The sequence below is a fragment of the Poecilia mexicana genome, unplaced genomic scaffold, assembly GCF_051168715.1.
Source record: "Poecilia mexicana isolate PSO_F unplaced genomic scaffold, ASM5116871v1 scaffold_2, whole genome shotgun sequence".
NCBI classification, from domain to species: Eukaryota; Metazoa; Chordata; class Actinopteri; order Cyprinodontiformes; family Poeciliidae; genus Poecilia; species Poecilia mexicana.
The window spans coordinates 49,942,991-50,087,169 of NW_028263371.1; the positions used below are offsets into that span (position 1 = coordinate 49,942,991).

The 144,179-nt window shown below is 38.4% G+C and overlaps 7 protein-coding genes and 1 long non-coding RNA gene across 9 annotated transcripts in view; 1 reads left to right on the plus strand and 7 right to left on the minus strand.

The window, feature by feature from the left end:
* Window positions 1–366, plus strand: part of cdk5r2b (cyclin dependent kinase 5, regulatory subunit 2b (p39)) — a 4,669-nt gene extending 4,303 nt beyond the window's left edge. The window contains exon 1 of the mRNA XM_014986005.2: window positions 1–366. This exon is cut by the window's left edge and continues 4,303 nt beyond it. The gene's annotated coding sequence lies outside the window, so the exon portion shown is untranslated.
* A 9,791-nt stretch (window positions 367–10,157) lies between these two features.
* On the minus strand, window positions 10,158–12,809 carry fev (FEV transcription factor, ETS family member). The gene is made up of 2 exons (XM_088008370.1): window positions 12,761–12,809; window positions 10,158–11,376 (listed from the first exon to the last, which is right to left on the minus strand). Exons 1-2 carry the CDS (start codon window positions 12,807–12,809, stop codon window positions 10,769–10,771), a joined length of 657 nt encoding a protein of 218 aa, XP_087864496.1. The 3' UTR covers window positions 10,158–10,768.
* A 2,659-nt stretch (window positions 12,810–15,468) lies between these two features.
* On the minus strand, window positions 15,469–16,976 carry LOC148160900 (uncharacterized). The gene is made up of 2 exons (XR_015761870.1): window positions 16,893–16,976; window positions 15,469–16,624 (listed from the first exon to the last, which is right to left on the minus strand). It is a non-coding gene; the product is annotated as an uncharacterized LOC148160900 (long non-coding RNA).
* Window positions 16,977–20,137: 3,161 nt separating this feature from the next.
* cryba2b (crystallin, beta A2b) lies at window positions 20,138–23,097 on the minus strand. Its single transcript, XM_014986011.2, has 5 exons — window positions 23,049–23,097; window positions 22,166–22,355; window positions 21,260–21,401; window positions 20,831–20,973; window positions 20,138–20,517 (listed from the first exon to the last, which is right to left on the minus strand). The coding sequence occupies exons 2-5, from the start codon at window positions 22,321–22,323 to the stop codon at window positions 20,370–20,372; spliced, it is 591 nt and encodes a 196-aa protein (XP_014841497.1). The 5' UTR covers window positions 22,324–22,355; window positions 23,049–23,097; the 3' UTR covers window positions 20,138–20,369.
* A 12,298-nt stretch (window positions 23,098–35,395) lies between these two features.
* Window positions 35,396–40,808, minus strand: umps (uridine monophosphate synthetase). Its single transcript, XM_014986008.2, has 10 exons — window positions 40,559–40,808; window positions 39,313–39,466; window positions 39,035–39,159; window positions 38,756–38,943; window positions 38,173–38,270; window positions 37,943–38,103; window positions 37,750–37,867; window positions 37,476–37,651; window positions 37,278–37,392; window positions 35,396–36,912 (listed from the first exon to the last, which is right to left on the minus strand). The coding sequence occupies exons 1-10, from the start codon at window positions 40,706–40,708 to the stop codon at window positions 36,734–36,736; spliced, it is 1,464 nt and encodes a 487-aa protein (XP_014841494.2). The 5' UTR covers window positions 40,709–40,808; the 3' UTR covers window positions 35,396–36,733.
* Window positions 40,809–41,433: 625 nt separating this feature from the next.
* Window positions 41,434–74,754, minus strand: fn1a (fibronectin 1a). The gene is made up of 49 exons (XM_014986007.2): window positions 74,461–74,754; window positions 73,614–73,739; window positions 72,793–72,927; window positions 72,372–72,500; window positions 72,019–72,156; window positions 70,859–71,017; window positions 69,741–69,938; window positions 69,419–69,601; window positions 69,112–69,288; window positions 65,221–65,376; window positions 64,990–65,118; window positions 64,271–64,414; window positions 60,175–60,296; window positions 59,888–60,056; window positions 59,576–59,761; window positions 59,353–59,481; window positions 59,177–59,266; window positions 58,132–58,326; window positions 56,924–57,205; window positions 56,545–56,808; window positions 56,331–56,425; window positions 55,617–55,785; window positions 55,431–55,517; window positions 55,143–55,334; window positions 54,149–54,421; window positions 53,362–53,476; window positions 53,179–53,255; window positions 53,001–53,090; window positions 52,620–52,886; window positions 52,417–52,533; window positions 51,741–51,899; window positions 51,485–51,640; window positions 51,172–51,285; window positions 50,814–51,083; window positions 50,472–50,683; window positions 50,060–50,147; window positions 49,780–49,965; window positions 49,601–49,690; window positions 48,421–48,612; window positions 48,224–48,313; window positions 46,681–46,795; window positions 46,342–46,561; window positions 45,558–45,728; window positions 45,331–45,469; window positions 45,068–45,235; window positions 44,286–44,411; window positions 44,069–44,175; window positions 42,860–42,979; window positions 41,434–42,584 (listed from the first exon to the last, which is right to left on the minus strand). Exons 1-49 carry the CDS (start codon window positions 74,582–74,584, stop codon window positions 42,516–42,518), a joined length of 7,509 nt encoding a protein of 2,502 aa, XP_014841493.2. The 5' UTR covers window positions 74,585–74,754; the 3' UTR covers window positions 41,434–42,515.
* Window positions 74,755–78,268: 3,514 nt separating this feature from the next.
* LOC148160901 (uncharacterized) lies at window positions 78,269–78,721 on the minus strand. The gene has a single exon (XM_088008372.1). The coding sequence runs from the start codon at window positions 78,719–78,721 to the stop codon at window positions 78,275–78,277; it is 447 nt and encodes a 148-aa protein (XP_087864498.1). The 3' UTR covers window positions 78,269–78,274.
* A 27,598-nt stretch (window positions 78,722–106,319) lies between these two features.
* Window positions 106,320–121,403, minus strand: LOC106917217 (melanoregulin). 2 transcript variants are annotated; one of them, XM_014986013.2, is made up of 5 exons: window positions 121,356–121,403; window positions 109,781–110,036; window positions 107,452–107,542; window positions 107,024–107,190; window positions 106,320–106,640 (listed from the first exon to the last, which is right to left on the minus strand). In XM_014986013.2, the coding sequence occupies exons 2-5, from the start codon at window positions 110,033–110,035 to the stop codon at window positions 106,563–106,565; spliced, it is 591 nt and encodes a 196-aa protein (XP_014841499.2). In that variant the 5' UTR covers window position 110,036; window positions 121,356–121,403; the 3' UTR covers window positions 106,320–106,562. The 2 variants fall into 2 exon arrangements, with proteins under 2 accessions (XP_014841499.2, XP_014841498.2); XM_014986012.2 differs by lacking the exon at window positions 121,356–121,403 and adding an exon at window positions 110,151–110,412.
* Between the last annotated feature and the right edge of the window lie 22,776 nt (window positions 121,404–144,179).

Genomic DNA, 144,179 nt, shown 5'->3' on the forward strand with positions numbered 1-144,179 from the left:
CTTTGTGAAACATTTGCTTGAAGAGTAAATAACAATGCTGCTATTTTGCACAGCTGTGGACAAATGTCATGTCTTTGCACAGCGATGACTACATACCGGTGTTTCCTCCCAGGCACTGGAATGCTTTGCCATTACGTTTGCATTCAGTGGCACCAGCTCTCGCTTTTAGAATGATCTGCTGTGAAATAAATCTTTTGTATGGTTCATCTTTTTTTCCCTAAATGTCATGTGGAAATTGATATTTAGGTGTGTGTTGTCTGTGGTGTTACTCCACATATGCATTCACTCTTTGTGTGTGTTGATAAAAGGTCATGACAGTACTTGTTTGAGGTGACCATAGAGAAATAAATCCAAATTTATGTAGGATCTCCTGTCTCTCTTGAGTTATTTCATTCTTTTGAATTAATTCAAACAGTATCTAATCCTGATTTGTGCATCAATACTTTCAGTCTGCCTACGCAAGCACTCCTGGAGAGTAGTTTACATGCACTCATAAGACAAATGAAAGTCATATTATTTTTAGGCTTTAATTTACCTGTGTTTTTGATATTACACTGCAAAATTCAGATGCTTTTTTAAAAAATGAGAATTGGTAGTTCAAGCTCGACTTATTGTGGATAGGGTGAAAAGTATGCAGCGAAAATCAACTCAAATATGTGCACAGCTCCCTTCTAATATTAGGTTGAATTTTCTTGAGCAAACTGTACCTTGACCGGTCAGATTTTTTTAAGCCATCAACAAAAGTCTGTCATAATTCTGGCTGAATATTTGGACAGTCTTTCTGTTAGAAATGTTAGCTTTAATGTGTCTGAAGTCTTTTTGCTATGCCTAGTTTTGAGGTGAAATTGAAAAACTTTGATCCACTTTGTACTCTGAGCCAACAGGTGCTCTGGCAACAAAACGGTCACATAGGATGATGTAGCTACAACTATGGACAACATTTAATACATTGTTCATAAATTTGAGAACTTTGCCTCAATTCCTCTAAACATAGTTTTTTTTTTTTATTTATGTGGCATTAATCCAGATTTTGACCAGAAAATCTGGTTTAAAGAAAATCAACATTACATTCAAGTCTGCGCACTTTATGCTTGTCTTATGAGTGAAGTAAAAATGTGATGAATCCACTTTGGAAAAATTAGCAGTTCAAACATGTAATTAAAAGCTCCAAAATGAATACGTCATTCATATCCATAAATGAGTGCGCAAACATCTTACCGGAACAGTGCCCTGCCATTCGTCAGCAGTAATTAACACGGACACCTTCTTATCTACTCCCAACACTCACTAATCCTTCATTCAGAAAGAACCCAGGAGACACAGTTATGCAATAGAAATGAGTCCATGACGAATCTGCTTCCCAGGATGTGCGACGTATGTGTTGGCATAGGTTGCTATGAGACTGAAACTCGTGAGACTTCAAGGTTGCCATGAAACTAAAACTTATAAAGCAGAGGAAATTATTGCATGGAAAGTTTTGCTTAATCATAACGCACAGACAAGATTGAGCATCCAAACAGATAACATCACAAATCTAGACTAAATGAAGGTTCACATATGCTACAGTTTGAATACTTTTTTGTCATATTGAGGACATCTTAGTGTTCTGACACATATACAGGTTATTTTTGGTGTCCTGTCTTTGTCCTCACTGCTCCATAATGAAATGGGGACAGAGAGAACCCAGCAGCAAGTAGGTGAATTATGAACCCTTGAAAAAGAGTCTTTATGCTTTGACCTTTTTATCTGGCCTCACATTTTACCTGTTTCGGTCTACATGCTGCATGAATAGAGAAAAAAGATCCAATATCCTTTGGTTTCTCTAAAACTTGATATAATTAACATTCATCAGTCTTCTTTAATTCAAATCAGGCATACGTTTGCAAGTCAACAGAGTGGAGCTGCATTGATAAGATTTTCTTCTTGTTTTTCTTTTTTTTTTATGAATAAGCCACATGTGCTGGAGGGTTCCCTTCCTGTGATTGGTCAGATTCTGCTGCAGTCTCAGAACTGTCTGTATTTCTCGCTCCCCCTCTTTCTCTCTCTCTCTCTCTTGCTCGCTCGTCTTGCAGGGACACTCAGTGTCTATTTACAGAGCAAAAACTGGGAAATGCAGACAGAAAGTGGGGGAGAAAGACAGTGTGACCCAGAATGAGCAAGAGAAGGAGGGTAGTTAGAGATAGAGTGGTAATAAACATCCAAAAGAGGTAAAATAAGACAAGAAGATGAGCATATAAGAAAGCAGCATTTAATGAATGTTGTAGGTGAAGTTATTTACATGCAACAGAGAGCTTAACATATCCAGACCTTGTCTCTTAAGATGGCACGTAACATCAGTAACATGATGTTTAAAAACTAAAGTTGTGTGAAATCCACATAGATTACAGTGAAGATGTGAAGGTCTCAGGTCTGTTGGGATCGAAAGCTCAGGGAAATGGGATGACTTCATGCATCAGCATTATGTAACCGACATGGGGGGTGTAAAAGCAGAGCCGTGTTGTGAGTCTTCCCTTTGCTATTAAGATTCAGCCCAGGTCTGCCGCATATCTGTCTGCCAGCCTGCTCTCTGCATTTCTGTCCACCGAGTCTCTATAGTAACGGGTAAGGTAAGTGAACGAGAACTGGGCAAAATGAGCTGTGCATGGCCAAGTGTGGGCTGAACCTCTGCACTGCTCACACAGACTATGACACACACACACAGACACAGACACACACACACACACACATACACACACACACACACACATACACACACACACACACTGCTGTGATCAATAGTAGATATGCACATTCTGCCACTGCAGGTATGTCCCTAACTCATCCACATCCAGCCTCTCTGCAGTTTCTCTGCTGCCTCACGTTTAGCTCCAACTATGAACCCACTAAACACTGCACTTTTATTCAAACTGAAGATACATGTGTGCAGTGCCAACAACATTAGTTGTTAATTGAATATTTTGTCACAGATTTTGTGAAGGTTATAGCAAAAATATGTACTTACTGGCAGCTCTCACAAAAGAAGTGTAAAACGTATTTTTAGTTTTACAGTAATTTTTAAAACACAATCACCTTTGGTGACATGAGATGGAGATTGAGCTGTTCTGCTTCAAACATTTAACACAAAACAAATATGAACAAATATGAAAACCTTTCACTTGATTACATTCTTACCTGAAAATATAATGTGCTTGTTAAGCAATAAGCCAGAAACTGGTGAAGGACTTAATCATATTTCAAAAGAAAATCAGCCATGGCTAATTTTGGAGACTGGTGAGAAAAACAATATTTTAAAATATTACCAAACTCAATTATGTTAATAAATATATTTATGCATACGTAGGTGTGATTAGTTTACTGTCTGTACTTCTGTGCATTCTACTGAGATTTTCCTTTCCTTTTTGTCACCTTCTTTTGATTTCTTAGAAAAGCAGCCAAATCAGTGTGAACTGTTTTAACTCTGAGGGATTATGTCTGCTCTGCTGTCCTCCTACTACATAACCACTCTGCTAATCTCTTTAACTAGATTACTTCAGTGTTGAGGTACACTGAGAGCCACTCAGCTTCTGTTGTGTAGCAGGAAGGTCAGGGAAAGAAAAGAGGTCATCTGTTTTGTTTTTTTTTTTGTTTTTTTTATCACTTTGTTGTTCCTTTTACTCACACATAATTTGAATCACTGATTAAATCACTTGTTTTTAACAGTTTTCACTGCCTGAGCTCTTATATAATACTACTTTTGTCATGTAGCCCACTCGTGCACTGTCAGTGTTATTCCACATAGAATGAGTCAGCGAGGTGATTTATCAATCATTTTATGTAATATCCAGAATCTATATCTATGTTTTTATATTTCAGTCAAATTCTTTGGAATTCTGTTTGGAAGTTTTCACTCATCATTAATGGAATGACCTAACCGCTGGATGGTCTAATAAGACAGCATTCAACTTCAACAATTTTGAAAACTAGTGTTTCAATGTACTATAGACTTTTTTAAATTAAAATAGGGTAACAAATATATATATACATACAGGTTCAAATATACGCATGAAATTTCCTTGAATCCTACAACTTTAACCATCTGGCTGCTGAATTCAGACGGAGGTGACAAATTTGTTCAGTGTCTCAGTGCCATTGGCAGCACATTATCCTCACAGAGTGCCACCACCATGGTTGACTTTTAGGTACAGTGGTTCTTTGTAGCATTGTGGCAAAAAGGCTCAATGGCAGAATTGCCAGAGTCTGTTTAAATTGGCTGGTTTCCTGGCACAGAGTCCACAGGTCTGGTTCATTCTAAAAGCCATTCTAAAAGCTTAATAATATACCCTCCTCCAATCAATTCAAGGTGAGATTTGATGTGAAATTGAGATAATTTTCTTGCTCAGCTATCTAATAACATCAAAAATAGTCACAATGAGATTAAAAGGAATTGATTAGATTCTTTAAGAATAAAACAAACTTCAACTTTAAATGTGTTCTCCAAATGGTCTTTGACTTATCTATTACAATTTTGAAGGTTTTGATTTTGGAGCATGGAAATTTTGCTTTGATGCCATCCTCAGTTTTGCTTCACTGTATAAAATTTACTCAACCTTCTTCTTTGAAAATAAATAAATAAATAGAAAGTTCTATGTCATGTCATTGTTGCAACCTGGAAAGAAGCTTTTTAACTTTGCATTATGCATTGAATCATCTGATAATGGCACACACACGCAAACACACACAAACACACACACAAACACACGCCCCCCCCCCCCCCCCCACACACACACACACACACACACACTTCCTGACACTCTCATATGCATTTCGGCGAAGGCTTTTATCTAACACGCCTTGAGGAGGCTTAAGTGCATACTACCATATAAATACCTCGGAGCCACTAGATATGATTACAGTGATGCTTGAAAAATGTGTTTTTATTGTGTTTGTGTTTTTTAGCATTATGAATTCATTGACATTAACTCATGCTGTGTTAATGCAAATAGAAGTCTGTTAAACAGACTGAGCGGTTTGTACTTCCCAAAATCAGACAAAGAGAACCTTGTTTTAGATCATGCTCCGGTTTCTTACCTCCCTCTCTTACCTCTGGGTCTCTTCATGTCGTGCTTTCTCCCACCTTCTAACTCAAGTCTATTTCTGTACCATGTAGGTGTGTTGCTCTAAATTTTGCAGTCTTCATGACTTCTTTCTGTAGCTGAGAGAATGACTCACTGACTGTGATATTTCACACAACGCAGCTTAATGCCCACAGGCTGCCTTCGTTTCACTGCAGGGAACATAAAACCCTGCTTATTGTGTATTTAGTGTGGCTTTAAGAGATTTATCTAAATATAATAAACATGTAATAAGGATTATTGTCTGAATAAATCTACATTTTGATTAATGTGCAAAATTCTTGAGTCATCTCTGACCTTTCAATATTTTTTTCTGTTATCAAACCAGGCTTAACTGTAATTTTTAAAGTGATCTTGATCAACAGTTCTTTAGGTTTACTGAAGACCCGTCAAGGTTTTATCTGTGTGGTCCGACTGCTTTTTGTTGTTGTTGTTGTTTTTTTCACATATTTTCAGTTTATAGCATTTTCATTTTCAATACAAAGATTTTTGTGTGATTGTGAAGCCATCTATCTCTAACCAATCAATCATTCAGACACAAAGGATAAACAAATAAGGAGTTTTGGCAACACATAATGGTCAACTCTGCAAATAAACTTTTTCAATTAAATGTGAACTGACTCCATCTCTTTAGCTAGGTCCAGTAAAATCAAATACAGCAGGCTGACATAGAATAGAATAGAATAGAATAGAATAGAATAGAATAGAATAGAATAGAATAGAATAGAACAGAACCTTCAGTAATCTGAGTCTGACATTTGTCATTTTCCACAAATATTGAAATTATTTCACTGATATTTGTGAAAATAGTTTCCTGAGAGTAAAATATATTTCAGGAAGGATTATTGCACAATATAAAGAGAGTGCCATATGTAGAGTATTTTGTAAGCTGCAGCAGCTGGGGAGAAGTCAGCTGACTGTGTGTCTGTGAGGGTAGGGATGAAGAGAGGTTAGGAAGGCAAAAGCTCTTGGGAAGAAGGTGTTTCTGCAAATTATAATCTGGATTTTTATGACACTTTTCAAGCCATTTCTTTATCCTTTCTGATAAAGAAATGGCTTTATCATTTCTTTATCAGAAGAAATGATAAAGAAATGTCAGTCAGTCTCATTTCACTGTGGATGACACATACCAGTTTGGAGGTCTGAGGTCTTTTGCTACCGATTAGAGAACCTTTCTCTTTCATTACCAGGTCACACTCGTACATATCTGGTTGACCAGATGAACACATCTGGAAACTGCAGTCAGGCTAAAGGTGACCTACTACAACCTTCTTTGTTGATTTCTTTGGATTTTCTTAAGATGTCACAAAAGGAAGCTGTGTGTTTGAGGTGTTATCTTGAAGTGAATCCACAGGTGTGCCTGATGCCCTTCTCAAGTTGCTTGAAGTTTTACTAACATTGTTAATGTAAACTTACAAATCTAAAGAAAGAAATAAAACAGTCTAATCTTTTGCTGTGATAGAACAGTTGCCTGGCAGCAGGAAGGCCCTTTGTTCGAATCGTGGCCGGGGAATTTGCATGTCTTCCCCATTATGCTGGCTTCCTCATAGAATTAAAGAGACAGCATAACTGCTAGGTTATGCTGTCTCTTTAAGTTGCCCTTATGTATGACTGTGCATGGTCTGCTCTGTAATGGACTGGGAATTTGTCCATGTTGTTCTTCCTTAATGACCAATGGACACCAGCTGCTGTGAGGAGAAACAGTTGTAGAAAACAGATGGATGGGTGACAGGATGACTTAAAACAGGAAATGTTTCCATGTTATGATGACAGACAGTGACAAAAAAGCTTTGTGTAATATTATGTAGTGCATGTAGTGTACATGCACTACATGTGAAGCATGATTTCAACTGTAAGACTGCAAATTTCTTCAATGAGTTCTTTTTCTTTCAATGGGGCAATTAAGCTGTGCAAAACATGTTTCTGTTTTACCACTGTGGAAAAATGACAACAGATGGGAGTCAAAAATGAGCCAAAGTGTGAACATTTTTCCATCCATCAATTCAAAGGGCTGCTATTTATACCTGAGTCTAAGAAGCTCATTTTATTTCCCCCTTCATCCTTTGTGTGTTTTTCGTCTCGCTCCTCTATCTCCTGCATTCACACTGTTAATCCTGCGGCTCGCAGGAAAACACCCACCTACTTTGTTATGCAAGAAGCGAGAGGAGGAGGATCAGTAACAGTAAAGGGTGCTGCACATAGAGGCACAGAAACAAGAAACATTTTGGGGGAGAAAGGTGGGAATTGCTGTATTGTGGAAGACCAAAACTCCCTGATAACAGGATTGTTTGGGTTCTCCTGTTGTCAGAGCTGCTGTGTCAGAGACGCAGCCAGAAGGCGTCTGTCTGTCTGCAGCAATGTGTAGTGCGTAAAACAACCCTGGCAAGAGAACAGATTTAGTTGCTGAGAGTGACCTCATCTCTTTCCCATTGATATGCAGAACACATACACAAACACTGGTGCTGTGAGTGAGGGGTGGATTCTCTGTCCCTCTCACATGCAAACACACTTTCTGATTTTTTAACCTATAGCTGCGTCAATGCTACGGTTTTATGTAGACACCAACAGGTTGTCTAAATTATTTATTTTTCGTCAAATTGCAACTTTTAGTATAATGCTGGTCTAATTTCATCTTCAAATAAAACTCAGTCCTTTTAAGATTCAGTCCAGACTCACATCTCCAGCATGAACTGTCATATAACGAGGTGAAGGGTTAATCTGCTATTTGCAACAGCTTCTGCACTCTGCATTAATCCAGTCCTTTGATCACTTAGTTATGTAAGGTGTATTTGTGGCAGCAGAAGAGCGATGGTGCCCCCGCATGGCCGACTGGAGTCATTGTTGCACTTTGAAACTTCTGGAAAATGTAACTTTTGGAAGCAGCAGCTCCAACAATTTCTTACATTAGTAAACCTGGTCAAGAAAAATGTCCATCTGATTAAAACCTGAATTTAAATGCACTATTATCTTATACACTCTTTAAAGGCACAACCAAAAGTGGCATTCACTACAAAATAAATACATTTCAATATTTATGACTTCATTCTAAAAGAGACAATTAATCAATCAAACAAAGTGCTTTTAATCGTGAAAACATTAAAATATCATAAAAAACATCATACAGTCACCCATTGTAAAACCAGGAACAATCATTCCATTTTGTCAAGCGTAAGCATAAAAGTCATCAATGCACATCAAATATTGTGTAATGGTCAGTCTTCCATTTATTATGGTTCAAAAGTAACTCTAAAACAGGCTGGTTTTTAGACTTGATTTAAAAGAATTCAGTGTTTCAGTTGTTTCACAGTTTCTGGAAATTTGTTTCAGATTTAGAACAGTCACATCTTTGTTATGCTGAATTGTATTTACTCTGAACTGTAGCCAAGTCATGAAGTAGCTATTTATTTTCTGCTACTTCTGGACCTGGTATCATATTCTGCTTTAGTTTCTCTTCGATGTTCCTGTTAAATAAAAAACAGATTTTTTTCTTAATAATCACTCTCTCTCTCAAACTCTGCTTACTTTAAACACGTGGCTTAAAACTTTCCTTATTTATAAAACCTATGGTTAGAGCAGCTTAAGTTATCCTGAGCTTCTCTCCTGCTATAGGCTAATGGTAAAGGACAAACTGACCACCTTTCCTCTTCTTCTATGGTCTAGTTTGCATTATTTGCTGTTATTTCAACTGTTAACTTTATGTTTTCTCTCAGTGTTTTTTCTCACCTGGTTGAATGTTCTGTTTTCTGGAGGGGAGCATTGACTGAAAACAATAGTAATTCTTATTTAAATAATTATTTTAACCATTGACTGGTTTTCCCAATAGCAAAGACTCTATATTTCTCAATAACACAAATCTAGGATCTGTCAGAAATATCGTCTCGATCATTAGACTAGCTCACTCTTATGTATTAAGAAGGCTAAGAAAAGTCAAACGTTCACTGTTTATTAATCTGATTGTCGGCAAAAATGGTTCGCTTTAACTGTTTATCTTCTCTAATCTAAATATCTTTTTTTTTCCCTTTTGGCACTTTACAAAGCCATAAGACGGAAGAACATCGGGAAGTAGTCAGTTTCCTCCTGATCCGAACATTTATTTATAAACGTGATTTTTTTTCTTTCCTTTCTTTTTTTCCCCTTTTTTTAGATTTTTTTCATTCAATTCAAATTCCACTAAATGGAATTTTGCCTGTTGTCACAACATATTTCAAATGAATTCAGTTAAAACAGTAAAATCGTCAGACTGATTCAATCATGTCATCCTGTCTAAATCACACATATTACGTGGCGGTGCTGCTTGAAATTGTTTTGCAGGTGAAAAGAAAAGCTTACAATTATGAATATTTTTTAGTATAGTGCGATTTTTAAGCAAGTAGTCATTTGTCAATGTCATCTGAGTTTTTTTTATTTTATTTTTATTTTTTTACAGTCTGAACCTCAAATTCAAGTCCTAAAATCCCGATTCTTCACCACAAGGTGGCGCCAGAGATCTACCATAATAACGTTAAAAAAATTAACTCCTAGCGGGAGGGAAAACATCGGGAAATCACCAGTTCATTTTCCACCTAGTCTGTCCAAGATAGTTGAAATTCTCAATTGCTATCTCGATTCACAAACTGATGTAAATATTATTTTAGTGTATCTTAAATATAAATATTTACAGCAATCATTCAGAGCTTAGGCATTATTTTTTGTTTTATTGTAAATTTCAATTCTATATCTACTTATGATTGTGGTTCTGTTACCCTTCAACTCTGGATAAATATGAATGTGACTAAGATAAAAACGTTAGTCATATTCCTAATTTTATTTATTGAAATCATAAAAGCACATTTTCTCACTGTAGAGTGATGAGTAGAAAAAAATACTTTACGTCCGAAATGGCTCATGGACAGTAAACCTCCCCTTGGCAGGTGTCTCCATTTCGCATCTGAAAGAGTCGGTAGCGTTCCGATCTACCAAAATGTATAAAGGGGCGAGGATCGAAAAGACAGAAACAATTTAAAGGAATAAAGGAGAAAACAACTCTTTTAGTACTTTATTGGAACATCTAATGGCTATGTTCTCTAACAAGAAACACCTTGTCACAGATAAAAGTTTGTTGATTTCTGAAATTCAAAATTTGTTGAGTGGAGATCAGAAATGTCATATTTTAAAAAAATGACATTTTGCGCAGAAAAGAAGTGTGTGCAAAATGATAGGCGGCTTTTCTAATTTATTCATTTATTAAATATTCATTTGAGTGAAAAACGATTTAAAGCATAGTCAAACTAATTTTTGTTTGTTTTTAACACACATCTTGGTTGTTTCTACGCAGTAGTCTGAACAAATGATCAGATTGATTCAAGTTATAGGAAATTATTTACTTCATATCTACAAGGACCATCTACAATCAAATTGGGGAATATAAAAAATAGGACGTAATGTTCATTTTTTGATTCTAATTAATAATTTACCGACATACCGGGATAAAATGCAGTCCAAAATTTACAAGGCTATCTGTGGAATAAGGCAGGTTTGCTGAGTGAAATAAGATAAATGTCGTTTTTCAGAAATCTTGTCCAAATCGTGGTGGAATTACTCAACATTTGGGGCGCAAACAAAAACCAGTTCGTGTTTATTTATTTATTCCAAGTCTGGCATGGAATGTGCAGCAGGAGTCAGTTGTAGTGATTGTTGATGTTGGCCAGACTGTTGATGTTGTTGACGCAGCTGATGTGAGACGGAGACACGGTGCCGAAGGGCCCCGTGGGCTGCAGGTTGTGGCTGTGGTAAAGGGCCGCCGGTGGGGAGCCGGGCCAGTAGGAGAAACCCGAGGGACCCACGCCGGGCGTGACGAGATTCAGTTTGGAAATGCCGGAGAAGGGGATCGGGGAGAAGTTCCCCTGAAACTTGTAGATGGCCTGCTCCGTGGTGGACGGCTGGCACACCTGCGCCAGGCCGTGGAAGTCGAACTTGTAGGCGTATCTCTTGCCGTGGACTTTAGTCATGATGTTCTTGTCGTAATAGTAGCGCAGCGCCCGGCTCAGCTTGTCGTAGTTCATGTTGGGCTTGCTCTTCCGCTCCCCCCAGCGCCGGGCCACCTCATCCGGGTCGATGAGCTTGAACTCCCCATTGGTGCCCTCCCAGGCGATGCAGGACACGTTGGTGCTGTCCGAGAGGAGCTCCAGAAGGAACTGCCACAGCTGGATCTGTCCGCTGCCTGCAGACAGAGGAAGGATAACACACACACACACACACACACACACGCAACAGTCAATGTTGTGTTCTCAAAGAAATATTCATGACAGAAGACCTTAATCTCACTAGTGGAGAAAAAAAATAAACTAGATTTCAGTTCTTGTATAGCAACAGCATTTCATTTGAGGTCTTACAGTCATTCTGGGTTTTATTCTCCCCAGATTCCACTTCTATTACATAAAATATATATATTTTATTTAGTTTGAGAGATGAACGGTGTGTCATCAAATCAGAGAAAATCTGATGTCAATCATATTGATGTCGGATATTTCAGCTTAAAATAAATGTTTTTTTTTAATTTTGTTTCTTTCTTTCATTCTTTTTTCCCTCTCTCTTTTGTTCTGTCTTTCTATCTTTCTTAATTTTCAATATTTTCTTGAATAAAAATGTATTCAATCAAATATATTTTCAAATTGTATGTAGTACTTTTGACAAATAAACATTCATAGTTTACTATTTAGAAGTAGATAATTATTTTTCAACGATATTTATCAAATATGTATTTACAACAAATAATTTATTAATCGTTATGATAGCAAAATAAAGTACTATCTACTACTCTTTCTTTATTTTAAGAATCCATATTTTATTACTCAGCTAATATTTGATATGCATTTTCACTAAAATAGTATTCTAAGCATAACACACAAGCAATGAAATAAAGTAACAAATAAATATTTTTTTATTATTATTTATTATTATTTTGGGTTCTTACCTTTTTGCACTCCGGCATTTATTGGACTCCAAGATGTTCCTTTGCTTTCTTTCAACAGATTATCTGTTGGATCTGAAGTCAAAACAGAAAAATGAACATCAAATATATATTCATTTACAATATTACAAAATAGTTTATGGAATTCCCCTAAGCTATGTATTTCTATATAACAATCTGGTTTGGATATTAAGAAGAATAAGGAAGAATAAGAATAACGAATGAAATGAATACACAACTGACAAAAAAATGCATTAAATACAACAATATCTGGAAAAGCATAAAAACTCAATAATTTATTTAAATCCTCAAAACACAACAAATCCCTCCTAATTTTTAAAAGGGTGTTCAATTTTTAAGTAATATTTAAAGTGGACTATTTTGCACCAATTCACACAAAAATAGACTCATAAATGCGCAAACGGAATGAAATCCTATTGCTTTCTGGTGCGTGCAGTCAGAGTCCAGTGCGTGAAGCATGTCATCCTTGCGGTCCCCCCTGCAAGAAGCCAGGAAACGCGTCCAGGAAAAAGGATTTCCGATTTCCGACAAAAGAGCAGACGGGCTTTCAGAGGGAAGCGGCTCAGCAAAGCTCCGGCCTGGAAACCGAACATCTTCTTCTGCTGGACTCCACGGCGCTGCGAACATCCAACCAATTCTATCATAAAAGCCTGTTTGACTAATTCCTAACGGGACAAACCTGAGAGATACATGTTGAACATGAGGTTTCCTCCGCGGTCCTGTCTCATTGTGTTCAGATGCTCAGAAAGGCTTGGGTTTCATTTCGGCGGTGGCGCAGCAAAAGATTTTTATTAAACTTTATCTCATAACTGGGATCTGGAATAAATGCGGGTGGACAGATTGAAGTTTCCAGGCAACTGTCACTGGCCCCCATCTCTGAGACAATATTCAGACAGCAATTTCCCCTGGTGCATTGCTTTAATTAAAAGAGCAATTTACCTCTGTCAGCCCGCCCGGTGCCCACAATAAAAAGAGGCCGATAGAAATTCGGCCCTTATCAATCCACCATCACAGTTTAATAAAGTTTCCGCGTTAAGATCTGAGTTTCTATGGTGAATTGAAGTGTTTGACATGGAAACCAGTTCAGATCCCCCTCACTTTTCCGCCTCTTTACCTCTTGGTAAACAACAAAGACCTGCCTCATGTTGGAGAAAGAATATTTACCTTGAAAAACGCGCTTCAGTGCGCTGAGGAAAACAAGAACATTTCATCCCTCCTAACCTCCTCTGTGTGGATTTAACGTTATATGGCCTCAATCTGGGGCTAATGAGGTCATAACTTTAAAACCATGGGCCCTGATGCTCATTGGTGCAAGCTCTCGTCTTTCTGCTTCTTCTAGGACAGGGATGTCCAAAGTCGGTCCTCAAGGCCCGGCATCCTGCATGTTTTAGTTCTCTCTGGTTTAATGCACCTGCATCAAATGATGGCTCATTAGAAGGCCTAAGAAGAACACTAACATGCTGAAAAGCTTGTTACTACCACCAGATAGAGATGTTATAGTCCTCCCTCGAGGATCGACTCTGGGCAAAACTGTTCTAGGAGCAGCAGACTTTGTTAAAGTCACATTTTTCTGAACTTTATGTCATTCCGTTTCTGATCAATCTACACATTTGAGATTATGAGTCTGGTAACAGTTCCAAAGCCATTGTCCAGGTTTTTGCTCTCCAGTGAACCATAATGAGAACTATTTGCAAACTGAGAAGGAGTGGCAATATTAGTCTACTACAATCACTCCATTTTCATCCACAAATTAATCCACAGGTCACATATAAGCACATAACATCAACACTTTTCTCAGTTAAGATGATTTTTGACAATTTCACGCAAAAAAAGGGGGGGGGGGGGAAGATATATTGATGGCCCCCAAGACTTTGGGAAAAATATTTTGTGAAATGTCTTTATTCATGACCATAATCTCCAGTGAACTATGCAGAAGACAATAATCTAAATCACACCAGTAAATCAAACTTTAAATGGCTAAAAAAAAAGATGGTTTTGGACTGGTCTAGTCAAAGTCTGGAGTTAAATCTAACCTAGATATTGTGGCTTGACTATCTGCTGTGATCTAGAAAATTTAAGTTACTAAATTAAAATCTGAACAAAAAATGTTATATTAGTAATTTAATTTAAAAAGTCAAATTCAAAGACTGTGTAGAATAACTGCACATGGCTGATATAGATATATGCAGCATTTGTTTCGGTCAATTCTGACCAATATGTCAATTTCAGTTCAGAGTAACAATGTCACACAAGACCAGTTAAAATCATGTTTAATGTTGATCTACTGAAAAGTATGCCCACACACAGCACATTGAGTCAAAACTTGGCTGGGCTTTATTTTGGATAAGTTATTGCATCAGTGCAGCATAGCATGAAATTGCAATATACAGTGTGTACTGAATTTGAATGAATTGACTATATACTGTAAGTCTGTGTTTTGAGACAGCAATTTGTTGTCAATCTGAAAATTCAAATCTAATTCAATCTAAATTGAACTGAATCAAATTGAATTGTATTGAATTTAAAGAATGGTGTGTTTAGATATGTACAGAGTTATTTCCCACCCATTGGTCTTGTAGAACCATTGTAGACTAGAAAGCTGAATCTTGGTTTCATTAGAGTTAAGTACCTCCGTCCACATGCTTGCAGTGTCTCATACACGGCTCGTGACAAACGGTCACTCTTCGGTAAAGGCTAGATTTGTGGAGTCCATGACTAAAAGTTGTCACTTTTATAGATGATCACAACTGAGCTGTGGATCTCTGCAGCTCCTCCAGAGTTACCATAGACCATTTGGATGCTTCTCTGATCCAAACGGGTGATGGATGGAACAGAACTCTTTGTGATGTTCAAAGTTTGCAATGTTTTTTGTACATCTTCACAGCTTTCTCATTGAACTGTCTGCTGTGTACCCTTGATATTCTTCATCAAACCTCTGAAACATTCACAGAAAAGCTGGATCTGACTCTAAATGATGTCTGATACAGTTACTTACACTAGATGCAAATTAGGGGTAGAATTAAGGAGGGGAGTTATTCATGGCATACTTTTTAGAATCTCGTATTCTTTTTGTCCACTGTACAATCTTGTGTTGCTCATGATATAAAATCTTAAAAAAAAAAAAACCCACAAATTTTGTACTTGTAATGTGACAAAAAACAACAGGGTGTCAATACTTTGTGTCTAATATTCAACAGATTTGATGTAAGTTGTAAATTTCTTATCAATAACTCCACTAAGCCCAATTATTGGAAATAACAGTGATGATGTTTCCTGCATATATTTCACAAGTAACACCCGGTTCAACTCTATTATATTAACAATAAGAATCAGTATCAGTTTAACTGCAACACATATAAAACATTTGTAATACACAGAAACAGGCAACACATTTGAAATATTTTATTCAGATTTTATTCATATCATTAAGTCACTGGTTTAAGCTTTTTTCAATAAACTTTATAAGATTATGCAAAAAAAAAAGAAAAAAAAGAAAAAGAAAATGCAGAACACTACTAAAAAATTGCAAATATGGGTACCAAATTAAAACCATTCAAACGTGGGCTTGATGTGGCTGTGTACACTGTTCCAGCTTTGACTCTGGCATGTGTTGGATGTCGTTCTGTTCTTTTTGTTTTCTCTTCCAATCAATCTTTGATTATCTGATCTAGCTTCACTGAAAATGAATGTAAACCCCACAACATGCATATTTCATGATGATCCTGAAAGAGAAGGCACACACCGACCGTGGTACATGCTGCTGGTTTATGTGTGGTTTGGCAATTTTACTCTCTCTAAAACCTCTCTATAAACTGTCTCTGTAAACTTTAATGTTTCAGAAAAGACACAAACCAGAAGACAAGTTAAGTGATATAATAGTTATTATTTCTACTATCTTAAATGTCTAGGCAATTCATTCCTATTTTAAGCTTACAAACATGTATTTTCTTTTCAATTAGAAAACATACAGTGAATCAAAGGCGAACTCAAAGTACAAAACTATTAGCATCTTATATCACAAGCTTATATTTTTGTGAGTCACCTGATATGAGTGACTCATATCAGGTCACTCATATCTGATATGAGTGACCTCATATCAGGTGAATGGAAATCTGTGTGATTTCCATTCACACAGAAAGGAAATCATATAAAAAATTGAAAATACAATAAAGTTACATAAAACAGCAATCATTTTTATAGCTAACTACTGAAGATTTATGGTGAAATATAACACCTTTTCAATAAACTCTCATGAGGCACTCTTGGATTTTGCACTGCAGGATATAATTTAATGAATTTTACTGCAAAACCCCAAATCTGTCAGAATAATTTTTATGTCCTGGCTTCTGAGGTCAGATATTCTCGCTGACATGTCTCAGGCGTCCCAGACTTGCTTTAGCTGCCTGTGTCCAAGTACAAGTCGCAGGCAACTTAAAACAAGCCTCGAAAGCTAGACTGAATCCGTGGTTGCAATAGTGGGAAAATATGCAGGCGATCTTTCAACCGGGAAGACAGAAATTCATAGAAATCCACCAGAAACTCCCTGAAGAATAAAAAAATTAAAAAATACAGAGATTTGTTTCTGCTTTGAAAACAAGTCAATCTCGGATCTTGACGAAAGAGCAGAAGAGCAGTCTGACAAATTCCTTAAGCGTAAAAGATTAGGAAGTTTGCATTAAGTAATATACATTGTCGACATTAGCTACTTGTTACCTGAACCAGGTAGAAAATACCGCAGTAAATCCTGCAGTTAGCAAACCTATCACGATGAATAAAAGCAGGCCTCCTTTTTCCAGTGAGTTTTGACTTACCTTTGTGCAAAGAACATCTTGCAGCTCCCTGCACTACTCAAGTGTCCCTTCTGTGTGAGCCACGCAGCAGCTCCTTTAATCGGGTTGTAGAGGAATGTATATTTGAGAAAGGTGTGTGTGCAAAGTTACACATTTATCAAAGATCCTGTTGTTTCTGGGCGTGGGACAGTGAGGCCAGTTGGGGTGTAATGCGGAATCCAACGTCCTGGACCAACAAATGGAAGTAAACACACACCAGGATCCTGACAGACGTCAAGGATAAACACGACGATGTCATACTAGGATGGGCAAACAAAAACTAAGCTGCTCAACTGTTAAAGGATGTAGACTGTCTTTTTCACACTCTTCTAGTATACAATGTTCTCAGAACTGAGAACATGCGCAAGAACAAAATGAAACAACTTCTAATTTGACCCAAAAACAACCCCATTTTTGGCACCCATTTACAAAGACTCCAACCTTTCATTTGAATACGTTTTCATTGTTTTAACTTCCAGAAATAACTTGTAATTTATTTCAAATAAATGTAAGCTGAATCGTGTTTATGAGAGTTTATAAGAGTTTCTCTAAATTGTAATCCAGGTAAATGTAACCAAAATTTCCAGAAAAGAAGAGAACATGCAGAATGTTTTAGTCATTGATGCACATAAGTTAGCAAAAGACTTCAAGAAAATAGCTGCTCACTCAAACTTGCCCATAGCTACAGTAAATGTAATATAAATATACATACATACAAAATAAAATAAAATCACCAGTAACTTAGTTAGATTACTAACTACTTGATTTGGAAGGTAACTATCGTATTTTCCGGACTATAAGGCACACCTAAAAGCCTTACATTTTCTCAAAAATCAGCAGTGCGCCTTATAATCCGGTGCGCCTTATTTGTGCACTGAATTCCAAAATCTGTCCCTGACACAGAGACGTAAAGTGTACAGTACGTACGCTGGCAGCGATAAACCAATCAGAGGAGATTACGTAATACGTTAAGTACTACGCCAGCAGCAAAAAACCAATCAGAGAATTGTTGTCCGAATTCTGCAGCATACGCCTCCGGTAAAAACCAGATAAGTTTTTCCACGCATCACCGTCCCTGATCATCTGCGACTCCATGCGCGCCCATCTCACTGCTGCTGTGAAAAAGGAAGTGAAGCAAACTAATTTGGAGTTTGCCGTCATTCCGGGAGAATTAACAAAAGAACTCCAGCCACTGGACATTGGTGTAAATAGGGCGTGCAAAAAGAAGATGAGAGCGGCGTGGGAGCGATGGATGACAGACTGCGAACACACGTTTACTAAGACGGGGAGGCAGCGTTGGGCGAGTTATGCCACCATGTGTGAATGGTTCTGGGATTTATTATGAGTTCTGCTTCTTTCCAAATGAGTAACTTCACATTCAAAAACGAGCCCTAAAAAGCGCAACCTGCGAATCATTAAATTTGCAAGCACCTTTGGAAACAAAACAAGCCCAAAACCAGTTATAATAATCGGACTTGGCGACAGAAACACAAAATAGTTCCTGTTTTTCCAACAAAGAAATGCTCATCTCACTTCTCCCTCCATTGTTTACATTTCTGTCGCTGCTGATAATGTCGCATATAAACGGCGTTCGCTCCCTAAGATGCGCAGAGGAAATAACATTAAATTACAAAAGAACATAGTAACGCACAGTAACGCAAAGTGATTTCGTTAAGTAACTGTAATCTCCCACTTTATGGTGTATCACAAAAACACAGACTGAAACTTCTACAGGTATGACGGATTTATAAAAAACGTAACATTGATGTGCGCATGCGCATTACCACAAGGTATGCTGGATTTACAAGCAGTCTGAATCTATATTCAAAGGCTGTAGATTAAAAGCAGAGTCTTTGAATCTATATTCAAAGACTCTGCTTTTAATGTAGATTCAGACTAAACTTTTTTTTATTTTTGTCTTGCAGGCTGACGTTTGTAAGAACGAACCAGTCAGACTGGGTAGTAGAGGATGGAATAGGTTATCCTTTCTGTCTTTTACCTCTCTCTCCGTCTATCCCTCTATCTTTTCAGATACAGGTTTCAGCATGGACTGAAGATGAGGGTTCGTTCACAAGTGTTGCCACGTGAGACGAAAAAGAAAACTATTAGTACCGAGGCCGTTTTATAAAGACTTTGTCTTTAAAGCCCCATACCTTACGCCTTCCCGCAGGAAGCGTAAGGTAAGGGGCTTTAAAGACAAAGTCCTTATATAAAGGCCCCAGCACCAAAACTTTTCTTTTATATAGCTGACTGTACAGTGAAATCGATTACACAGTAGGGGAAAGTTGAAACGTCTATAATAAATATTCCCTTTTAACAGATAAGAACACGTCAGGAAACCACTGTTGGATCGGGAAGTGGAACGAAGACAGTTATCTATCTCTAAAACGGCCTTTATTTGACCGTTACAGCTAAAATCCCGCTAACTGCGATAATGACAGGAATCACTCTTTTTTTTACGTTTAAGCACTTCTAAGCTTGTTATTGCGAAATCGGTACCGAATTAACTTGTCACTTTACATTTTGGGGTGGTCAGTTTTCACCAGCTTCACATTACTAACCTGTAAACATGAACAGCGTTAGTGAAATGAACGACCGCCGTCTTCTTCCCCAAACTCTGTCTGAAGAGCAAGGGGGCGGGGCTCCTCACTTTAGGCCTCCTGGTGAAACGCTGTCCGTATTTTGGTTCCGTTTTTTTTTCTTTCTTTCTTTGTTTTAACAGGGTATTTTGATCACTTTCAGTCTAAAAAGACACATATATAAGTATGGGAGAGGATATGTGATGCTGTGGACCTGTCTCACTGATGCAAAGCAAAAAGTTTTCTCCCACATATCTGTGCTAGATACATGTATAAAGAATGGATGGGCTCAGTTTATAAAGTTGCAATCTACATATCAACTTTATTTATTTTTTTTAATGTATGCAAATTGTAACAGTTGTAAAACAAATAATAGAAACAAAAAGTAATCTCATGCTCTTGTTTATTGGAAATAAGAATACATTATGACAAGAACAACACTACACATCCTAAAGCCTAACAGAATCAAATCTCTCCATGAAAGGCTAGATATGTCCTAGATAAATACAAATCAATATCTAACTTTAATAGCAGCTTTGCTCACAAAGCTAAATGGGCTCTGACGTTACCATGGAATTAATCGACCAAATTAAGATGAAAAAAAAATATTGGAGATGAAAAAAATAAAGAATACCAACAAACAGCCTCTAGTTTGGAAGAAAAACCTTTATTTCCTATTTCAAGAACATGCTTCAGCATGGTAGTAGAAGTGTATATCCATACATCCAGAGCCACAGAGAGATAGAAAGAGTTAGTCTACTGTTCTGTGACAGAGGTCTGTCCAGTGTTCGAGGTGAGGAAGCAATTAGAAAGGAAGTTTCTTTTTTTTTTCTTTTTTCTTTTTTTTTTTTAAGTTGGTTCAGGCAGGCAGTGTGAAGATCTAGTGCTGGATCCTACGAATGGACTGCACCTGGTTGGTGTGAGCCTGGGTGCTGAACTCGTTGTAGTTTCTGTACTCGCCTTGGTGTCTGTCTCTCTCCAGGATGTACTGGTAGCCACGGTAACCAGGGAACTGATAGGCCACCCAGCTGCATGAAGGAACAGAACAAGCAAAGTGAAGTGAAAGCTTGACGATTCAGAAGAATTCAGGGAACAACGTTTAGATTGTATATATTTTCAGGTTAATATAGTCATAAATGGTGGTGTTTAGGAAGGAGTTAGCATCCTAAATTCCCTCTAACTTACACGAGGAGAAATTTAAATCTATAGAAAATGGCACAATAACAGAAACATAAGAGAAAAATTACACTGACTGAAAAAATTAGGCGTGCAACAAGGAAACACAGAGGCAAATTACAAAGACAAAAAAAGAATTAGGAGAGGGGATGAAGAGAGACTTACGCTCCTGAGTTGACTTTCATGGAGGGCACCTCCTTGCTGCACCAACCCATTGCCTGTAGGGAGGGGTAGTCATCGCACATCTCAAACTTACGGCCCTGGAAGTCCTCACACTCATACAGGGTCACCTTGCTGTCACTGTGGTTCTGCAGAGAACACATTCAAACATATTTAAGACTTTTGCAATGAAACGTCAAAATAGCTACTAATATTCCTTTGATGATACTGAAAGAATAAACACCATCCAACGTTGAATCCCCTTTTCCTTTCAAGTAATACTAAATAAATTAGACTAAGCATGTCTGCAGATTTCATGATGTTTGGATTACATGGCTGCTTGCTATGATTTGATGCACAAGGCTAAAACCAAAATGAAATTATTTCAACATATGCAGAGTATTCAAATAAAGAAGAGAGTAAGGGAGGACTCACGGCACACTTAATGGGTCTGAAGGAAAGCATGTGCTCGGTTCTGTAGCTGCTGTTTCCACTCCAGGCCTCATAGCGAGGATAATCTCCCTTTTCCAGGATAAACTGCTGTCCCTGAAACTCTGGGTACTCGTAGCCCACCCACCTGGACAGCAGAGAGAAGTAAGGATCAGAGGAACTGAAAAACAAAATGCTACAAAAACACTCCAGCAAACTTGGTTCAGAAAACAAATGACTCTGAAACTGTCCGCCTGTGATGGGTAGAGCCCAACACCCACAGTTTGGTCTCGCATAAAAACAGAATGCAGCTTCTTTTGTCACCGTCTCACACAAAGCAAACATTAAGCTGTGCAGTGCTGCTGCACCCAGGGCGCCTTATCTGATCAGCAGTCAGTCAGTCAGCCAGGCAGCCGTTCTGGCTCGCAGCCAGCAGCTGCTCACAGCCAGCTCTTATCAAAAACAGGGTCACACTTGGATACGTATACACACGTGATGCATACCAAATATCAGTGTAATAAAAACACAGGTTGTAATTTTCATGTATATGTACATTTTTTTTGTTATTAGATCTTTGTTTGGACTCCTCATATCATATCTCTTCACATCAGACTTTTTCAAGGAAATCAATAGAAATGTATTTTGCTTTAGCTTGGAAAATCCCAATTCATATATTTTTTTTAAATATTTAAGAAGAATTATGAAACTGCCATACTTCTTGACAGCTGCATTGTTTATATAGGCATGGCTAATGTCTAGCATTAATGTGGCGCATTGGTAAAGCTAACCTTTATTGTTAACTGAGCTGGCAGATAATTCACACAAAAAAACCCAAAAATGGTGAATTGTGAACACCAGGAGTTAAAGACAAGCGTATCTGAGCAAAAGGAATCCATCGGAGGGCTAACTTACGGTCCGTTCTCAACCTTAATGGAGCGGATCTTGTTGAAGCCCCTCTCCATGATGTTCTGGCACTCCAGCATGAACTCACAGCGCTTGCCCTGGAAGTTCTCCTCCTCCCAGACTGTGATCCTGAACTGGCCCATCTGCTCCATCTGTTGAGGGTTCATGGCTGCTGCTTCTCCCTTTGAGGGGTGCTTCTCTGCAGAATGGGGTGAAAAAAAAATACATACATTTCATTCACAACAAAAAGTGTCCATCAGTTGTGAGTTTTATCCAAGAAAAAAACAAGTTTTCTTTGCTTGTTAAAGCAGATACTATATAGCCACATAATAAACATAATGAGCTTAAAGCAGGGGGGAGAGGGCTCTAGCTTAAAAGAAAAATCAAATAAAACAACATACATCTTTCAAAAATTCAAGTGTCCCTTCTTGTTTGAAAAAGATAACAATCCAAAACCAAAATAAGAAGCAAAAGCAAATAGTAATACAAATATATATTTTTAAAAATCCTTTTGCGTATCCATTATTTTTTCCAACAGACAATCGCTTTATCAATAAATAATCACTGGTGTAAGAAAAATTGTATTGCTAGCTTAAAAAACTTGTTTTCAAACCAAACAAGCTCACTCAATCATTCTTATTACATATTCTCTAAGATATTAGACAGATACATAAACAATAGATAATAATACTAATTGTATGTCCATATCTACCCAGGCTTATCTCTCAAAACAATCCATAAAGTACATCCATCAGCAGCCTATGCGATGTATAATATATGTTAGCATCTAGCTTCCTGTTGGGGGCTCCGCCCCAGTCCCTCAGACCCGTCTCCCCACAACTGTATCTGCTTTCTTGTAGCTAAGTTTGAGGCAACATGTGGGCATACTTACAGACAGTACTGAGGTGGGACAGATCCAGTATAATCAATGTCGGCGAGGAGACCCTCGCCTGTGTTTTTATAGGGCTGGGGCCCCTGGACCTGCGCCGCTCCATTTGCCCAGCAGCCTTGCACACTCAGCAGCTGAGCAGGCCGCCTGAAAGGGCAGCATTAGCCTCGTGCTTTGTGGAGGCTCCAGAGCACCATTGTCCTCAGAGCCCCAAACTGACTTAGTCATCAATACTGGCAGCCATGGCTGTTGGCAACCTGACCCGGGACTATACAATGGCAACGCACTGACACGACAGTTTGATTGGTGTAGCGGGATAATAGAGACATTCTGGGAGCTGATCCCCTCTCTCTCTGCCGTAGGTAAACTGAATCCTAAACTCTAGGTGGGGAAAGGGGTTTAGGCGTCCCACACAGTGAGTACTTGGGTGTGTGTTGATTTCATTTACGGAGCCTGTTTCCTTCTGTACCAGGGTATGCCGGGCAGCTGGAGGAAGTGATGCACTAGCGCAGAGAAGGTTTCTCTGGCTCTGCCCAGGAGAATTTGGGTTATTTGCGTCTTTTATCTCCCTTCTTTCACAGAGCTGAGACAATTACTAGACCCATGACAATAAGACACGATGACACGGTGATACATAGAGAATGGAGATGCGAATTTAGAACTAAACCAAATATAATTTGAAGATACTTCAAGTATTGTTAGCACAAGTTCAGTCACTGTAACAAGCACTGCAAGTAAAGATGTAAAAACACAGAAAAATATCTTACAACTTAGTTTTAGAACTTAAAGTTTTTCCAGTCACTTTGATGTTTAGCTTTAGTATTTTATTGTACTATCATGTTATTTTCTTCTGGTTGGTGGCATGTTATGTCCCTTGTTTTGAGTATTACATTTAATATTATTTTGTGCTCTGTTTTTATTACGGTTTTCTAGTTTCCAGCATTTAGCTTTGGTGTTTAATTGTGACAGTTGTCCTCATTGCCCCAGTTCACACTTCCCCACAGTTGCATTGCATTCAGTTAATTTCACTCACCTGTTCCTCATTACTCCTGTACGCTCCCTGTTTTTAAACACTACTTGCTGGATTCTCCTGTTGTTCTCCATCATGTCTCCTGTGGTTGCCCTGTTGAATCCTCAATGTATGACAAATCTGTCCTTTATGTTTCAAATTTGTGTGTCATTTAATTTCCCTTTGTGATCAAAAGAGCATTTTTGAATTTAAAATGAATTTGAACATAGTTATTTGTAAGTTTGCTCAACTGGTTTTCTTATTAAAATATTTGTTGGTGCCTTCCTCCTGAATGCATTTGGGTTCATTCCAACAACAAAACATGATGCGTCTTTTATTGTAGCATAGCTGTATAATCTCCCACGGAACATTTTAGATAAAAATAAACCCGTAATTTACTGTCATACTCAATTAATTTCATTATTGAAAGTTTATTTATTTCAGTAACTTATTTCACTAAGTTAAACACATTGAAAATCTACATTTAATCTGACAAATAAGTGTAATTCAAATGTATATTCTAATTTATTGAACATGACTCCAAGTATATTTATTCAATCATGTAAAAAACATGTTTTACAAAAATTATGATGATTATAAATGATTATTATGCCACCTTATAGCGTATATGGGTTGGTGAAGGATTTATGGGTGGAGGAAGGGTCTTTAGGTCTCATTTTATCTTATGGACCATCTTGCCTCTATAATAACCAGGATATGTTATCTACATGTCAACTGGTTATGTGGAAATCATGCTAGAATTTATTTATTTATTTTTTTTGCCTGATCATTACAAATGTAAACATGTAAACACTACAACTGTGCTCCTTATTAGATAAAAATAAGACTATTCTTATTGACATTAAACTCTCAAGGATTTTTTGTAGTGAAACAAAGGAGTAAAATGTGGAAAATGAACCTTATGTGAACAGTTTAATAGGGTGGCCAATATGTGATGATGTGGGACTGTTTATTACTCACAGAGGTGTGGCTTCTTAAACCTAACCTTAACTCTGACCTTTATCAACAAAAGACTGGTAGCCTCTGCTAGAAAACTGAAAAGTGAGTCGTCACATGGTTTTTTAGTAGGATGACGTCCCAAAATATTATGGTACAATAAAATTGGCCAGTAAAGTACTTAACAGACATACAAACAACATGGAAATAAAACATGTCTCTAGATCAACACAGGAATGGTTCAGTACGCAAAACCTGTCTTGTTTTATGATTTAAGCTAGTCATGAGGCCTAAATCCTATTTTAAATATTGGGTGAAATGACGGAGATGTGAATATAACAAGAAGATACAGGAATGTGGATTATTCTAGAGTATGTTGTGCAAATTAGAATATTATGATGTCAGATTGGCTAGACACGCTTGTACAAATTATAGCAGAGTAAATAAATGGTGATATTGTTTGAAATTATTTCTTATCAATGTGGTGCCCTCTTATTATATTCTTAGCTTAAGAGGGTTACTTATATTTCAAATGGGTGTAAACAACTGTGTCTTGTATTCTAATTAAAAATAAACTGTAACCACAGTATTTTCCTCATGTTTCCCCTCATGGTTTCATTCTGAATGTTGTTCATTTTGAAGCCTTACTAATGGCATTTTATAAAGATAATTTGATGGATAAGTCAAGTTCAACAGAAGTATAAATTTAGAGTAGTTTTAAATAAATGCATGGCTGTAATGGTAAGCTTTTTACTGTAATAATCACCCTTTATAATATGGATTAGGTCATTCTTAAAGCATTACAGCATTGTTTTGTGCTGCTATTTCATTTAGTTTTTTCATAGTGGGGAAACAACATATGTGTATTGCAAGATTTAACTGCAATAGTTTATTTATGTAAACTGTGAAAATAATTGATAATCAATCCCAAAGCGTTGAGATGCATTTTTGAGTTGGACATGTGTTTTCTTTAGCATCAGTGACATCTAGTGGCAATTATCTGTATGACATTCTGGTGGGGGAAAGAGTACAAATCCCTTTATATTGCAAATAATGAAGCATTCGCTTTTCAGTTTGCTATCTACTTATCTTTGTATGGATTTCTTCTTAAAATGAAATCATTTCATCAATGTGAAACTACCTTTTCTTTCAAACTATTGGTGACATTCTGCAGAATTAATATGCTGATTTGTTGCTGATTAAACTTTTAGACGTCTGCTGGTTTCCTGGACTTGGTGCATTCATAAAATCAGTTTTTAAAATCTTTCTTCTCTCCCTGAACATTGTATTTGATGGAGTTCTTAGTAACTTTGGTCATCTGTGGAGCGAGGGTTTTCACCTGTGGGCTGTTTACTTGTATGAACAGCTTTCTCTTTGTCTGATGTCGGCCCGTTCATTGTCCTTCTCTCTACATGTGTGTCCATTAGTGTGTGTCAGCCTGCTTGCACCCAGAGCAGGTGATGAGCAGGTGAAAGGCTTATATAGACACAGATGTTGTGTGCGTGCGTGTGCATGAGTGTGTGCATCTGCGTGTGTGTGTGTGTGCTTACATTACTCATGGTGTGAGGTACAACTCTGTTTAGCTTGTCAGGTTGCCTCAACCTGTTGTGCTTTTCAGACAAAAAACAAGGAAACATGATGGCAAGTTTCTGTTAGATGAGTTATTAAATTTTAATAGTGCATCCACTGAAAATAATTAAAACAGAATGTGTATTGCCTGAACAATCGGGACTTTGTTTGTTTGTCTTGGGGGTAGGGACAGGAAGTATACTTTCCTTTTTCTTCTACCGGGTTTGATTAGATGAATCATCCCTACTTCGTTACTCACACAGCCTACACAAGAAATAACAATAATTAAATTTTTTACTTCTGACTCCAATCTGTACCCCTAACTCTACCCATGACTGTGAAAATTATACTTTGTCTGAACCTCTGGCTCTATTCTGAAAAAATGTAACCCAGAAGTAACACACCTCAACAACTCATTTCCCTGTGAAATACAGCTGGGAGGAGGGAATTTGCATGTGTGGGGGGGTCAGTGGAGTCGGTACAGAGCTAGCACTGTGTGGTCCTACTTTGAATCCTTATCTGGCTGCATAACAAGTCCATTCATGTGTTTAAACTGGTCAAATGACTCATCTCATCTACCAGTTACTACATCACTCATATATATTTATATATACGATATTCATATGTTTTTACTTCAGTTTCACTGGAAAAATGTAAAGCAACAGCTTAAAACTGTGGTGATTTTTATTTGTCTCTTTCCAGTACTTAAATGTTGTCATCTTCATTTTGATCATTTATAAATAACTGGGGCAGGTGCCTGTCTCCACTGGTCATGGGGCAAGAGGCAGAGTCCACCCTAAACAGGCCACCAGTCAACCACAGGAGGAAACCAGTGTACAGTATGTAGTTGTAAAACATAGTGGGCCAATCCAATAGAATTTGCCTTTTTCTGACTAATGGCCTTTGTCTCAAATTTAGATGAAATGCCTTTCATTTAGAGACTCCAAACATAAATAGGTTGTCTCCTGGTTGAAAGTTTGGGCCTGTTTGAGGGAGAACGGTTGCATCCATCCTTTTTTAGACTCTGGAGTGACAGGTCTTGTCACTTATACACATTTGTGATAATGCTGCCTTAAACTACAGTTTTATTTTTCAAAATCAAAAATAAACCATCAACTGTACTTCATTTTTTGTGTGTCTTCTCAAACCCTCAGTCAATTGTGGTAGATGGCCTCTTGTACTGAACCAGGTTCTGGTTCTGTTGGAGTTTTCTGCCTGTTAATAGTGAGGTGTTCCTAGTCACTGTCACTACGGATACTCAGCATAAGGGATTGCTGTAAAGTCAACGACACAATGCAAGCGATTGTCTGCTGTCCCAACATGGTGGCCAAGTGGAGAGAATGCTACTAGCGGATTAACTTGATGCAGTTTGCTGGGTTTCCTTAGAAACTTTTTAATTTTTACTTTAAATAATTAACTGGGTTTAATGTGATTGAAGTGAAATTATATTTTGTAAAGTGCCTCAAGATGTCAGTTGTTGGGAATTGGCACTATATATAAACTAAAATAAATTCACTTTCTTTGGTAAATACATTTTTTACCCATTACCCCTTACATGTTGCCAATTGTTGTCTCCATTTCTGTATGACAGGTTTTCATTTTCTTTTTGTTAGCTCAGAAAGTACTGCACAAGTTTTACACACAGATGACAAAATATTCCTGATTATTTGAATTGTTATTTCAAGATTCAATTTGGGTTCTTAGACTTAATTACTTCTATTTGCTTCTTTGTACCTACACTAACACACGCACGCACACACGCACAAAACTCTTTGTATATCCACACACATAAGCACTCTGACATGTAGATTGCCCTGAGCAAATGCCCTCGTCCAGCTGGAACGTTACCATGGGGACTAATCCAGGTAAGGATGATGTGAGCAGGACATCTGCTCGTGCCACCTCCACTTGCTGGACACCTAAGCAGCTGGACAGAAAAACACTGAGAGAATATTGGATAGGTTTGAACATTTCCTATGATAGCCTCCATGAGTTACCACTGGTGTTGGAAATCAGAAAACAGAAACGCTGTCTCTGTATTAAAGGGTGACGACAGGCACCCACACAAGGCTGTCTGCACTCTCAGTTTATTTTGTAATGGAGAACATTTAGCCGTGTAGCGTAAGACCAGTTGTCAGTGCTAAAACACACTCTTTTAAGGTCTAAAAGAAAGCTTTTCCAAGACCAGATCCTCTTTGATCATCGCTCATTCAGTGTTACAGCAGCGGAGAGCGAAAGAGGCATCTCCTGGAGACAGAGCAGGCCTTAGGCATTTGCATGAGTCTTCATTATCAGTAACTGTCAGAGGAAACAGCCAACAGGCAGCACACACACACACACACACACACAAATGAACTAACAGCCTCTGGGTAGCACTCACTCCTCTCTACCATAAACAGATAGTACAACAGAGATGGACAGGCACCACAAATGCAATCATGCTGATGCTGCAGAGATACAAGTGCTGCTAATGTCTTAGTTTGGCCCAGCAGAGCAGAGTTTAAAGGGTCACTGAAGACAGTGGTAGACGTAATGAAATGAGACAATTCAACTGTCAGAGGCAGACGTGTGTTAGCTGAATTTTGTAAATTGCCAGTTTATAGGGTAATTCCAGTGTTAAAATAAAGGCAGACCTTCTGAAGAGTAACAGAAACTAAATGCAAAATAAAGATTTTGGAAGTTGTAGAAAATATCAAACAGAAAGACCAGTAACATAAAACTGGTAAAGGTATACATAATGTATTTTTCTAACAGCGAACTTAGAAAGCCTTGCAATGAAATTCAAACTCGTACTTTTCATTTTTCACCACGTTACAGTCAAAAACGTTAATGTATTTTATTGTTATTTTATGTGATAAACTATAAATAAATAAGAATCTGTAAAGTCTGATGTATATGTGTACTCCACTTCCTTTATTCTGTTACTCCTGAGTAAAATTCAGTGCAATGAATTGCCTTCCTAAGTCACCTACACAGTAAATAGTCTTCTTGTGTGTAATTTGTTTTAATCTAACTACCACTATTTCTGAAGATCTCACTAGTTTGTTAGAAAAGATTGGTGAAAAAAAATCATCATAAGGAGCACATCTGATAATTCAGATATAAAATTGCATGAAGTGCTACAGTGGGGCTTATAAATCACTATTCACAGCTTTAAGTGTCTCATAGAGCATTATTCAAGCGAACATCCAGAAATGTGTAGCATAGATGGTCAAAACATAGCCATATAAGCTAACAGGCCAAACAAGGGGACCATTCATTAGAGAAGTAGCAAAGAGTCATATTGTATCTTTGGAGGATCTGGAGAAATCCACAGCTCAGGTAGGAGAGCTGTGAATCTCCCACCTGAGAGAACAACTCAGATGGGAGTTAATCTCCCAACTAATTGTTGAACAGCTAATTGTTGTGCATGCTACAAATCTGACCTTTATGGAACAATAACAACAGGAAGGTCATTATTTAGTGGAACTTTACAAAATCCTTTTCTCCTTCCAATCTTGACTTATTTTGCAAAGAAGATTGGACAAAAATATTAGTTACTGGATGTGAAAATCTGGAAGTGTAAAAGAGCAGCAGCTGTAAGTGAAAGTACCTTCTCACCATGGCTGAAAACAAATGCATGCCACACTTTTCAGGTTGGTATTTTTCAAAGCTTCTGAAACCATGATGTTGTTTTCTTTCTATATCACAATTATGCTTTACATTGTGCTGCTCTGTCACATAAATCTGAATAAAACACACTTAAGGTTGTCGCTATAAAGTGAAAAATATGAAAACTATTGAAGGAGGGCACTTTAGTTACGTTTGTATGGCACTAAATAAATATCTTACAACTTTAATACAAAAAAATAGTCTATTTTGGATAACAGCTGTATTTTCAGTGGGTCAGTCTGCACCTTGAGTCTTAAACAAATGACTTCTGCAGGCTAACACTGGGAGCTGGAAGGAGGGGTGTAGCAAAGGTAAGGACCAGTTGGGACAGTCGTTTTAAAATGGAAGCAAAGTAACCAGGATACTAAGGAGTGTAAGCCATCTACCTTCCACAGGCTTTAAGCAAATATTGACTGGAGAATCAAGCAGAGGCAAGGAGGCTCTCAGCTACAGCCTGACATGCAGGCGAGGTCAGGCTTTCTAATGATAAGGTGAGGCTATAGGAGTTTTCTGGAACAGTAAATGATGATGGGGATTTAAAGGAGACATGAAGACAAAATTAAGGTGATAATATGCATAAAATAGAAGAAGACAAACTGGTAGAGATGGCTTGATGTCAGTTTTTTTGACAAACCGTAAGGTCACTTTCGAGTATTACATTTTTTGAAGTATTTTTAGATGGATATGTGTGGTAAATATTTAGTATCATATCCAGTTATAGGTAGCTTTTGTGTACAAAACATTATGTTAAGAAACTTTTTTTTGTTTGTAATTTATTATCAAACAACTAAAACTGTTTGCATTATGCTGAATATAGAAAAACATATTAATGAATGGCAAAGGAGCAGCAATGGTTGAATACTTCAGCATAGCATCCTGGTGACAGATGGCTTGTATCAGATCTGTGTGTGTGTGTGTGTGTGTGTGTGTGTGTGTGTGTGTGTGTGTGTGTGTGTGTGTGTGTGTGTGTGTGTGTGTGTGTGTGTGTGTGTGTGCAGTTAATGTTTAGTTAATGATTAACATAACCTCCTATTAAGGCCACCTCTCTGGCCTGCCTGAGGTCTCGCTTTGTTACGCAGAAAATGATTAGTGATGAGCTGACCACAGTGGAAAAAAAAACAAAAAACATGCTCCATGAATTTGCCAATGGGAAAATGATTATCAAAAGCACACCAAAGGAGGGAGATCAAGAGATTATCACCCCCATGTCCTGGTAAATGTCAGCCTCTTCAGCACAGGTGGGACTGATCGCTGGTCTGTATTTTTTTCTCTTTTTTTTTGTACTGGTTTCCAGTTCAAATAGAATTCAATGTACATATACGAGACATAAGTTTACAATCTTACATTTGAATCTTTTACTTCTTCATATAAGACCACAATAAAAGTTGCTCTGACGGTACCTACAAAAACTTTACTGGAAAAAAACTATACTCTTCAAACTTTGGAAACAACATTAGTCTTAGCTGCTTTCTTTCATCTAAAAACTGTGGAAACAATGAGTTAGTCTGAGCTGCTTCCTTTAGAGCAGTAACTGCTGCCAGCTGTATGCAAATAAGACAATGTACCTGCTTGGTGAAATAAAGGCTGCAACACACCTGGTGGCAGTTACTAAAAGAATTATTATCATGGAGATCTCAGATGAAATACTGGCTCTAACTTTACTCTTTATGAATTTTTTTTTCGGTTTTTATAGAACTTTATGAGTCATACTGGTGCTTCTTATCAGTTTCGTATATGCGACAAAATGACTGGAAGAAGAGTTTTGAGCAGCATTCATCTCATTTGCGCAGTCCAAGTCCAAAAGTCAAACTTCGTGCCTTTTCCAGATGCCCACCCGTACCTGCGTAACGCGAGCCGAACGAACAAAACTTCATCTTCAGGTATTGTACGTGAGGCTCAACGTGAAGCAAATACAGAGAAAAGTGAGGAAAAGTCACAAATGGTGCGGCGTGATGCTGCTCTGGAACATAGCAGCTGGCGTTTCTCTTCTCCACTGTCTGAAAGGGGGAAAGGTTTTAAAAAGTAAAATAAATTAGGAACAATATCGAATAGCACCTAGAAACTAATGAAAGAATTGATGCTCTGCATGAACTTACGGCCTACCTTTAGAAGAAGTAAAGCAATAAAGGAAGGGAAATGTGCAAGCTTGGTCCCCACCTTTCCCACGCATTGAATGTGTGCGTTTTGTGACAGGTATGCACCTTTTATACTTCCCCACGCTCCCCCCTCACCCCTCCGTCCTCCATTCTCCTCCCCTGTTAGTGGATCCTCTGGGCGCAGACACCTGTCGCACGGTGCGTTGCTCTGATCCAATATTGACATAAAGAGGGAGGGGCACGCGTGTGTGTGTGTGCGTAAAACATGCGCGACCAAAATGAATTATTCCAAAGCGCGCGCCCTCCTCCTCTTCCTGCTCCGGTGTGCCAGGCAACGACATGTGTGACCTCTGCGCCTGCACTGAACTGTAAAAAGCCTCATTGTAACGTAGCTACCTGACGACAAGCTCAAGCCGTGCTACACCGCTTCTGTTCTGGGATTATTTTCATACACTTTGCCTTGCAAATGCCTGCGTGGAGCTGACGGCTCACTTTGTTCCACCGCTTTTTGAAGGAAGGTTGACTTATGGTTGTGTAGATTGGGATGGATTTTAGTTCACATGGGTCACAAATTCAGAAATCCAACCAGAGGTACAAAGTTATTGATTTTATGTGGGGGAGTCTGAAAAGTCCTGGCATTATGTGGAAAATAAAATTGCTCACCTTGTTAAATCATACATAAACTGTGTTTAAGAACATTTCTTTTGTCAGTTTCACTTCCTGTGCTGTCCTCATTACTGTTGGACCGAAAAAAAAGGGGGGAAAAAATCTATCAGTTAAGCAAAACCTGTCTGTCATGAAGAAAAGTAAAAGTCAACACATATTATAATTTAAAGCTAAACATCACAAATTAATTATCAACTCTTAGACTGGAAACAGTTATAAATACATTTCTAAGGCTTTAGGGTCTTTGGCTGGCAACCCACACTGATAGCCATTATCCACAAATGAAGAAAATATGAACATTCACCAAAGTGGCTGGCCTACAAGAAGTTATCCAAGAGTTCAACAACTTATCCACGAGATCATAAATAAACCCAGAATGGGTCACAGGTCACACTTTGTGCTGTTAAGTACAGAGTTCGTAATTCTCCAGTAAGAAAAAGACTTGGCAGAATTACAATTCCAAGGTCTGAACTTTCTGATCATAGAAAGTAGAAAGACCAAAAATAAAACCATCTTAATGATCCTAAAGGGTGGTGGTGTTCAGTCCCCATTGGCTTACTGGACTGGACAAGGAAATAAGCAACAGAAAACTCAGTCATAACCATCGCCTTCCTAAGCAGCTGTGCTCAATTCCCATCTCCCCTCAGTGCTGTGTCTAGGATTTCTCCCATTGAACTTGATTTCTCCAGTTGAATTTCAAACGTGTCAATCACTGAAAAGAAAGAGAAGTTCTGAACAATTGACATTGAGTTTCTGCACTGTTTTAGAATTGTAGTTTGTCCATGGCTATGGTTTGGCAAAGGCAGCAGAAGAAGTAAATTAAACCATTCGATCTGTGTTGGCCACGATTCCAAATATTGATCAATTAAAGTTGGAAGAAGAATGTAGAAAACATTTTATTTTATGCAAAGATCTTGTAGCCCTTATCCACAAGGGCATGTTTTCAGTGCACACAGCTTCATCAAGCTGGCGCATTACATCCATCACGGTCAACAACAGCATTTGGGTAAAATCAGACGCAAGCACTTAAAACTTCAATAGAATCTACGTCTCCAGCAAGCAATCGTTCTCAATAGACAAGGTCCAGACTCTGTGAGGGAAAGCATTGAACACTTTGTGATGGTTTTTACCAGTGTACTCAGTCAAGATGCAACTTATAAAATCTTCTCTTTTTTACACCCCAAGACTGAAGGGTACCTAGAGCAGGGAGCCGTATCACTGATGTCAAAATGCACGACTGGCTACAGATAATCCTTCCACAACAGAAGATCACACATCACACTACCCAGACAGCTAGTCAATAAGAGATCTTCATGTCTGCTGCAAATTGGCAGGTCACTCCTCTAATGTATGGGTTAAGGGGTTGTACATAGTAGGATAAATGCATTGAATTAGAGCGTAAACATACCCCCAGGGTATTTTTAAAATTAGATTTTATACTAATGGGTAATTCACAGTTTAAATTACAGGAACAGATATTGGGGGAAAAAAACTATGTGAGGATAACATCATGAGAATAAACTCGTATACTTATCCTTTAGAGATGCTGGGTGGTGACTTGTAACAGGATGCATTTGAAAAAAAAAACAAACAAACAAAAAACTCCTCTTAAAGTGAGGAGTGCAGAAAACTTTCCTTAGAAAAATGCCTGAAACTTTTAGATGGTTAGAAGCATCTCAATTAGGTAATTTCAGTCAAAGTGGGTTACTTATTGCTTATTCTACATTTATGTTCGCATTAGATTAGCTAAAGAGTAAAACAAGGATAGTAGTTAATTGCAATTAATCCATTTTTGATTGCAGAGATAAAAAAGTAGTTTAAACATCAGTATCTGAACATGATTTAGTACTCTAAAATGCATAAGTGTCTCCACGAGGCTTATTATATGCAAATGTGAAATGCAAAATAAAAGATGTTAAAATGCTATGAAAAACTGAATTTACTTATAATCGGCAGCAAATCACTCATTTAAAAAGTATGTAGATATAAAACCTACAGTTTAGAAAGTTCTTTTAAAGTTTTCATATACTTGTCTTCCAACTCAAGATTTTGCCAATCTAAAGCAAACTAAAGCGTGGAGAAATTACATTTTAACATTGACAAGCTTTTTCGCACATTACATTAAAAACAACATAAAAACATTTGTCACAGGGTTTAAACCTTCTAACTTAAGTAATTAATGTGTATTAACTGAAATCAGGAATTGCATTTAATTACAATTAAAAGTTAACATTTTTGAACATAACAACAACAGATTACACATACCAATTGTGGCTACATGTTCTTGTAATCAAGGCCTTAAAAAATGTAGTTTTCAGTGCTGACCAGACAGAAAATTGTCTCACTAGGTTCTAAGAAAAAAACAAACAAAAAAAAGAACAGAATGTCAAAAGCCTCTCTGGTAATTTGTGGAAATCAACATTTATTTATTTTGTAATACAGTTTGTTTTTAATAGTTTCCTAGCTTTGGAAAGCTCTTAAAGCAAATTGCATACATTTCCTGTATGTATCAAACTCTTGTTTCCATGAAATACAAAGACCTAACACCAGTACTGTAAAAATAACATTTTATCAAGTAAAGCCCGCAGGACAACACTGGCCCTGTACAGAAGCAGCTACAATACAAAACTCAATTTCTGTCTCATTTTACAAGCAGTTTCGGTGACTTAATGTGTCGTAGTTCAAACACCCATCAAATCAGGTCGTAACTCATGGGCTGCCTAATTTTACATTGTATTACGAGGAATGGATGGCAAACATTGGTCCTCAATGCAGCAATAAATCAGGTTCTGTTCACTTCGGCTCTTCAGTCAACAGCAATTCGATGTCGTAAAGCTGTTCTAAAACACTTTTAGATTGAAAATACAATTATTAAGTAGGCCTCACACTGTAAAAGTTGCTCACATTTTTAGGAGTGTTCTTAGAAATTTCTGATACTAACCATGAAAACAAAAGAGCTTACGTTTTTGATCAAACACAAAGGTGGCCAAGTTCCAATTTCATCTAATACTTTATGAGTTTGAGTTAGAAAAAATACTGCAGCAAAGATACTGTGTTTTAAAATGCCATGAAATCAAATCAACATATGTATAATCATAGTCACCAGTGATTATTTGTAGTAAATCAGGGTAAATCTTGTTGGAGCAACAGGAAATCATATCAAAGGACGGTGAGGGAAAAAGAGGTATTTTGATCAGCTGATCAAATACGAAAAAAGATAAAATCTAAAATTTTTCCTAGTGATTAAATGCATCAGAACTAAGAACTCCCACCAATTTCAGAATATAAACACATCAACTGGCAGAATGCACAGCAATGCGCTCTACTGAGGGATGTTTAGTTTGATGCATACAATAAACTGATTATTTATTAAATTTAGATGGATTCAAGATGATTACCTCCATCTCCCTCTGTAGAGGCTACAGCACATTAAAACTGAGCCTGATCTGTCATCTCTACACTTTTGCATTCCTGCTTTAGCAACAAAGCCTTCAGGATCTTTCAGAAAACTGAAAATTGAAGGGTGATACATATTTCATATCACTTATATGAAATCACTGATTAAAATAAAAACAAAAAAAACAAAACAACTTTCTTTAGATAGGTATGTTTCATGTAAAAAATGAGATGTAACCCATGTGTTACCAATACGTGTTGGTTGAAATGTCCCCTGAATGTTTGCTGCCCACCTATACAGACAGTTAGTTGTAGTTCAACGTAATGATGAAACGCCTGAGATCTTACTGGTCGCTCTGACCCGATCTCCTCTTGTAGGCATCCCAGCCCGACTTTCTATACGACTCGGCAGCTTCGAGCCTATCAGACGCTTCCAAAATACCTCGTCCCACAATGATGACATCTGAGCCTTTGTTGTAGATTACGTCCTCTGGGGTTGTGTACTGTTGGCCCATCAAATCCCCTGTGTGACAAAAAAAAAACCACAGAGATCAGGAAAGTTGTGAATAAGAAAGAGAGATGAATGAGAGGTTCAACAAATAATTTCTAAAGCAACAGCACCACCTTGTGTTGGAAAAGTGTCATTAAATCTTTGAAATAATAATAAAAAAAGACTAAAAAGACATTTTAAATTACCAGCAATTACGGTTTTATGATGATATAATTGTATAAACTATTAAACAAAAGAAGTGTGAAAAACAATGCTATCAGTCATACATCTCTACACACCAGAACACCTAAATCATGGCACCTGTTGAACAAAGAAATTCAGATCCTGGCAGTTTCCCACAACAAAGAATCGACAAACTGACATGAAGTGAAGTTTACCTCCAGCCTTTATCTGCACACCTGGAGTCATGTGGAGAAATTCTGGTTTTTCAGTCATCTTAGAGGCACAGATGAATCCAATAACAAAGTCTGAGTTTTCCTCTGCCATCTTCACCTGGAGAGAGAAGAAACAAAGCTGCAGTAAACCCTGAAGCACCATGTATTGTGATTAGAAGACCTCAGCAGAGAGGTGCTTACCACAGCTTGTGTGTATTCACCAGTAGCCAGAGAGCCTTGGGAGCTCATCTGTGCAATGAGCAAACAGCCTCGGCCCAGAGGCTTCCCCACAGCGCTCAAGCCCTTCACGACCCCGGGCCCCGGCACAGCGTGGGCGTTGACGATGTGGGACCAAGACGAGATCCGGAACACACCTCCTGGAGAGAACAAACACCAATTCAGCTCAACTGTGAAGATATTTTATACATCTGGTTGCTCTTTCGAAGAAAGGAAGAACTGTCTAACATGAGCTCACCGTCATACTGATGCTTGACTGTATTTCCAATGTCAGCAAACTTGCGGTCTTCAAAGATGAGAAAGTTGTGTTCTTCAGCCACAGCTTGGAGTTTCTGGCTGAACTCTTCTGTGAAATCCTGATGGTTCACAAAAAAACATGAGTTTAAGTGATTCAACAAAGTTCTTTAAGCAAAAAAGTGCTTCTCTTCTACCTTCAGGATGTCACAGTGAGTCTTCAACATGCAGATCTTTGGACCGAGAGACTCGGCGAGCTGGAGCAGCTCCTTGCTGCTCGTCACGTCAGCGGAGACGCAAAGGTTGGACTCCTTCTCCTCCATGATCTTGAGCAGTGTAGATGCCAGGGGGTGAATTTCTGCAAACCAACTGATGTTAGCATACCAAATGAGCAAGCCATTTGATTTAATAGAGAGATATTACGTACTTGGCAGCTCTGCTCTGTCTGCATAGCTCAAAATTCGGTTTGGTTCCACACACGGCCTCTTGGGAGCTGGAGCATCACTGCCGTTTGTCTTCTTAGGCCTGAAAGACGCACAATAAACATGAAGCTAACTCAGTGCGACTTACAGAAGTATTTTTGATTTTTATATCTTGCAACAAGGCAACCACTAGCTTCATTGTATTTAGGGGGGATTTTATGTGATAGACCAACACAAAATAGAGCGTACTTGGGAAGTGGAAGAAAAAAAATTACTGTATTTTCAAAGGTTTTGCAAAAGAAATATATTGTTTTAACAAACCCAAAATAGAGAACAACAAATCACAGAAGAGACTTAATGTTGCCAGCACGTATCTCAAAAAGAAAAAGGATGAATAATTATTAATAATAATTAAATTATTAATTAATTAAATAAATAATAATTGATCAATTATTAATTAATTAAGTTAATTAAGCATAAATTGAGAACCAGAAAACTAGGTATATTTATGATTTTTTAAGGCCCAAAAGTATGACTTTATCAGTCCTGACAGCCACCCAGCAGAAACACAAAAAACACTTTCAGCACCTGAAAGTGTTGTTGTCCAGGATGAACTTGCGGACACTCTGGGCTGTCGGGGCATCGATGCGTTCAGCTGCAAGCAGCACATCCAGCAGCTTAAACATGGAGATGATGGGCAGGAGCCGAATTCCCCGAGATGCTAACATGTCCACCCCACCTTGCTCCCTGTCCATCAACACAATGGCATCTGTCACCTTGAACATGTAGAACAGAGACATCCCATGAACATCACGCCGTTTAGAAGAATTTATTTGAAAAAGTGTCTAAACGTCAGTGAGTGTTCACCTTCAGCCCCTCTTTATGGAGAACCTCTGCCGTCTCCAGGATGCTGCTGCCGCTGGTCACTGTGTCCTCAATGATTAAACACGTATCCCCCTCACAAAATGACCCCTCCACCATCTTCTTAGTTCCTACAGGAAGGTTAGATAAGAAACATGTAGGGGACAAAGTGACCGCTAGCTGGGCCTTGCTATGTAAGAAAACTCACCAAGAATAGTGCATTTCTGATTAGAAACTAGCCTGACTCTGTGTTTTGAGAGCTTGATAAATTGAGATAGGCTCACCATAGTCCTTGGCCTCTTTCCGCCTGATGAGCATGGGCAGTTCGTGTCTTGAGCAGATAATTGTGGCCAGAGGCAGGGCCGTGTACGGAACCCCACACACCGAGTTAAACTGAAGGTTCTCTTCCTGCGCTCGCTGGTAGATGACGCTCGAAACCTGCGAAGAAAAGCAAAACGAAAGGTGTTTGGTGGCCTTCACTAAAGCTGCTTCCTCAGTTCTCCGATCCACATAGAAAGGTCCCACATTGTTTTAACAATTGCTGAAATGTAGCTATAAGTTTCCTTCCTCCACAAACACAAGACAAGCCATGTGGAAAAGGTGCAGTCATAGGTGTAAGATCGATCCCCTCTCATGCCTTCAAGTCATTTACACAAGTCCTTGCAAAAACCAGGGAAACTGGGACGTTTTAATTGCAGATATAAATGTTTAGAGTCTGTTTTTCTTCTAATTATAACCTTGTCCCCTCTTTGATCTGCACTTTGTTTACCAGGGATAGCGAGTTTACAATCTTTTTCGAGACTAAACGGTAGTGGTCATGGCCTTTGAGCCTTGGTACTGTGGGTCACCTGGGTATTTAGTTAACTGCACTTCTTTCCATCTTTCCACCTATAAATTATTGCAGCTTTTTCTTTATTTATATACTTTCTTTCAAACAAACACCATGACATAGAGGATCTTTAATACAGTTACTGCAGCTTCTTCTGTAATTCAATATTTCATTCATGCAGTTCAAATGCATCTCTAATTCAAAAATGTATATTTTTAGCAATAGTTCCACCTACATTTTAACATTTCTCCATGTTTACTGCCCTTACAGAGAAGATGCATCATGTTGAGCCTATCAGATCGATGAAAAAGTTGCTGCAATGTAGTTTACAAAGAACAGCTTTCAAAAATCATTGCAGAACCGCAGATTATTTCATGCATTTGCAAAGGTAACATTGCTTTCTGCTTCTGAACCAGATCAATCCAAACGGGGTCAAGTCACCACTGATAAGCAGTTTCACAAATCCTTAAAGTCTAGAAAATTTCGATAAAGCCAGTGATTTGCTGAAAATCAATCCATTAAGAGGACTTTGTCGCAGTCGTGTAGATGAACCAATACCAACAAAGATTAATTTAGATTATTTTGTAGGTTTTTACCCTGGAAACAAAAGCCAGGCGAAGTTTTCTGGAGTTTATGCCATATTTTGATAGTTTCAACCCAAGCGTGCGTTGTTTAGCGGGAAGGACTTTACACGTGCTTACCTGGTTCATCAGAGCAGGGTGGGAAACCAGAACCCTCAGGTCGATATAAATCGGTGTCAGCAAGCCGCTCTTTAGCTTGTACTCTCCGAACTTTACTGCGTTCACATCGTGCAGCTTCAGGATTAAACTGTCAATAGAAACATCCGCCATTGTTGCGTGTTCAGAAGCTACTTTTCTCAAAACTTAATCTGAAACACGGTTCCTCCCCTAGGAAACGGCTTAAAAACAACTTCCGTGTCATCCTTTCAGAATAAGTGACAAGAATCTTTGACACAGTGGCAGTAAGTGGATAAACAACTACAAAATAAATTATGTTGCGTGACTAATGTAAATTTTCCGAAAGTATTTTACGTCCTTTATTTACAAAACCTACGGTTGTGTCGTCTTATATGATAAATACTAACAATGGAATAGATGTTTGTATTAACATTCAGGATTATGTCACTATAAAAATCAAAAATGGGAGAAAGAAACATCTTTCTCAAGTCCGAAATAATCTTTTTTTGTTTTTAAAACATATTTCAAGGTGCTTGTTTTATTCTGAAAACCTGTCTGCTAAAATATGACGCCATCTTGCTCAGGGCATGAATGGCGAGAAATATATTAGAGCTCCAAATTATGTATTAATTTGGTTGAAAAATTAATCTTAACTTTAATATATATGCAAAAGCTCCTTGCTTCTTTACATGTAATAAACTTTAATACTATAAGACACGTAAAGAATGCATCCTTCAGATAATGAATTGGTAAAAAATGCGATAGTTTAAACAAACTGATTAAGACTACATTAATATAGCATAATCACACCACATACACTGTATCTATCTGTATTCTGCAGCATGTAATACTATTCTAAAGAGAAAATGACAACCACATTATTTTCTTTTGGATTTATTAAAAAGGTTCGGTCCACAGTAGTTCAGAGTCTGGCAACAATATTATTAACAAAACAAAAGAAAAACCAAAAACGGTAAATAAAAATAAAGTTTACACCCCAAAAATAGCACTGAGCAAAATGCCTAAGTAGAAAGGGATAAATAGAAGTAAAGACTTTAAAAATACAAACATGTAATTTAAACAGATTTTGTTTGCAAATTTATCAACAGTTTTGGTCAGTGAGCTTTGAGTTTTAATTTTTTTTAAAAAAGGTTATCTATTTCCTTATTTTAAGAAAATACTTAGTCGGCTACAGATGATATCCACATCTGACGAATTAAAAAAAATGTACACAGTAAAAACGACTGGTAAATACAATACCACACCAAAAGTAACAGTGCTTATTTTTTAAAGGAAGGTTTGTTTAGTTCATTTTTTCTTTTCATTTAAAAAGCAGAGTCGGCAAATGAATTCCTAAACTGCCAAACAGAAAGCAGCACACTGACCACAGAAAGACAGAACACCTGAAAGTAGATTTAAGAAACAATAAAATACTGCATGGCTTTGCAATTTCTTTTCATAAAAAAAATATTTCTGATTTGGAAATATTTCGACATTTGAAAAATGCAAGTTTTTGTAAAATATTTTTTGAACATTGAATTAATTTGTTTCAGTGGCACAAAAAAAGGCAAGATGTAAATTGTTAAAACAATTTTAAAACAATTTTTGTATATTTTTAGAATTACTCCAAAACCCCTTGTTTCTGTGTGCAGCGCAGTATGTTTTGTGAATGCGAGTTTAAGGTGACGTTGCAGGAGTATTTGTGCTGTGAGAGATTTGTGTGTTAAGTGTTAAAAATTCTCCACTTTTTGCTGGAAATTATAGAGAATCAAATCACTCCAGATCTTTGATAAGGCACAGAGTTCTTTAAGGCACAAAATGTAGGTGCGGTGAAAATCCTTAAGGCACAAATGTGATGGAAATGTTGTTTCTTGATGCAGCAGGAGGAAGCTTCCTTCTTGAAGTGATGACATTTTAATGGGTTTCACTTCACGATTCCTCCTTTCTCCCCACTCCTTTTCTACTCTAAGGGGCTTTGAGCATCTGCTAGCAGCTCTGGATTTAAACATTCAATCGGACACTGGATGTTCTGAAAGAAAACAACAAGAAAATGGGTTTTATTGCTATCTGGGATTAATAGAATCACAAACACATTTTTAAAAGGTACAGAATGCCAACCTTTTCCAGCTGGCATTTCTTTTTTTTTTTTTTTGCACTAAGCATCTACAAAATGCTCAAACCATCCATAACAAAAAAGTTCATCAATCGTCACAAAATGAATTCCTGATGCTCAGTTCAGTACAACAAAACAGAGTTTCATAGATAAACTCAATAACCTTTCTAAGAGCAAAAACATCCACTGACCAGTTTACGTAGAGCATTTTCCCGGTAGCGCTGGAAGGCATCTAAGCCACCGGGCTGCAAGACCTCAGCCTCCACATTGGTTTGTCCTCCAGGCCTTCTGCAGTTCTCACATCGCCAGCCCTTTACGAGGAGTTAAATAACACAGTCAACACAAAAATAAAAGCTTTCTGACCATTAAATATATAAATGTTATGACCAGCTGGTGCCTTTTTGTGCACCCAGACCAAACAAAGTCCAGCAGACACAAACAATCAAACAAAAGTTCATACAGTTTCTTTTAAGAGTTTTTTTAGACAATACTAAATTATGCACTTACAGAGGCAAGATTAAAGAGTGCTATGAAAAATTTGAAAATTCAATTTTCCAATCAAAATGTACACTGTAATTGCTAAGAGGTTGCTAAGAACAATACTCTTGTGTGTTGTGGACACTGTACTGTTACAGAGGGAAGAACACTACTGGTTAGGGATTTCAAGCATCAGTAAGGCTTTTAAAAACAATGTTTGAGGAAGCACAAATGCATTAAGAATTTGGTTAAAAATGTGTACTTTTTGAAGCATATCAACTCTATATATATTCTGCCATATGACCCTTCAGCAGATAACAGAAAACCAAGCTTCTCCATTCTTTTGAACATTTGACATTTTTGAACGTTTTTGAAAAACTCTGTGCCAAGTAACTTCAACTCTCCTCCTTCCAGAAATAAGGACTGATCATATCTTTCTAAAAATGTAATTTTCTAAACTTTTTTTTTTTTTTTTACAATTTTGTTTTCTTACAAGCAATCCTGAATCATTCATAGCATCTCTATTTTATTTTTTACGAACTTTAGACGGACATTACACTGTTATTAAAATAACATGGAAGGAGGGGTGTCTAAAAAGCAGCCATGATGCAAAAACTGGAAGACCCAGACACTTTAAAAATGCTGAGTCACTGGTTGCTTTAATGATTTCCCCTTTTCTGGATCACAGATCTTTGACCCAAACTGTTTATCACACGAAAAAAAACAATATTTCAATCAGCACCTGATTGAAAAAAATGTTTTCTTTTTTTGTAAAACTCTAAAAAGTCATACATTACTTACATGTTTTGTATCAAACTGATTGGTGAATATGAATATTGAGCGGGGATAAATCTGTTGCATAATAACAAGGCTCAAAACTTTTGCATTACCACCAGGATTAAGGCATTGCAGCCTCATCTCACCTGCTGTCCTCCATAGCAGGTACAAGTACAGATGGCACCCATGTATTCCTTCTGCCACTGGTTCCCAACTTGGTACATTTTTCCATCATCATAGCAAGTGGACTCATCTGGAAAATAAAGCAGAGTAATAAAGATCAACGAAAAACAATTTACACGATAATAAAGCGGGAGTATATAATAATTTGAGATTTACAGAGTTAAAATTCTGAGTACGTACGTGGTTCGCATTTGAACTCTCCTTTGCCGTTGCCCAGACAGGTGCAGCTCATCATATGACCGTTCTCAGCACGACGATCCCACTTTTCTCCAATGCGGTAATTATTGCCGTTGTCATGGCACCACTCTGTGAAAGGGAGCGGGGGCAAACAAAGGCAGAGAGATTTAGTAAAGAAAGAAGGAGAGGATAGAGTTGGAGTGAAGAGGTAGATAAAGTTGTCATGAAAGAAAAAGTTCAATACACGTGAGAAGACTCTCTTTAAAGAGTGAATTTATTTATATTAAACAAACATAAAACTCTCAGTGAAGTTGTCTAATTATGTTTAGAATAAACGTTTTTGTTATTCCCAGAGTGAAGTACCAAATCCAGTGATTCTGACCCGTAAATCGGCAGACGATCCCAGTTCCTGGTATTGTCATGTTAGATGTTAACTGTTATGGACAATACAAGTAACTGAGTTCTGATGCTTAGACAGAGCAGAGGGTTTGGCATGGGCAGCCTTCGGGCGCACTCAAACCTCTAAAATCTGTTCAAAACACAAACCAATTGGTGCCCACGCATGAATATCTGCAGCACATAAAGCATTCCTCTGCCACCTTCTATGGCATTTAATTCACAGCTAAGGAATTTATACTGAGGATAGTATTTCATGTTTATTGCCAGCATTTAATCTCAGTTCGCTGAGCAATACTACTTTAATAAATTCCTTTTGTGTAAAAATGCCGCAGTGAGTTATTAAGTGTTTGCAAAGCACTGCAGAGAGGGGTTAGTAAGCCACTCACTGGATGAATCACACCTAAAGTGACCGCTGCCGAGCCCCAGGCACCGGCACCACAGCTTGAAGCCCGTCTCGGACATGCGCTCCCACTCAGAGCCCACCTGGTGGTACGTGTGTGTGAACGTGTCGTAGCACACGTCTCCATTGGAGGTAACAGGAATGTCATCTGGAACTTCAAGAGGAATAAAAAAAAAAAAGTGAATTCATGCAGTCTTGTTAAAAAATTAGATGAAATGTTAACACAGAATTTAGAAAAACATTCTCTACCTGCATTGCCAACAGTGACAACTTCCTCCAGAACTGTCTGTCTGTCTCCATCCTTCACAGCCTCTACGACAACATTATAGGAGGCTCCAGACGTCAGTCCAATCAGGGTGGCGCTGTTGGAGGTGCCTGGCAGGCGCATCTGAGTATCAAACAAGAAGGACTCTTAGCTGTGATCACTACTTTAGCTTTCATGTATATTAATATGAAAAATAAATGTCCATGAATACCTGAATGCCTCCTTCCTCCAGGTCTGTAATTGGGCTGCAGGACACCTCGTACTCTGTGGTTTCAGGGACAGGTTGCCAAGAAATGGTTGTGATTGTCTTTGCTTCTTGGGGCAGCTCTGTTTCGTTGTCAGGGAAGCCGAAAGCGAGACCCGGCAGTGGGGTGTCGCTCACCTACAGGTTCCAAAATAGGGCATGAAGGCAAAGTTAACTCATTAATGAACAGAAGACAAACAGTTCTGGTCACAATCCATTTCTAAATATTAGAAGAAAATACACATGATTGCACATGACAATAATAGTCATTACCATGAGCAAATCTTATATTTTGCATATTAGAAGTGAAGTACAGGGAGTTCAGATTAGATAACCAATTGCTCTTAGAAAATGCTAAAGGCTATTAAAATGTAAACTTATGTAAACTTGGCAATTTAAAATAGTAAAACAACATTAAAATTTTCTAAAACAAAAGGTCAAAGTGTTTTGAAAATCCAAACTTGTAAAGTGGACACTATAATCTGATCAGTGAATCTCTATAGCTATGAAGGGGCCCAAACCTCTGCATTAAAGGTTGCCCAGCACCGTAAGCTTTGTTAAAAAGAAACTGTGCCTGAAGAATGCAACAATGAATGTATGCACCTGAAAATAAGTAAAAAACTTTAAAGAAAAATGATAAATTCTTAGTCTTGGTTGACTAAGAACCAAGACAAACAGTTCTGGTCTGTTGTCCAGACCAGAACTGTTCAGATTATGTTCAGATTAGGAACATAATACAAATTTTACACACCTTGACCAGGGGTACTCTGTTTCCATCAGGACCAGCTACAGGAATATAAATCAGGGGCTCTCTGAGTGTGGGTCTCTGGCCTTCCTTGGGTCCACCGTAGGGACTAGGAAGTCCAACATTTGGGCCCAAGTTCTGATACTCTGTATAAATGTGCTGCCCCTGCTGGCCCGGTTGGTTCTGACCACTTGTGCCAGCCAGATGGACATAGTTAGAGTCAAAACTGAAAAAAAGGGAAATACATGCAAATGAGAACAAAAAGTGTGCTAAATGTGTTTTAAAACAATCCCAGATATATGATCAAATCATTTTCATAAAGTTTTTTTTTTTTTTATGCCTCACATCTTTTCGTTCAAGGTCTCTGGAACATCCAGGATGTCGGTGCTGGGCCGATGGGGAAGTTGAGGCAGCTCAGGTACCAACATCTGATGAACAGTGGAATAGTCTGCAGCTGGCTCTGATTTTACAAAGAGACACATAAATGTAAGAAGGAAATACTTTAAACCAGCACTTACTGGTTTAACACCAGTAAGTGCTTTTATTTTTATAGACTTTAGGCCAAAAAATAATTCTGGCCTAAACTGCGCCAGTTAAAATAGAGCAACTAAGCTTTTAAAAAATACAAGCAAGATATAATCTGTCTTTTTCATTAAAAAAAAAAAAAAGGAATCCACATTATTCTAGTACAGTTTTCATTTTTTTTTTCTTCTTGCTAAAGTCACCAGTTTATCGTGTTGTCATTTTAGTCGGGACAATCTGGAATTTCATTGCCTTTTGAAAATACAATTTAAAACCGACTAGTTGCTTAAATACATTTTGAATAGTTTACAAAATGTTAGCTGGAAAAAATATTCTATTTTATTTGTTTAAACACCACTTGTTTGTGTGATTACGTGGCAGAAATCACCAAAAAGATTAACATACTCAGTGTAGTTATTTAAGTTATTCTGAACCACTAGAGGGCAACACCGACTCGATAAAAAAACACACTAGGTCAGTGGTTCCCAAACGTTTTCTGCTCCCCCCCCCGCCTCCCCTATGGATTACAAATAGCTGTCTGGGACGTGTGTGAGGGGGCAGGGGAGGTCCGACTTTTTGGGGGACAAAATAAATGTACGGACATAGATGACAACATTGGTAGCCTACAGGCTACTTGTTAAGCTTAAGGTTCTGTATTGATATTAGCCAGCTCGTCATCATTTAGCTAATATTACCTGCATCCAACAGCTTTACTCAACTCAGTCGGTTAGTTTGGGGGAAAAACTGTGAAAAGTTCTTTGCGTTTTGCTGGTTTGCTGCCATGATCCTAACACACCTGCGTAGCTCTGCACAGCAGCAGCAGATCTCCTTCACTGCCTCACAGGTGTAAACCCAATGGAGCGTCGTGGCGCTCACGTTGCGTTTAAAGGCGGCTCGGAAAAACAGGCTACCACATGTTAACAACGGATTAAACAGTTTTAACTGCTGATAAAAGTAACAGAGGACACAGATATGGGAAGTGCGGAAGCCCCTACTGTATCAAATTGACATAGGAATAACAGAGAGTTGGCCATTCTAAGGTAAAAACCGAGCGCATACAGCGTTCATGTTTTGTTTTGTTTTTTCATCCGGACGGCTTCCCGCGCCCCCTCTGCAATGGCACGGCCCCCCCCCCTAGGGGGCGTGCCCCACAGTTTGGGAACCTCTGCACTAGGTTAAACTATAAATATAAGTCAAGACACCATTAAGTTATGTTTATTATAATGTTTTATTTATGATTTTCAATCTATATTTACTAATAACAATTATGTTACATGCACAACAGAAAAGCTACCATCTTGCAAAATCTAAAAAAGCGGTAAAAACAAAAAATATATATATAAGTTTTGAGCTATGTTGCACTTACGGGTTCTGGCCTTGCCCACAAGCGGTGTGCTTCTCAAAGAGTTCTGCAGTGCCACAATCTTAATGACATACTCCGTTCCTGGTTTAAGACCTAAGAACAAATCAAAGCACATAATTAAAAGTTTTATTTCAACATTTGCCAAATTTAGTGAAATATTTATAGAATTTGTATTTAGCCTTTTTCATTAGCCCACTCACCGTCGATGGTGGTGAAGCGCCTGTCTGCGTGAGGTCTAGGAGTCAGCTCGCGAGGCAAACCCCCAGCCTCCTCATAAGTGACATAATAGCCGGTGATCCTCGGACTGGCTGACGGCTCCCACATGAAGGAGATGCTGGTAGGATTCAGTGTGGTAAAGCGAATGTTGGTGGGAGGAATGACTGTTGGTTGAGCTATAAATCAAACAAACAAAATATTACTCAGAAAAACTTGTTCTCTCATCAATTTTAACAGCATTTCTAGATAAACAGCTGACAATTAATCACTTATCAATGTCATGTTCCTGCTACTGCAACAAAATAAACTACACCTAAGATTTCTACACTCTCTATGCTATAAAACTACGATCTTTTAAGGTCACAAACAAAATAATTTCGATTTTGTTGAAAAGTCAGGATTAGTAGAAAGTAAAAAAAAAATAGCTAACTAAAGATGTAATAAAATAGCTGATGTTTTATTTTTACAAAGTTTCACAAATACAGAATTCACACACTAAGAATCAGAATCCAAAATAGACAGCAGACAGATCAGTAAGACTGAAGATGAAAGGACTGAAATGCTGGTTAGTTCAGTCCTGGAAATGTTGCGGAGGACAAACTGTTTGCATTGCAGACATCCTCAACTGCATAATTCAAACTTCAACCCCTATCTTAGCTTTGCTTTCATGGTACACTGTTGAAAAGAGACTGCTGACAGAGTGGTAAGAATAAAAGTAGAATAATTGAAAGGGCTTTGGCGTAATCCTAAATGTTCCTGTAAACAATGATCTGTAAACCACCATCTTCAAACTTTAAGCTGCATGTTTTTGTCTTTATTTACCAGGTAAAGTCATGTGGAGTTATTTTTAAAGCTGTACATAAATAAATAATGCTTTCCAGGCAGCCAACGCTAGACAACAAACCTGACAGCCTCTTATGTAAGCATAGCAAACTGGAGATTTCTACCATGCTTCCATCTCTGCATTCAAATTTCCAAGTTTCTCAACAACTCTACCAAAACAAATGAACAAAACTGATAAAATTGAATTTAATTAATAATGATTGACTTTTTACAGCAACAAAAAAAAAATTAACTGTGGAGTCATAATAAAAAAAGAAAAATCAACTTCTGAATATTTCCTTAGTGTAATACATCTGTTTCTGAAAACAGATGATGTATTACCTGTGGTGGCAGTAAGTGTAAAAGGTATGCTTCGTCCATTGCCCTTCAGTGTATAGAGGTTGACCTTGTAGGTGGTGCCAGGCTCCAGTCCTACAAGTGGACATAAACAAGTTAGTGTATCTATGCAAGTCTAAAACTAGAAGTTTTTTCAATTCTTGTGATTTGAGAAACTTGTTTACCTGTGAGCACGTATGTGCGTGAGTCAGGCCCGATTGTCATCTGAATGGGAACGTTGCTTGGAGAAGCGGTGGTGGGCGTGGCTTCGATCAAGAACCCAGAGATGGTGTCGACCTTTGTCCTCCAAGTGAGGGTGATGGAGGAATCTTTAACTTCGGATATACGCACACGTCGAGGCGGGCTGATATCTTCACGAGAGCGAGTAAAAGAATAAAGCGTTACTTTGTATAATATTACACCAAAAACTGTCAGTCTTTCAAAATGTCAAAACTACAGACTAACTTTCCAGAGTGGTGACCTCTCCTTGAACTGGTCTGCTGGTGAGAGAGTTCTTCAAGGCATAGACATAGACTTCATAGGTTGTTGCAATCTAGTAAGAGATAAATGAACAAAATAAATTGCAGTAGAGACTGAGACAGATTTGCTTATGAATCTGTTTTGTCACAATAACAACTAAATGTGCAGATCTCCATTTCGTTAGTTATTGTGCATGCAAGTTGAAAAAGATGAAACACTTCACATTAGAAACATTTATTTTGTAAAGTACCTTGAATGATATTTGTTGTGCATTGGTGCCATACAAACAAAGTGATTGAACATTTTTATCAGCTAGCTCACTATAGTTAATCATTGTATCCATGGCAGATCCTACATACATTTCAAGTGACTTACAGTGGATTTCAGTCACACTCACCATGAGTCCAGGGATGTGGGCCTGCGTGGTATCTGGGGCCAGGTTGATCTCTTTGGTGGGTCCACTCTTCTTCTTCGGGTTTACTACAACACGATATCCAGTGAGGCCCGGAAGACCGGTAATCAGATTTCCCTGACCGGGCGCAGTCCAGCGCATGGTAAAAGACGTTGGGCCAACATCAGAGAACTGGAGGTCGGTGGGAGGAGAGATGGCTAGAAGGAATTATAAAGAAAAAGAGTCAGAAAGAAATAATGATATCTGTTTCATGAGCCACAAGCTTTAAAAGAAAAAGGTAAACCAAGAACTGCAATGCCGAATCAAGTATTTGTAAAAATTCCCTACCTGTAGCTTGTGTACCGATCAGAGGAGTACTGGTTGTACCATCATGCATGGCAATGACCTTCACTGTATATTCGGTTCCCGGCTGCAGTCCACTGATAATGGCCGACTCAGCATCTCCTCTTGGAGATGGATACAACTCTCTCTCTCCTTCCTCCGAACTTGAGTACAAGACACGGTAAGATGTGACAAATCCCTCTGGACTATCCCAGGTGATCCGCAAGGAAGTGGAGTCAACGTCTGAGAAGGTAAGGTCCTTGGGACGGTCCACATCTAAAAAGGTCAGATTTGGGGTTTTATTCTTCCCTGTTTGTGCAGGGTAAGTAACGGTTCTCACTTCTCTCTGGAGCAACAGACTTACTTGTCACAGCATTCACCACCAAAGGAGAGCTCTCGCCATTTTGACCGAGGGCATTCACGCTAAAAATGTATTCTGCAGTCGGCATCAGGCCTGAGAAAGTGAACTCGGTTTGATCTGAAGAAGAAAGCCAAAATGTAGCAATTAAATCTCAACTCATGCTGAAATAGCACATGCCATACAAGGGTATTTCTGGACGTTTTCCATATTTTGTCAGGTTTGTGTATTTTGTTATGATTTTAAGCAATAGGCGAACACAGAATATTGTTGTAAATACATTTGGTAGGCAGTGAAAAGGTGAGTTGAAACACTATACCTGGAGCCACCACTTCAGTGAATGACACCCCTTGTCCATTTCTAGGGGCCCCAGTCACCCTGTAACCCTTGATCGGACCCTGAGCCGGACTCCATCTCACTGTGATGCTGTTGTCATTCACATTTGTCACCTCCATTTCAGAGGGAGAGTCCACGCCTAATAAAGGAAAAGAAAGAGTTGAAGAAAGAAAGGCAGGGCCTCGACCACAAAAGGCTTAATTGCCACTCATGTCAGTGTGTCTGATGTGTGCGCGTACCAGTCCTGTGTGTAACGTAGATGGGAATGCTGGAAGCGGGACTGTCTCCTCTGCCTGTCACAGCATAGACTGTGATAGTGTAATCAGTACCAGGCCTTAAATTGCTGATTGTAGCAGTTGACTTGGTGCCAGGCACAGTAAACTCCTTAGTGTGACCACCTGAGGAAAGCAGCGGAAGTGTTAAGACAATTTTTTTTAAAATATGCAATTTTATCTTCAGACCTTTTTGTCAAGCATATAAAAAAGGAAAGACTAATCAGAGATGTTCACTTTTCCTGATTAGATCACTTTTTAGGTCTGTTCTCTCATTTGTTTAAAACATTTTGAACTGCTGTTCAAAACTGCTGTGAATTATAATGAAAACTGACAGGGTTACGTTAAAAAAAGTAGAAATGTTTAACACCAGTAAGTGCTTTTATTTTTATAGACTTCTCTCACTAATAAATCTAACTAAATTTTTACAGCAAAATAAGTAGGTTACATATTTGCTGCCTAAATACTGGCCTGCTTCCATCAGTTCATGAGAAAAGATAACTCTTTAGAGCCCTATTCAAAGTTAGGTCTGAACTCTTAGTTTTTCTAACTTTATTCCAAGTGTGAGACCCCAATCAGCATTTCTGCTACAAAATTAGTTAAAATATGCTTTTTTTTTAATTTTTTATCAATTAATGGTCACCTGACTCTCCGTGAGTAATCCTGTAGTAGCGCACTGTGACTGGTGGTGCAGCCCAACGAACGGTGATACTTGTCGGGGTGGAGTCAAGCACTTCCAGGTCAGTTGGAGCATCAGAAACTGGACAAACAGTAAAATACCACTATTAACATCTTTGTGGCAATGTGACCACTTAAAATATAATAAAATACATCCTGGATCCATACTTGTTTTCTGTGTCCCACTGAGCGGGAGGCTCTCTTGTAGTCCGCTCACAGCATAGATGCTGACCAAGTAGTCAGTGTCCGGAGTGAGACCAGTCATCGTAAAGTGGTTTCTTGAAGGTGGCAACCTCTCATCCTTGGCTCTTCCACCAGTAACCATCTGATAGCGAACTCGGTATCCAGTGATTCTGCTTTGGGGAGGTTGCCAGTGGATGGTGAAGGAGTTTGTCATGATTTCAGAGAAACGCAGGCCAACTGGGGAATCCAGAGCTGAATACAACAAAGGACGAATGGAGATAATAAGAGAAAACATGTCCATTATGCTTATGCCTTAAACAGGATACAAAAAACACTGAGAGTTTATTTTTTAGAATCTCAAGTCACCTGTTTTCTTGATACCGACAGCAGGTGAGCTCTCTCTCTGCTCGTAAACACACACCACTCTCACCAGATACTCTGTGTTTGGCAGCAAATCTAAGAATAGCAAAGAGATCAAAATTAGAAAATGCGTCCACTTCTGGATTTGCATGTTCTTGCATCATCTGCGCTCAAAGCAACTTACTTCTTAGCACCACTCTATTTGTATCGCCTCCAACACTGGTTTCTGTAATTTCATCTTCATTATCAATGGGGTGGTATCTAAATAAAGAAGAGTACAGTGGTGAGGGTACAAAAACAAATGAACAGGCCTGAGATATGGTAAAATACTGGTCAAAAATGCTCAACGTTTTGTTTATCCTCATACCTAATGATGAAACTGTTAATGTCGGAGGTGCTTGGAACTTGGGGAGAAGCCCATATGACCTCAAGACTGTCTGATCCGACTTCACCAAAGTTCAAATTAGTGGGGGCAGGTACAGCTATTAGAGAGAAAGGTCAGCTTAATTCAGAGTAGAGCAAAAAAAAAAAAAAACTAAGTGAACACAGAATCTGTTGTTACCACTGGTCAGAAAGTAAAGTGACAACAAAAAAAGACAATAACAAAAAGAAAATGCAAGAGCAAGAGTGAAACTATGACATTGTTATTTAAATGTACAACAGGGTTTATGTGTGAGTCTGACATTTAACAGCCTGTTTAAATTTAAAGACCAAGAGGTAATAAAAAACATTTTAATTGAAGCCAGATGGTCCACACGTACACAGAGACACAAAAGTTTATTACATGCTTTACATGCTGTGTTGCTGACAACACAGCATGTAAAGCAATTCCGTCAGCAACTGAAAAGGTTTTTTGTTTGAAGTTCCAGAAAATTAAAGCTGCCTAGAAAATAATATTTCAATCTGAACATCTATTACTTTTTTAAAAATATTGTCTGTGTTTAAATACAGTGTAGTCCATTATTTTCTGAACATAGAGATTATATGTTCACTAAGCTTCTGAATGAAAGCTCAGGTATTTAATATTGCAAAACGGGTCTTGCATAATTTAGACTAAAGTTGGTAAAGAGGATAGTTAATGGAACAAACACTGGATTTAGAGAGAAAATCTGTCAAATAGGCAGAGAAATCAATACATAAGCAGGAAATCTTACAGGTTTGTTGAGTGAACGTGGTGGGCTCACTCTCGCCGTGCTCCGTTACTGTGGTAACGCTAATGTCGTAGTCGATCCCAGGTTCCAGTCCATACACCGTGTACTGGCCAGTGGTTGGCGTGACCATGTCTTCAAAAATGGGAATGCTCTCACCAGCTGCAACGACTGTGATCTTGTACCCCGTAACGACAGTGGTGTCGAGTGGCGACCAACGGAGACTGATGGTTGTGTCAGTCACTCCTTCGTAGGTGAGGTCGGTCAGTTTTGGGACTTCTGGATGGGTGGGAAGAGGATTTTGGAGAGGGAAAAGAGAGAGCCACAAACAACAGGAGAGTACAAAGAGACAAAGCGGGAGAGGTTTGAGAAAAGGGAAAGAAGAGAGCGCAAGAAGCGGAGGTTAATGTGAGTATCAGATATTCTCTGCTTCCAGCATTTTGATCCAGCAAACAAATCAAATGGATGGAAGAGCTAATGCAAGTCAGCTTCTCCTCATATGTACTAATGATGCAATGCAATTGCCTCGGAAGTCGGAATTCAATTCCTCTGAATCAAAATGTATTTCAGATATTTGTCGAAAGCCAGCAGAAGTTGTCATTTATTTTGTTCGTAACTAAACTCCAGTTAGAAAGGCAAGGCATTAGCAATACACTTTTCAGAGTTCTGTGCATTTTAAATGCATGGCAGCCATGTTGGATCTTGACTTTGGATTAACCTCAAAGTCTCCAAGCCGAATTTTTAACTTTGTAGACATTTCACTTCCTAGAAATTCCAAATTCAGAGGATACGTGGAATACATCATTTACCTTAAGGTTACTCAATGAAACAACTTCATTGAACATGCAGTAAGCAGCTTTTATTGTGTGTTAAATGTTAGAATGTAAAGGAAGTAGTATTTCAATAAATCTTGCAAATGCAAAGAAAAATAGAACTTAAAAGAAAAGGTACTAAATTCTCAGAAACCTTTTTAGGACATGAGGAATTTTTAGAAACCGACCTGGGGTAATGACAGTTGAGACAGGAGTGCTTTCCATGTCATCCTTCACTGTGACAACACTGACATTATACTCCACCCCAGGACTCAGGTTTTCCAGTGTGCAGGAATTCTGCCCAGCCTCCACAAATTCCTCCAGGCTGTTTCCTTGTTGACCGCTGGTCGGAGTGCATTTCACTCTGAAGCCTGTGATGTCTAAACGGCAAGAAAGTTAAGTTCATATTTGGAAACAGATCTTAAAGTATGTTTCTCATCTGACCAGTTGTTGGTTTAATTTCTTGCAGTGTGTACCTGGTGTGTTTGGTCCATTCCACTGGACGGTAATGTCACTATTGACTGGGTTGGACTCCAAGTTCAGATTAGTAGGAGGAGACAAAGCTAGATTTAAAGGGGAAAATATGTTTAAGTAAAATAAAATGCGATAGAGGAGAAACACAAAAAAAAAAATCGGAAGAGTAAAAGTTTACGGATACGTACGCGTGACAACATGTCGAGTGACTGGGGTGCCTTGCTCTTGACCATCAAAAACTGTCTGGACACTGTAGGTGTATTCCACTCCAGGAGTCAGACCAGAAATATAAATACTTCCAGATTCAGAGATGACGTCTCTGGGAGCTTCCCCCCCCAGACTTGGTCGGACTGACAGCTGAAAGAAAAAATGCAACAGGATTCAGGAACACAGAGGTTAAAGAACCAAAGGCTGCGGATGCGAGAGGTAAAGGTCAGAGATCAGCGTTTTCCCAAGCAAGCTGAAGCCAAATAAACATTCTCATTTCTGTCGTAACATGTTCTGACCAATCAGATACATTTCTGAGCTCCAGTAATCCTAAGTGTTGTGATGTAAAGATGCTTGCAGTCTAGTGATAACTGGACTGCACTTTCCAAATGTAATCTAAAGTCTTTGGATATAAAGTTAACTCCAAAACCTGTGGTTGTTTCTAAATAAATGGACTTCTAAAACTTTGGACATGAAGTGCTGTCCATCACATATAAGTAGGATGTGTCCAAAAATAGATAATCGGGAAGCCCTAATATATTTTTAATTAAGGCAGGGTGGACACATTTCAGCTAATAGTTGAAAAATAACGTAATGCTGCTTTTCTATTTCCAGTCATTCCGCTAAATCTTGCACCCATTTAGTTGATTTTACTAAGAATTAAACTGAGGGTTTTCTGTTAACATGGGAAATACCTTGTATCCGATGCGGGGAACTGGAGACCAGGAGATTACTATGGAGGTATCTGTGACATCTGTATTAAACTGAGGGGCATTACCCATTGCTGAGTCTAGAAACAATCAGGAGGGAAGTTTGTTAAACCTTTATTCAGACATTATGAAACAACAATAGTTTACATGTCTAGAATCCTATCATCAATGAAACAAATACAAAATTCCCAGTACTTACTAGTAGTGAAAACGGCAGACTCTCCTACGCTCAGGGTATTGTCTTGCTCTGAATGCAGCGTGACTTTGTACTCTGTGTCCGGTCGCAGGTTACGGAGGGTGTACTGTGTCAGGTGGGCAGGCAGGTGGAGCGGTATGGGATTTGAACCCTCGACGGTCAAGAAGAGACGATATCCACTAATTTTGGCGCGCGGTGCGTACCACAGCACTGCTGCACTATCCTGTGTAATGTCGTTGAAGTGAATGTCTGTGGGCGCATCGGGATCTTAAAAGAGAAAAATAGGAGACGTCTGTAAACATTGTTGGAGGTAGAATGGCTTTAGAAGCACTTATTTAGATGTCTTTCAAAAACTTTTCTGAGAATGATTCATCAAACTCACTGGTGGCATGTTCCCCAATTAGTGGCACGCTCTCCTTTCCGTTGTAAATGGTGTAGACACTGAAGCGGTAAAGCGTGCCTGGATTTAGGTGTGTCACTTCAACGTAGGTGTTCTGGTGCACAGGCAAAGTCATCTCGCTCTGTGGAGAGCCTGAATCGTCAACAGGCAACACAGTAACCCGGTAACCCGACACGCTTCCGGTTGCTGGGCTCGACCAGGTCAGAGTGATCTTCTTGTCAGACACTTCAAAGAACTGCAAGTCAGATGGGGAATCCACTGCAACTGTGGGTTAGAAAAACAACAACAAATTTTATTTTTTTTGCATTTCCCAATCACATAAAACCCTGCTGGTCTATTTCTTTAAACCCTTTGCAGGTTTCCAACCAACTAACACTTGTGCAGTGACACAGTGAGTCTTTAAACCCGTAGCTTTAGATGGACTATTTATCGTAGATGGACAGAACATTTCACCAATGGTTTCACTAAACACTGGTGAATTTGCACAAGCTAAATGGTTTAATTTCTCGTTCCAGACATGATATCACACTCTCTCAACTAGGTCAAGGATTCTCAGTGCATCACACATACAAGCGTTCTCAAACTTCTTCAACATCTGGTCCAAATGCATGTTCAACTTGGCAGACTGGAAAGTTTTACACAAATTCATTGAAGCTGAACAACCGTGGAGCAGCTGTGAACTCAGTGCCTTCTCTTTGCATTTTAAAACTCTTCCCAAGTCATGTCCTGACCTGGATACGTTGCAAAATAAATAAAAAAAAAAAAAACACTAAACAGACCACAGACTGGACTGCAGATTGATCCAAGAGCAATAAATCACATTTACAGTTTTTTAGAGTCCCCTCTGTGTATACACAGGAAAGACAACATTCCTTCACACTTAAGCATTTTTGGAACCTTCACACTAACTTATTGTGTTGAAAGAGAAAAATTAACAATTTCTACCATAGTAAATTCATTTAAACTACTGAATGTTGTGGTTCTTATTATTAATTTTGGCCAAAATCTTCATAATGGTGGATCCTCAACACCATCTGAAATGAAATTTAATTGATTGATGCATATTTGGAGGGTTTTTGACCCATTTCATTCACAACAACACAACAATCTCATTTTTCACATATAGAGTGATTTCCAGCTGTCTTTTAAACAATAATTTTAAAATTGGTAATACATGCTGTTTTCTTAACCTGGCAGTGGTTCCCCAGTAGTGTTGACTTGAACAAAGATAGGTTCACTCTCCAAACTGTCTTCCACAGCATAGATGCTGATGTTGTAGGAGATTCCTGGCAGGAGGTCACTCAGCGTCACAGACGTCGCAGTATCAGGAAGGGTCAGCTCTGTGCTTTCTCCTTCCTCTGATGGCATATACACAACACGGTATCCTGCAAATAAAAATAGTATGGTTGATTTATGGTAAGAAAAAAGACCCACAGAAAAGTATCAGACTCAACGAGGTTTCAAGATGTACTGCAGTCTTAAAACATCATGTTTAGTTTAAAACCATCACTATTGCAAATTTGTCATTCTTCCACCATTAAGATTTTGTTAAATGATATTCTTGATCACAGTTTTCCGTTTTGCTTTCTAAAAATATCTGGTACTGTTTGTGATTAAATCAAACAGTACCAGACTAATGTTTTTTTTTTTTTTTTTTTTTTAATTATGATGCACTGAATTCATCTTGAAAGCTGGAGCTTGAATCTGCAAATGAAATCAGACCCAAGATGAGCACATTGCAATATAAAAACCAGCTGTATCGTTTCGGTGCCAACTGCTGGGATCAGCACAAGCCAATAATAACATTTTTCTCTGTTTTATGTGTTTCATCGCTAAGGGAACATGAACACAAATAGAGCTTGAAGAGAGCTGTGAATGCCTCTAGTTTAGAGAAATACTACCAGAAGGTCAGATAAATATATCCTCAGCCTTCATTGTTTATATTAGACAATCAGCCACAATGTGTTAACTGAAAGACCTTCAAGTTATTAAGTCAAATTTCAAAATCTATCTTCATTCTTGATGCATGTCTGGAAATTTGGAAATCTGCGTGCAAATGGAATATCTGAGGCTGATCTTTAATAGTGGAAACGCCTATATGTGCCATTTGCTTATGTTTGAATCAAAATGAAAAGTGCAGGAAAACAGTTTAAAAATTATTGTGGCTGTAGTGAAAGTCAGTATTGTAATATAAATTTTCTTAACATGTAATTCCATCAGAATCTCATAACATACCAGTGATGGGAGCCAGGGGTCTATTCCAACTGATCATAATGGAAGTATCTCCCACCTCCTCTACTTCATGCTCCTTTGGAGCATCAGGCGCTGTGAGTAATAAAAACAAATCCTTGACAACCTGATATATATAAGATCTGAAAAAGATGTCTTGCATGTTGCCTGAGTCTACCCACCAGTTGTTTGTGAAGTAGTAAGAATGAGGTTGGTCTCTTCTCCATCTGTGACCTCATAGACGTTAACGTTATATTTCCTCCCTGGCAGAAGCTCATTAATGTTTACTGAGGTGGCTGAACGGGGCAAATCTGAGGTGAGGGGAAAACATATGGCAATGAATTAAACCGGATAACTCTACCTTGAAAGGGTTTTAATACAAACACATTTTGTCATTCCACTTACCCAGGACAACAGGTTGTCCAGTTCCTTGACCCTGTTCAATCAGCTCATACTCCACCCTGAAACCGGACACGGTGTCGGAGGCAGAAACCCAGGAGACAACGAAGCTGTTGGAGGTAATTTCTGTCACTGATTCAGAGATCTCAACTATGGGGGGAGGAGGGGTGGCTTCTCCATACGACGGAATCACTGAAACAGAAGAAAAGTCTTGTTTAAACATTATTGTGGCAGACGATAAATAGAAACTAAAGGGAAAAAAATGCTATGGGCTTTTACACATTCAGTTATCACTTCGACCTGTCTCCTTCAACTCACATGATCCGTAGGTAGTGGTGAAGTCAAAGCGCGTAATCTCTCTGTGTCCAAACCGAAGCACACTGATCAGCTGGCCCTCATACGTAATCCCCGGTTTGAGGCCAGAGATGGTGTAGGAGTTAAGATGGCCAGGAATCGCGACCTCCATCCATGGGGTAATTGTGTCTTTCTGTGTTAAAGATATTTTAATCACAACTCCAAGTTAAACATATTTACAAGTAATCAACCCCGTTAGATTAGATTCATTTATTTTTGTGATTTCCTTTGCTCAAATGGAGGAAACTCACCACTTTCCATTTCAGGATGTACTGGGTTACATGTGCTGATGATGGGGTGTTCCACTGGACGGGATGGGAATTTTGTTGGCCTCCAGACTCTGCAATGATCACCTGAACAGGACGATGGCCACCTGGGGTAGGAGGAGTCCACAGAGAGGTGTAAGCAGAACTGCTCTGGTTGTTAAAGTACAAATCAAGAGGAATTACCAGCAACACATAGGTAAAAATAAGTACCTTTATGTAATGCAGCTAAATCATATTAACACATTAAAAATGGGAAAATCTACTGTGTAGTGGTATCAGTTAATTTCCAGTTCAACAATCTGAGAACGTGTCAAACACCAATCATTTTACTAGACTGCAGTCAACACAGAGTCAACCAGTGTGCAGCTGTGTTTTCCTGAACAGAAAAAAGTAGCAGGCTCCCGTGAGATTCCTGCACAGATTTACATTCCTGCATGAGAAGAAACTTCTGTTCCTCTTGTTCTACTTTATCTATTTGGAAACACAGATCAAATGAGAAGAACTATATCTAACAATTTACAATTTAAAAACGGAGTATTTTAAAGCTTATTTTTATTTATTTATTTATTTTTTGACAAAATATCTTTACATGAGACTACTTAACTCATACCTTCTGAAGCTCATCAATCAATCATTATTCAACTATCCCTGTGATTATTTATAGGACTGAAACACATCAATTATTTCAGACGTTCTTGGGGGAGGAAGTTTCCCGTTTATCTATGTCCAACTGGCATGTTAACTCTGCAAAGAATTGTTGAAAATCTGTCCCAAAAAGACGTCAATATTTGTAGGCTGTTCAAAAATGAAGTTGTATAAGTATAATTCCTTTATTTAACTCATTGAGATTTAAAATCCTGATAATCTAAAGGTGATCTGGACAATATCATCGGAAGCAGAAAAAATGTAAGGGTGGATGCTATTTCTAAAATAGAGACTTTATCAGATAACAGGAAGGCCTAATGTACAACTGTAAAATGTGCTGTATCTTGTCCTTTCTATCTTAAATTTCAGGTGTAAGCTAAGGATCAACATCCTCTAGGAAAAACACACAGACTGATGATAACAATCACTAATGCTAACCACACTACAGCGTTGCACAATATCCTAAGGACAGTCTACCATGTCAACTGCGTGATTCTGAATCTGTTTTCAGATATAAAAACAGTAAAAGTCCACTCTCTCACAGAGTCACATCAACTCTACTTCAAATTTGTGGCCACATAGTTTCCAATCCTGTTAATCTCAGGTTTTGAAAATAAATCTGTAGAACTGGAGATAAGAACTGAGCCACAGCACTGATTGGTGAGTCTTTATTGCCTAATTTAGTTTCTAAGTTCAAGCCAAACAGATCTAAACAACATTTAACAGCTTTTCCAACGAGGAGAGCCTGTGGGAAAACCTTTTAATTATTGGTCATTATTCCACCTGATAGCACTCTGGAAGGATTTGTGGTCTGCTTTCCAAAACAAATGGCAGACCCAGCTAAGTTAACTGAGGAACCAACTTGGTCAACTTGATATCCCATGATCTCATGTTTCCTCTTTGGATATGAGATATTAAACATGACATGAGAAGGAATTTCAAAACTGCAGCCTTTATGAATAACTAAAAGCTTATCAAGTTGTTTTTAATGCGAGCAGAAGTCATGTGTTCAACAGACTCCTGACATAAGCTGTGCAGATACAATCTGGTAGCTTCTATAAAGAACTGGGGTTTTCTAGCCATTTTTCCAAACAGCAGACCTGTAATAAAAGTTTTTGAGCAAGTGGCTCGGTTAACCAGATGCTGCTAGCAAATACACAAACCTCAAAAACAATCTGGGACCAATTACTGCCTATTACAGACCCACAAAGCCACTGGCCAGGGTAAGGGTTATGCAGAATCACATGGAGGACGGTCATTAAAACAGACGCTTGCTTGCAGCTGAGATACTAAATTTCAGGCAGTTTCCCAGAGTTGCTTGTGGACACCTTTGTAGTGCACAAAGATACACTCTTGCATCCTTACTATCCTCCTGTAGACAAAACATTCACCCTTGATATTCAAACGGATGCACGGCGTGCAGTGATAAGGAGGCAGTAAAAGAAAGCATTAATGGAAGTCATCCTGGAAATAAAAAAATGGTTTGAAGATTAAAACCAGCAGAGGCAGGAAGAGAGGAACAGATAACAATCAGCAGAACGTTTTAAAGAAGATTGTATCAACCTTTCTGCTCAATTAGAGGCTTGTGAAAACTTGCAGTGTGAAAAAAAATGTACAACTTTGGCTTCTTTTTTTATTTTTTACCTTTTATAGTGTTTTGCTTTCTAAAGCAACCAACTTACGGTCTGGAAATCTTGCTGCCTTTAAATCTGTCCAGGCTGTATTTTCCCTTGTAGCACACACACAGAAGAACACATGCACACACACAGCACAAGCTTACAGATGGTTGCTATTATGGAAACTTGTGACAGAGAAGTGGCCTACATTTTGGATTTGCTGTCAACCTGTTTCAGCAAACAAGTAAATGTAGTATTTCTCCACTTAAAACCCAATAATTTAAATCTGAATTTGCTTCTTTGACTTTTACGGCTTTTGTGTGGCATTTCCATTTTACTCACAATTTCGAAAAATTCAAATCTTGTATATCTAAAAGTATAAATCTGTATAACCAAACAATCCATGCATATTCTTTTTTACTGTGATGAAATGTGTATGATAACATCAAAATGTTGGAAATGTTGGAAATGTAAAGAAATCAAACCACAAAAAAAGACACTCTAAACTGAACTGTGATACTTTTGATTCAATTTTATGTGATCCCTGAACAAATGTGTAGATATCGAAGCTTTGAGGATACCATGTGTGGTTATATCCAGAGTCATGGACTGGGGCGTTTTTGTACAGCTGTGGCAACAACACAAGCATTGAACCACATGCTGGCAGGAACAAAAGCTCAAAGTGGGGGAGTGTACTTGTAAAAGAGGAAATGACACCCCCCTCCTATAACTGTCTGCTTCACATCAAAGTCAAGCGGTTCATATTTGAGGTGGCTCAGACAAACATTTTTTCTGTGTTCGAGCTCAGTTTGCGAATCTGGAAAAGAATTATGCTAAAGGTGACTTGGGTAAAATTGTCTGATCTGTCCTAAACCATTTCATGAATGACAAGTCGAAATAAGGTAATTAATTGCATACAAATTTGAATGAACTTGATCATTTCCATTATGATGACTAGTATTTTTTGAAGGGCAATTTTATGTGCAGAAACATCATGATCCATCTCTTTATGGTTTCAGTGGCGTGTGGTTTTTATTTCTATTTTATTGTTTTTGGTTGTTTTATTTGGGATACTTCAAATATCTTCCAGTTCCAGTGTGGAACTGGAAGACAGTTTCTGTGCAAAACTATTTTTGGTTTATTGGTCTTTGAGAGGACGAACTTGCATTATCATGGCATTATTATTGAAAATAGTCTTGAGATCAATATGACACATTTATCACAATAATTTCTAAGAAAATGTATCGTCCAGCAACATTTGTTAAGATATGTCTTCATGATGTTTTTCCACATACCCATGTGCTTCGTATCAGAGCATGCTTTCCTGCAGATCTGCTGCTGCAATTTAAAAAAAAACTAAAAGGAGAAAATGTGAGCGAGCAAAGAGCTACAACAGTGAATGTCTACACAAATGTAGCTGACAAGAGAGTGACAGCTGCCCCACGATGAAGCATGACATGTAGCAAATTAACCCACTTCACATCTATTCGTCAACTCAGCTTAGCAACTACGTCCCTTAGAAACACACAACAGGTTAACTTTGAATTACCATGCACCCCCCCATTGTTTGCATACATCACACCAAGACTGAACGAAAGCATCTCAGCATGTAAACATGAAAGCATTACGAGACAGATGTAACTCCCATCTGACCGTCTTACTACTGACATTTAACCAAGTAGAAAATCCATGCAAACATGACACACATTTGTCTTCACTAATGTCATCCCCACACAGCAACTGAAACACATTAGAGTACTACAGTGTGTGTGATAAAGTGTGCAAAGCATAATTAAAAGGCTTTGAGAGAAATATCTTACCGGGATATGACAGCTGGGGCTCGCATCCATGCTCCGCAACACCGTTGCCATAACAAATACATTTATACATGACGCCTTGGATGACTTTGTCCCAAGACTCTCCAACCTGATAGATAGTTCTTGTCTCTGGGTCCTGGCAATGGTCTGAGAGCAAAATAATAACAATCAGCAACCAAAGTAACGTTTATATCCTTTAGTTCTACAAAGAAAAACTGTATTCGAGTTTTTTGAAATGGACTTGGTACTTGCTCAGTTTCTGTTGTTGTTGCATTGCCTCAGTTTATTCACCGATTTATTTATTTATTTTTATTCCACTCAACTCTGATTTATTGTTCTGACAAAAAAACTAATACTCAAGTCTTAGTGACTAATGGTTGTCATGTTGTTTTCATTTTCTGATTTAATCTGTATAAATTAACAAATGGCAACAGACTGAAAAAAATAAATAAATAAAAAGATTCCCTAAAAATGTTATCAACTGAAAACTTGGCATACACTGGATCACAGGACTTTCCATATTGCTGGATTTAACTTTCAGAAGCTCCTCATTTACTATCTTGTCCACGTTTCTCAATTTTCACTGAGCGCTATGACAAGGCATGTCTTTAAGAATTCCTTTGTTGCTATTTTGAAACCATTTGTGTCCATCATGATGAGTTATTTATTAATTTATTAGGTAGCAAGTTGCAGAACCTGAAATTTTAAAGTACTAAACCCACCAATTGCATCACACTTCCAGCGACCGCGGCCCTGTCCAAAGCAGGTGCAGTTCATCATGTATCCTTCTTCATGGTCTTTGGTGAAAGTCTGGTTAACCTCATAGGTCACACCATCCACAAGACAATGCTCTGCAGCAGAGATAAGCAGAAAATGAACGCGAACCAAATAACCAAACACTTTTCAATGTGTTTTTTAACTGCCTCCATTCAGAAGGCTGAACTGACCCATACCTTTAAGCTGGGAGTAAGCGACACAGCTCCATTCCCCTCTTCCATTGCCCACACAGGTACAACGCATCATGTGACCTAGGACGTCATGTCTCTTGTCCCACTGGTCACCTACGCGGTACATCAGCCCTTCGCTTGTTGTGCACACTTCTTCATTTGCTAAAACACACAAATAAAACAAAATAATCAGTCCATGTCTTCAAAGATCTTCAGGAAATATCGCCCCAGAATTATCACAGAGTGATGTAAATACAACAGTCATAAAAATGCCTGGCCACAGAAAGGAAAATTTGATTAAATTGATTAAATGTCTTGTCTTATCACGTGTGAATGACTGTGTGTGTTCACCACATGGGTTCAGTTAATTAATAGAGTGAGTGTCAGAGAGAAAGTTTCCAAGTGTGGCTACAACAAGCAGCGACCTGCCCTTAGGTGTGCAAGTCCAAAGATGAGTTATTAAAATGAAGTTGGAGGCACACTGGCTTTATTTCAGTTCTATTGTGGGTCCTAGATAAAAGAAGGAAAACATAAGCACAACGTACAAGAATTACTAAAGGAGAACAAAGCTTTCATTGTTGAAACTTACTAATTGATCACATGTTTAATTTCTTTGCAGCAGGGGAAAGAGCAGACAGAAATTAAAGAAGGATGTTGATGAGCTTGCCCTGCCCGGACCAATTTGCAGAGAGATGTTTTATATTACAGTAATGTCATCAACATTACTATATGACGACTCATCTGAAGCCCCTGATGGGTAGATCAAAATATCAAAGAAAACAGACTCCAGAGACAGACAAAGTGCTTTAAATTAGATAGACCAAGTGTGTAGAATTCAGAGCATTTCAACTTCTTCCGGCTATTTAAATAGGTATACCTCAGTAATTTTTCACTAGCATATAAATTAATTTGGGAATTTAAATAATATGGATTGAAGTTGCCAAAAAATGTTTCTGGTGATTTATCAAACACATTTTCTTACACAAAAAGTATTTTAATGTTCTGTATGTTATGAATGAGGACATAACTTTTCCCTAACTATATTAGACGTGAATAATAACCAAGGCTATTTGTCTATTAAATCTCCCACGGTCCTAGAACGACACTCAGGAGGTCAGACAAAAAGAAAAAACATTTAAAAAATAAACAAAACAACAACAACTTGTAAAAGCGCACACGAGGTGAGTGTGACCTCGCCAGACTGCGCACAGAGTGAAAACCCTGTGGGGTCTAAGTGGCCCCATCTCTCAAGACTGAGGGACGGTCAAATGGCTAATTGGTTTGTTTTTTATACATTATCATTGTAAAAGCATAAACAGCTCTCTTTCAAATGTTGGGTTTTATGTTTTAGAACCAGAACCAGAAGAAGAAAAGTTCTGTTCTTTGAAAGATTAAAAAAATATTTAACTCTAAACCTAACTGTATCTGTCCCAGCAGACTGTGCAATGCTCAAAAATAAATAAATAAATAAAGAAGAGAAGAAAAAAGGCTCCTTCTCAGACTCTACAGGCCTCTGTTAGCCTGTTAAATTTCAGGGAAAAAAATATTGCTAAAAAAACATGTAGTTACAATGAAAAAGCAGCAAGAGCTATCATTTCCTTTCTAAAACAAACAGGGCAGCATGCCTTAGGTTCAAAGTTTGAAAAGAATTCGAAAGAACCTGACCAGATTTGGAACAATGTCCTTTAGACAGATGGGACCAAGGTAGAAATGTGTAGTAACTTGGCAAACATGGTTTTTCAACCATGATCCTCTCTATACCAGAATGCTGCAAAATCAAATGTGAGGCCGTCTGTGCAACAGTTAAAGCTTGGCTGAAGTTGGGTTATGCAAGCAATGACATCATGTGCAAAGAAAAGAGAGCCAAACGTCCTTCTCAATCATGAGATAACCTGATGAAGTCATACAGAAAACATCCACAATCACTGCTAAAGATAGCTCCCTGACATATTAATCCCGAGGTTTAATTTGTACTTACCCAAAGACAAAATTCTCATTTTGTATTAATTTGTATTTAATACATAATGATGGTGTAATATGTTTTGAAATTAAATAATTTAGAGATTAAAATTATAACAATTTAAGAGAAATTAAGAGAATTTGATTTAAGAACCTGGTAATGATCAGATTATTCTCATTATATCCTTAAAAAATAGTATCGTACTTTATGTCATATCTACTTCAGACAGAAGAACACAATAATAATAATCTTTTTTTAGGATGAAATTTGACAGTTCTCCATGCACAAAAGTTTTTCATTGCAAATAACTGTGATCCCAATGAAAACATTTTTAATCAAAAACTTGTTTGAAGAATCAGAAGACAATGTTGAGCTCATATGCATTTTAAGGCCTGAGCAACTACTTGGGTTAATTTAAATGTCTTAGTTATCTGTTATCTGATACTGGCTCCTAATGCTGATGGTGACACAGTTCCTGGCTTCGGAAGATAAAGCCCCCTCTATTCAACACTGCTATTCCAGTGCGAAACCTGAGAAGCAGATAAGACGACCTGGAGGATTTAATCAAATAAGTTTCGTCTTCTGGGTGATAAGATTGGGACAGAGCGTCATACAATGTAAATGACTGAATTTACATTATGGGATTGAGTCCTGGATGCTAAAAACACACCTGGAGACTGCTGTCTGGCTAGATTACAGAGGATTATCAAACCACCTTTAAAGGAGCTTGAGGAGAAAGCATGAACTCCTGGTAAGTCCAAACAATCCATTAACATCTCGAAATCCTTGTTTGTTTTGACAATGGCTCAAAAGTGGGTAATTCTAATGTGAAGACAGCCTGCTCCTTTCAGCAGAGGAATGGGTTTACCTCACACAAACAGCACAGACAATAGCCAAGGTGTTTAAACAGACACCCCTCACCAGCTGTTGTTAAAACTTGACAGGATAGTTTTAACAACTTGGTGTCAGTCAAGAGGTGTTGTTTCCCACTAGTGAGGATTTCTAAGGGAAGTTCACATCTGAATGGTGGAGATTTAAAATCCAGACATATCCATCAAACCTGTTTGGGGTCTGCTTAAATAACTTCAGCACAGAAGGATCACTTCAACTATTTCATCTTTGCTATACGGACTTTACCGTAGGTCACTAGCCTAAAGTTGTCTGGGAATTGCCTGTATTTTTGGATGCTAATTGGGGAAAAGTTCCACGCTTAAACGGCGTCACCATGACACCTTGAATCTGTTGTAATTGTCATGCCAGTCCACTATACGGCGCTGCGATTTTAGCAAATCGTCTAACCAATGCTAGACCTTTAGCTTTCACCTCACTTGGAAAACAGACACCCACCTCCGATGAACCATGTGCTCATGTAACACAAATGCATTCCTTATCAGAAGTTAAGGTAAGCTGAACAGGCGAGGAGTGTTCCCAAAATGTTTCACTCCGACACCCGGTTTCTCTGATCACTGGAGACATGTAAACTAGGCACGGGTGACATCAATGTATATTCTGCAGTGCTGTTAGTGTAATATAAACGATTATACACCAGCCAGGAATCCACTCTAACGTCACCCTGATAAGACAACTCAGCTTGGGTTTATGATAAAATTCACATGGGGCTGGGAGGGACGGGACAATTAGCAATGTTAATCAAGTTTGCCACCATCTGGAAGGAATTGTACTCTGCTACTTCCATTTGGTACTAATGTAAGATTTTGAGCCCAGATCAACCCAACAACTCCTCATGAGGCAGACAAAAATGGCTGCGTGGGCATTTTGGCAGATAGCTTCTTTTGCGCTCCAAAAAGTTGGGTACAAAATAGCCACAACCACAAAAGTATAAAAAGATGAATGGGTGAAATGTTTTGCACTCTGTAGTGATAATAAAACCCAAAAAAACCAACCAATAAAATACCAATCCGGCTTGAACTACTTACCAGTCATTGGACAGAAACCAAACCGATGGTCTGCATCGTAGTTTGTTGTTGTGCCACACCACTTCATGCCATCCCTCCGACCATCTGAGGTACAGTCAGTGTAGTTTCGGCCGTTGTAGAGGAATGGAAACTGACACAGAGCCCCATTGGAATTACCACCTCGTGTCATCAAGACCGCTGTTAAAGAAAAGGAAATCAGACATTTGAACTTCCTGGGATTTATTCTCTACACTTGAATAAAAATGCAAGCAATCTGACAGGAATTCATTCCTACTGATAATTTCCACCTTTAATACAAATTCCTCACCATTCTTCTCTGTACAGAAAGAATATTTCTGGTCTTTGTCAAAGTCAGAAGAAGTAGAACACCACAGCTGTCCATCACTGCGGCCATCAGAGGTGCAGGAATGGTACGTCTTCCCCTTGTGGACAAACGGGAACACACAGGGAAGACCTCCAGAGTTTCCACCATACACTGGAGCTGGTCCATCTGGATGCCGACAAAAGACGAAAATCTACTTTAGTCTTTTGAACATTATTTTTGGTGTGTTTCAGTTCACAGAATGCCTCTCCTGGGTGGCACAAAAAGAAAATTTACCAAGAAAAGTCTGGAAAAGATCGTCTCTTACCCCACTGATTGCAGCTAATGCCATTTCCCATGCAAGTGCAGATCATCTTTTTATTTCCCTGGTTCTTGATCCAGCGCTGTCCATTGAAGTACGTCAGTCCTGAGTCAGTCTTGCAGGGTCCCTCCAAGGGAAGCTCTGGTACAACGACAGGGTGGTAGACTGCAGGCTGGATGTTGGTTACCACATGAGAGCCAGTGCCTGTAACACAATGTGCAACTCAAATTAGATGTCGTGTAAAGAATATCAGCTTTGCTCCAACAGAAACTAGTGCATGATGTGGCATAATGGAATAGGCCTACAAAAAAAAGACAGTGGTTATTTGTAAGTGAGAGCAACATTTCACAGAAACTAGCCAGTTTGAGTGAAATTCTAAAATTATTTAGAACTTCATACATTTTGATCAGTAAACTTTACAAACTGATTGGACTTTGGCGAATAATTCGCATGAATTGTACTCAGAAATGCTGATTCCAATTTAACAGTGAAGTAAAATATGTGCAAATAGTAACAATAAATTTACTGGCTAACATCTAAAAGTGAGCAAACCAAACCAAGAACAATTTGATACATCTGGATAGAATTAAAAAAGAAAATTATTAACTGTATTTTATAATCACTAATGAAGATGAAGGTGAGGACTCTTTACTTAACCCCACTAGATGTAAAAAAGGCTCAAAACTTGTTTGATGTCTTTTGGCCACACTTGAAAGTCAAGAATATGCACATTGAAAGGATTCACAGAAAGAAAATGAACAATTATCTCAGATAAAAGTGATAAATCGCTGCCCGTTTTTTTGGTTTTTACCGACATTGTATCACAACAACCACATTTTTCTACATCACTCTCCATAATCGCTTCAATCAGAGCCTATTCCTCTTCCCATCGTTCCCATGTGTATTTTTCTCACAACATCCCCAGCTTCCCACACACAATCTTCTAATCTCATGAGGTAATGATGTTAAGTTCAAAGACACATCATGCTCACTTCGTCACTTGAACAGTCGGCACCTCATATCTCTCACTCCTTATAACATCTGTCTTTGGTAGAAATCCTTCTCCATATGGAGTTCAGGGGGCACAGGGACAAAAAGTAAACATGGACATGATCAGTTCTCACCCAGGCTAGTGGTGTGAAGAGAGGCATGTCGTTCACACTTCATCTCCCCACGGCCGTTCCCGGTGCAGAGACACTGGAGCTGGTGGCCGCGAGGATCTGTCTTGGTCCACGTATCTCCAATACGGTATGAGGTGAGAGTCTCCTGATCATTACAGCGATCTAGAAGGAAGAATTTTAATTAGTATGGAAGTGATAAAAACTACAAAACTAAATATGGTGCAAGTCTGGAAGTAAAAAATGCTGTAAAACCCTAAGTTAAAATATTTGTAATGGTACATACTACTCTTTATAGCTAACAGTTGTTTTCCTGTTAAAGTTTTGCTGGTCATTTGTGCACAAAAAGAAGGTACTAATGGCCTCCAGTCAATACAAAAGTGTTTATGGTCACCCAAAATTCCTGCATGTAATACAAGCTAATAAGCTATAAAATCTCTCATCAACTGTTGCATCAGACGGCATAATTAGGGATGAATGTGACTGTTTAAAATGATGAGACAGCTGTGGAACATTTCCTCCATAGCCCATTGAAAACATCCAATAATTACAAGCTCGACTTTCCCCAGCCAGAGAGAGTTAGATGCACGTCATCCTTGATTCAGTACAGTTGGACTTGAGAAGAAAGAATTTGATTTTCTCTTTGAATGACTTTCAGTGACCCAGATTTCTTGTTTGACAGACACTAAAGACACCAAACTTACTGGTCTCTTTAGTGTCTGTCAAACACTAAAGGCACCAGTAAATTATAATTGAACTCAAATTAATTTAATCAAAATTTGCTCAAGAGACCTATTTGAATTTCAAGGTTTTAACTAAGAATGCACCAACCAGAAATCATGAGGTCGATTTCCATTCACAGATTTTGTAAATCCTCTGACCTGTAAAAGCTAATTCCGATTGCTCTTTTTGAACATTTCTGTCATGCCGATTTATTTCATAAACAGCTCACAGGAAATACCTAACAAAGTCTTTTTCACTCAGCATAAGCATCCACACCGAAGAGTGTAATTTCCATGATGACCCAGTTGCATTTCCGCAAGGTACATCCACTATTCCTAACGAAATTTCTCTTTTACCTTTCTAGTTTTAACCTTAATTTACAGCAAATTAAATAGGATAGATATCGGGAAAGAAAACGCAGAGGAAGTAAGATAAATAATTACTTCTGGATGTGCATGTGATCAGTCCGTTTCCCTCTCCCAGACAGGTGCAGTCGATCATCATCCATCCCTGGTACTGCTTCTCCCACGTCTCCCCAACAACGTAGGATGTTCCGAGCGCCTGATCAACGCAACGCTCAGCTGCAAAATGAAAAATCACCAATAGCTTTTTTATCCAACTTGTTCGTGTCCCAGTATCAAAATTCAGAACAGCCCTAAAATAATGTTATTAATGTGAATAGTATTCAACTTTTTGGCAGAAATAAATCATCCAAAGTTAGAGAATTCTAGCAAACTGACTCACAGTTTTCTAGTCTTGTAGACTGAATAATCAGTCAGCTATCTGAATGACTCACCAACAGGTTTACAGGTCCATTCTCCCTTCCCATTACCCAGACAGACACACTCCAGCATGTAGCCTCCTTCATGAGGTCTCCTCCAGGTGTCTCCGATCTTATAGGAGGCGCCGCCATCATGACAGCGATCTGGTTAGACAGAGAGAAAAGAGTGGATTTAAAGATTGTCTGCTTGTCTGTGTAAATGTAGTAAAAAAAGAGGCACAGGAAATTAAATAACTCAAACATTTGCATCATTATCTAACCCTTCAGTTAAGTGCAAGCAGCTGCATGGAAGCCGTTTTTAATCAGCTATCAGGAATACAGAGTTTTAGAAGTTTACTGCAGTCAGTCTGGCACATGGAGGCAGGAAAAACAAAAAAAAAAACACTACCCACCAAGCAGAGAAGTTGTGTGTGGAACCACAAACAACAACACATACTTGCAATGGTGCAGCTGATTCTGCCTTTCCCAGATCCAATACACGTGCAGTCCCAGATCATGCCATCCTTTGGGCTCTCGAAGGTTTCTCCCACGTTGTAGAACTTCTGGCTGAGTTTGTCGTAGCACTTTTCCTCTGCCATAGGTAAAAAGAATAAAAATAAACAAAATTGTTTTGAAGCTAGTTGGAAAAATGAGGCAAACATATGCATTTCAGACAATGGAAAGCTTCCAGTGATTTTACTAGGATTTCAAGTCATAGACCAACACCAAGTATCTTTCCACCAAATGTAGCACTTCACATGTAGGCCAAAAAGTTCCCTTTCGGTGAAAGCATCTTCTTACCTATAGTGTTTGCAAGCTGCAAACAGATCTTGTTGCTTTCATTAGAGGCTTTCTTCTAGCCACTTTCTTTTTGAGCCAGATTTGCGGAGTGCACAACTAACAATTGTCAACATAGGTGGGCAGTCATGCCTACTTAGTTTTACTGTTCCCGTTTTCAGGCCCCGCCTACATGAGAGCATTTCCAGAAATGTTTTTGTCCGCATGGAAGCACAAAGAATGGCCCAAAACACTAATTTTGCTCCCCTAGATTTGTAAGAGGCACTGAGAATGGAGTTCTGAACGAACTATAATTAAGTTACACACAGATAAACCGTTAAGTTTGGTGAGTTCAGAATTAAATTGGTTGCAGTACATTTTATTTAGGGCTGTCAGAGTAGAGGGAGCAGAACACAAATGCATGCCACACTAATACAATTTTGTACATAAAACAAACAAAAAACACATGCATATGGGTACTGTAATAGCACACAAGCTAACCTTCTGGTTTGCTTCTGCACTTAATCCCAGCAACTCCGTGGCAGGTACAGATCAGGGTGCCTCTCAAATAAGGACGCTCCCACTGGTCATTTACATTGTATGACTGACCGTTCTCTATGCAGCCATCTGAGCAGAGAGGAGAGAAACGGATAAGACAAAGAAAACAGTACAAAACACTGGTAAAGACGTAGGGAGCAGAACTGAGAGAAATACCATTCCTGGACGGTGTTTTCTTTTTGCCCACAGCTTCACACACAGATCATTATCTCTGATTACACAACCAAACGAAAATCTTTTTTGTATCAGAATAACTGATGTCTAGATTAAACATTCAGATACTAGAATGAAACTCTGCCCTCTATGTTTCTGAACATAATCCAGCAGTGGTAACAAGGCTTCAAAGGGACTTCCAAACTGTCATAAATCATTTGCACAGGGTGAAGAATAGTCATCCTCCTTTTCTCCCCCACCAGGAACATTCTTTGTACAGAGCTCCCTATTTCCAGAGCAATTATCTTTTCCCCCTTTAATCCACTTTACAAAGTCTTCTTTTAACTTTGTGTGAACTTGGATAGTTTCAGGTTTCGTATGGAGGAAGATGATGTATGTGACTTGAGCTAAAGGTTAATCCGGTGACCTAGAGAGCAGAGGTTGTTGAAGGCAATTAGTGCTTGACGTCATCATTAGGCAGATAACTTTAAATGCAACCGCGTTATCAGATCAGCGAAACTATTTTATAGATTCAAAGAAAAATATTTTTTTGATAACTCTAAAAAGTCAAGAAGTACCCAAAAGTAATAAAGTAATATCAATATAGAAAACAAAGGAGAAGATAAAACCGTTTTACCTGGAGAGACCGAGGAAGCGCGATACAGCTGCGGGTTATTGAGCGTCCCCTGGGGTATGGAGTGCACCGCGCTCCCGATGCACAGAGCGACCAGCACCCCGGCTATGGTGCTGTGACCGGACATTTTGTTTGAAATCGAACCCACTCGGGTGCTGCAGGACGCGGCCACAGGTGCTCCCAGTGAGATTTTCAGTCTGTGATTACTTCACCACCGCTTTTGGGGTTTCCAGCACCTCTCCACTTTCTGGAGCTCTCCAACCTCCCCCGTGTGCCTGCGAGCCCTGAGTGGAGGTTCCCCCTGTGCTGGGAGTGATTTATCTGGGCATGGCTTAGTTTCAGACGGAGGAGGGAGGTCCGACAATGTGAGAGACGACCCACGCAGCGTGGAACAGAAGCAGAAAATCTTCTCAAACAAACCCCTTTCTCAATTCCCTTCTGCATTCTGGGTGCTCCTTTTGCCTTTGGCACGCAAAACTAAGTATTATACAATGTCCACGCTACAAATGTAATCCGGAAAATGTTTTTTAAAATATGGAAAGCATCCCTAATCCTCAAAATAATAACTTTATTCTTAGTGTAACTAATATATAGAACATAGAGCTTGAATTTATGTGTTTTGCCTTGTTTATGCGACAGACTAACACAAAATAGCGCATAACTGTGAAGTAGAGAGAACACTTTTCTTTTTTCCAAAAGTGGTGCATGTTGTGTTCAGACTACCTTGCCTCGATGCCCCGAAATAAACAGTTCAGTGAAAGCTTGTTTGTTAAAGAACATTGGTGACTTGGTCCCCTTCCAGCAAGGCTATAAATACAACCTAAACATAGAATCAGAACTTCAATGGAAACAAGAAGGGCCCAGTCAAAGTCAAGTTCTACATCCATTTGGAAATATGTAGAAAAAGTTGAAAACTGATATTTGCATACACTACCAGTGCATTTAACAGAGCTTAAGTTACTTTGAAAAGAAGAATGGGCCAAACAATCAGGCACTAAATGTGAAAAAATGGAAGAAACATATTTTTCAAAATGCATAGATGTAATAGAAGTAAAGAGACTACTTTCATTTGTAAGAAATCAGAAATATGTGTTATTTTTGTCCTCTTCATAGCTACACTTGTACAATGTTAGTCTATAACAAAAAATCCAAATAAAATACACTGCAGTTTATGGTGTTAATGTTACACAAAGGGAAAAGGGTCGTGTGGTATGAATACTTTTACAAGGCACTGTAGGCGTCTGTAGGACACTGATGCAGTTCTCCACACATATTGGCCGTTAGTTTTACACGCTCAGGAGCAGGTCTGCAGAAATGAGGTCACATGGCGTCAGTGCCTGGAAACTCTCCAGTCGTCTAACGTTTCAATGCCTGGAAAGTGTTTGCATGACCAGGTGTTTTATTGTAATGATTTTTCAGTAATTTAAGCTGCCCTGTATTTGTAATCTGCAAATCCAAGATTCAGTGTTTACGTTTTACTGTTTTGTTTTTTTTCAGGCTCTCCCATTGCTGTGTGTTTTAATACAACTAGATCCATTAAAGTTAGATTTGAATTTACAAACAAATAAGTTCATCAGTTGTAAATACATTTATATTTAGCTTACCACGTGAATTAAGTTATAAAAAATATCTATGAGGAAACAAGCAGACTGCATCTAGACTCTTTTACAATTTGATTTATTAAACTACTATAAATCTCTATTTAATATCTGGGATAAACCAACTTACCTAAAATGTTCGTAATCCTTTGTGCATCTCTTTCAACTCAAACATTTATATTTGTGGTTGATGCAGTTACAACACTAAAAAACCCCTCACTCATGAAAGTCCAGCAATGTTAAACATAATCCTGTTTGACTTACTGTCATGATGTGTGGATGAGAGTGGTGAGAGAGACGCCAGGGAACCCAGGTAGTCATGATGATAAGAGATAATTTAATAATAAACCAGGAGAAACAACTAAAGATCACTGGCAGCACAGGAACAGACACAGACGTGAGACACGACGAGGATCCGACGAAGAACACAGACACAGGTGGGTTTAAATACACAGGGAGGGTAATCAGGTAAGTAGACACACCTGGGGGACAATCAACGGGGAGGACAGGACAGAGACTCAGAGGAAACAGGACAGAAACATAGAAAATGTCAAAAATAAACACTCAAAAACACGGATCATAACAGTACCCCCCCCTCAAGGGGCGGCTACCAGACGCCCCCCAAAAAAAGCACAACAAAAAACAACCCATCAGGGCGGGCGGAGGGGCGATGGACGGAGGGCAAGAGTCCATAAACAGTCCCAGGGGAACAGTCTGGCGGGCGTCGCCGGCGCAGGAAGCGAGGAGGCGGGTCCGGCGGTCTCTTCCGCCGGCGCAGGAAGCGAGGAGGCGGGTCCGGCGGTCTCTTCCGCCGGCGCAGGAAGCGAGGAGGCGGGTCCGGCGGTCTCTTCCGCCGGCGCAGGAAGCGGACCCTCGGAGGCTCCGGTGGGCCGGCTGGAAGGCCGGCTGCAGGCTCTGGAGACTCGGGAGGAGGGCTCGGAGACTCGGGAGGAGGGCTCGGAGACTCGGGAGGAGGAGCTCGGGAGAAGGGGCCAAATCAGCGAACACCGGGAGGAGGGGGCACTAGAAACTCTGAAAACTCGAGGAAAAGAACACCGGGAGGAGGGGGCACTAGAAACTCTGGGAGCAGGCTCAGGGGGCGGAGGGGGCACTAGAAACTCTGGGAGCAGGCTCAGGGGGCGGAGTCCCGGGAGGAGCAGGCTCAGGGGGCGGAGGGGGCACTAGAAACTCTGGGAGCAGGCTCAGGGGGCGGAGGGGGCACTAGAAACTCTGGGAGCAGGCTCAGGGGGCGGAGTCCCGGGAGGAGCAGGCTCAGGGGGCGGAGTCCCGGGAGGAGCAGGCTCAGGGGGCGGAGTCCCGGGAGGAGCAGGCTCAGGGGGCGGAGTCCCGGGAGGAGCAGGCTCAGGGGGCGGAGTCCCGGGAGGAGCAGGCTCAGGGGGCGGAGTCCCGGGAGGAGCAGGCTCAGGGGGCGGAGTCCCGGGAGGAGCAGGCTCAGGGGGCGGAGTCCCGGGAGGAGCAGGCTCAGGGGGCGGAGTCCCGGGAGGAGCAGGCTCAGGGGGCGGAGTCCCGGGAGGAGCAGGCTCAGGGGGCGGAGTCCCGGGAGGAGCAGGCTCAGGGGGCGGAGTCCCGGGAGGAGCAGGCTCAGGGGGCGGAGTCCCGGGAGGAGCAGGCTCAGGGGGCGGAGTCCCGGGAGGAGCAGGCTCAGGGGGCGCAGGCTCGGGAGGAGCAGGCTCAGGGGGCGCAGGCTCGGGAGGAGCAGGCTCAGGGGGCGCAGGCTCGGGAAACACTGGAGCAGGCTCGGGAAACACTGGAGCAGGCTCGGGAAACACTGGAGCAGGCTCGGGAAACACTGGAGCAGGCTCGGGAAACACTGGAGCAGGCTCGGGAAACACTGGAGCAGGCTCGGGAAACACTGGAGCAGGCTCGGGAAACACTGGAGCAGACTCCGGAAACACTGGAGCAGACTCCGGAAACACTGGAGCAGACTCCGGAAACACTGGAGCAGACTCCGGAAACACTGGAGCAGACTCCGGAAACACTGGAGCAGACTCCGGAAACACTGGGGGCTGAAGCAAACGCCGCCTCGGTGCGGGGACCGGAGGCAGCTGCAGGCGTGACCCAGGGGCCGGGACCTCCGGCGGCTCAGGGCTGCGGTGACGGCTTTGCCCAGGGGCCGGGACCTCCGGCGGCTCAGGGCTGCGGTGACGGCTTTACCCAGGGGCCGGGACCTCCGGCGGCTCAGGGCTGCGGTGACGGCTTTACCCAGGGGCCGGGACCTCCGGCGGCTCAGGGCTGCGGCGACGGCTTTGCCCAGGGGCCGGGACCTCCGGCGGCTCAGGGCTGCGGCGACGGCTTTGCCCAGGGGCCGGGACCTCCGGCGGCTCAGGGCTGCGGCGACGGCGGGGTCCGACTCCAGGCGGACAGAACGCCAGCCGAGTTCCCACCCAGGGATTCTGGCTGGCTGGAGCTCCGCCACAGAACTCCTCCGCTCTAGATCCCCGCCGCCGCCTCCGTCGCGGCCCGCGTTGCCTGGGTGCGTCGAGGTCAGAGGCGAGACCCAGTTCCTCCAGCAGCAGCGGAGAAGGCAAGATCTCTACGTCCTTGTAAAGATCCCGTTGAGCCAACTCCAACTGCTGCTGGAACCAAGCCTCGCTACCCCAAACGCTGGCGTCCTCACCTCTTTTGTGGTCGGATCCTACTGTCATGATGTGTGGATGATCCAGAACGCTGCTGCTCGCGTTCTCACTAGAACCAGGAAGATAGAGCACATAACACCAGTTCTAAAGTCCCTACACTGGCTCCCTGTAGCTCAAAGAATAGACTTTAAAATACTGTTGTTAGTTTATAAATCACTGAACGGTTTAGCACCACAATACATTAAAGATCTGTTATTGCTGTACCAACCATCTAGACCCCTCAGATCTTCTGGTTCTGGTCTGCTCTGCATCCCCAGAACCAGAACCAAACGAGGAGAAGCAGCATTCAGTTTCTATGCACCACGGATTTGGAACAAACTTCCAGAAAACTGTAAAACAGCTGAAACACTGGGTGCCTTTAAATCTCAACTTAAAACCCACCTGTTTACAGTTGCTTATGGCAATTGATGCCTTCTATGTATTTGCGAGTGACTGGGAGTCATTGCGCGTATATAAAACCCTGTAAATTCTAGACTAACAGGTAACCAATTAATGCACAAAATCCGCGTAGGACAGCGAAAGTCCTAGCGCAAAATTTTTGCGAAACAGGCGGACGGAGCCTGGTGCTGCAAGGCTGGAGGCCTTGTCCTGTTAGGCTGTGATTTTATTATCTTTTTATTACTTTCTTTTTCTTTCTCACTGTTTAACCCTGTAAATTCTAGACTAACAGGTAACCAATTAATGCACAAAATCCGCGTAGGACAGCGAAAGTCCTAGCGCAAAATTTTCGCGAAACAGGCGGACGGAGCCTGGTGCTGCAAGGCTGGAGGCCTTGTCCTGTTAGGCTGTGATTTTATCTTTTCTTTTTATCTTTTTATTACTTTCTTTTTCTTTCTCACTGTTTAAAATTATGTAAAGCACTTTGAAATGCCTTGCTGCTGAAATGTGCTATACAAATAAAATTTGATTGATTGATTGATTGATGAGAGCGGTGAGAGAGACGCCGGGGAACCCAGGTAGTCATGATGATAAGAGATAATTTAATGATAAACCAGGAGAAACAACTAAAGATCACTGGCAGCACAGGAACAGACACAGACGTGAGACACGACGAGGATCCGACGAAGAACACAGACACAGGTGGGTTTAAATACACAGGGAGGGTAATCAGGTAAGTAGACACACCTGGGGGACAATCAACGGGGAGGACAGGACAGAGACTCAGAGGAAACAGGACAGAAACACAGAAAATGTCAAAAATAAACACTCAAAAACACGGATCATAACACTTAAATGTTATTTCATGCTTTGTGACCATTAGAATCCTAAATAAATCAATTCTATGATCTACGAGTCTGATGTGAAACTAATTCAGGTTTAATTTATTTTTTTTATTTTGTTTCTAATGAAGTAAGACACACATTGACATTTGACAAATAGTTTACATTTAAAACCAATTTATAGTGTGAGATAACCCTGGTAGAAATGAAAAACTGCTCATTTCCTCTGCCATGTCATGAGCTCAACTATTACAGCAGTGAAATGGATTCATCTCCAGTCAGCTGCGACATGGAGCCAATCAATCTGCAGGGAAAATGTGAGAAAATACTCTTTAACCACTGTGTTATGTGCTATCGAGTAGGGAAACATAAATCCGTAGTGTGCATGGACACATTCTTGAGGTTTTATTCTGCAATCATTTGTGACATCTGTCTTAACACTTGATTCTATTTACCACTTGCCTCACAACAGTATTTGTGTATTTGGTTATAGAGAAATCTATGCATCTAAGAATAAAAACTGTCTATTGTAAGTTTGTTCATGCAAGGAAAATGTTGCCTGCCATGCAGTTTTTATATACTGCATGTTCAGGTTTGGCTCTTTCTGTTCATAATTTATAAAGAAATTACCTACTGAAGCTGATGTGTCTTTAAGACAGATGTGGATGATATCACAGTTGGCTGGAAGGGCCAAATATGCACTTTAGGCAGTTGCTGTTGTCAATCCTCTGAATCTGCAACACTGCACATTATAAAGCACGGTAAAACAGAATTGTTTAATCAATGTTCAGTTTGTCTGTGTAAGCAAAGACAGAATAATGACAGCATTTTTTATTTGTTACATCAGCATAAACTCTCAAATCTGTGGTTTTTAACGTTTACAGTTTGGCAGGAGTGAGTCTTTGTGTCTACTATTTTTTATATGTTCCCCTGTTTCAACACACCTGAATCAAATGAAATCATCTGCAGTACTTGATTACAGACAGAGGAGACAATTCAGGTCTGGAGTGGCTGTGACACCATGGAAACATGCAGGATACTGGGTTTTGAGTGCTAAAGTTGACCACTGCTGCTATAACGTCTTGATGGGAATTTATGTAAATTGCCAAGATGTGCAATTTGGAGATGTGTGTGTTTCTCCTCATCTGGGAGTGTCATTTCATTGTGACTGCACTTTTGATAGTTTTTAAAGTGACTGCAGTCAGAACAGTCGTATTGCTTTTTTTTGCTTTTACATCGTTGATGTGAGGCGTGTCACAATTCCGCGCCAGAAGAAGCAAGATGAAATAAATCCAGACATAAACAATGGCTGAAGGAAGTGGGGATTACAACGAAAATAGATTATGAAAGAAGTCTGTTAGTGAAGCGCATCACATCACAATCCCACCACTCCTGGTTTCAACTGTTCACCCAACATATTTCTCTACAAAAGTTACATTCACTGCTCCACAAAAGATGATTGCTATTAGTTATTTTTTATTATTATTTCTCTTTCTTTGTCTTTTCATAATCTTGTGACAATACTTTCACTTCCCATTGCTCAACAACTTGATTATTGATCAATAAATGGCAGCATCCATTATTACTTCCTTAAACAGTGTGCTGCTGCGTAACATCTATATTCAGAAACCATTCACAAAGAAGTCTGATTGCAGTTGCATTTAATTAGTAGTGTGAAAGACTATGTGAAAATAAATTGTATTTCAGCAAACAATTGGAATTGAGCATCAAGACCTACCGTGTGAAAGAAACCCGAGCATGACATGCTTTTTTCTCTCTTTTTTTGCAAGGAGGGATTGATTGTTTCAGTTTGCTAAAAGTCGTTGTTGCTACTGGACTAGTATTAGCAACCCATGCTTACAAGCTGCATTGCCTAAAGCAGGGAGATGAACTTGTCATGTGAATACAAGTTTAACCAGAAATCAATTGAATTATGATTGTAGAGACGTTGTTAGTCCGTCTGCTGTGTCCTCAACAGACGGACATTATAGGTAAGCAATGACAGTGGTATCTTCCAACTTAAAATTTTGAATTCAAATATTTAAAAAATTATTATTTAAAAATACATTTGATCAAAAGAAAACAACATGCACATTTAAAAAATAATAATAGTAGTCAGATAATAATGTCAGTACACTATAATGAAATAGTTACACTTTGTATTGCAATGTGATTTTTCTGAAGTGAGGTCAGCTTTTGGAAGCTATTACTACTCCAAATAAAAGTTTTACTGTGGTGTAGCTGCTTCCAGTTCTCTTTAGTCTTTAATATTGCAATATTATCTTTCTTAATTCAACGTTAGTCCAAAGCATTGAAAATGGAAACCAAACATGGCAATCACCCCACTATATCCTTTTTCCCTTTCTCGAGTGGTACAGACTACATTCATTGTTGTGGTTTCCCTCTGCTAACCATGCCAACTACAGCAGAGCAGTGACCAACGATGATGAAGCTGCTAATCCCTGTTTAAAGACGTTATTGTGCAACCTAAGTCCCTGATGTGGCTTCTTGTATAAATATACAAGCATTCTTATTGTTGACTGGAATAAATTAAAGTGGAAATGTTCCATTTAAAGTGAATCAGAGATGATCAAAATGGAAATTACCGTACACCGAAGATTTTCATTATACAACATGGAAACATTAGAACAACAAGCTTAGAGAAGGTGCAGACAGTTTTTTATTATGCTAGACACATGTTATACATTCTAAAGTATTTTAAACATGTTGATGAACTTCTCAGACAACTGAAAAGTATTGTTTGCAAGAGAAGAAGAAAAGAGGAACTTGCTTGGTTGAGATGAGTAATGCAAAAGCGTTTGAGCAGCGAGTGGAAAGTCGGTGAGAATTGAGAAATTTAAGGAGAGCAAATAAAGTTAAGTGCTGATTTATCAAAATCATACTGTACATTTGTACATTAATTGCTCAAGATAATGGCGTGTTAGAGCAGATGTAAGGACTGAGGCATGACATGATGTTCCACATGATTGTTGACGTATTTTTCTCAAATCCTGCTGTTTATAGTGCTCTTGCGCAGCTGCGAGTTGAATATTTGTCATTAAACAAAGAACATTTTCAGCATTGAGGATCAGTGATGAGTTTATACCCACATTTTTGTTGTTTCTGTAAATTACTTTGTACAAATTAAACTGATCTCAGAACAAAATATTGTCAAATTTCTATAATAATGCCCAAAGTTATTTCTTGAGTTTGGCAAAAAGAAAAAAAAACAAAAAAAAAGAAACACCACTTCTTTCTTTATAAAAGATGTTTTGGTGACAACAATGGCAGATTGTGATTGCGCTTCAAAAAGCTCTACACTATTTTTTATTTATTTTTTTGTTTTATTTTCTGCTGACCTTGTGTGAAGATTTTATGGGCATGACCTCCATGTTTAGCACCCCTTCCCTGTCTGGGGGGATTTTTTGTTTATCTTACTACCCCAGTAATTGAGAACAGATGACTCAAAATAGCTCTATAATTTATCTTTTTCTTCCTTGAATGCTGATTTTTCCACAAGAGAGCTAAGAGGAAGGTGAGTAAGATGAGTTGTGGATAAACCTATAAAATATCTTTGCTTGAAAAGTTGAATGAAATTTTCAAAGTTCAAATGTTGTTGAGTCTGTATTTGCCAGACCTATTGAATATCTACAGATCTTGTTTCTACACTAGTCCAGACCATTTGTTCTTGGAGCACAATACAAACTACTTATCTTGTTGGAAAAAAAAAAAAGAATTCATACAGAAAGAAAAAAATGTCTCTTTAGCCCTCCTGTTTTCACTCCCGGCTTTGCCTTTGGCTCTTTTACCTCTATCGTCACCGCTTCATGTCCTCCAGGGAGATAAGGTCACTGTCTGAAGAAAGATGAAGTGATAAGAAGAGCAGCCTCAACACTTTTTTGTATTCTGATTATTTCTACATATCTCCAAATCTCATGACCTAAAATGTTTCACTAAAGTTGAGTAAGTGAAATAACTGCCTTGTGTTTGTTGAATCACTTGCTCGAGGCAATTTATTCATGCCTTAAAATGTTGGCTATCCAACACAGCACAGAGCTGTTTTTTCTTGCATGTTGTTAGAAACTAAACCGCGCCTGTAGGCTATATTGTGTTTTCCTCAGTTGCTGAGACAAGTTTCATTAGGACCTGTTTTTATAGTTCTTGATTTTGATTAAATGTTTGATTATATCACATCTCATTGTACATTTTCTCCACTTTGAGTGCAGAAGCAAATTTAAAACCTCATAAAATTTTATTTCCTTTCATGCTACTTTTTCCACCTCCAGGTCGCCTTTCACAGCCATTTACTGTGAAAGAAAAACTGAAAACCCAGGAGACTTTGGAAGCAACATGTTTTCAGCCACCTCACTAAGCGTGAATCACATCTGTAAAAGCCAAGTTAGCACGTAGGTCGGTGGTAAATGTGAAGCAGGAAACCTGCGGATGTGTCATGCAAACGTCACCAACTGCTTCCAAAGTTATTGTCATCGGAGTAAGAAATGTGTTTCCATTTTTTTACTCATGGAAAGTTTGATTCGGATGTTCTTCATTAAAGCCACAAAATCTGCTGTACTATTTCACTGCCGGAAAAAAATTACACGTAACATCATTCTGGTCTGGTAGTCTCTTATTCTTTGCTGGTGTAGCTTGAAGGATAGTTTTTGAAGTACAGTTTGTACTTCTTGGCCAAAATTTTGATGAAGCCAAAAGTTTCCCTGTTTTTGCTCATAAGTTCTCATATAGGAAACATATTGCTTGAATGTTACATTATATAAACCGTAATCTGTTTTTGACTGAGCTAAATAAATATGGCTAACATTCAGTAACAAAGATAGATTTAGATTGTACAACTTTTCTTGCCATGTTTATTTACCGCAAACTAAGTTGGAAATATATGACTGAGTGGTTTATTTTGTAAGCTCTACAATTAAAAAGATAAAAATGAAAGATGAAAGCAAAACATAACAGTATTTTTTTTCTATGTAACAATGTTTTTAGATTTGCTCCTCAAACAACCTCTTGAGATAGAATGCAGGACGCATTGTACATTAATAAATAAATTCATATGATTTGTGTTTAATTTATCAAGATTGTTTCCAATATAAATGGAAAGTGAAATTTGATGAAAAATTTACAATTTAACAAATGCCATTAAATTACAAATATTCTGTTTACCAACTGCTTTTGGCATTTGTTGAGTTGTATTTTCTTTAAACAATTTCTTTTCAGACCTCTACATATATGACCCGGCTGACATTTCCGTTCTCTTTAAGGAATAATACACAAATCTAAGCAGAACTTAATTGAAAAGCTTGCAGACTAAGCAGCGGAGCTCTGAAAGCAAACAGGCAGTAAAGTCCAAACAGCAAGTGTTTGATTATTCAGCGAGTCTACTGGCTAAGCAAACTGGGGAGGTAAAAGTTTTCCATGCATCCTGTTTCAATCATTTTCTTTTCGTCAGCAGTTTCTGATTTATTCTGTTTCTCAACACACAGATTCCTGGCCTTTCCCTCTGTCTTTATCCTTTCTTCCTGTTTCCCGAGGGACAGCCACATCCCCCCAACAACAAGCAAACAGACAGATGATGCCATGGCTGCAGCATTTGGTTTATCTCATAGTGACAGACCATAATGTAACGGGCTGTTGGCCCCCCACAGGGATGGGAGGAAGCAAGGAGAGTCTCTCAGGGGAATAGTGGTCTGTGTGTGGGTGGAGGTCTGTTTCAGCCCGAACATCTCACAGAAAAATGTGAATCTGACCAACTGACTGAAAGCGATTAGCCTGAAGGCAGAAGCTTTGGCAAAAACCAAACACAGTATTTCTTCTATTTTTCATTTGCACTAAATTTAACTCATAAGCTTTGCATATTTGCAGTAAATTTGAGATATTTTCAAGCATGTTTGACACTTTAAAAAAAAAAATGTAATGTAGTGTGCAACAAACCAGAGTATCAGCTTGTGATGTTTTTCAGGAGTGCTATTGTAAGGGCTGCAATTTAACATTTTAGCATGACCATCTTGGATTTTGTTGGAGCCACAATGAAGATATATAAATCACAAGGAATGTTGAGTTGTCAATTTGTGGAGTGATATGATTAACATTTATGATTGCACTTAACCTTGGACAGTGTACATAAGGGAATGGATGGACATTTATTATTGGTGAGCCCAGGTCCAGTTCTCAAGAGCTTCCATCCTGTATCTTTTTGTTACATCCCTTCTCAAATAAATCTAAATCAAATAGCGGAATTCCCTCATCTGCATGTCATTTGGCGATGCAGAGGTCTAGCAACGAGCCATTCACAAGATAAGATATGACAAAAAATAAGTCAACCACCTGTTAGAGTCTTCATCAGTTTAGCTCTTACAAATCACTCGCAGTCTTCTGGACAGAAATGTTGAGGACACAAATGAAGCTCCTTTGGAAGTTGTGTTTGGCTCGTTCCCATTGTGCTCATCTTTTTTCGTGGGAAATAATCCAGACTTACCTCGCTTTATTTATTTTTTTAATTATAACCAACAGCAACACAGTGTGTTCCAGTACAGAATGGAGCCAACTACGTCCCATGCATTGCAGGTGAAAAACATAACAAAGGATATACATTTTTTGAAGTATTATGAGTTCTGACATATCAAAAACAGCAATTATGTAGTTAATTGTAAAATTACAACCTATTTAGGCCAACATGTTCAATGGATCTTGCCATTTAAAGTTGTGGTTTGAGAGTTTTAAAGTGAGGTTCTGTTATAAACATTCCCAGCAGTTTATATGTTACTTAAAGTAGCGTGGCATCTACACTATCAGTTCAGGAGTAATTCAGACAAAAACAAATTTCTTCTTCAATTTCCAAAACACCATTATGGTTTATCTCAATCTGCTGTCACATTTGGATTGGGTGAATATTTAAAGAGGAAATGTGTGAGGAAGAATGTGTAATACAGTGAATATTTAAAAGAAAAGCAAAATAGGTTTCATACTTTTTGTTGTTACATCAATTTACTTTCTGTGAGGTAGTTACTCTCACTGGAAACACTTCACTTTTTATCTTATCAATACATGTTTTACGCAGGAACAGTGGTCTGAAATTCCATGTACATGTAAAAACGTCAGTGTGGGCGTCATCTTTCTGGACAACTCAGATGTACGAAGCATATTCCAGGAAATTTAAAAAGCAAAATGTTCCATTACTTCCTGTAACCATTGAACTGTGAGTATATCTTTCAAGCTGCGTGGCCTAAAAATAATTTGAAGCAAGCACCTTTATCATTTAGGATCTTTTGAAAACTTCAGAAAATTATCAAGAAGGGAAACATTCTGGGAAACTTTGTGCTTGAATGGAGTTAAGGGGATTTCTTTGTAAGGACTTCACTTTAGAAATCTAAAGGCCTTGTTTTTTTAAGGCCAGCCTCTTCTTCATGTTGTCGGGAAATCAAGTCTTCTCTTGTCTTGGGTGGCTTCCATACAGGATGTTTTTTGTTTGTTTTTTTCTTTTTGAAAATTATTTTCAGAATATTGACCTGGTCAGGTTAAGACACATTGCTGTGTGTTACAAATTGAAAAGGCAAGACACACTTTTCACTGACAAAAAAGATAAACTAGCCAGAAAATGACCTTCAGTGACCCATGCCCTCTCTCTGACCTGCAAATAAAATTCTTATTTCCATGTGCGGACCTGCTGGTTTCTGGAAAATGAATAGTCAGTATTTTAAAATTGATAATATAATGTAAAAAAATGTTTTTTGAATTGTATTTCTGCAATTGAAAACAATCTAAAAAATTTTAGTTGATGTAAAAAAAAACATGTGAACACGGAGACATCTAAGTGCGGTTTCCATGGTTTCCTCATAACATTGGGGAGGAATTTCAGTGTCAGAACTCCAGACACTGAAATTCTTGCACAAAACTTGTTCTTGTTTTGTTTTGTGCATCTGTAGTGTCTTTAGAAACTGAACCTTTCCAGTTTTTGTCACTTTGCAAGCACAAACTGAAATGTGTTTCATTGAAATTTTATGTGACAGACCAACACAAAGAAGTGCATATTTGTGATAAGGAGGGAAAATGAGAAACTCCGTTCACCTTTTTTTTTTTTTTTTTTTTACAAATTATAACATGAAGAGAGTGATACATAAATACTAAAGGCCCATTTTCTCTAACTCTAAATAAATTCAAGCTCTTCCCGAATGCATTTGGTTAATATATAGAGTCCCTCTCTGTGAAAAACAATCACATATAAATACCGATGATCTGCGAAAACTATGGAGGCTTTTAAGGCAGCATAAGTGAACAAACTTCACCATGAAGACCAAGGAACACAGCAGAGATGAGATTGTAGAGCAACTTAAAAACAAGTTTTGAAATAATAACAACCCAGGCTTTACACATCTCACACAGCATGGTTCAATCTGTCATGTAAATCCATCATCCAAAAATAGTCTGGCACAACTATTGTTGTAAGGAGTAAAGGAAGTCCTGAGAGACCACAACTCATCTAGGACAGTTGTTGGCTGGACACATACTAGTTGTGCAATGGACAAAACCTTTTTTTTTTAAGTTGTGAAGAAAGCCATTGTTGAAAGAAAAATATAACATGTTTGTAATTTGAAACAAGTGACAGCAAACATGTAGAAGAAGGTGATCTAGTCAGATGGAACACAAGTGAATTGTTTTGTCCAATATGCAAAATTAAATCTTGGGAAAGAACTAAATGTGCATATCACCTTTAGCACAATATATCACTATGATGCATGGTGGTGTCAGCATCATCCTGAGGAAATGCTTTTCCTCATCAGGAGCAGATAAGCTGGTCAGATGACATGGATGTAGATCTAAATACTGATGTTGACAGACCGAATAAAAGAAGACACCCTACAGTGTACTGCTGCTTGAATATGTTTTGCCTGAGTCACTAAAGTGCCAAGGGAAACCAGGACAGAGTGCATGGAAAGTGAGGAGAGCTAAGGAAATGATGCCTTGCCTCAAGCATCTGACTCATACTTGTTTTAAATAGAGCTTCAACTGCAGATGCAGATGTTTTGGAAGAAGAGCATGCATACTTGTGTGTCCTGGACGCTGTGTATTTGTTGTTCTCTGTGGGCACCATTAAGTGCAGAGACTGCCACCCACATCATGGTGTGGACTGTTTGATAAACTGTAGAGAAATAGCTTGATCACGTCACATTTCTGCTTTTCTATTTCACAAGAAGCCTGGAAAAGGGAACCAAACAAATTAGGGAAATTTTTTAGAGTCATAAAAATATTTGGGTCAGGGGTCAAGACAAGGAATATTTCCATTTAATGTTTTTTTTTTTTTCGTTATTCAGATGTAGCAAAGGTTTGACAGTACTTTGTTTGTATCAGTATTATAGTCAGTGCTGATAATTAAAAAGCAATAAATGTCATTTTCTCTTTTAGGATTGGTGCTTTCTACCAAAAACTACTTTTAAGCATTAATAGAAGATATAATTGAAACATTTTAGTGTACTTTTCAGAGTTGCAAGTGCCAGAAACAATCGTTACTCACCTCCGTTCATTTTTATTGGAGTGGAGACAGAAGCTCGAGACTCTGCCTGGAAAATACCTCTAAATTTAGGGAAATCCACAGGAGTATTGTACAACTTTTCTTTGCTAATCTATAATAATGTCTGTTTTTCTATGTCATTTTTTATATTGGGATTCTGTGTGAAATTGTACAAAATGAAAATACAGTTATTTTTCTTTGTGATTTCTTACATCATAACCTGAGTGACTCCACTGGGTCTGAGAGGAAACCAGACACTGGAAACAGACGGGGAAATGCATATGGACATGCACCAGGAGCTCAGCAGCCTTGGAAAAACATCTGTTCCACTGACCAGAGTGCAAAGAAGAAAGCGATCATGATGTGATCATGGTGGTGTAGCAATAAGAATTAGCTTAGCACAAATGAGGGTAAATACACGGCTGTTTTGTGAAGATTTTTTTCACGCTTTTGTTTTCACTTACAAATGACAGAGATGTTATTAGGTTACCAAAGCAACATCTGGGTTTGCACTTTAATAGTCACAGAATCTTTCCATGGTAAGAAGGAAAACACTGACCAGACAATAACAAAAAGATGAGGCGGGAAGAAGCAAACTGAGAAAGGAAGGGAAAATTCAAGTTATGTAATATCTGGATAATGTTCTGGTTCTTTTTAAATTTCATTTCAACAAAGTATAGTTAGAACTTAGCTAAAAGGATTAACACTTCATATATGAAGAAACGCTCAAGAAAAGATCAAGAAAAGATTTAAGGTTCTTTCATGTCATTAGTTGAGCTACGTTATTAGAAGAGACCAACCTGTCCAGTGAAGCGCAGCAGATAAATCAGGTCAGGGCCTTTGATGTTGTGCATTGAACTGCCCCAAAATATTTGTTCTGAACAGAAGAGTGACTGTTTTACTTATGGGATGTAGGCCAATCTCCTGCAGGCCTTTATTAATCCCTCGACGACGCATTATTGCCAAAAGACAGACAAAATGACAAGTGAGGAAGATATTGTAGATTATAAAAATACAAGTCATCAATCTGACATAAAGAAATTCCCACAAGAGGTCTGAAACCAAACTTTTCGTCGTCTAAGGTTTCTTCAGTTGCACCAAAAGAAAAACATCTCTATGAAACATCTCTAAAATATGTAAGGACAGCAAGTTCTTCATCGTTTAATCAACTACAATGCCTGTAATGGGTGGTGTAGTAACAAAGATGCTGAAAGTCAGGCTTGCTTCACCCATTTGACATCCATATTTGGATGTCAAATTACATCTCTGTGTAGGGATCTTTTTTTTTAACTTTTCAACCACATTTTGACTTTTTCAAAGAGGTTTTAGTGGGACTGGTGGCCTTTATTCAACATGTTGCTGCATATGGTGCAGCTTCTCCACTGAGTCATGTGGCGCTAACATTTCAACATTATTTAGGTGGAACGCATCTTTTCAGCAACATTTTGCTGTGTAAGACGGTAATATTTTTCCACCAGTTTATAGTCTTTGGTTTATATCGGTATTATAATGCAGTCCCACTCACATTCTCTAAACTGAAAGGCTCCCCTTCTGTGTTTACTATCCATATAAAAGTAGACATGGGACCAATACAATCTAACATTGATGCCAGACCCAATCCTGACATCATATTTGGATATCTATCAACATTTATGTTTTTGAACCCTGGTGGGTAACAAAAATATTATTTGTGCTTCTGTATTAAGTTCGGATGTTAAGGTTATGTTGACTCAGAACTTTTCCCGTTATTGTTTTGCACTTCTCTTACCTCAGAAAAGTCCCATCTTAAGCAACAATAGATGATTCATTTTCTGTTACATCCACCCAGTTAATCTTACTTTCTTTATAAGTTGCTATGTATGTGCAACATATGAGCAAGGAAGAAGAATAAAAACGCCATTTTGTAACATTTTTTGTGTCAGGCTTACCCAACATCAGAAATGAAATAGGATAAATGTGTTACAAATATGCTAATGAAAAACAAATGTACCCCACTCACTGCTCCTAATGGAAGAAACGTATTATCTGTGTTGAATAAATACTGGAGTAACTCCAGGTTTTCTTTTGGCTACAACATCTGAGTTCATTTTTGATGCTTTATTCAAGATGAAAGAACTTATTAGCCTCCGGAGTGTTTTTGGGAAACTGGATCCTATGGGCAACTACCAAATTGGGTAGAAGAACAAGAAAATTGTTGTTTATTTTTTCCCTGGAGAGAACAAAAAAACTGTGATTCACCACTTTGCTTCACATTCTCTCGACTGCAGGACCTTTTTCCCACCATAGAAGGACATAGCCTCCTGCCGCCGCTGCTGCTGCTGAGGGTGTGCATGCCTCGGACATTTCAGCCATAACATTTTGTTTTCTGAAACAACATGTCCAAAATGACAGAATCCAAAAAATCAAATGTTTAATTTTGTCTTTGAGGTATGGCTTTGCAAATGATTTCACCAATCAAAAACAAAACCACATGCAACAACAATGGTTGCATTGCAACATTTACCAGAGGCTTGGATCTGGTAAATGTTAAAGATTTAAGACTTTTTTACGTGCAGTCATATAGTCTCAAATGAGAAAGGAAAAGCCGAGGAACAACTGCACCATGACTTGAACTTGCATTTTGTCGCATTGCAACCGCAAACTTTTGTGCATTTTACTTGGATTTGATGAAAATAGTGTATAATAGTAAAGTGGAAGGATAAGACAAGATGATCTGAGGTTTTGATTAGACCCCTTTGTGTCTTCTACAGCAGCAAATCCTTTGGGGCTGGGCTTTAAAATGTTTGCATATCCAGAGACTGAAACTGTTACTTATTCTTGATTGCAAAAGAGTTCAAGCCTCATTAAATTAAGTGGAAAACCTGTGTAAAGAGCAAATGTTCCCTTACTACAGATCACAGGGCTTAAAGGTTGACAATCTTGAATATACTTTCTTCTTAATCATCCCTTTAAAAATCCAACTACTTAAATCTATCTTTGTGTTAAGTCTAACCAGCTTCCCTGTCCTTGCCATTGCTGATGGTGAATTCAGGGTTATGTGCAGTGTTTAAACATTTGCTTTGTTCTCACGAAACATCCTTAGAGACCAGATATGTGGAGTGATCGACAACTTGTTTTCCTTAATGACAGACTCTCCCACCTGAGCTGTGGGTCTTTGGAGCTCCTCCAGAGATAAAAAGTCGTATGAGTATCAGTTTATAAGCGCAGTAGGTTTATTCTATTCCTTCCCATTTTCACACCCAAACTTTATCCCTGACCTGTCTGTTGTGTTTCTTCGTCTTCATGATGCTATTTATTCAGTAATGTTCTCTTCTATTACCTTTCTATGAAATATGCATTTACACTACTGAGAATTACTTTACCATCTTTACTTTTTAGGTGACCCACAAAGCTGTTTTATATAAACATATTACAAAAAAATCCCAATAATTTGATTTAAAGCGACAAAATGGGATAAAGATCAAAAAACATATAAATGTTTTCAAAAAAACTGCATAAACTGATCTGCAGACATGATCTTACTTTTGTTTCCTCTGGAGCAAAAATATACAGCAAAAACTTTTCAAAACAGCACTGGAATAAATGTAATAAAGAAAGAGAAAGCGAATGACACAAGGCTGTTACTGATTTACTGGGGGGATTTTCTTTTACATACAAGGGACAACCTCATAGTCTGAGAGTCAAGTGTTACAGAAACTTTGGAGAAAACAAAAGCGGTGCAGCTCACAAGTGCAACCACTGGCTGTAACAGCTATTACTTAAATAACTCTCGCTGTTATTTTCTCAAAGAAATTTCCCACGCATCCCATTTCTTGGTTTTTCCATGTAACTTTCCCATGACTGGTTCCCTGCTTAATGTTGCAATGTTTTCTTTTTTTTTCCCAACAATTTAATTCAGCAACTACCCCCAGTTCGGTCAAAAATGGCATTGGCTACTGCATCGGTGTATATAATGACATTTTCCACAGAGGTGTTGAGGTCTGCTTTCCACTTTTTCTCTTTTTTCCATTTCTTTCGTTTATTTCTTCCATGTTTTGTTTTTTTTACTTTCCTATTTATGTTTCATTTAGCTTCTGGCCCCACCCTTCCTTCTGTCCATTGTCTTACTTCGTTCTTGTCTATAATCTTCTTCCTCCTCTCCGCATGGATGACCCAAGCTGATCCAAGAACTCCAATGTTTTTATTCATCCCTCGTCTTCACCCTCTAATCACACCAGCCAGTTCCTATAAAAAGAGATGCGTTTTGTGTTTTCTTACATGTGCAGCACTCATGTGTTGCCCATGTTTGTGTGTGCGTGTGCGTGTGTGTGTGTGTTATGTCCCTCACAACTATGTGTGTCAGTCTGCAGGTTACACCCTGATAATTCATCATGATAACAGCTGCATGGGGTCTGAATGAATGTGTGTTTGTGTGCTAGAGAGACGGTTTCAAACAGGAAAGCCATCACCTCATGAGCCAGGAATTAGATAAACAGTTAATTAGCCTTTAGCTGGGGTTGCTAGGCAGAAAACAAATTCCCCCTGTGGGAGGCTTTTTGGAACATCAAAGAAGACCAGATGCTGTCCTAATTTGTCACGTTTTATCTTCTGCCTTCCTTCTAATCTGCTCGTCAACTCCCCTTTGCTTCAGATTTCTGTCTTTGCTGTGCTTAAAGAGACAAAGACAAACCGCCAATTCAACCTTTAGTGCTATTTGGATCCCAAGGTGAAAGCATAATCTAGTTATCAGTTATGTTTCCGCTACATGATGGTTAAAAAGAAGAGAACTCAGCAAATAAGTAGGAAATGATCAAAGCCTTGGTTTCTTCCTTTTTTCCAAGAATTGGAAGTCTACCACATTTGGCTGTCATCCACAATGAGTGTATCAGAGGTCCCCGTTCCCCTCCACCACACGTACTCTTTCATATGCCTCACTTCCTCCTCTACTTAGTTTTCCCTTTTTCAGACTTCTATCTTATCCCCACGTGACTTCCTCTGCTCTCACCTCCTCTCCTTCCTCCACCTCCTCTCTAATTTCATCTTCCGCCCACCCCCATCACTATCTGGTCACCCTCCTCCTCCGCAGCGAGCTTTCAGACAATAGAGTGTGTCCGTAGAAAAACATCTGCCAACTTTTGATATGTCCCCTGGAAAATTTTGTTTTGCACAAAGCGCCACTGTGATGGATTTTGATATGAACGATAATGGCTCTCCCCCAGGGAGGCAAATCATGGAATGGGAATAATTATAACTATTAAAAAATAGATTTTTCCTATTGCTTCTTTACATATTTATACATTCTGTTCACAAGGGGAGTGAGAAAAGGTTAGGTACAGCAGGCTGATTAATGACACTGAAGTTGGCATCTGATTCAAGCTGCCAACTTGAATCAGCTAAATTAAAGATCAGAGATGTATTTATTGGTGTCTTCAAAATCAAAAAATACATGCATTTCCTCAGTATTTGGTAGAATTGCTTTTCAACTGGATGACTTGGGTCAAGCATTTTGGGTTTCTTTCCTGTGGAAGGAAAGCACAATAGTTTGCTGGAGTTCTGGCCCATTCCTCCTGACAGAACTGATGTAATTAGTCCATGTTGTAGGCCACATCTCTCACACATGCCTTGCCCTTTCATTTATGCCCTTAACTTATTTCTAGGACTGAGGTCAGGACTTTATTGTCCTTAACTTTGTAACCACTTCAACTGTATTCCAATGGTCCATTTGGAAAATCCATTTGAACCTGAGCTTTACCTTCTCGGTGGATGTCTTCAGATGTTGCTTCAATATTTCCACGTGACTTTTACAAGCCTTCTCCTTTTTCTCCACTTGCAACAGTGGAAATTATTGCCAAACATTTCCACTTTAGCTTCATCAGACTACAGGGCATGTCTCCAAACGGAAGCTTTTTGCCTACATGATTCTGGATTTATGTTTCTTTTGGAGTAATGGCTTCTTCCTTCTTCCATCTTGGTACAAAACATGTTTTATTGTGGATGATGGTTTTGTGTTACCAGCTTCAATCAGCATCTTTTGTTTTTTGTTCTGGGGTCGATTTGCACATTCTGGACCAAAACATGCTGATCTCTGGCATCCAGATCCTGTCTCTTTCCTGAGTGGAATAATGGTTGGACATTCCCATCATGTCTGTACTTACACATAATTGTCTGAACAAATGAATGAGTCAGCTTCTGGAAATTGTTCCCAAGGATGAACCAGACTTGTGCAGCTCCACACTTCACTTCCTGGTACCTCAGCTGATTTCTTTTGACTTTTTGATTGTGTCAAACAAAAAAAGCAGTGTGGTTCAGATGTTGCCTTAAAATGAAACCAATCTAATCGTTTTTAGTAATTCTGACTGCATGTCTTTTTATTAAACTCCTGGTTTCAACTTTATGTGTTCTAGTCTGAATATTTATTACTGAGTTTTTAATAAATCGTTTGGATTTATGAAATGAAACAAGCAAAGAAGGAGCCAAAGAAGGGGCATGCCTAAGGCAAAATTTATTAACAAAACCACTAGTAAGCACAAAAAGGAAGTACTAGAAAGACAAAAACCAAAAACTGCACTCCTTCCAGGGAAGGATAATTAGCTCTGAGCTCTAGTATCTAAGGTTCTGTAACAAATTACAGAAAGAGCAGAATATAATAGGGGTAACCAAACCAGCTGCACCTGTTTAAGTACTAGAAAAGTTTTATTCTTGGTTTGTCCAGGAAAAGTACAAATCGCCATGCAGATTGAAATCCAGTATGTTACATTTTATTGTGGACTCTCAACTTTAATCTTTTTTTTTTACAAGCCCTTGTAAACTTTATCTCTTCTTAGCTTGAGTCCAACATCATGTCGGTGAGAATGTGAGATCTATGTGAGGGGTCTGGAGCCTGTCATGGTTCATTTGAGATGCTAGAGGTTTTATGAATCAAAGCCAGAAATAACAAACCAAAGACTCCCTCTGCTGTGTAGCCTTAAACACTCAGATCCCTTTGTGGGTTATTAAGGGGGTGGGGGTATAGTTTAGTACGTGCAAGTCTTGTATCAACACCAACCTGAGATTTTTAGGGGGGGTAAGAAGGAGAAAATTATTCAGAGAAAAGCAATGAAACAGATTTAAATGCTAAGAAGAAAAAGACCGCTTACTCAATGCATTAAGCTCAAGGAAATTTTGGATTCTACGCAACCAAATGAGTCGTCATGAGGTTTTCACATGATAGACACACAAAGTCAGTGGACAAGGTCCTTTTTTCCATCTCTGTCTATTCATATTTGTTTTCCTTTTTTTTTGGTTGTTTTACAGTTTCTCCCTCCCAGTCCTCATGTCCAAGCAGCTGACTCTACTTTCCTCTTTCCTCCGTTCGCCTGCCTAACCGCTGCTGAATTCATGCTCTGTCATTTAACCATACCACACTGGGAAAAGCCCTCTTTTTGATGGGCTCACCTCTGTGTATGTGTTGAATGTTACTCCCAGAGGGAGGGGAGGACCAAGGGTTTTTTTGTTTTTTTTTTAGTTAGATAGGATGTTCAGCCGTTGATACTGCTAGCAAAGAAAACATACACAAACACTCACAGGGGAACTACAGACTTTAATATTACTCACAGAGAACTGGAGTCACTTATAAGTGGTAGAAACTTTGCTGACTTAGCTTGTTTTAATCACCAAGCATAGGCAAACAAACCAAATACTACAGCAGCTTTTAACTGTCATTCCATTTTTTAGAGGCAGATTCTGGTTCTCAGCTTGAAAAGATGTTTTTCTCCTTTTAAATCAGCTTTATGTCATGTCATAATGTTATTTCCTGGAGTTATTACCTGGAGTGTTGCTTTGATTCTTTCACGCACGTTTAAGAAATATTTCAATCTCCAGGGGCAACCATTCCAGGGTGACTAATCGCTTGCTCCCACATATTTCCACAAAGCTCCTTCTTGGAGCTGCATTCTCCATTCGAGCATCCGCCTCACAGAGCATCCCTGCTCCACTCAGCTCCTCCAGACATGTGGTAGTAACATCAGTTAACACTTGACTGGAACTGCACGTCCGCTGAGCTTATCATAGCATCTGTTTCTCAGTCTGACACTCCGAGGAACATTGTTAAAGGCTTAATGGAGAAACATTGTTGTGATTGCGTATTGAAGGCAGAGTGTCAGAAAGAGCAGGAGCTTCTTAAAAAGACAGAGGCCCAATTTCAAGGTGCCAAACTTCAAAGTCAAAATTCTTTTAAGTTATATTTTATATACACATCATTTTTCTAACAACTGACGGTAGCATATTTCCTTATTTGTCCTATAAAATGGCTATATGTGCTGGAAATATACATAAAACCTCCCATTTAACTATTTTATTCCCTCTGCTACTAGGCTTGTTGAAAATGGACAATACTTAAATGTTTTTTTTTTGTTTTGTTTTTTTTAGCTAATCAATGTTTTGCTGTTTAGAAATCTATAAATAAAGCATCAAAACCTATGATGTAGCACCAATCTGATGTATATCTTTTCACTAAAGGAAAACAAAACCAGTCACAAACAGAACAGGATGTGTTAGGTATAGAGAAGAAGCCAGACAAGAGGACAGACAGGCAGTGAGACATTCAAAGTTTCCTCCCTTGTTTGACCCCTGTGAGCAAATGGCAGCTGTTTTTCAATGAGCTCATAACGGTGGAAGCCCATATTTGTCATGTCTGCTTTATGTATGTGGGTATGTGTGGACCCAGCAGAGAGGATTTCTGGGCAGTGAGTCACAGAGAGGAGAGATTGCAGACTCAGGCAGATGCATATCCCAGTGTCCCGGAGCAAAATATAACTGCTTGCCACAGAGGCCAAATTCACCTCAGACTTTAGGTGTGGATACCAGTGTGTGCATGAGTTGGTCTCCCTGCTAGCTCTTACTGTAAAACATGTCTCATTTATGTCCCATAAAAGAACCCGTCAATTAACATTTTTAAACTTTCAATTATTGTGTGCTCTTAGATTAACCTTGTGAAGATGACTGAGAAGCCTTACATCTTCTAAAACGGGCTATTATATCCTCTTACCAGTGCTTTATAAAAAGAAATTCAAGCTCATGCTCTGCATCATGACATCTTTAACATGGAGAGTCACCAAAACACAATTTTCCATTTTTATAAACTCCACCTCTGTTGCTTTGTTAGTGCAACCGTTTACATTTCATAGATCTTACTACCATGTTGTATACCATCCCTTTCTTTTGTGGAACTATCTTTCTGTCCTAAATTACCCCTGAAACTGGCTTTCATCCACTCCACCCCTCTGTTCTCAAACATTTCTTGTGAAAAAGCAATGGCTTTGATGTTTGACTCCAGATATTTACGCTCATCCACTTTCAAAACCTTAGCTGGTTCCCCTTGTTCCTTCTCATTTAAACAATTATTCTCTCTCAAGTCATCTTCTTTTCTGCCTATTCCTCTCTTCTGCTCATTTCCCACTCTCTCTATAGACCACAATGTCATCTGCAAACCTCAAGATCCATGGGGACTTAAGTCTGACCTTACCTACCAACCTAACAATGATTACTGCAAACATATATTGTCCCTAATGTGATCTGTCACTTCTACCACACACCTCATCACTGTCTCACTGTCCTTTTATGGTGTGTCTTGCTTCACCCTCACATATCTCTCAGCAACATCTGACTTCAACATACTTTACTCCAGATCCTGTTTTGGTCTTTGACCCATTCCAATCTAGATCTTTAAAACCACAATTTAACCCCATCTGACCTTGATTAGAAGTATCAATTAATTTTTTTCAAACATTCTAAAAAGTTCTAAGTCTACTTTTAACATAAAAATGTAAAGAACCACCAATCTACTTATTTCCACAACTGTTTGTCATGTGAACATTTTATCAAAGTGTTTTGGAGACTCTTAAAATTTTTGTTCAAACTTTGTTCTAGGTTATATCAACAGAATTCAAAGGGAGAAAAAAAAAACATATAAAAAACTACCGGAAAGTGTCAGTTCAGTATCATTTTCAGTATGAGACACTGGCTCTGTAATTACTTGGTCTCGCACAGGTCCCGGTTGCCCCTGAAAACATGAGCTGCAAGTAACTAGTCAAACCCTCTCTAGGACAGAAGTTAGCAATAATACACCAATTAGCTAGCTGCCAACCGTCATTAAATTATAGAAAGACAACAAAACAAGTGAGTGCAGCAAATGTGACATGCTGAATGGATTTTTACCTTCAGAAAAATGGCAGAAAAAAGAAAGGAAATGTATAGATGGAAGGAACAGCCCTTTTTTACTTCTGTAAATGTATTGTCTTAGTAATATTATTTACCTGCCTTACATCATTTACCAAGCAGTACATGATCGCTGCAAACATAAAGGGTCTCAGACCAGATCTTGTGACGTTCTCTGTATTTCTCCATCAACACTCTCAAACATGTTAAAGGTCTCTCAGCTCAACACCTGCATCATAAAGGACTCCCTTATGCTGCACTCAGAAGTTTCTGTTTACTTAGCATGAATGGTCAAAGACGTATGATGGTGGCTTAACACAAACTTTCATTCCACAACAGCTGCTCCCTCTGTTTTTAAATGTGACTGAGATATATGTGGTAATATGAATGAGGGAAAAGTCTCATTTGTGGCCTCTTCTTGTTTTGAAGGATATGGTTAGGGCTGACCTCTAAGCCTGTATTACTGGAGGACCTGTGATGCTTTTGTTAGGTCACAGATGTCTTGCAATTCACAAGCCATTGATGACTTTACAGTTTTTGTTTATTTGAATGATTTGAACTTTATTTAAACAAGTGATACAACTAAAAAAAATTATCACTTACATATACACATTTAAGAGAGTAAATGCACTCATTTCTTTTCCTTTTCTTTGGATATTGGTCACTGTTATTTGCCAATGTTTTCACCTTTCTAGCCTTTCTAGTAGTTATATTTAAACGTTTGATCATTCCCTCTAAAAACTAGCAATGTGTTGTAAAAAGCAAGAGGAGTTTGGGAGATTTTGGAGAAGTTATATATGGATAAAACTGCAAATGCTGATTGCAAGATTTTTTGTATTAATATGTTTTTGATACTTGCACCTTTACTCTTTCTCTGTTATCAGTTCTGATGAACTGCATCAATATTTCACAAAGTACTGAGTTGAAAACTAAGCCGTATAAAGGCCAGACAATGAAGTCACCGTTCTAACCAGGGCTGCTAAAAACTGGAATCATAAAATCAGAATTCGAAAATTAGTATTGCAGATCTGTTTCTGTCCACCATCACAGCTGCAGCACATTTATTTCTTGTCATACACACACATGTAAATATATTTGGATTTGATGCATTAAACACAGAGCTGGACTATTTTAAGGTATGAACAGCATATACTTATGCTGTATGCGTATACCCACGCCTGCAGGCTCCTGCCAGTGCCTCTGTGCAAAGGAAAATCAACTCTCATCTATGCCTTTATTACATGATGTCAGTCGAGATAATTGTGGAAAGCAGAATGCCTTCATCTAAATTTCACCTGGATGCAGCTTATATATTACGAATGGCGATCCAGACTCTGATTCATGTGATTAAATCAGTGAGTGTCTTTTGGTCTGAGGCTGTTTTATTTTTGTGACTGCAGGCTACATAGTGATGAGTGTTAATAGACAACGCTGCCAGGTGAATGAATCACCGTCTTATGTCGTGAAAAGAAAACAAAGTTGCAGACGACAACAGGAATTGTTACTCTTAGACTTTCATAAGTTTTTCACAAGTTTATTTTAATCATAGTCCAATTACACTAAATAACTGGAGATTTGAAGACTTTCATTTCTGTTGGTCTTAAGTAAAATGAGTCCAGTGCTGTAGTATCCACAGAGGATAAACTTCACAACAGCTTTTGTGGAACATTAATTTTAATGGTAGCAATAAGTGTTTAAGAGACTCCATCCTAGAGATGCTTACAATGTAAAAACAAAAAAAAGTTTTTTGAAATAGTTATTCTATCTTAACCTTCACATTTTTTTCTACTTTTCTTGCTTTAGTCCATTTTCATTTGTTTTCTGCTTAGAAAAAAAAATGCTGCACACCGTAAACTCATGTTTTACTGCAGGGACAAAGCAGATCGAGTTCCAGTCAAGCATTTAGGGTTGGACAAATCTGCCCAGCAGGCAGACATTAGTAATTTTGGATGCATAAAGGAAGGAATCTCTTTCTCATCACTAATCAGAGGACAAACACGTCCACACATGTCGAAGAGTCTGTTTGGCAGTTTGGGGGAAGCCAAGGCCATTACAGCTGTGTGAGATCACTCAAACATCCCAAACCACATCAGTGAATGCTGCGACATGTGCACACAAACAGCATGTGCAGAACACGCATCCACAGCTGCATCTGGACGGATCCCGTACTCCAGCGTCAGTTCTTATTATTGGTCCAAACAGTAACCTACACAGCTCATGAGAGTCAAATGTGAGTCTTTAAAGTTAGATTTAAACCTAGATCACTGGTCCTGTACAGCAGTCCTACTGAAGGAAGGCGAAGATGCACCAAACAATCTGGTGGAACAAATGCAGTTAAATGAATAATAATTAAATTTAACTCTATTATCTCGTTTAATTGTGTTCAATTTGAGGGAAATAAATCAAGATATTTCAAGAGCATTGGTGGACTCGTGTAATTACTCTTCCACCACTGATGACCACAAGCATGCTGCACACACCCTGCCCTGCCTGCAGATCTGCTTAACCAGCATGTCTTTGTGTGCGTGTGTGTGTGTGTGTGTGTGTGTGTGTGTGTGTGTGTGTGTGTGTGTGTGTGTGTGTGTCTCTGTGTTTCCTGGTTATTATCTTCTGGGTGACCTAAGAAACTAAGAATGGCAGTAATATGCAAAGCAGCTTGCTTTTTATTACTAAAATGAAATAATTTATTGCAGTTCCTTAATGTCCAAGCAATATTTCAGAGCCAAAAAAATCCACTTAATAGGATCCGTTAAGTCTTTGGGCAGAGGAAGGCTAGCAAAGTAGCTACCATTGTAATACAATGATTTGTAATAAAAAAAAAATTTAATTAGTGTGTAAGCCTACAATTGCTACTTTTATGGGTATCAAAAGCAGGGTTTGGACTTGCAAAAGGAAGCTTAGTGTTGCTTTTTCTGAGCAGACCTCTGATTTCTGGCCATCCGTCCGAAGTCAAAGAGGTCAGCGCATCACTGTTTGGTTTATTTGTTCGCTTCTCTAAACATCCGCTATAAATTGCTGTCTGTGCACATGAACTTATCTATATGTCTGTTACTGTCTGTGTGCATGGGCGTAGCAGTGTCTTATCAGAAACCACCCGGGGAAATAAACAGTGGAAGCTTTGAGAGTTAAGAGTGAGGCATCTGGAAAAACATGATGTCTGGCCCATTAAGGATCAGAGTTAACGAGTAAAACCTGTAGGGCTGCCTTTTGAGCTAAACGTTGGAAATTAATTTAAGCCATGGCAGCACCGGTTTCATAAGCCTCCATTATAGTGAAATTAAATCTTTGAACCTCTTGCTTTTAAACTGTCAGAGACTGATAAACCAAACCACAATGGGTAACTTTGCTTTTCTGGACTTTTCTGAAAACAAGGGGTTTGATAGTTAAAAATGGGGAAAGAAGGAAAAAGTACACAAATAAACGGACACAGAATCTGTATTTATATCCTGTTGTAAAACCGATGACACCTTAATTACTGTCTGAATACAGCTGAAAACCGAGATGCTAAGACAGCATTCTTTGTAGCCATCATTGGTCCCAATTTGTAGATTATAAAAATAGCATTTTCTCAACTGTAAGTAATGCATTTTTAAAAATAGTTTACTTTTTAGGTTGATAAACTTTGTGTTTTCTCTGAGTATAATTATGAAATGACACAGAAGCTCGTGCAACAGTTCATCTGACTCGCTTTAGCTTTGATTCGCTTTTTATTGCCAATATCTTGTAGCGATGATGGGAGAGAAAAGCTGATGCACAAATTCTCCCGCAGCACCTCTTCAAAGATTCACAGTGGAGTCGAGGTTTGGACCTTCTGGACTTTGTCAATTTAAATGGAAAAATGTTCATCAGACATGAAATTAAGGCTTTCCCTTGGCTATCTCAGCCACTACCGTAAGACTGATGGTGGTGGAAGTTGAAAGCACAGACAGGAGGTGGTTGGATCACGTTAAAGTTGATATTCATTAAATCATAAACTTCCAGTGAACACATGAAAACACCCTGTACGATAGGAGAATGGCAACAGACATTGAAAACCACTGGATCTGAAAAGGGTAAGGCTGGACATAAAGGTTGAAATGCTGGGGAGGTGATTACTGGATTGCAAAACCGATGAGTCATTGCTGGCAGATTGTGGCTACAGGGTAAACGAGGGAGCAACAGTCATCTTAGAAGGGCTTTGAAACGACACCAAATAAATACACAGTGAAGTAACTAAACAAGGCACAAAGGGATCTACAAAAATGTAAAAAAGCAAACACAAAGGAAGCCCTGGAAAAATTACCAAAAAGTAAGACAATCTTTAAAGTAGTTTGCTGCATCTCTCTAAAAGTAAAATCTATGCGACCCAACAGACCTGAATGCTTTGGAAAACTTGCAGGTTGAGCAAATGAAAGGGTTCATAATGGAGGACCCAGGACTCTGGACAATCTACAGCTGAGGTGGACAGCTCTGGTCCTCAAGGCCAATGTCCCACAGGTTATAGATGGTTCCTGCTTTAGCTGACCCAATCCAAACTGTTGAATTATCACCATAAGTCATCAACAAGCTGCTGCTGACATATGCAGTTAAACCAGCTGTGGCAAAGGACACTGAATTGACCACAGTACTCAAATTTAACTTTTTTTTAAGAGATATTAAGTGTAAAACCTCTTACACATCTTTGCCAGTAGGTGTTATATGTGCTGCAATGTGTATAAAAATACAAATATAATAATTATTTGCTCTCAAAGTAGTTACAAAAATGCCTGAAGACAAACCACAAAATGTGTCATTACATAGGCTTTGACATTTATCAGTATAAATAATTAATAAGTGTTACTAAAAACTCTGGACAATGACTTATATATAAAAGCCATAATATTGTGTGTCATGGCTGTGCTTATTTCCTTTCCTCAAAATTAGGTTTTACTGAGAAACAGCACGCACTCGGAACCAAGTCTGCTTTTTCAAACTTATCATTTGACTTTGTGACTGTATGCAGGAACAGATTTAGAAACGGTATACTTAATTAAACCACAATTAATTGCAGTTGAAATTATTATTTTTTAGTTTAGGTATTTTCCCCAGACATTTTTTTGTATTTTAAGTTTGTCTGTATCTGATTTTTGGCATGTAATTTTAACTAATAATTTTACAAGAAAACACCTCTCCCTCAATCAATAAACTGGACAGAAAACAAGAAAAGATTTAATCTAGAAGTGATCAAAATCACTTTGAAATATTACTGAAAAATCAGGCTTGGTGGAAGCAAAGGAAGAAAGGGGAAGGGATGACTCCAGACTTTTGGACAGTACCAATAACTTGCAATAGTCTCTATGTTCTCTTTTAAACATTACATAAATCAATCAGCCAGTTTGTCAGCAATGACTTCTAATCATTTGGACAATATTTAGGTCCAAAGGAAAAAAAAAAAGATAAACTCCTTTAGTTAGAGGATTGTGGGGGGTGTTGGGAGGTGGGGGGGTAAGGAGAATGAGATTAAGTCTGAAGGATGATGTAAGCATTACACACAGACGTGTACACGCACTCTCTTAGGTTTAATGAGAAAAAGGTGTATCCAGTTCGATGTCTTTCAGTGCCTCCATCCCGTCCGGCTCCCTTCCCCCACCCCCCTCCATTTCCCCTCACTTAGTTCCACATCTGTTTCCCAAACTTGGGAAGGGGCCTTGGAGAGAACAATATCTGGGTCAGACGAAACTTTCTCTTTCTGGGTGCACATGTGTGCAAGCAAGCATGAATGTGTGCATCACACATGACCAGCATGTATTGTACGATCTCTGGCTGAGATCATGTGAAGCTGGTGATGGTGTATTTCTGCCATTAGTTATCTGGGAAAAAATGTGCAGATCTTTAAGAAAATTTCTTATTGTGGTTATAAGCCACAATGAAACATTTTGCATACATCTCACATCAGTAATTTACAAAAGGAAGTTAAATTATCTGGGGTTGAAAATATTTTCTCTTTACTTTGTTATTTACACTTTTCAGTCTGAAATGCAGGGCTAGTTTTGGACTCAAATTGTAATTTATTTTCTTTTTTTGTTTGATTTCTGAATGAAAACTACATTAATTGTCCTAGTAGTCAACTAAACAGCCAAGCCCACTGAGATGTAAACATATGCTGCCCCCTACTGACACAAATCAGCAGTTGATACATTGTATAAATTGATTTTATGCAATCTAAATATTTAAAGAGTGTGCATTTAAAAAAAATGTCTGAAAAACTGAAATGAATGTTTTACAAATGGCAAAAAAACCCTCAATTTTTTCACTGTTAAGCTCCGTTTATGTAAATCAAAACAAAAAAAATCTGCACTTGCTCAGATAGTATTATGCTGAGAAATAAAGACAAAATCAAAAAATGCTATAAATCATTGTTCACATAATGAAGCAAAGAGACAATACTGATTCTTTCAAAGTGGCAAAAAGAAATATTGTTAGAAATTTTGTTTTTACTGATAACCTCAACTATATGAAACAAAAACAGTGAATCACTCCTGACTATGACACTTTTTTCCCCGAAAAACTTTCGTGTGACCTTTTAAATTTGTCATGAGAAATACTATATGTTGAAAACAGTGCTAAAGCTTCTGAATTTAAAAATGCTATGTATTTTATTAGGATTTTATATTGTATTGTATCCTTGAATAAAATCCAGAAAAAAGTCTTGTTTCGGGGCTGCAGAGCAACACTGTAGCATTGGATTATTTTTATTCACAAGAATAAGATGGAGGAAATCATCTAAGGTCTGAAAGGCATAGGGAAGATTTTTCAGTCTGCCTTAAAAGATTGTAAAATATCTGACTCTTCAGAAGCAGCATGCAGTAAAAATTAAACATTTTAAAGTGTTTGCTCAACCCTGTACTTCAGTCTTTTAACAGTGCAGACGTAGTTGAAATGCTTTTTCAACTTTTCTCCTTGTTCCTGCTTGTTTTGCCTCTCAGCCTTCTTTCTTGGGATATTTTTGTTTGGCCAGTTTAATAAAGTCCTCTGCACTGTCCAGTGACACCAGGCGGTCCTAAAGGAAACACAAAGGAAAATGAAAAAAATCACCACAAACAGTCCACAACAGCTGATTCAAATAAAAACAAAACATCACTCCCTAATACCTGACTTGTTTATGTATTGACTGAGAATAGCCTTCAAAGGTGATTGGATCTGATGTATAGAGGGAAACAATAATGACCATGAAACTTCAGGAAACAATAGAAAATTGATCAAATTGCTGTTTCTTTATAAGATTTACGATGCATGCTTTGAAGAAAAAAGGCTCACTCAGAACAAGAATACAGCTGAAGTTGATTTATAGTCAACCAGAGTTGGTCTAACAATCACAAAAAAGCTTGCTTTATAATCTGTATGACTATAGTAAAGGAAAGCAGACAAATGAACTCTCCGTACCATGACATACAGGTATCTGTTCTGATGTTCTGTTTTAGGAGGGAACAGAGAGGTGTGATCCAGCAGCTGCTTCAAAAGGTCAGCAGCTTTGCCAAAATGTTCTTGATCTGGCCTGAAATGGCTCTGTGTGTTCACACACAGCAGGGAGTCCACCTCACACTGATAACCTGCAGAGACGCCGGGAGAGGCCACATTCACTTATTCAAAGGAACTGGTGGAAAAAGAAAAAGATTTCTCTGCTTTCGCTTTAAAGAAATCCACAGTTAGAAATTAAACTTAAACACTTTTGTGGGAGAATGGATCAACATCACACTGAGCAATGTATGTGCTTATTTCTTCCATGGGGGAGATGTAGCTAAAGTATTTCATGAATTGTGTTCAATGCTTATTCCCGTATTATTCTAATTTAGAGGTGCATTGTGTCTCACCCAGCTGTAGCAGGATTTTCTTCCATCGAGATCTGACTTCTCGCCTGGCGTAGCGCAGTGTGTGGATGTCATAATTCAGCTTCTCCCATTCCTGGACACAAACAAGAAGCATATATGAAATCATGTTTATGATTTGCTCTTTTGTCTGTTTCTCATTTTTGGCCGCACAGTGACAGGAGAAGCAAATAAAGGTACGAACCAGTCCGACAATCCTCTGTGGAACATGACATTTTGTTTTAAAATTGTGAGAAAATAGAGAAAATATTCACAGTAAATCCCAGTGAGTGGTTTCAGTTTCAGAGTCTTGTGAGTTTAATAACATGTCTGTTTCTATGGCTCCATCACATGGTCACATGAATGGAGTTCCAGTATCCCAATTTGGTTCCCTCATTTTATTTCTGGAAATTAAATCATGATAATGGTTTTTACATGTTCCTGAGTGGAGACTTTAATGATAGATTTAAAACAGTGGTTGTCTTTTGCAGTTGCTGAGGATTTTTAAAGGCCTTATGGTAAAATGGTCTCACAATAGTCTAGTGATGCTTTTGTAATTTTTTCTTTGACCAAACTGCCCCACTTCTCCATTAAGGAATTGTTTTATCATCACAATGTGCCCAGTGTGTCCTGCAGCCTGTTGTTCTCAACACAAACACAATCACATGTTGAACACCGTCACACAGATGGACTGAAAAATGTGAGCTGCTCAGCGGAGAATTAGCCGCAGTCCCAGCTTTATGAGGAAACAACGGATTTGCAGTTTTAACAGTAAGTTTCACCTTCAGGGTGACAAAGAGAAGCTCAGCAATGATGCTTAAAACTCATTTTTGTTCTCACAAATATATAACAACATAAAAAGACATAAAAGCATCAGTCAGTGTAGAAATGATTTATAGAATCTGTTTCAGTTGGTGAACAGAGTTACTAAAGTAAGCACTTCATTAATATTCCAGTTTATTGACAATAACTGCATGTTTTTAGCTACTGGATTACAATCATAAGGATCGTTTCATATCCAAAAAAGTGACTGAGTTTGCACATTAGCCTGTGGCTAAAAAACCTACAAAACAACTGTTACTTTGTTTTCAGCATGTAACATTGTTTAAAGTGTTATCCCTGATGAAATAAACTGGAATTGAATTGAAAAATACAAATACAAAATGTGCGAACAGATTTGACTAGATTGGAGAGTGCTGAATCAAAACAGTTCTCACATTAGATTGAATTTAGTAATTACATGTATATTTTTTATAAATAAAACTTGGTATGTCCTTCTCACCAGACGTACAGACTTGGTTCATCTATCAGTACTGCAACAGCTGCAGAATCATCTCACTCAGAACCAAATCGTAAATTGTCTTTCACCTGTTAGCACTTATGTCAGAAACAAATTCAAAATGAAGACATGTTTTAAATCTGACGTTTAAAACATGCCTTCATGTTTTAAACACAGAGCATTGGCAACGCTGTTACTTCTTTGTAAATTAGATGATTCTGATATTAAATTATCATAGAATCTAGTCAAAGTCATTTACTAATCTAAGTCAGCGTGATGGAGAATCAAAGACCTCTTTGAGAGTCACCTGTGCAGCACTCTCTGATCTTATTGAGTTATTTCATTAGACAGAGAGAGAGAATTCCTGACAACAGACTAAATATGGATTTCCTCATGAGCATCTAAGAAAGCTCTTCATTTGAGCCTGTCCCTTTTCTGTTCGGTGGATTTCACATATTTACAGAACCTCGCAAAAGTATTCCCACCCCTGACAACTTTTCCAAAAATTTTATGATACAAATTGATAAACACTAATGTCATTGTGTTGTATTGTAGGGGATGTGTTATTCTAAGAGCTCCAAATGTCTAAACTTCAGGTGGGAAAATTTGTTGATTACTTGTGCACTCCGCAAATGTAAGGATAAAGTCCTTATGTTTTCTGCTTTGAATATAAAATTACCAGAGAAAACATTCAATGTTATATTGAACATTTAGATAATTACAAAAACATATTTAATGTTTATCAAAGGTTGATCCTAAATGGATGTTCATTTTATTCAACGTTTAACAAGGATTCACTGGTTAAACATTTCCAAATGATCATATTATGTTAATCGAGAGAGAACACTGTTTCTGACAGGTTAAAATAAGAAAAAAACAGAGTTTTATTTTACAATAAAACTCAGTTTTTACCTTCAGGTGTCTCTCCGACATCATTTGTCTACATTTATTTCTATTCTCCACATTCTCACATCAACTAACTTAATCTCCGTTTGCTTCTCTCTTTCTTTAAATATGGATATGTTGTGCCAATGTGTGCCACATGCAGTCCATTACCTCTGTCGCCTTATCAGCCTGGTCTCTCATGTTGATGAAGGCCTGCAGCTCTCTGTCTGATCCACATCTGATCAGAGACCCGTCTGCTCTGTTGGAATAAACCCACGGATCCACTGTTAATCTTTGACTCTGCTGTTTGTCCTTTGGGTTTTTCTCCAAACACTGCGGTCCGAAGAGGCTTTCCTCCTCTGTCTCGCTGTCACTGGAATCACTGGATATCTGCTGAGGCGATCTGCGCCCTGAAGTGGTCCTCATGCTGTAGGAAAAATGGAAGAAAGTGATTTAGAGGATTATCCATTTTCCTTCTTTTTTACTCCTTTTCGACTGTAAACTGAACATTCGTGCAGTTATATTTGTCAGCTTCTCTTACCGCAGGATAGCCTTCTTCTCCTCTCTGTTCTGCACCAGATAGTAGTGGCAGCAGCAGAGGGTAAAATTAGCACCCATTCCTACTCTTCAAAAGCTTTCAGCAGACAACAGACGTTTATCCCTTAAAAAACAATCAGGGTTTCGGTCGCAGAGTTCTTCCAGACTCTTTGAATTTAAATATTTCCAAATGGCAAAGTCCACATTTTCAAATAGCCCGGAGCAAAAAATCCAGGCCACGTCCTCCACACTCATTGCATTCCTCCTTCTACCCTGGCCTGAGAAAGGGCCTAACCCGGCCTGAACGGGAGCTGTCTGCCAATTACATTATCCACGTGAACAGGAACAGGGGACAACAACAACAACACACAAACACACCAGAGCATTGGACGGTTCAGGAATGAATGGCACCTTTATTCAGCAACTCCTGATGACACAGAATGGAGGGGCAGAGACGCAGGTTGCTGGGATTGTTATTGTTGCCTGCCACACTATTTTTAGTGTAAAATCTGTTTTCTCAAAAATGCTTTCAAAGCATGATTGTTTAAGAGCAATCTGCAAGAGATAAAGGAGCACTGAAGTAAAATTAGATGGGTTTTTTTCATGTTTTAAGCATATTGACAATTCCATGGAGTCTCCGCATCTTCTAATTTGGCTACTTTGTAAGCGTTGATAAAAGCTTTAAGATGGTCTGTTTGGACAACATTAACATTTAGCATTTGGAGAAGAGATTAAGGAGGTAAAGATGATGATTCCTAAAGCCAAGAAAAGTCATGCTAAACTATTTTAGTTTGGGAGCAGAAAAGGAAAGTTTGACCACCATAGTGTGGAGTGGCCACAGTGTGTTGTGTCAGCGCCGCCTGCTTGAGCGGCTCCGCCGAGGACTGCACAGCGTTTTGATCCCTTTTTTTTTCTTCAGGCAGCACAACTAAAAGGACTTCAGGCATTTTGATTGAAGAGGCATGGCTGTGTTTGCTGTTAAACTCCTCCTGTGTACTACACTCAACCACACAATTTTAGAAAAAAAAAAAAAAAAATCCCTATTTACAAACCAGGACAGTGTCTGAGGGTTTTTGTATTACAGAAGCATCCATAAGGAGGATAAATGTAGGCGTGATAGCATAACACAGCACAGGCCAGCAGACTTGTCAAAATGAAATGCATGTTTTCCCTTCAGGCAGAGTAGTGAGAAATTCTACACGAGAAAATACTCTGTGGGATGTTGCACACTTAAACCAGGTAAAAAAAAAAGAAAGAATTTAGTTTAGATGTTTAGTTGAGATGTGTAGTATTATGAGCCTGCTGTGTTTTAGGCTGTTTAAGGTTTAAATGGGAGTGTCTGCAGGTTTTCAGTCAGAGCTGGTGACCTTATTCATGCTTTTGTTTAATGAACAAAACTGCAATTGAATCTGGTTCAGACAAATTGAACTTTTAATATTGGTTTTGTTCGGTAGGTTGTTCTGATAGCGGTGTTTTATTAGGTATTATGTATGTCCCATATCATAGCTAGAACATATGCCGAATTACATCAATCACAATAAAAACTTCAATAGGAATACTTTTCGGTGACAAGAAAACAAACAGTGTCATGATAGGCTTTCTTTTAACTTCACATGACATTTATTTATAAGTTTTGTTCAAGCAATAAAGATATTCATAAATCCCAGTTTCTTCTTCCTGCGAGTTTGTTTTAACAGTAGTGCTAATAGTTCAAAGTTTTGGGTTTTCTCAGCAAAATTCCTTCCTTTTTCTTTTTTTTCTTTTTTTTTTTTTGTATTTCTGGCATGTCTGCTCCCAGCTACACAAAGTTTATGCACAATACAATACAAAGACATAGAACGTGTCCTTTGTTAACATCTTTCTTAATCTCACACGTTGCACATTTAAATCTATAAAGAAATAAGAACTATTTAATTTTGTATACAAGAAAAATATGGAACATCTTTTACAGACATGACATAAAAGTTGTACCAATTCTCAACAAGAGATGGCGCTGCTGCTTCATTGTAGAGAATACACAGCTCACTTATGCAGTCCCCTTTCTTTTTGTTTTGAATTTTTCCTGATTTATGTCAAATAAATTGCATATACTCAACCACAGAAACCTGTTATTTCAATAAATCTTATTAGCCTTAATATAGGGCTGTATTAATCCTGTTGAAGACACACAGAGAGCAGACAAGCAGACCTTTATTTGTAATTATTTTGAATTTGATGTATGCTCATTTAGTTTTTGAAAAAGTTATGAAATCATTTCTGTGTTTTAGATTCAGTCTAAGTTTTAATGTTGGTATCCAAATAACATTAAGACACTTTGTGTCAGCATTGTTGAGTGGGGTCAGCCTGCTGCCAAACCACCACTGATTGCATTGGTTCCTTTAATCCCCAGAATTTATTTACATCCAAATAACTTTCTGTAAAACTCCTGCATTGAAGTGTAACAATACAACATGTTAACATGTTTATGCATGAGAACTTGATTGCATAGCTATAATTTGTCATTATGCAGTAAACCTTCAGATTCTTTGACTGTCGTTTGCATGCTATAAACCTGTTCAACACATTTCAACAAAGGCTTTTAAGGACCTCTTCAAAAGCTTCAATTGCTAAGATTGAATATTTTCTTGATCTCTACTGTTTTGAGGAAAAGAAACATACAAACAAAACAAAATTTGGATTAGAAATTTTTAAGCCTATTCCAAAACAAAATCTGATTTTCTTTGCGTCAGAGCAAGTTTGCACAGACGAAAACCTTTCTGGTGAGCAAATGTACAGACTTTTGATCTCCTCGTTTTTATTCCACATGAGCTTTTCAGGGTGTATTTTCTCTCTGTTGCCTTGGAGGCTGCTGCTGGCTCCACTACACTTTTATAGACACATACACTCAGCCACACATTTGGTCAATGACAATGTGACATTGATATAATGCAGCTGAATACCTTATGTGAGGGTGAGTGATGGGCTGCTCACCCTGATGGCTGTTGTCTAATAGCTTGTGTATGTGTGTGCGTCTGTGAGAGCAACACGGTAAACAAAATTATATTCCAACACACATGAAACTTTGACAGAAAAGAGAGACGGGTCAGACCCTGTAGGGGCCAGGAGAATAATAAGTAGCAGCTGGACGTATGCTCATATACTGATCCCCTAAGGGAGAGGACCTCATCGCTCACATTCATGAGTTCATAAAAAGATACAGCACACGTGACTTGAAGGGCTCAGTTTCCTCGAACACACACAAACACACACACGGATGGTGATAAAAACTGGGCAGAGTTTCAGAGACACAGATTGGAGGCGATTATAATTCACAGTGAAGTCTGGCTGGTTTGGTTATCTCCAACTCATCCATCTATTTCTGGGAGTTCTCATGTCTCATCAAGGTAGCAGGAAGAAAAGAACCAGGAGTATTTAAATCATAAACTGGAATTAAGACGGAGGAAGAGGAAGGAACCGTGTTTGACCGAATTTTTATAAAGAGTCAACAAAGGAGAGAGAAACAACAAGTTAATGAGAAATAAAATACAATCTAAATAAGTGGACAGGACAAAAAAGTGTTTGATTTTACCATTTAAAGCTAACCTCAATTGTTCAAAACAAGTCAAAAGGTTCACTTTTTTTGTTTTTGTACAAAAGTAAAGCTGCGTCGAGAAGTTGTTGATGGAAAACTTTCTTTCGGCAGCAGCCGTGCTGAACTGTTGACAACACGTTAACACAAATAAATTCATGTACTATACCACCGTATACAATAAACTATGATTTGTGGTTCTTATGTGGCAAAACACGTAAAAGTTCAGTGGATATTTATGATTTTCCAAGGGACTGCATCAGTTTGTGTTTATATTCGGCAAACCTTTTGGTGATCTACAAATGAGCTCAGAGGAAAATTTTTCAATTTAACTTAAGATTATTGTAAGAATGATTTATCTGATTCGCCTGCACCGCTTTGATTGAACATCTGTGGCAAACATAATTTGCTTTTCAATGAAATAAGACTTTTCCCATCTGCGTCCGTCTTGTTTTTACTCTCCTTCGTGTGAAATTTTTCATTTGCACCACACACATTTACATGATGAATAGAACTGTGTACAAAAGGCCCTTCTCCTCTGAGCAAGTGACACACTTTTGTCACATGCTTTTATTGCAAATCGATGGAGATGACGCCATTTTTTTCACTCTGTCACAGATGATCAATGGGAATTATGCCATGCTTCTTAACTGTCACCAGTAATCAATGAAGATGGCGCCATCGCCGCAGCTCCTGATAATTGCAGCCGGTGATCATTAACAAATCTGAGCCCAGGTTGACACGCTGCATGATCACAAAAGACGTTCATGATTATATGTTGGGAACAGGAGAGTGTAGCAGAAGGAGGGAATATAAGAGCCGTGTGAAATGTGTAAGGTGGTTGGAAGGAGAAATACAAAGATCAGGAAGCAGAGCAGCCATATTTTTGCCATCCTCCTCCAAGGACTAATAACACACCTCAGTAGGCACAACACAAGCTCATAGGTTCCTCCCGTTCCCTAACGAGAACCAAAGGTCCTCAAAAGGAATGTAGTTTACTTCCATACAACAGCCCAGTATTAATAAATCAAATGTATATTGCCTGCTGGACACTGGACATCCCCTCTTTTTGTAGTCCAGGAAGTTGTAGTATAAATCATGGACAAAATAGTGTTTGTTTGTGCCTCCACTGCATCCTTTGGAACATCAGGGAGCTACATCAACATCAAAATTAATAATTTGAGCAACAGATTGGATTCTAGGTGAAAAAAAGAAGAAATCACGTCTAAATATTTTATTTTTTAATCCTTCCTTAGATTTGGAAAAGAAATGAAAGTCTGTAAGCACCTGATGCAAAAGTAATTTAGTGTAAACATCTATAATAGAGTTCAAACTGATTCAAAAATATCTAAGATTGATCACCTGTGGCTTCGACCACTGAAAAATTGGGATGCTTGGCATCAAGAATCCTAACTGACTGCTACAGGAACACATTTGCAGGTGAAGCATTTGTACAGTTGTGCATAAACTCACTTTAAAAATAACATATATCCTTAAGGATTTTACATGCTGCTTGTTATTTTTGCGTAATGTCTTCATTGCTCAGCCTTTAAGAAACTGAGTGCAGTGCCCGTGTCAAAACATAAGTTTTATTTTCTACTCCAGAACTCAAAAATATATTTATTTTGACATTAGCTTTTCAAGGATGGACCTTCTCACTTCTCTTTAAAGCGTGTTGCAGATTAAAATGTGCAACATGTCAGAAAATGAATCCCTTCTTTATTTATTTTGGATTTACATCAGAAAGGTTTTCCGCTCCTCTTTCTTATTGTAACCTTTGGAGGCGGCTGCTCTTTTTCCCCTCCATGAATGACTGCGTCCTCTTGAACCTTACAAGTCAAGACGTACTCCCTCCGCTTCCTGCTTCGCACGCTCGCTCTAATGGTTGACCCTGCGTTCTCCACATGAGACAACTATGAAAATAACACTCTGTCTTTTTATTTATTTATTTACTTACTTCCCTGAAGACCACACCAGCAGAACTGAGAAACCACAAAGCAAGCAAAGGAAGTGGAGTGATAGAGAGTGATAGGAATATCACAGGATATAGTAAGAGAAGCTAGCAGAGACTCCACAGCAATCATGCCAGTCAGAGACCATCGGTAAGAGGTGTGAAAGCCATCTGCTGCTCTGTTCGCTCGTCTTCAACACAGGAAATAGCCAATATCGTGGTAATGTACCCCGGAAACAAGGAGGATCTCTGTCCATGACTGTATATGCAACTCTGAACTGTAGATGCTTGTCTGTGCGAGATCTGTGGGCAAATAAATCTTACAGCTTGATGACCTAAAATTGATAGAAACTCATCATTGGCATATATTTCATATTAATTTTGGCCTTTGATTATGATTTATTTGAACCATATCTTTTTCACATTAAACTGAGGTCCCCCCTCCTCCCCCCAAGACAAGAATCTGATTTAGATTGATCAGTTCTGAGCCTTTGAGTAAGTTAGCAAATTTCCAATAGTTTTAAGGTTGGGGTCCTCAATAGTATATCTCCCTGTAAAAAAAAACATTCAACAGGTTTTGCTGAAGTGCATAGAGAAGAAGAGAGTTCATAGATTTAGTGAACTCCCAGACTTCGCTAAATCTCTATGGAAACACTGCTGGTGGAGGTGATGTTTTTAACAGGAAGAAGTGCCCCAACTCAAATTGTGCTTAAGGCTTCATTTAATCTTGGCTCATGCCTACATACCACCAATGTACTTAACCTCTCTGAACAAGAGATGTCTGGCAGCTGTGAACTCCATGATCAAATTTGCAGGCTTCCACTCTGCACCTTCTTTGTTTCCATGATGTCATCTTGGCAGCTCAGAACGAGGCTCCTCTTTCTTGCTTTATGAGGTAACTGTTTTCCTAAAAACTATTTTCTTAAAGAGGCTAAATCCTTAGTTTGACTCTGAAAAAGCATACTTATTTATATAGTGGCCAAATACCCCCCTCTCTCTTTCCTCAAATCATAAATCTTTGCCCCAGAAGGCATTTGTTTTGTCCAGATAGGCCGCTGTAATTTTTCGTTTGTGGTTAAAGTTGTCATTTCTGAACCTTTCACTTTTCCCCTCTGAAAGCTATGTTAATTTTAAACTTCTTTCTTTTTTTTACTTTAGACACCAACACTGGTGTTCAACTGTCCTCCAGTTTCTGAGTGTTTTCAACCTTTTTGGTTCCTGTGTTGACATTATCATCATCCCAACCAATTTCCTTTCTTACAACAATGGAGCAAAAGATTCAAATTTGCACATAATTTGTTCCTCTGACAGAATATAGATCCCAGGCACATCAAAACTGATTCAATCAGAAAAGAAACATTACGTTTATGGAAAAACTTCCCAAACCTTTTGAAAATCATAGACTGGGCCTCAAAACTGGAAGTGTGACAGGAAGACAACTGATTTAAACAAGCTCCACCATTTCTCCCAACAACAGTGGCCAGAAATCCTCCAAAGATTGTGATATGAAGTTGTATATAGTTACAAAAACCCTGTGGTTGAGGTGCTACTCACTATGATTCGTCATAAGTTCAGACATTGCAACATATAAAGTGACATAATTCTGGATGACAGCTGTGGATGTCTGTCACATTTTATTTCAACAAGCTAAAGGCTGAAGTATTTTAATTATCTCCAATCAAGCATGAAAGGAAAACCATTTTCTCTGTTATTTCAGTTAGTTTCCAGAGATAGAACCTGAAGCGGTTCCCAGTTGTTATACCCTCCTGTATCTCTAGATGGCACTGTTGAATAGTCCAGAAGAAATATAAGGATCGGAGATTGTAAAAAAAAAAAAAAAAAAAAAAAAAAAAAAAAAGATTTAGCTTGTTTTCTCTCATCCATTTTTTTTTTACCTTTCGAACTTCATGTTAGATGGAAACACAGGTGAAGCTGTGAAGTCCACCCAGACAAATATCACTTTATAATCAAGTACTAAAATTAGACTCTGAAACAGTTTCAGACGTTAAATTTATGTTGAGCATTAAAAGTAAGTCAAACATGCAGTTAACAGTTCACGTCTAATAATATTCAGTGGATTGTAAATGATGGAAGCTGAATATCAAAGGTCTTCTCACTGTTTATGGAAGTATTTGGATGAGAGTGGGTGAGTGTGGGTGGCTGCACACACAAATGAAGCGTACAAGCATGCTCTCAAGCTGGAAATCTTCCCCTTCTGTATCAAATGTGAAAGTTTCTTTTCTTTAGCTGCTATTTAATCATTTTCCTCTTCTTGTCTTTTTTTTCCCTGTGTTTTCTTCTTTTGGCTCCTCTGGTGTGGTGGACTCATTCGGTGCCCACACTCACAGTTCTGGTAACACAAACACACACTCTGCAGAAGATGGATAGTGCTTAGGTAATCAGGTGTGGATGTGCACGCTCTGAAGGTAACATATGTTTGAGCCTTTTCCTGATTGTCCTCAGAGGAGAAAGTGCCCTCTAGCCCGTAATGTTCCTGCATCCGTCTGTGTGTCATCATTTCTCATGCTGCTGAACTGCTGGTGGCGCACGCTCAGGGTCAGACTACACCTAGAAATCACTCAGGTTGTTTGCCCGTGATGTAGACAGTACCTGGCTCATTTGTTTTTAGAAAAAGAGGATCAGTACATCAGGAAAAAGAACCATAAAAGTAACTGAAAATGAATTTTACAGACCGTTAGGTTTAAAGCTTCTTTGAAGACAGCATGTTCTGCTTGTGAGTGTTTGCTTTTCGGATCAGTCCGTTTTAAACAAAAACTATTAATTTTTACATTTATCAACTATAAAATTGGAAGGATTCTATCCATTAGTATTAAGACGATTCTTAGGGGTGGATGAGGAGCAGAAGCCCAGCCCAACAGGTTTCTTTTCAAAATTTAAGACAAGAACAATTCAACTCAAAATTTCTGCCAAATAGTCAAGTCAAGTCAAAGTTTATTTATATAACACATTTGCAACAGCCTCAGCTGACCAAAGTGCTTCACAACAAATAAAACCTCACAGGTAGATAACTGATAAAACAGAAAATAAAATTAAGTTTAGTAATAATAATAAGAAGAAGAATTGTAACATTGGCAAAAATGTGAATAAAATGAATAATAATCAAATCAGTCTGCAGGCTGATAGGTTTGATTTACAACGTATTTGCTAATTCAGTCCATATCTCTACATTAGCTGCATTTCTAATACAAATAGGAGCAAATCTTTGTGTACATGTTCTGCTAATGTCGAAAAAAAACACACCAAATTGTGTTTGGCAGAAGAAGACTACTTCCTGTCTTCGTCCTTGTGGTTTTTGCCAATAATAACATTGATCCATGACTCTTGTCATGCGAGAAAAATGTTTCCATCATAGTTTTGCAAAATACATCAATTTAAATTCAGAGTATTCAGAATATGCCTCTACCATACAAATTTTGAACACCTGAATTTCTTCTTTGCAGAACAACGAAGACTTTTCCTATTAGTTCCATCTAGAGACCGAAATGACCCGAACGCCTTTATCTGCGGGTCAATACCTTATCCGTACACAGAAGCTAATGCTGGGAAAGTTTGGGAGCCCCTGATTCAAATCACACAATCAAGTTCTCTTTTGAATAGTTAAAAAATACTGAGACAAAACTCATGTCCAAATATTGCAAATGCTTGATGGAAGTTGTTGCACAAGCAGTTACTAGATGTAGGGGTCAATTACTTTTTCACACAGTTTTCAATCAGCATTTGAAAACTGCCTTTTTTATATTCACGTTTTATCTTTCATATTAAAACTTGCTTGATGATCTGAAATATTAAAGAAAGAAATAAGCAAAAACAGAAGAAATCTGTGGGGTTGGCATAACATTTGTGACGGCACTGTAAGCAGTTTAGTTTGACAAATAAAGATAAGATGAATGTTGCAAACCAGGAATGAGTTATGCAAATTCTTGTCTGCACACATTCATCGCGTGAATGATTTGCCAAGACAGGACCACACAGGTGCACACACACACAGGACAACAGCTGGTTATCACTGAAATACACACAACATCAGTACAGTTTAGAGAGCCTCCATGCATACAGACTGCCTGTTTAAATGAATCATTCATTCGCGGCAGACTCATGTATAACGCTAAGGAGAGGAAGAGGAAGATGCATTGAAGGAGGGAACATGAGTAACAGTAGGAGGTGGGAAACGGGTTGACCAAGAGGAATAAACTCCCATGCAATATCTACATCAACCTTAAACCTTCTGGATTATGCGTATATATGTGTGCATATGGCCACTTTGGCAAGAGTTTATTTTGGGAACCCTAGAACGGACGACTGAGACAAAGTGCAAATCGCAGTTGAGGAAGACGCGAAAAGTAATGAATTTAACTTTGAGAAAGATGATGACACATTTTCTATTAGAGAAGAGGGTGAGTAAACAAACTGTCTGCATGAGATGCAGACAGAGACAAAGGGCTGATCATTCTGATTTAAGAGAGGATGATGGATAAACAGGGGGAATATATATATATAACATTAGAGTAGGGTGACAGGGTGGTGCTACAGAGTCAGGAAAAAAAAAAGACAGAGGACAGGTGAGATTAAGAGGGATATAAAAGTGAAAGAGTGGGAGGGATCGCCCTGACAGGATGGCCTGATGATGGGGGGATTATGTATAGTAGGAGGAGGAAAAAGAAAGTAGACAGCATGAAAGAGAGCGTGTTCGATGCCAAGTGAGAAATGTTGATGCTGGAGGTAAGAACAAGGCAGGAAAGTATTAATGAGGGGAAGAAACAATAAAACTTATAAAGAACAGAATATTGATGCAGTTACTCTTGTGTGTTATTTATAATGTTAATCAGTTACCTGATCCATACTTGGATTTTCATTTTGCCATTTTCTTTTTCTTTTTGATGAGAAGTAAATTATGATGCATAAAACAATTTGCAAACATTTTAAACCATGTATTAATAATAATAATAATAATAATAGCTGTTTTAAGTGGTCTTGATCAAATGTTCTGAGGTTGTTTTCTTTTATTCAGACTACGGCTGCTTTTCACCAAGTTTCTGTCCACTCTCTGTTGAAGGAGAACATTACTTATAATATGTTATGTTTCAAATTACATAACATAAGTTGAAGTGGTTTCCAAAGCTGAAACTATAAACACAAATACACCTCTTATAGCTTGAAAACAAAATCAGCTCTAATCTGAAAGCAATACAATTTCTGAGCTCTGTGGCTATAAAACAGGGCAGAAAATATTTAAAACAAAGTGGCAGACAAACATGGAGTGCCATGAGATTTTAGCGGTTGTAGGATTTCTCTTTAGTAAAGACCATGCAGCATTTCTTCCACTAGTGCTAGACTTGTGTTTGTTTTGGTTGTATTTATGCAGAATGCCCAGTGTTTCCCAAAGTCCCAAAGTTTCCATTTCTATTGCTTCAATATCTCTGTGATGGAGACCAGGGGTTCCGTCACTAATAAATGATTATTGATATTATGTTGTGTTTAATTTATTTTCATACCAAATGTTTCCCGTTTCAGTTCTTTATCTCAGTTGCATTTTGACATTTAGTTGAACGTTCTTTCAGGCAGAGCATAGCTATCCTTCCCATACAGGAAGAATGTGGGGGGAAATGTCAGTTTCTTTCTTATAACTCCTATTTGCTTAATTTGAGTTTGCTAATTGTTTGAGTGCTTACCTTTCCTAGTGTGTCCCCTCAGCAGGTTGGAGCAGCAAAGGGAGAAAATGCTCCAGGTGCTGCAGAAATGCTCCTGGAGCATACCATTTTCATTTTGGAGGGGTAATGCTCTGAGGAGTTATATTAAGTTAAAGTTATTCTTTGATTGACCTTATATTAGCTTAGTTCTAATGATTTGCATGCATGTAAATATTTACCGGAACCATTTATTGTTTTCATGTTAGGTTTGTGTAATTAATATTTATTCTTGTTTTGTTTTTGAAAACCCCTTTATTTGGTATACGTGGTGAAATTACCACGGGGAACTTCTTTGTCTCACTGTGTAATGATAACATGCAGCTCTGAATAAATCCACCTTGACTGCACTTTGTTGTCATGCCTCCTTTCTAAACACTGAGCCTCCGCTGATCAAAGTGACACTCTTACGAGGGAAGTAAAGATTTCACAATTTTAGTACAGTTTGCAGAAACTGTACACACATTGCAACTCAAACCAGATAGAAAAGTTCTAATACTTTAAATTAGCTGTCAAAAGTTTGCAACCAAGAAGGAGATAAATGAGAGGAAATGCTAGGAGAGCAAAGAGGTGTTTTGAACCGAGTAGTAGTGTGCAAAGCGTGGTAAATGGAAGGATAGTGGGAGGAAGCAACAGATTGACAAACGGCCAAGCCGGGACATGGGGTCTGAGTAATGGTAAACCAAGGTGGCAGAACGGACAAGAAGAGCTGAAGGGGAGGATGGTGAGGCACAGATAGATGGGAAGGGTGTCACGCAGTCTAACTAATGATTCCCAGGCCTGTAGTTCAATTTCTCTTCAAAATTAAAGCTTCATCTATCACCGCAATGTGCCTCATTAGCAGTGCAGCCCTAACCAATCCCAACACAACCATTTACATTTTAAGTAAGATGGAAGGCAGATGTTTCATCCGCCTTTGCTCCTGATAGTACTTATCCGTTGTTTGGTATGATTGCCTCTGTCTCCATGTGAAACACACACAACGTTTATGTCATTCAAAGACGTAGACGTCAAACGAGCGCTGAGTAACTTTTAAAACTTGCATTAAAGTTATAAAAGTAGATACACTCTATATTTCACATCAAACTTGTATTAAAGTTATAAAAGTAGATACACTCTATATTTCACATCAAACTACAGCTCTGTGTGTGAAATCAGTCTCATTAAAGTAATATTTGATCTGCATTTTATTAACTTTATTATTTTAGCTTTATTATCATGGTAACAGTGAGCCTAAATCCAGCCTAATTACAACTGTGCTATCCTTTTTCATCTGCTCGCCACAATCCATGTTTAATATGCAGCATATGTACATTTTCAAGTGTCTGGTAATTTCAGAGCAGCCAGCTAATAATGACTGGGTTGTATTTCTCACGGTTCAATTTCAGTGATGAACTGCAAAGCTCTTAATTGCTTTTAGTTTGGCTTTTTCATAAAGCTGAGTCATATTCTGCAGACCATTAGGGAAATTGGAATATTCAGCCTACCTTTCATTTTCAACATAATGATCAATATGTCACAAACTCTACCGATGAAAGCAATCTTAATGGGATTTTTTGTTTACATTGCCACTGCCTAAAAAATTATATGGTTTGTAAGAAAAGGCAAGGCAGTAGATAACATCTATATCAGATCCCTTTTTATATAGAGCAAACTACATATTTCTGATCTCTGTGTTGTCCTGAGCATACCAACGACACATCAGCTGGATCTTCTAACTAAATGCAAATATGAATTGTTTTTAGGAAATCTGAGGGAAATCTGAACATTACCAAGAAGCTGTTCTTATCCACTTAGAAACCTAGCTCTTGTTCAGTAGAAGTGAACTCTGGCAAGTTTGAAATGCATATGTGAGCGCCAAAAAGACCAGAGACCGCTCCAAAAACAGGAAGACGACAATAGCGCTAGGCATTCTGGGTAAATACAAACACTTGTGACTACCGCTAGCAAAATTGGCTCGTGGTTTTTTTTTTTACCAAAGACGAAAGAGAAATACTACAACCACTAAAATCTGAGGGTCCTCCATTTTTGTTTGCATTTTGTAAAGAAGGAAATTGAATTCAGACTTTTTCAGGGGGGTTTGTGTTGTTTCCTTCAGGGTTCTTGGTGCAGCACCACCACAGGCAGGGATGTGAACAGGGTTTTCAAAGGGTCTGGATTATTTGACATAATGCAGTGTGAAAGTGAATCACACCAGTTGAACAACAAATGTTACAAATTTGGTCCCTGACTGAACAAAGCCTAGTGGGATATCACGTGTGAAATCACCATAAAACATGTGTAAGAAAAAAAACTCAAATGTAAACCAAGAAACTTAATGCAAGGGAATGAACTTACATTGCAAAATCTTAATGACAATAACAACTGAATACGGCAATGCTTTTTCTAACAATAATAAACCCAGAAATAATAAGAGAGGAACAAAAATAAAACCAAAACACAAACACCTGTGGATCTTGAGAGGCTGTTGAGAGTGTCCCAATTGTTTCCTTGATTATATACTAAGGGAGTAAAAGATTGTTTCTTTTTGTTGTTGTTCTTGTGTTTTCTTTCTCACAAAAGGCTTTATGTTGTATTTACCATCTTTTTTTTAGAATTTTACCCACTTAGATTTGTTTCAGCAACCCAAAACCTTGTTAAAGATAAGTGGATCTGATATCGTTTAAATGGATGAGCTCTTCATACCTCCCACTGTTGCTCACTGGCTCCTTATTCATCATTCCGCGTTATCTATCTTTTATCTATCTTTTCCTATTTTAACACGCAGTTCACTAATCCTTCCCCATCCATTAAAGGGAACACTTTATGCTACTTTTCCACATAGCGTCCGTGTGTTCCCTGAAGCTCGTTCCATCTCCCTCCGTCTGTTTGCCGGTCTCTGCTGACGGTGGCCATTATTAAAAGCCATCCTGTCAGATATGTCGCACATGGCGGTTATTGATGTCCTTTCATTGCTCATTATCGGTGAGTGGCTGAATTAGTGCTGACTGGACATAGCCTGTCTGCCACACACTCTCAAATATGTCCCCGACTCTGTGCATAAGCTGTTTAAACACCCACAAAATATTCAAAAGACGTACTCTTGAAGCGTTTTGTGCTATGCACCGAAATTATGAATGGCTATGCTGTATGATTTTATTTATTTTATTTTGCTACATGTGTCCATCACTGGTCCTTCACCCTTCACTCAACCGTTACTGTTAACACAAAACTAAGTCTGATTTATGGGTCACAGGATGCAGGTACTGTTTACACTACAGATACCTTCCTTTCACTCGTATGAGAAAACCAGGCACAGTGTTGAAAAGTTATCTGACAGATGACCGTTATTAGTGTAGCACTCTTCCCCCTGTTTGCAGATACATTAGTTTTATCAAACTGCACATACTCTCCAGCATGTGGAAGCAGTTCCCTTGTTTGTGTAAGAGCTCAGCAGTGTTGTCTTTACTGTGTGTGGTTGTGTGCCATAGGAAGCCATGCTGGCATGTAAGGCTGAAAGGATCACCAAGTGTACCAAGGGAGGAGTGCTAGTGTTAAAGCTAATTTCAGTGGTGAAATGTGATGCATATGACAAAGCGATTAAATTTACTTTTAAAGATAAAGAGTGGCTTTTGGAAGTGCACAAAATAATACAGAGAGATAACAGTGGAATATTTACAGAGCCTTGCAAATGTATTCAAAGCACTTCAACTTTTCAACATGTTGACACTTAAAAAGAAAATTAACATATTTTATTGAGATTTTATGTGCAATATTAGAGCCTTCAGTCTTTTGCTGTCTGTCAGCCTTTTCTGCCCCTGCTGAAGAAAAGCATTCCACAGCATGACACCATCACCTCCATGCTTTCAGGTGGCTATGGAGTGTTTGGGATGAAGTGCATGTAGGCTAAAGCTTTCAGTTTGGTCTCACCGGAATAGAGCACAATCTTCCCCTTGTCTGATGTGCTCACTACGTGTCTTATGGGATCCTGGAAAATATTTTGGCCCATCAGACCAAAGATTTTCTTCCTACTACTCTTCCATAAAGACCAGAAATGTGGAGTGCAATGCAAATTTGCATGACAAAGTTGTCCTGTACAGATTCTCCAACCTCAACTGTGGATCTCTGCAGGTCCTCTAGCATTCCCATGGACATGTTGGCTGCAATTCAAAATGCCATTTTTGGCTTCACTTCAACTAAGTAAAAATAATGGTGGGCAGTAAAACCTGCCTGACCTCTGGAAAATGCCGAGTCCCAGAACTCATAAGGTATGTTGCATAGAATTTGCTTTATAGTGAAATCATCAACTGAAAATGTGAAAAGAAAAATATATATACCTAATTTTAGAATGAATAAAATTAAAAGAAAAAAAGAAAGCAAGAAACATTTACAATGAGGTAAAGAAAATACTTTTTCAGTCAAATCCAATTCACTCATTCCTAATTTCATTAAAATTTTGAAACAAAAAACGGAAAAATATATATTCCAGACAAAGAAACAAAGTTCATAATTTGCAGCTTAATTACATAAGAGGACTGAAAGAAAAATATGTCTTATACAAATGCCATTAATCTCAGAAATTCTAGACTAATGCCAATACATAAAATGTGACTGTAGGTTGCTGTCATTTCCTGAGTCGTTTGCTCCTCTGTCACCTGTTTCTGTGCAGGACTGATTCTACTTTGCCGCTCACTCATCTGCAACCTATCTTCTCGTTAAGCCACATAATAAGAGCCCCGGTGGGACTTCTAAGTCCCAAATTGTCCTTTTGGTTGTAGTAATTCAACCCTCCCTACTTACCATGCTCCCCATGTTTAATTATTGGTACCAAGTAATACCATCCTGGACCTCACCTTGAGTTTCCCCCAGAGCGTTTTATGTCACCACCTGGTAAAGGCAGCAAGAGGAAACTAACTAGGTACCTAAATATGCAAGGGCTGAAAATGTGTTCTCACATGAAAATTGTAGAGTAGAGTGTGCAAAAGGGAATGGAAGCATTAGTAAAACATGTTATAATTTAAGTTTGTGTAACTTTTATTAAATGTTAGGGGGAGAGGCTGTCAGCCTAAGCGGGCCCCTGGGGAAAAAAAAAAATCTGAGAATAATTTGAAGTATGTTTCAGTAACTGAGTTAGATTTATTTTATATGTTAAATGTTGCATTTGCTGCTCACATTGTCACTCTTCACAATGAGGTCAACGGTTAGATGCAACATCCTAAACCAAATACAAACAGCAGTAAAAACAAGTTACATAGTAATGTGTGGGTCTTTTAGCACAGGTTTGCTATTTTATTTGGGAGGAACAATCTCCCACACTAGTTGTGAGTCCAATGCAGATTTGCACAAAACTTCGTCAATATTCCAGAAAACACAATTTTGCAATTGCCACGTTTCCACTAAAAAGAAACCTAATTAAAATCGCACATGAACAAACTAGTTCGTAAGTCATTAAAAACATGCTGCACAATCTTCCTTGTACCACTTCCTGTCGTCTTCTTTGGTGTTTCTACTAGTAATTGCATCCGATTTCTGACGACTCGTGTGATATGAAAAAGGTGTTTCCATTGCACTTTTGCAAAATACACAAATTTTGATACAACCCAAAAAAAAAAAAAAACACGTCATCCCAGCACAGAAACTTAACATGAGAAAAACCTGAGCTTTTTCAAAATTTATTTTCATAATCCTAATTTGCTCAACTCTATGGTCAATGGAAATGCAGCTAATGAAACTCAAACCCTGCAAAGAACAACAAGAGAACAAGAAGAAGAAGAAGATGGCCTTTTGCTAAAATATATTGGTATCCACTGCTTCAAGATGTGTGTACAGTTCAGTAATTTGTAACCCACCAATCAATTGCATCTTTACAACACCAGAAAGGTGCCATTTGGAAAGAACACTAAGGAAATGCTTAGCATTTTAGTATTCAGGCCTAAAACTTGACTTTTTGTGTGACAAGACCATGGCAAAGCACCCCGATCTTTCTTTAATGGGCCAGAACCTTTATTGATAAACACTACAGGGACAGTGCTTGTGGGGTTGCACCAATGAAATAATAAGGAGTCTGAGGGTGTGAAGTCTTGCAAACTAATTACAGTGTGATGAATTTGTCTTGGAACAACAAGCAGCATCTGAATGCTGCCCTGTCTCCTTGACTGATTATACTGAACAACCTCCAGCTTCATCCATCATGCATCTTTATGGCTTCTTTGGGGAATGGTTTGCGAGTGTGCACAGTAATTGCACACAAGTGTGTTTCCATGAGTGTGCACAGATTTTTACACACACACACACACACACACACACACACACACACACACACATACGTATTTGCGGGACAACCAGAGGATTGGTGTGTATTTTCAGTGTGTCAGGAGAGGTGTGGTCAGGCAATTAACCAGCTGTGCTAACGATCATCTCAGTGCAGCATCACACAATGTTTTACAGCACCGTCCAGCACTTTACTGCCTTTGTTGTCACGGTGATATAGTGTTCGCCACCATAAAGTGCTGATACTGGTGATTGTTTTGGCCTCTTCACTCTTGTTCTTTTTACATATTTAAACACACACATATACACAAACACAAGAACACAACCAATGCAAATGTGTTTAATCTGTTTAAACACACACACATCCACATTACCAGTCTTTTATGGGTTGTGTATGCTTTATGGCTGGTGTCTACTGGTCTGCCCTGGGACCAATCTCAAGCCATAGATCTCCCTTATCATAAAATGAGCATGGTGTGAAATAACACAGTGGTGGCCATGCTAGAAATTCTCCATCCACTCTGGAGATACCCTCCGTCATGGAAACGCCAACCACAGCAGCTTTCATGCTAATGTAGACAGCGTGGCACATAAAATGAGTTATGTACTGCTGTGGGAAACAGGCTTTCCAATAATTTTTGGGGAGGTTTAGTTATTTTTATATTTCCAGTGAACCTAAGAAGAAACAGCAAATGTTACCACAGTGGCTTTGAGTAACAGGATCAGTCAAGCTATCAGTACACGGAAGACAAATTGTTCAATCGCAAGTTTATTTTTGGGGGTTTTGGCACACTGAGTATTTATGGAAACTTGTCTCAAAGAATGATTGACAAAGTAAAAAATATATATCTTTTCTATAAGATATTTCATCATTTTAAAGAGTATTAAAAATGTCACTTCAGTTGGACATTCTTTGTTCTGTTTAAAAGAACATAAATAAAAATCTGTTGTTTTTGATCAATTCACCAAAGAAACATGGGTCGCTGCTGGGGCCACAGGTCCCCCTTATTATTTTTTACTTAAGGGTGTAGCAGCAAAACTTAATAGCAAATTCTCACTATTGAATAAAAATAGTCAAAATGTGAACAAAGCTGAAGCAAAATCTCTGCTTGTTGTCTCTGTTTACATGAAAGCCAATAGGAGCCCTGGAGCACAGCTAGCCGCTGCAGCAAGTGGCTATCTGCATTTTGTTTCAAAAAAGGATTGAAAGTCCAACTCTACTGCTGCAGCGGTTTATTCAGTGGGCAAGAGGATACAAAAAGACACCTACTGACAAGATACATGAGCAGTTAAGTAATTTTAATGGTAAATATTAATGTCTGAAACATGTCATAGCACCTGCCAAAACTGATGAATATGCTGTTGAAAAGATCATTTATGAATAGTTGCATTTTATCTCCCCTGAAACTTAAAACTAGTGTGCTCTTACTAATGAAGGATGTACTGACTTTTCCTGCAAGTGGTTTTTAATGGACCTTTCATTATCGTCTAATTTTTATCAGCAGAGTCATTTTGGTAATAGCTCAACCAAGAAGAGCAGCTGTTGCCTTGGGTTTCTAATTGATGGAAAATGAACTCGAAGTGAAGTTTTATAGACGCAATAAAATGTCATGAATATTCTAAGTTGTATCATTTTTGTTACCATTTGAAAAAGGATTTACTCCATAGAAATATACCACTACCTTTTTGATGCTGCTTTTGGACCTCGGTTCTACATCTAGTTACTCTTGTGTTTATTTCCTTCAGCAGGTAAAACTTTTTGCTTTTGCAACTTGCGGGATTATTAAACACTTTTCTTTTCCTGTTTCAAAAACTACTCATCTGATCCACTTTGCGAGCGTTGCTCTGGGGAGTAAATCCTGATCTTGTTCCAGTGATTGATGCTCTCATTTTGTCGTCTTAAAACTGAAATGAATATACAGCGAGGGTTCATAATGTGTCAGAAAATTGTCTGAATGCATTAGCGCACTGGGGACCCCCAGAAGCAACAGATGCCACCCCTAACAGACCATTACCACAGTACATGTTGCACCACAGACGTATCCTTACGGTGACATTAAGAAAAGTTTGCTGACAACGATCTCATTAGTGCAGTTTGTTGATGATGCACAGTGTTCGTGCAGCTGAAGTCTTTCGCTCTCATCTGGAGAAGCCAGGTTTTTGGAAGCATGTTTTAAAAATGTGAAGCAGTAGAATGGCATTTATGTGTATATCGCGCTCATGTGTGCATTCCTTTCCACCTGCCTCGAAGCCTCCAGTTTTTTTGGTGCTGCAAGGATTCTTAATTAATCTCTGTCATTAATAATTTAATCATGGCTTTTTGTTTAATAAACAGTTTGGCAGTGATGTATTGCAGCTGGGTCAGGTAATTTGATTGGCGGTGGAAATGAGCCGGGTATGCATATGTCTCTCTCTCCCTCCCTCTCTCTCTCTCTACCCTTCTCTCTGTCTTTTTCTCCCAAAGATATTACTGCTGGCATTCAGCAGCAGAGAGTGTGCACACACTACAGGGGGAGGGCAATTACGCTAAGATGCCATAATGATCAGTGATGGATGTAGAGGGAGCACATTTCAGCTAATGAAATAACACTGAAAGAAAAAATGGGCAAAGAAAATTTTTTAGAATTACTTTATATTACAGAGTACATTTCCATCACTGTCTCTTCAACTATTATTAGGGGATCCAAAATGGGATTATATGCTTCCCCCCCCCCCCCCCCTTCTGAATGATATTTTTTTTCAGCTTCAGTATATAAGTTGAACCTGATTTCCAAAGTGATATTTTAGGCATTTTTTTAAAAAAAGCACTAGATGGCACTCTTGAACAATCTGCCTAAAATTATAGCACTTCAAACTTCTTTTCTTACTTAACTTAGTTTCACCCACCTGTGTCCATTACACCAGAAATACAGTTGAAGTGTTCCTCTGCGGGTATCAATCCAGATACTGGCCAATTGAACCATAAAGGCTTTCAGTAAATCAACACTTCACCAAAGCAGAAGGCTTTAAATTAAACCATTATGCATATTGATTTTGAAAAACATTAGAATATGACCACTTTTGCCAAGATCGTGTAAGTTTTTCTTAAAATCAATGAAAACATATCATTATGTATGGCAGGTTAGCTCAGCTGGTCAGAGCGTGGTGCTCATACGCTGAGCTCAGTTGCAGTCCAAGTGTTCAAGTTCAGATTGATATCTAACAGCTGCCAAGTATCCACTAATTTGTAACTAATAGTTGTCATGGGAACAAATTGTCCCTCCTGAGCCTTGCAGCTCTTACATTCCTCCAGAGGAGCTTCTTAGGTCTCCTTGTTATTTTTTGAAGGGATACGTTTTGATAGATTTGGCAGTGATGCCACAATCTTTCCATTTTTAGATAATGGACTGTGAAGTGATGCATGAGGTCTTCTAAGCTAATATTGTTTTATGATCTAGCCCAGCTTTGAACTGCTTTATAACTTTATCTCCGACATGCCTGTTGGGTTCCTTGATGATATTCGTTCTGTAATGTTCTCTACAAACTACTTAAACCTTTACAAAACTGCTATTCTAATACTGAATAATGAAATTCTACACTGGAGGACTGACTTTGTTTATCGCATTACTTCTTGAAGTCCTGGATTTTGTTTAGGGGTGTTAGAGTAAAGTGGAACTACACTTTTTAGTTTAAATTTGTACAAATTTTTGAATACCAGCATCTCCTTTCTCTTCACAGTTACAAGCTACTTTATGCAGGTTTTTTTTATCTCCAAAAAGACCCAGATTGTGATGTGACAATTGTGAGTAATCCAGATTGTGAGAAAAAGAGTAATAACATTTTGCAAACTTCATGATCATATTAAAGAGGTACAAATCGTGATTGTTTGATTTTTGAATCAAACAATCACCTCCATCAAACAATTGCTTGAGGTTGCAAAGCTGTCCGCAACCTACCGTGAATATCTCCATTAATCCTTTTAAATTATATGTAGTAGGTTTTGTGCAAATGCATGCAGAGGCAAAGGTAACAAGAAAGTCCATGTTTACTGTTATTCTTTCTTTTTTTTTGTATTTAATATCTTGGTTTTGTGACAGAACAAAACAGCAGAGGCAGTTCCATCAATTTTTTTTTTTTTTATTGCTGTAGTTTTATTCTCTCTCTCATTCCTTACCCAATTAGATCTCTTTAGCTGCCTGGGAGGCATTTGCATAAGCACACTAGGTGTCAAAAGGCATGCGAACAGCTTAACTCAGTACTGATGTCTGATTGGTCTGCAACTCAATCGGATGTTAAAGGGCTCTTCTGTTTGGAAAGATTTAAAATCAAGCCACAGAGGCACAGTAAGGCAATCAGAAAGATTGGGTGAATTTGGGTAAAATGTGCTGGCATGTATATTTTACTTCAAATCATTATAGCCTAAAACAGAAGCCACAGCTAAGAACTTTGTTTTAAAATAAAAACAATGCAGCAGTTTATATTCTAAGAGTATACCTTCATCTATTAAACGTGCTATAATAGCTTGAGCATGCAACTTTAATTATAATGTTGATATTCACTCGTAATCTCACTAATGATGGAGGTGGTTATGATGAATGCAGATATGAAACGAGTAATCTGTTAGCTTAATTACAGTCAAATATTGCACAATCTATTAGGGAAAGCAACCAACAAAATAAGGCCCAAGGAAATATAAAAGTAAACTCTTGTTTTTGTTTTTTCTGGTTTTTTCTAATCTGAAATGGACGAATCAGTTACAATGAATTAAATAAAGCATGTGAAAGTCAGACCGAAGCCCTGTAGCTCCAAGTCAAACACTAACATCCAAACTACGTCTGATCCGTAAAATATCCACATTGACAGAAAATGTCTGAAATAAAATTCTTCCTCAATAAAATATCTTCATTTATGTATCTGGTTTAATACACTGTTTTCACCCTCATGTTGTCATGAGCTGAACTCAAAGACACACATTTTTGTAGACATATTGCTCTCAAATATTGTTCACCAATCCATCTAAATCTGTTACTGAGCGTTTCTCCTTTGCCAAGATTAGCCATCCCACCTCACAGGTGTGGCAAATCAAGATGTTGATTAGACAGCATGATTATTTCACAGGTGTGCCGTAGGCTACCCTAAAAGTGGCCTGTCATCATTGATGATCTGTAGATTCCACTAAAGTCATGCAAGGATCTATTTCCTCCTCCTGAAAATATCACGAAAATGTCAACTTTCTTTAGTCACTCAGTTCTAAAAGTGAAACTCCCATACATTCATTACACACAGAGTGCCGTAATGCTTTATAGTGACTTTGTTAATAGTGTTTAGCCAGTTTAGCAGAAAATTTTAATATTAAATGAGACCAACAATAAAGGATTTTAATTCAAACTGAACAGTTTGTCCATTATAGGCAGTCAGTCCTTGGTCGGGGCACACATTTTACAAAGTTAGACAGATATTGCTCAGTAATACAGGGAAATCTGAAAAAGAGTGCTGCTCCCCACCCCACCCCCAAAAACCATAACACATTTGATATATTTTTTGTTGTTTGTTTTTTTGTTTATTTTGGGAGGATTAATACTTTTTGAAAACATTTCATTATCGTTGAAACACAAAATACTCAATGTTTGTATGACCCTGTTCTTCGCTCCTCTCTCGAATGAACTATTCTCTAGAAAATTTCAGTAAAGGGATTTGAGTGGGAAGCATCCAAAAAAAAAAGACCTCCCAGTTCGTTTTGACCCCTGCTTTTTATCTTGTTTCTTTTTCTTTTGTCTCCATGCTTCATTACCTACAGCGTCAACAACACAATCTGCCCAGCTAGAAGATGGCACATTTATTAGCTGGCGTCGTTGCTGAAAAGCGTATACGTGTTTTAATACCAAATAAAACTGCCATAAACATCATCCTGCACATGTTGTGCAAAATAAATCAAAGCCCAGCAAGAAAAACACCTAAACTGGTGTCTTTGTTTCTCCTCCTGACTCTACCACTGAAGAATCTTCACAATCTTAAGGCTAAGTTGTTTTTCTTCCTGTACTTGTCACAGCCGAACAAATTCAGTGACACATTCTCCCCCTGAGAGAAATTACTGCCTCATTGAACATGTGATTAATACGACACATTGTGCTGAAGTTTTAGTTTGATGAAGATGTCAAACATATACATGTTTTCTAAATCCCTAAAGAGATTACATGTGCATAAAACGACGGTGAAAGGTGTTGAGCTGTCTTGTGTGTTTTCACTGAAATGTGTGTAAAATGCTACAGTTTTGAGCGTGCCAGAGTTAGACTAGCAAAAAGGCTCATTAGCTGCTGGAGTCACATTGGTGGGCGCAGAGAGGGCCCAACGCCCCTCCGGAGAGAGACCGCACAGATGTTTACTGAGAAGAGAGCGCGCCGTAAAACAGATCCAAAACTGACAGTAACACACACTGATGCACAGACTGCATTAACATGACGTGCAGAAAAAATAAACACAAAACCTGACACAAACATGTGTAGAGAGATACAAAACGCAGAGGGTCCCACTGAGCACAGAGCTGTGAGCTGTCAGCAACACGCAGACACAAACTGCAAAATGCTGAGCAGATTATTAGTCACATTTGTATTTAGTTTTTTCACTCTTTCACGCTTTATTTAAAAAACCATTTATTGCACACACAAAAAAAAATTATGTGAAAATTCTGTTCAAAATGTTCCTTTCACTGGCCAAGAAAAAAAAAGTCAGTTTGAATGACTTATGATTTATTTTCAGTCTGAGATTCCACAAGGTGTAATTGAAGTTTCTGCTTTAAAAAATGGTTCCAAAAGACCTGAAATTGACCAGGCTCACTGGTTGGGAATCTTGACTCAAGCTAGGACTTTCCCTTAAAAAGAGAATAAGATATAAAGACCCTTTCATCTAATTTCAGCATTTAGTCTTTCAAGGGAATCCATCCCTTGAAAGACTTGATTTGACAATATTTACCCAAATACCTTTGCAAAAGTTCTAAAACATCTGTCACGCTGTGAAGAAGTCTCTTGTTCACAGCGTCTTAGGTGCCACCACAGATGTTCTGCCTGACATTAGTCCTGCAGTCTTTGATGTATCACTCCAAAATGTATATTCTCAAAAATCAAAATGGCTCCATGGAACTATTCATAATTTCATCAATGTCTACAAAAATCAGACTTATTGTAAGAAAAATCAACATTTTCAAAAAAAAAAACAAAAAACATTTTATCATCAAATAAAGGTTGCATGAGTAAATACAAAACACAGTATTCAACTGAGGATTTCATAAAGAGAAAATACTGAGTTGTGAAGCCATTTCTCGGTTTTGCAGCCGTGGCAGTAATCAGACCTGAGTCTAGTGAAATTAACACAAAAAAATGGATTAATCAAAGTTAATTAATGATTTATCAAAGGTGGGCAGAATTGTTTTTGCATATGTTTACAGACTTCTGTAAACACAACAGTCTGAGTGCTATGAGCTGCAGGCTGCAGACTGTAATTCATCCCTGACACTTGTAATGTAATACACAGGACTTTCTCTGTGAGTTGCTCAGAGAGTCATTATGTACATGACGGAAAGGATGAAAAATTATATGCAATAAAAGGAATGAAACTAGTTTATTAATAGGACTTTGGTTGATAACATGTATGCTAAACTGATAACCATGATGATTTGGAACACGTAATGATGCAGATGATTCAGATTTACGTCTCTCTTTAGTAGCAGGACTGAAGTTCCCCTGTTTTGTGCGGTTGTTTGTGACTACTTTAAAACTTAATTATGTCAATTTATTATAGCATGAGTTTACATCAAGTTGAAAAAAGCTGCAAACTCATTAGAATATGTTTAGAAATGTTCTTGATACTAAAATATCTGTATTTTCCTTTAGGGTTTTAATCTCAATTTCACCATACCGTGATCATATAATATTTTTCTTATATTGCTAATCCCTATCATGATATGTTGGAAGTTGGAAAGCCACTGAGTTGGAAAGCAATACAAGTCAGAGACAGAAAATAGCTGTGATTCATTCCCTAGTAACAACTGTGTGGAAGTGTTCCAGACAAGACCCACAAAACATGCATACATGCACATTATCAGGTTTCTAAAATAGCATCAGCTTCAACACAGTACGGTTATTATTGTTTTTTTACTCCTCGATAAAACTTTGACTTATTGCCCACAGTCACACTAATGCACACACAGGTGAGAAACTTCCTTATAAAACATTTTGTGAAGTAAAACAGGTACAATCCATTCAGAATGAAAAAAAAAATCTGGATTATTTTATTAGGTTACATTATTCTTCCAAGCAGAAACCTCGGGATAATCAGCACCAATAACAGGTACAATGAGCTTCATTATGCAAAAGTTAGAGGGAGACAGAAAGAACCTGATTTCTCACCAAGCTCTAATTGGTGCAAAGACAAAACTAATGATCGTTAAGTGGGGAATGTTAGCCGCGGGCTAACTTTTCTCACTCCATAAGGATATGATACATAATTCATAGCTAACAGCTGAGTGAATGAGGACAAAGAGAGAGAAAAAGAACAAGAGATGACAGAAAGCCAAATCAACGGAAATATGTTTATAGAAACGTGTGAGCACATGTTTATATATGTTCTCCGTGATGGATGCACGCAGGGATGTGATTGCAGCGTATATATTAGACTACATGTGTGTGCCTTCAGTTTACAGCAGGCTGCCTGGTGTGTGAAACTTTGAGGTGACAGAGAGCCTGTGAGAGTAGTTAGCAGCCACCAGACACACACAAATTCACTCGCATAAACACACTGAAGAAGCAACAAGAACGGCAGCTGTTGCTAATTAAAGATTCATGCTCAAATTCCTGTGAAAACTCAGTGTGGCGATAAACACTGGGGACACGCCGATAGGAAGGAGAGGGAGAGGAGGGAAGAGAGCGACAGACAAAGAGGAAGAAAGACGGAGATGGGGAACGGAGATCAGCAGGAAGGATGGGGGACGCTAAGCTGTTTTCACACATGATCTCCAGACAACACCTGGAGAATCCGGTCCTGAATTTGCCCACACATGCCCTCTGCATATGGAAGACAGTGCAGGACGATGGGGAATCTCTGTGCAGGTTGCAGTTCATAAGAAGAAATGATATTGGTATGCAGGAGGTTGGAAATGATGCAAAAACCTCTGTAGTAATCGTGGAGTTTCGTTGACAGCACGCCAAAAGTGGCAGGCAGGAAACCCTAATAACGATCCCCGGTTTTTGTTGACATTGCTATATTTTCTGAAATGACTGGCAGCTTGATAAAAGAGTGGGAAGCAATATAAAAGCAGAAAAAATCTATGAGAGACAAAACATCGCTAAGAATCCACAGAATTATTTGCTCTGTTTGCACATAAGCTATTCTGGACATTTTCTAACTTTGATAAAAGGAGTTGACAACTACTGAATGTGAAGCTATGCTTTGCATCTTATGCGGTTTGCTCCCACTGGCAAATATAGAAACCCTGTAGATGGTCCAACACTGAGATAAATCAGCCAGCAAATGGCAAAACACATAGCTTACTGTTAACTTATAATGTTACTGAAAAGGTTTCCTATAGGCAAGAATATAAATTGATTTGACTGAATCAAAGAACGTCCTACTAGTGTGGATGAGTGTTAGTCCAAAAGCGGAGAAAAACTGAATATTTTGACAGTGGATGAAAAGTAGATGGACAAACAGATTAAAGGACAGACAGTGTGACAGATACCTGGACACATTATTCAACGGAGGTTTTAGACAACAGGATTGAAAATAAAACCTTTAAATATATTTGACTTTTGACTTTTTCTCTACTGCAGTTTAAATATTTCTAAGACACTCGCAACAAATTCTGTTCCTTTTAAAGATCCCAAAAGTTACAAAGGAGCTCTCAAATCAGCGTTAGCTCAAATCAACAATGTGAACCTTAACGCCCTATAATCAACAAGTAAAATAATATTTTGATATTTGAAGCATAATAAAATAATAATTTTTTAAGACATCTTAAAGTAAAGTACCTTCAGTATTAATAGTTTAAAACAGTTTGCAAAAAGAAACCAAAGAGCATTAACTATTTTTTCTTGGGTAGCATGATGTGTTTTAAATTATTTTCCCAAAATTCAACAAAGCATTTTAACCCTGTTACACAGGGATGTTAAACCATGTTGCAGGTCTTAATGTGATTACACGGAATGTAATGATGATCCTAGCTTTGGGGTAAAACATTGTGACTCCGTTTTTTTTTTTTTATTATTATTTACAAACAGTTAAAAAGTCACTCAAATCCTAATCAGCTTGTGTTTTATCCACAGATGCCACTCTAATGCTGCAGCATCATTTAGAGGGGTTAAATTAATCTCAACAATTAATCTCTGTCAGTCTGTTAATCAATTTTTGGAAACGTTCAAACAGCAGGTGAGCTGCTTGGGACCTGGGGAAGAGCAAACATTGAGTTTGGGGTGGAGGATGATCTCGTTTTGGTCGTATTCTCTCATTTCTTCTATTCTCCTTGACGTGAGTTGCAAGATTAACAATGATGACAGTTAATATGTGATCTAAGATATTATTGTAGGGGGACAGGAAACACATTTGTCTCACAAGCAAAGCATAAATTCAGAAACTGTTTTACCAGTGAAATAGTGAATCTCCACGAGAGCAGCATCAGCAGCTGATTTCTCAGTAATTACATCAATAATGGCGAATTTTATTATTTCACTTTTGTTAGAAATGTATGAATATGAGTCAGTAAAATCGACTGTATCTCTGAGAAAGTTAGGCATTTCTTATCACAACCCAGAAAACAGACAAGAGGTTTTACACCAGACATTTAATAAATACAGTTAGCCTGTATTACCAACCAAATGGTAAAAAATAGAGAACTATATTTTAAAGCAATGTACATTTATTTTAAAACTTTGTAAATGTTCCAAATTGGAAATTGGAGCCAAAGAAAACATGCAATTGTTTTAGGACACGCTTTAGCCAAACAAATGTTCAGCCATGTCCAGAATGAATCTTCTCTCAACTTTGACGTGTCAATTTGTCAATTTGATCACCACTTGCTGTCAGATAGGATTTGATTGTTTTTGGTGAAATTTTGGAGGCAATGCTGGGAACTGGTGTTTGTTTTAATGTAAAAAGAGAGTTTTTACGTTAAAAACACATATCGGATCAATATGTGTTTTGTTGAGCTGTGCAATGTCCAGAAAGGGCTGTAGGAGTATGTTGTGCCTTCTGTGTTTTAAGGGGTATCCTTACTTTCTTAACCCAAAAAAACAGAGTGGTTTGCACATTTTTTTAACTTAAAGTTGATTGTTACCAGTTCAGGTTGGAGTGTTGGTACATATATGGATGTTCTTCATACTGATAGTTTCATTAGAGCTTTGTTTTGTTTTGTACAACTTTATTTGGTTCACATATAAAAATAGGTTTGCGAAGTAGAAGGGAAATAGAGGAGGTAACATAAAACAACCAATCTCCTTTTACCTTTGAGAAACTGGATGGATGGATCATATGAGAAGAAAGAAGAAAGCATGTTTTATGATTTTCCACCGAAAAGTGAAAATCATAAAACACTTGTAATTGCCACAATTATCATTTTGAGCTTAATTACAAACATTTTACTCTTCTTTATATTGGAAATAGGTCCCACCAGAGCTTTTATCAGCTTACAAACCTATAATTAGGCTCATATTACTTACAAAATGTTCCACTTTGGTTTATAAAACACATTAAAACTCTCGCTGGATGTAATTTCAGCTTGAAAAAAGAAACAAGGGGGTTTTTGTCAGCAGGTTTATAGTCAGATCATTGTGTGGATCTAAAACATAAAATGAATGAACAAAATGTTTTAAATGTATTTTCTGGCTACAGGTCTGTACATTTTACTGGACTGGATGAAACCATTACAGCTTTGTTCTTGGCATTTCCACTCAATCAATAATCATACATGTTTTTTTTTTAATACCCTAAGCGCGCCACCCGGTGTTCCACGAAGTCAGGGAACCACGTACTGATCATCTGCAAAATGCACCCAGGCTATTTAGTCTCAGAACAATACAAATATAAGGTGACATTTGAGAATCCACATTTATTTAACTACACATTTTACTTTTTCATCTAAACATAGAATCGCACTTTGGGCTCTTTGGAAATGACATATTGATTGCTGTTTAAAAGTGGATTGGGGCCATTTTGACACAAATGTCAGAATAGATTAGCTGACATGTTTATAGGACTAACGCAGAAACATAAATTCCACAAAGATACAATGCATTTGCTGAGATAATAGCTCACACCAGTGATGCCACACTGCTTGCACGTCCTTTTTATTTAACAAGCGTCAGTGTTCAGCTTTAATTGTAAACGAGCTGTAAGAGGTGACGAGGTTCATTTAGCAGTAAATTATCACTTTTCTTGAGCGGTAAAGTCAAAAGTAAACAAATTATAATGAATGTTCTTGACTGAAAATAACATGACTTAACTTTTTTTATATATTATTTATCAGTTTCATAAACACCCAGAAAAACTAAACTGTGTATAATGTATTTTTTCTATTTGTGCCTTACAGTGCTTTGCTGATGCAACCAGGGTAATTTTTTTTCCATCTCTGTTAGATTCACTTTTATTTTTTTATTTTTTTATTTATTTAAAGATTTATTTTAAAATAAAATCCTCTTCTCCTTAATTTCTTTAGCACAAAAATCAACCAACAAAAGCTGCAAGCAGCCTCGAACAGTAGTTTGTGGATATGACATAGCAACTGGGCATAAGGCGGTTTAACAGATGAATGAAAACTACATTCATAGACAAAAAAGTATTGAACCACCACAAGCATATTGAAGCTATTTTCAAGTCATTTGTCGTTACAATTTGATGCCATTTTGATGGAGGCATTAGTGAGCCCTGCTTGGAGACTTGGCCACTGTCATTTAGAGTCCTTTCTGCTCCAGCTTTGCACTTTTGTTTGATTTGTGATTTGGTTTATGAACCAGCAGAAGCTTTAATGGAAGAGAGAGACACTCTCTGATCCCCATTATCTACCTGCTGCCGCAAAGAGAGACAGGTAGAAGCAGGAGGAGGACAAGAGGAAAGAAGCTAAAAATGACGACCAAGCCATGGCCCTCATTATTAAATCCCATCAACCAGGAAAAAAAAAAGCCCGGTGGCAACAGAAAAGGAGGGGGAAATATATCTGTAAATTGAACAAGAGAGAATAGCTTGATGTTAATGATAAGCTAAAAAGTATCTAGAAAGAGTGATTTAAAGTTAAACGAAAAGACAGCCTTACACAGAATGGGAGATGAAAGGAGTAACAGGCCAGGTCTCTTATGTGTATGTGATCGGGGATGAAGGAGCCCGGTCAGCCTTCATAAGCCATTGATTTACACAATCCCACTCACCACCTAATATTTCATCTGTGCTACATTTGCAATCTCCCATCCAGTGTGGCCATGAGCCATTACTGATGGCCAGGATCGCAGCATGGTAGCCCCCTCGGAGTAATGAGATAGAGAGAGGTGGAAAGTGAGAAATGGGCCAGGCAGGAAGGACGAGGAGGAGGGGGGGAAAAAGGACAAAAAGGGGAGGATAATGGAAGAGGAGCTGGGGATGGAGATGACGGTAGATGGAGGCTTCTCAATGTGCCATTATGGAGCCCGAACAGGATGAAAAGGAGAAAAATCAAACGGACAAAACATCTCAGAGATGCAGATACTCGGACAAAGAAAGGGAGGAAGTCGAATGAGAGTTGGACAAAAGTACAGGTTGAGAAAAAAAAGGGATGGAATAGAAGGAGGAGATTGATTTTCCCTCATTATGTCTCTTTTCAGAGTAAGAAACTAATTCCCACAGCCTTGCTTCTTCTCCTGCCTTTCTTTTTTTTAATAAAGATGGCACTAGCCTTCTTTAGTCCTCTTGACATAAAACATGTTACAGATGTGTTTGATACTAAAATGAACACATTGTGAAATAATTTCAAACAGAAGAGTGGTATTTGTGGTTGCTGTCACCGTGACAGTAATCGCACTGTGTGATGTACGTCCGCATCTATTTTGTTTGTTCTGTTGTAGATGTTGTATCTCTGTCGTGTCCTTAGACTTAAGAAGATCTGGTTCTTTTTGGAAAATCACGTTTGCCAGTCAGATGTGGTCGGTGGAAGCTAGAACACTAAAAGTATGTGAGCCCTATAATTGAAAAAAAAAAGTTTTAAAATACTAATAAAAGTTAAATCTGCAGTAAAGCAATAAATTATTAGATGATTAACTTGGATGGATGGGGGAAAAAATCACAGGAAGAAAAGCTTTAAACTAATACAGACTATTGATGGGCAAGTTGGTTAAAATTTTGAACCCTAATTTGGAAAATCTTCTCACTGTTGAATTGATTGAAGTGCATTCTGGTTCAAATAAATTGTAATGGATAGTGAACCATTTAAATTATCTAAATTATTCAAATATGTAGACTATTTATTGTAAATTATTTAAAGGATGTTGCAGGTTGTTTAATGATATTTGTCTGTTTTGATTACCACTGTTGGTGGTTTGTATTTTGTTTTGTTTAATTGTATTTGCACTTTGTAAGGTTTTTTTTTTTTTTTGTTATGTACCTCACGGGCTGCCGTAGCTAAATGAGGGCAGGCTCTATAAAAGCTGGGAAATCATTGTATCAATGAATGACTTCAACAAACTGTCAGAGATGTGCTTGGCACTGTTAACACTTAGTGTTCCCCGGTGAAAGCAGCGAGGTACGTTTTATTTTGTTGTTTGTTGTAAGTTTATGTTTATATTCTAATATTTGTATCTGTTTAGTTTTCACGGTGACTATGGTGACTGAGATGGGTGTGGTGACTGTCTGATGATCCACATCAGAGAAAATAAACAAACCTTGAAAATCACCCGTCGAGACAGCGCAAATTGATTCATGTGCTGGGGAGCTGCTACATAAATGAATAAATATATATATATATATAACAACGGTTTTAATTTACCTCAATTATTTTTTGATAGTTTCTATTTATTTGCTTGAAGCTCGTCATTTTACCATACTTCTCTGAATCTTTACTGCAGACCCCTTTTGTTCAAAATCATGTTTAAAACTGAATCATCCCTTTAGTTTGCTAAAGTAAAATGGTGATAAATGTACAAAAACAAGACATATGGTTGAATAAAGATGAGGCCAGTAGCTTTTTCTATTTATTTCTTTTAATAAAGTCGAGACAAAGAGAAGGCTAATCTTACCATCATACATCTATTTTCACAATCTTCACAAAATTGTTCACTTTTTCAAAAGCGGGCAATTTTGTAACTGTATGGCATTGATAGAAGCCCTTATTATTCCATCTGGATAACATTTGATTAAGACTTTCCCTTCATCCCACCAGAAATCACACTATATTGCTGTAGAGGTAATTTTCTACTTCTAAAGCTAATTAACCCAATCAGAGTACAAAGGACCTGCTGAAGCCATTACCCAGCATGCACAACATTTACAAGCCAAAATTGCAAAGAAACTTTAATTATCTTTCTAATTTTCAGCAAGGTGATTCGTGCTTATTTTTGATCTGGATAATTATATATTCAAGACAAAATTATTTTGTTCAGATTCGTAATTGAATGCATATTTGTTTGTTCTCTGACTTTTTCTTTTTAAAGGAAAGTTAATTAACCACCTACAGTACGAAAGGATGGAAACCAAACTAAATTTTTTCTATCTATCTATCTATCTATCTATCTATCTATCTGTCTGTCTGTCTGTCTGTCTGTCTGTCTGTCTGTCTGTCTGTCTGTCTGTCTGTCTGTGAAATTAGTTTAAAGGGCCTCAAAAAGCAGCTCCTCCATCACTCATTTACAGAAATTCAACAATATTGATCAATTAATTTAATATATTTTGGAAAGTAATTTCTACTGCTTTTGGACTGCAGTGAACCACAGTCAGAGCAACGATCTACAAACGGACAACTAGTGAACCTTTCCAAATTCTACCAGATGTACTCCAAGAGCACACTGCTCACGCATCTATAAGTTCTCAAAAGAATCAGGAACTACATCTGAAACCCGGCAGGTCTTACTTGCCTGAATTAAGGTCAGATTTCATTATTCAGAAATGAGACAGAATGAACGACAGGTTCCAAGGAGAAAACCAGTTCTGGATAAAATGAAGGCTTGTCTCACAATTCTGTCAGATATTATAAGAAACCCAGCAGTCTATGCCATTTAAGTCAGAAACAGTCTTAATCCTTCTGTATTGCTACACAAGAATAAATTGTGATCATCTGCACACAGTCATGATTATGTTTTTTTGTTGTTGTTTTTTATAAATAAGACATTATCCACTATTATTGGTGAAAATTTAATTTTTTCCATAGTTTTAGCACCAAAGCTTCGCTTCAAATGTCAATCTGGACATAAATTTGAAAAATTTCTGGGCTTTAAAGTTTGTTTTTGGAAAGATATTTCACAAACATGTTTCTTTTTGTCTTAAATGATATATGACAGAAAATGAAAAAATTAAAATCTGAAACAAAACATTTAAAAAAAGTGATACAAAACCTTTCTGTCTGTTTTTTAACTACAGTTGGTC

What these genes read in the sequence shown, in the direction of transcription:
- LOC106917217 (XM_014986012.2), bottom strand. Translation starts at nt 110,227, where the DNA reads ATGGGTGCTAATTTTACCCTCTGCTGCTGCCACTACTATCTGGTGCAG. An exon ending in AGGCTGATAAGGCGACAGAG is followed by an intron (nt 107,543 to 109,780) that starts GTAATGGACTGC and finishes GTTTGTGTCCAG; the next exon opens with GAATGGGAGAAGCTGAATTA. An exon ending in ACAGATACCTGTATGTCATG is followed by an intron (nt 106,641 to 107,023) that starts GTACGGAGAGTT and finishes TGTTTCCTTTAG; the next exon opens with GACCGCCTGGTGTCACTGGA.
- LOC148160901 (XM_088008372.1), bottom strand. Translation starts at nt 78,721, where the DNA reads ATGACAGTAGGATCCGACCACAAAAGAGGTGAGGACGCCAGCGTTTGG.
- umps (XM_014986008.2), bottom strand. Translation starts at nt 40,708, where the DNA reads ATGGCGGATGTTTCTATTGACAGTTTAATCCTGAAGCTGCACGATGTG. An exon ending in AGACAGAGCAGAGCTGCCAA is followed by an intron (nt 38,104 to 38,172) that starts GTACGTAATATC and finishes GTTGGTTTGCAG; the next exon opens with AAATTCACCCCCTGGCATCT. An exon ending in CTCACTGTGACATCCTGAAG is followed by an intron (nt 37,868 to 37,942) that starts GTAGAAGAGAAG and finishes GTGAACCATCAG; the next exon opens with GATTTCACAGAAGAGTTCAG.
- fn1a (XM_014986007.2), bottom strand. Translation starts at nt 74,584, where the DNA reads ATGTCCGGTCACAGCACCATAGCCGGGGTGCTGGTCGCTCTGTGCATC. An exon ending in GTGCAGAAGCAAACCAGAAG is followed by an intron (nt 72,928 to 73,613) that starts GTTAGCTTGTGT and finishes TACCTATGGCAG; the next exon opens with AGGAAAAGTGCTACGACAAA. An exon ending in AATTGGGGAACATGCCACCA is followed by an intron (nt 56,809 to 56,923) that starts GTGAGTTTGATG and finishes TTCTCTTTTAAG; the next exon opens with ATCCCGATGCGCCCACAGAC.
- fev (XM_088008370.1), bottom strand. Translation starts at nt 12,809, where the DNA reads ATGAGACAGGACCGCGGAGGAAACCTCATGTTCAACATGTATCTCTCA. An exon ending in GTTCAACATGTATCTCTCAG is followed by an intron (nt 11,377 to 12,760) that starts GTTTGTCCCGTT and finishes TATTTCTTTGAG; the next exon opens with AACACAACATTGACTGTTGC.
- cryba2b (XM_014986011.2), bottom strand. Translation starts at nt 22,323, where the DNA reads ATGAACCCTCAACAGATGGAGCAGATGGGCCAGTTCAGGATCACAGTC. An exon ending in TCAGACCCATTAAGTGTGCC is followed by an intron (nt 20,974 to 21,259) that starts GTGAGTCCTCCC and finishes TGTTCTCTGCAG; the next exon opens with AACCACAGTGACAGCAAGGT. An exon ending in ATGAAAGTCAACTCAGGAGC is followed by an intron (nt 20,518 to 20,830) that starts GTAAGTCTCTCT and finishes TCCTTCATGCAG; the next exon opens with CTGGGTGGCCTATCAGTTCC.